General features: G+C 46.2%; 3 protein-coding genes and 1 long non-coding RNA gene across 5 annotated transcripts; 3 read left to right on the plus strand and 1 right to left on the minus strand.

Moving 5' to 3' along the window:
- Nucleotides 1-12,681: 12,681 nt before the first annotated feature.
- Nucleotides 12,682-20,298, plus strand: CDC42EP1 (CDC42 effector protein 1). The gene is made up of 2 exons (XM_033162000.1): nucleotides 12,682-13,399; nucleotides 18,425-20,298. Exons 1-2 carry the CDS (start codon nucleotides 12,982-12,984, stop codon nucleotides 19,255-19,257), a joined length of 1,251 nt encoding a protein of 416 aa, XP_033017891.1. The 5' UTR covers nucleotides 12,682-12,981; the 3' UTR covers nucleotides 19,258-20,298.
- Nucleotides 20,299-49,070: 28,772 nt separating this feature from the next.
- GGA1 (golgi associated, gamma adaptin ear containing, ARF binding protein 1) lies at nucleotides 49,071-68,037 on the plus strand. Its single transcript, XM_033161742.1, has 17 exons — nucleotides 49,071-49,478; nucleotides 51,060-51,144; nucleotides 52,528-52,603; nucleotides 57,283-57,381; nucleotides 57,904-58,027; nucleotides 58,523-58,623; nucleotides 59,135-59,215; nucleotides 60,023-60,160; nucleotides 61,117-61,198; nucleotides 61,579-61,686; nucleotides 61,938-62,096; nucleotides 62,635-62,699; nucleotides 63,719-63,897; nucleotides 64,017-64,303; nucleotides 65,627-65,796; nucleotides 66,907-67,017; nucleotides 67,288-68,037. Exons 1-17 carry the CDS (start codon nucleotides 49,436-49,438, stop codon nucleotides 67,396-67,398), a joined length of 2,019 nt encoding a protein of 672 aa, XP_033017633.1. The 5' UTR covers nucleotides 49,071-49,435; the 3' UTR covers nucleotides 67,399-68,037.
- Nucleotides 68,038-79,189: 11,152 nt separating this feature from the next.
- Nucleotides 79,190-119,690, plus strand: SH3BP1 (SH3 domain binding protein 1). The gene is made up of 20 exons (XM_033162628.1): nucleotides 79,190-79,890; nucleotides 90,590-90,632; nucleotides 92,336-92,440; nucleotides 95,375-95,451; nucleotides 97,007-97,118; nucleotides 99,172-99,248; nucleotides 100,719-100,854; nucleotides 102,341-102,409; nucleotides 103,287-103,377; nucleotides 104,317-104,459; nucleotides 104,533-104,644; nucleotides 104,910-104,991; nucleotides 106,448-106,528; nucleotides 106,728-106,844; nucleotides 108,272-108,369; nucleotides 108,846-108,975; nucleotides 109,593-109,705; nucleotides 111,413-111,844; nucleotides 116,334-117,215; nucleotides 119,228-119,690. The coding sequence occupies exons 1-20, from the start codon at nucleotides 79,829-79,831 to the stop codon at nucleotides 119,551-119,553; spliced, it is 3,288 nt and encodes a 1,095-aa protein (XP_033018519.1). The 5' UTR covers nucleotides 79,190-79,828; the 3' UTR covers nucleotides 119,554-119,690.
- Nucleotides 113,434-116,194, minus strand: LOC117053705. 2 transcript variants are annotated; one of them, XR_004427434.1, is made up of 2 exons: nucleotides 116,076-116,194; nucleotides 113,434-113,894 (listed from the first exon to the last, which is right to left on the minus strand). It is a non-coding gene; the product is annotated as an uncharacterized LOC117053705 (long non-coding RNA). The 2 variants fall into 2 exon arrangements; XR_004427433.1 differs by having other exon boundaries at nucleotides 113,434-114,266.
- Nucleotides 119,691-121,896: the final 2,206 nt, after the last annotated feature.

Consider the following 121,896-nt stretch of genomic DNA (forward strand, 5'->3'; position numbering starts at 1 on the left):
TGACATCATCTTCCAACTTCCTTCCCGCCAAAGCACAGTGTGCGCAGCAGCGGAGAGAAGAATTTCTGTTTACTTACTATTTCATAATAGAGTAATTATAAAATACTTTCTTTGTGTTTATTTGATTCCTATTCAAGAGAATTACTTTATATATAGTCAATATAGGCACAGAGTTAATTTTTTTAACATTTTCTAATGGTGGTGTGCCTCGTGATTTTTTTCATGAAACAAGTGTGCCTTTGCCCAAAAAAGGTTGAAAAACACTGCGCTAGGGCAACAGAGAGCTTGAAGACACTTCGATGGCGCGCGGACCTAAAACTCCCCGGTATGCGCTTGAATCCCTCCCTCCCATAAAATAAGGACGGAGGGTGTCGAAAAGGACCCCGCTGCACCACTGCCTGCGATCCACGCTCTCAAGTCCCATGCGCGCTGCTGCTCTCTGCGCGCGTGGCGCATCGTCTAGTTTCCCCCCCCCCTCGAGTTTTGGGCGAAAAGAGGGTCTTGTTGGGAGCGCGCGGGAAGAGGCTGGCGGCCCTCCATTCCACTTCGCGAGGGGGGGGGCACCCAGAAAGCCAGACGCTTCGTGAGGCGGAAGTCTCATGTGGAAAGACGGGGGAGGGGGGAGGATGGAGCTCAGGAGTTCCTGAATTTCCCCCCTGGCCGGACTTTTGAAATCCATTCCTCCGGACTTCGTTCCCTGACGGCTCCGGATTGGTCAGGGCGGGCTGAAACTCCGCCCCGCGCTCTCCACATCCCTCTCGTGCCTCCTCCAGCGGCTCCAGTGCTGGATGCCCGCGGTGAGGGAACGGAGGGCGAAGGATTTGGGGGTCTCTTACGTCACTGGCATCCCTCGCCAGGCTATGTGGGGCGAAGGGAGGGGGGCAAGAGTCCAGGAAGACCGCTCTCCCCGTGTTGTGGGCGTGCCAACAAGTTTGCTGTGGGGAAAAAAAATAATCCAAGCTCCTCAGAAAGTCTCCTCTTTTTTTGTCCCCTCAAGATAAGGTAAAGTCCAAAAGTTTTTGGTATTTGTATGCGTGTCACACATGAGGGGTGTGAAGCAGACTGGGCTGGCAAGGGGAAAGTGAAGTTGTGGGGTGGTGAGTGACATCGGGGGGCCTTAAAGGAAATAGAGCTCTATGGCAACTGCTAATAAAATCCTCCTCATCATATGAGAACAGAGAAGCTGGGAATAACGGAGGAAAGCTGTAATAGGAAAATGTGAATTTAAAGAGGCCAGGAGGAGAAATGGAAGGCACGTTGTTTGCGGGATGGGCACTGGAAGGAGAAGGGGAGAGGCAATGTGAGAGAAAAGAGAAATGTAAGTTAAGTTGAAAGGGGATTTGTAGATGGGGAGAAATGAGCAGAGAGGAAAGAAGAGATAGCAGGGTGGAGAAAGGTCTAAGGAGTCAAGAGGGAGCCATGCCACAGAGGGAAACGGTCACTGAAGCAGAAGTTGTGATGTGTGCGTGCGCCAGGTGAAAGTAGTTTGGATCATCTTTTCTTTGAAGGGTTAAGCAGGCCACTTTGCTTTTTCAGACAGGAAAGAGAATTACCGGGGGGGGGGGGGTGTATGTGTGAAGGGACTAGGAAGTACTTTGATCAAAGTCTTATGGCTCCTTAAAAACTAACAAATGTATTATAGCGTAAGTTTTCGTGACTACTGTTCACTTCATCAGGTGCATCTGAAGTACTTTGACATTCAAGATCAGATAAACACACACACACACATCACTTTGCTTTCAAGCCTTATGAGGCTGACCTTGCAGACTATTCTCCCGATCTGGGCAGGAAAACTGTCTCCAGCGGAAGGGTCTTCTAGACTTTTGCTGGTTCCAGTTCCACATGGCTCAGCTGATAGGGCTTTAAGTGTTGCCTAGCAAGGGGAAATGGGCAAGGATTCGTTGCACTCAAAAGTGTGACTCCAAACAGTTCTAGTTCTGTTCTCAGACCGCCTTGAACCGTCCCTTTCTGCTTTTGGTGTGCCTACCTTTAGGGAAGCCAATTTGTGTTCTAGCTGTTCCAAGCAAAGAGACATCTGGATCACTTCCCTTTCACTCTTATTTGAAAGAGAACTATCTCTGGTGACCTCTTTGAACTTTACCAGGTCAAAACTGAAAGCTTAATGGGCAACTAACATGATACATGTTTAGTGTGACTATGGTGGGCTGGACAACAGCAAGCCAGAAGAATCCCCTAAAATAAGAGGCGTCATGAAGATGGTGGCCATTTCATGTTGTTCACTCTCTTCTTTCTATGGGGTTCTTATAATAGGCAGGACTGGGGTGAAGGAAAGCTGGGTGTCCAACCTGAGAGGTGCTAGAAAAGTAGGGGGAAAGCATCTGTGCCAGCCTGGTGTCCTCCAGATACACTGGACTACAACTCCCATCAGCAGGGGCATGCAGGGAGTAGTGGCCCAAAGCATCTGGAGGGCCCCAGGTTGGGAAAGGCTGTTCTAGACAGATGGCCGCGGTGGCAAATGCTGTAAAGCAATGGCTGCAATCCTATCCACCCATATTTGGGAGTATGCAACTGTCGAACTCATTTGGACGATCCAAGTAAATACACTTAGGAGTCCACTGCACATGTGACAGATGAAATACATAGACCGAGGAGCAGAACAAAAGCCATTGTTCATCTGTTGACCACGAGAGCTTTCCTCAAACAAAGGCATAACTGGATGTTTGGCCTGTGAATTCTTAGTGAGTGGGAAAGATTTTTGTTGTTTTCGTTCCAGACTAATTTGGTAGTCTCAGCAGTAGCAGCCTAGGTTGGCTGGAAGGAGAAAGAACGAAAGAGGGAGCAGAGCCAAAGATGGAAGATAAGGAGGTTTGTGGAGCCAGTGGCACATTGTGGTTTGGGCATTAGACCAAGGCCTTCCAGCTGCAGGGGAAGGGCACTGCTTGGCATTTGCCACCCAGGGCAGCAAGGACTCAAAGAGTTAGAGTTTGAGCTCATTGAATGTGCCAGGAATTATTTATTGTTTATTTCATTATATTTTTTTGTCCTGCCTTTCTTACAAGGAGCTCAGAGTGGCATATAGGGTACTTCCCCTCACAACAACTCTGTGACGTAGGTTTGGTTGAGAGAAAGTGACTGGACTAAGGTCACCCACTGAGCTTCACTAGGAATGCAGGCCTCCTTAGCCCAACACTCTAGACCAGGGATAGGGAAGCTGTGGCCTGCTAGATGTTCGCCCTCATTGTTGAACCATGGTTTTAATGTGATATGTCAACCAGGCTGTGCTGGCCCCAAGGGTTTGTCCATGAAGCGAGGTCCAAGTCCAGTCCTGGGTCTAGGGGTCCAAAGGAGGTCAATCCGGCGGGGAGCAAGGCAGGGAGCAGGTCAAGGTCCAAGGCAGGTTCAGGCACAAGGTTGCAGGTTGAGCACACGCTTGCAACTAAGTTGCTCACGCAACTTGGGCTGGGTCTGGCTGGCTTTTATCTGGCCCTATGCTTAGGGCGGTCCCGATCCTCCGGAGACTCGCCTCTCCTCCGGGCCTGGAGGCGAGCACTCCTCCTGCAGACACTTAACTCCCTTCGCCTCTCTGCCCTGAGCCTCTGTAGCTCAGGAGAGGCTGGTGGGTTACTGGACCCAGGGGACGCCTCAGCTTCCTCTGAAGAGGCTGGGAGTGGAGCACCTGCAGGCAATGGGTCCTCCCTCCCATCAGGAGCCAGAGCAGACTCTGCTGATGCCTGCACCTGGGGATCCAGCACAGGTGGGGATCCTTCAGGCTCAAGCCCTGGCCCCGGCTCAGCTGGTTCTGGAGGCGGGGAATCCTGTGCAGGCTGGGATCCCTCAGGTTCAGCATCAGAGTCTGACTCCCAGGCCATCACACCATCCCCCCTCCCAGGCCTCCCCCTCAACCGAGGGGCCGGACCAGGCTTGCTGGGGTAAGTTGCATGGAAATCACGGAGGCAGGCAGGTGCGTGGACGTTTCCCGCTGGTTCCCATGAACGATCCTCAGGCCCATACCCCTTCCAGTCGATGAGGTATTGGAGCTTCCCCCTGCGGTATCGTGAGTCGAGAATGCGCTCCACCTCGTACTCAGGCTCCCCCTCAACCAAAACTGGCTGCGGTCGTGGATTGTCTGGGTGGAACTCGTCGGGCGGGGCGACTGGACTAAGTAGGGACCGGTGGAATACTGGGTGAACCTTGAGCGATGGAGGTAACTGGAGGCGAAACGCCACCGGCGACACCTGCGCAGTGATGGTGAATGGGCCGGCAAACCGTGCATCCAGCTTTCGTGAGGGCCGAGAAGGATGCAGGTGACGGGTAGAGAGCCACACCCGATCGCCAACATGGAGTTCTGGCCCCTCCTGACGATGTCGGTCAGCCTGGGCCTTGTATGCGTCCTTGGCCTGGCGCAGTTGCTCCATCAATAATTGTTGCTGGGACTGAAGCTCCTGAAGCCAGTCTGTCACTGCGGGGACCGCGGAAGCTGGCAGCACGTCCGGGAACAAACGTGGATGGTAGCCGTAGGAGGCCTGGAACGGGGTCTGCTGGGTGGAGGCGTTCACTGCATTGTTGTAGGCGAACTCCGCCAATGGCAAGTGATCGACCCAGTCATCCTGCTGAAAGCTGCAGTAACACCGGAGGTACTGCTCCAGCACCGCATTTGCCCTTTCCGTCTGGCCATCGGTCTGCGGGTGGTGGGCCGAAGATAGACAGACCTCCGTCCCAAGGGTCTGGTGCAGGGCTCGCCAGAAGTGGGATGTGAACTGGACGCCGCGGTCAGAAACCACACGCTCGGGCAGGCCATGCAGGCGGAAGATGTGCTGCAAGTACAGCTGAGCCGTTTCCTTAGCTGTGGGTATGGACGGGCAGGGGGCACAGTGCACCATCTTAGTGAAATGGTCCGTGAAAACCAGGAGGCAGGTACAGTGACGAGATGGGGGCAAGTCCACCACAAAGTCCAGCGAGACCGTGTGCCAGGGACGCGGTGGGACTGGTAATGGCTGGAGCAGACCGGGCGGTCGCCCGGTAGGACCCTTGGCCCGCCGGCAGACGTCGCAACCAGCAACATAGCGTGCCACATCAGCCTTCAGGCGGGGCCACCAGAACTCCCGGCTTACCAGATGGGTGGTCCGGTACCGCCCAAAGTGCCCTGCTGCTGGGGCATCGTGGGACATCTGGAGAACCTCAGCCCGCAATGGTCCTGGTGGGATGTATAGACGACCCTGGTGCAGCAGTAGGCCCTGGTGCAGGGCCAGCCCCGGATATCGAGGGCATGACCCGTCAGACAGTTCCCAGAGCCGTTCCTGTGCCCAAGCATCGACCCGTTGCTGTTCTCGCACCCGAGCCTGCAGCGGCTTGGCCTCCTGAGTGGCCAGGAATGCGGCTGGTGGTAAGATAGTCGTCGGTACTGCCTGCTGTACAGTGTCTGCGACGTCCTCAGGTTTCCGGGACAGGGCATCCGCTTTCCGGTTTTGGGAGCTAGGGATGTAGCGGATCCGGAACTGGAACCGGGAGAAAAACAGCGCCCACCGGATCTGCCTTTGGTTCAACTTGCGGGTGGTCTGGAGGTACTCCAGATTCCGGTGGTCCGTTCTCACTTCCACCGGGTGTCGTGCCCCCTCCAGATGATGGCGCCAGACCTCAAAGGCCACCTTGATGGCCAGTAGTTCCCGCTCCCACACGGTATAGTTACGCTCCGCCGGAAGGAGCTGCCGGGAGTAGTAAGCGCAGGGTAACAGTGGCACATCGGGTCCGTGTTGCTGAGACAGGATGGCACCGAGAGCCGTACTGGAGGCATCAGTCTCCACCACGAAGGGACGAGAGGGATCAGGGTGCTGTAAAATCGGCGCCCTCTGGAAACAGGCTTTCAACCCCTGAAATGCCACTTCAGCCTCCTCATCCCAGGAGAAGGGCGTCTTGGGGCGCAGCAGTCGGGTTAATGGGGTGGTGCGATGAGCATAATCTGCAATGAAGGTCCGGTAATAGTTGGCGAACCCTAGGAACCGCTGTAAGTCCTTGCGGTTCCGGGGCGCTGCCCACTCTCGAACCGCAGCCACCTTCCCAGGGTCCATCTGCACCCCGTCAGGGGAGAGTCGGTGTCCAAGGAAGTCCACTGACCGCTGGTGGAACTCGCACTTGCTGAGCTTGGCGTACAGGCGGTGCTCCCGCAAGCGCTGCAACACGGACCGAACATGACTCTCGTGACGGGCTGGGTCACGGGAATAAATCAGAATATCATCTAGGTACACCACCACGTATTTGTCTAGCAAGTCCTGGAACACGTGGTTGATGTACCGTTGAAACACGGCGGGCGCGTTGCATAATCCGAACGGCATAACCAGGTATTCAAACTGCCCATACCGGGTCCCGAATGCAGTCTTCCACTCGTCCCCAGCACGGATCCGAATCAAGTTGTAGGCCCCTCGGAGGTCCAGTTTGGTGAACATCTGCGCCCCCTGCACCCGCTCCAGCAATTCTGCAATAAGGGGCAAGGGGTACCGGTCTGGGATGGTGATCTTATTCAGGGCCCGGTAGTCATGGCAGAGGCGAAGCTCCCCACACTTCTTCTTAACGAAGAGTACAGGAGCGGCAGTGGGTGAGGTAGAGGGTCTAATGAACCCACGTTCCAGGTTCTTGCGAAGGAAGTCCTGCAAGGCTTCACGCTCTGGCTCCGAAAGAGAATATAGGCGGCTCACAGGCAGGGGCGCCCCAGGCTGTAGGTCTATGCCGCAGTCGAAGGACCGATGAGGCGGCAGCTTGTCTGCTCCCTGTTCCTCGAACACGTCTAAATAGTCCTGGTACACGGCAGGGAGCGTTGACACAGCCTGCCCCATGGGGGCAGCTGCTACTAACTCGGACTGAGCACGGGAACCCGGGTCTGGGAAGCGTACAGTCCGATTGACCCAGTCGATCTGAACATTGTGTGACTCCAGCCAGTCCATCCCAAGCACCAGGGGAAACCGGGGCATGGTGGCAATGTCCAGGGTTCGCACCTCCCGGTGCTGCTGGTAGCACAGGACCAAGGGCTGGGTCTCCCGAGTAACAGCGCCCGAGCGTAGGAGCCGTCCGTCAATTGCCTCCACCTGTACTGGTTCCGGCTTGTTCTGAAGCGGCACCTGATGCTGAGTGGCGAAGGCAGAGTCCATATAGGAGCGGGTTGCCCCCGAATCCACCAGAGCGTGGGTGAGAATCCAGGGCCCACCGGGGGGGTATAGACGCACCGGTATCATGAGGTGTTGCAATTCCACTGGTGAGGGCCCATCATGCGATGCTTGGGTCCCCAGGTAGCCTGGGCCATCGGCTACTGGGGTTGGCAGTTTTCCCTGCGGCTGGCGTTTCTCAGGGCAGGTTCGGGCGTAGTGTCCACTCCCACCGCAGTAGAGACACAGGTTCCCCTCCCGACGCCGAGTCTTTTCCGAGGGGGAGAGGCGAGGCCGCGCTGCCCCGAGCTGCATCGGCTCCTCCAATGACTCAGCTCTGGCCACGGAACTGCAGGGAAGCACCGGCGCCGGGAGCCCGGAGTGCCGGCGGCCCCGGGCCTGGCGACGGTCCTCCAACCGATCGTCTATCTGCAGACTCCGTTGGATGAGGGCATCCAGTGTGGCAGGGCGATCCAACGTGGCCAGCTGATCCAGTATCTCGTCTGAAAGTCCCTCGAGATACTGGTCCCGCAGGGCAGAGTCGTTCCAGGTCAAGTCCTGCGCCAGCAGCCGAAATTCCGTGGCGTAGGTGGCCACTGTGGACTTGCCCTGTTTCAACCGCCGAATTGCCCGATTGGCTTGACTCCCCTTCTGAGGGTTGGCGAACGTGGTTTCCAGATGATTGCAAAACCCCGTATAGTCTGTCAGCAAGGGGGAGTCTTGCCGGAGCAGCGGCAACGCCCACTTGGCCGCCTGGTCCTTCAGCAAGCTGATCAGGAAGTGCACCTTGGTGCGGTCGTCAGGGAAATCCCGAGCTCGCCCCTGAATATACAGCTTGGCCTGGGCGAGAAACATGGGAAAGCTGGCTGGGGACCCATCAAATTTCTCTGGCAGGGCCACTGGGTACTTGCCAGGAGCTGGGGCGGCGGCCCCAGGAGCCGGTAGGGCATCCAAACGCTGCTGAAGCGCCGTAACCGCATTGCTTAGCTGCTGCACGGTGTGGGTCAAGGCCTGGTTCTCCTGGGCCAATGCCACTAGCACAGCCGCCTGGTCAGCCATGGCTACTAGTTCCTCCCGAACGCACCCCAGCGAAGGGGGAGTGCGGGTGTGGCGTGAGCAAACTGTGCTGGCCCCAAGGGTTTGTCCATGAAGCGAGGTCCAAGTCCAGTCCTGGGTCTAGGGGTCCAAAGGAGGTCAATCCGGCGGGGAGCAAGGCAGGGAGCAGGTCAAGGTCCAAGGCAGGTTCAGGCACAAGGTTGCAGGTTGAGCACACGCTTGCAACTAAGTTGCTCACGCAACTTGGGCTGGGTCTGGCTGGCTTTTATCTGGCCCTATGCTTAGGGCGGTCCCGATCCTCCGGAGACTCGCCTCTCCTCCGGGCCTGGAGGCGAGCACTCCTCCTGCAGACACTTAACTCCCTTCGCCTCTCTGCCCTGAGCCTCTGTAGCTCAGGAGAGGCTGGTGGGTTACTGGACCCAGGGGACGCCTCAGCTTCCTCTGAAGAGGCTGGGAGTGGAGCACCTGCAGGCAATGGGTCCTCCCTCCCATCAGGAGCCAGAGCAGACTCTGCTGATGCCTGCACCTGGGGATCCAGCACAGGTGGGGATCCTTCAGGCTCAAGCCCTGGCCCCGGCTCAGCTGGTTCTGGAGGCGGGGAATCCTGTGCAGGCTGGGATCCCTCAGGTTCAGCATCAGAGTCTGACTCCCAGGCCATCACACAGGCCATTGTACACAAATAAAATGAATAGGTTCCTACACTCAGACTCACAGATGGACTGAAGTACAAGGGACTTGGAGGGAAAGGGAGAGGACAGAAGAGCCAGTGCTTATCCCTGACTGTGCAGTTGCAGAGATATCCCATGAACATGTATAGGCTGCTGTGCAAGAAATGAGAACATGCACACACCCAGCTTCCTGCAAAAGCTGCCTTGTAGGTCAGCATGATGTAGGGAGTAACAGAAATACAGTACCTGCCAACTACAGTACATTCAGGCTTGCTCACTGGCTGCACTTGAATGTGACGTAACGAAAAGCTTGAATGGGCAGCTCTAGACTGACTGGATGCGAGAGGTGCCTGGTGTTTTGTACTTGATCATAGTTTGTGGAAGAGGGAATTGCAGCAGGTTCCTCTTTTCTCAAACATGCCACACTGTGACAGGACCAGCTGCAAAAATTACATTTTCTTCAACGTTGTCAAAGTTACAGGAGATCCTGTTCTCCCTTGGTTCTGGTCACTCCATGTGTCTACCTTAACCAGCACATATTTTTCTTAAAATGGTGTATATTACAATTCTGTACATTCCCAGTTTCTGCTCTTAGCCTGCAAAGAAAGAAGGCTCCATAGGAAGCAAGGCTCAGGAATGCATCCCCTACTTCTGGAGCTTTTCAGGCAGTGTGGTCCACTGATGGCTCTAGACTCCATCATTCCTGAACCTGGTGCCTTCCAGATGTTTTGTACACCAGCTTCCATCAGTCCCAGCCAACATGGCCAAAGGTCTGGGATAATGGCAGTTGTAGTCTAAAACATCAGCACCAGATTGTATCTCTGTGGTATATAGGGAATGGGAGAACTAAAAGCAAGATAGATTTTCATCAACAGTCCATTCTTTTTTTCTGAAAGGGCTCCTGTGCCTTTCATAGCTGCATGACACACAGAAAATCCAGCTGGAAATATTCTCAGCATGGAGATACGTTGATAAGAAAAGCCTGGATCTCTTGAATTTGTGCTTGTTGTGCAGCTGTGAAATGTACAGGAACACTGCCAGAAAAAAAGTTGGCAACTGTTATTTACAATAACTATATTTTAGGTTGCCACTGTTTGTTACTGGCAGGGCTTAGCTGCATGATGGGCAGAATTCAACTATTGCATCTCTGTTCTTGGATAAAACTACACCTATTGAATTTTGGCCCTCCGTGCAGCTGTTAAAGATAAGCGAGCCTTGCCATAAAGAAGGTGGCAAAACTGCTAGCACTTCTGATGAATTTTTTTTAAAAAATTATCTTTATATTTGATTATTATTGATACATATTATCTATTTGTCCTGGATTTCTTTTTTGAAAAAGGAAGGTGGGCTACACATACTAAAAAATAAATAAACATTGCATCTTGCATTCCTCACTAGCTCCTGCCATGTGTGAGAGAGAATATGTTTGAATAAAGCACATGTATTACCTCCTGGTTTGGGGGGGGGGGGAGCCAGCCATCTGCTCCTGCCCCTGAAGCATTACAACACTTTGGCTTTTGACATAGAGGATTCTGCTCCATTCCCTGATGCTGGAGAATATGTCTCCCAAAATGCAGGGTTAAGGGCCATATTCCCTTGGGGGAAGGTGGTTGGGAGGTGGTGGCAGGTGGAGTAAAAAGAAAAAGAAATGGACATCACTTCTCTCTCTCTCTACCTGTCTCCTCATAATTCATGTATCATCCATTCAGTCTCTCTCCACACACACAAACACCCATTCTCTCTCTCACTTCATCCATCCATCCATCATTCATTCATTCTCTCTCCCTGCCCCATCCTGAGTTTGGGTGCTGCGCCAAAGATGGTGATGGGCTGCATGGAGCTCAGGTGGGCAGTGGGTGGCCCACCTGTGTGCAACGTTATCAGTAAAGGCAAGCAAGCTCTTTCTTCAGTAGTGATGGAAGCCATAGTTTGTTGGAGAGTGCACATGGTAGAAGAACGTCCCAGGCAGAAGGCAGCATCATGTGCTTAAGACTAACTCCTTCCATTATTTAATAAGAAGGATATAGCACTGGTGGCACTGAATGCAAGTAGCAAATAGCAAATCCACTGGGGAGAGGGGGTTGTTGTTACTACTGCTACTACTACTACTACTACTACTGCGATCCATCTTGTGATTTTGTCATGTCGCCTTTTCCTTCCTTCACCCCCATGGGTGTCCACCACTTCTGTGTCCTTTTGTAGACAGACAAGGGACACTGGCTGCCCAAAGAATGAAGGGCAGAGGGTCACTGTTTTCTCCCCCTCCTGGGGTGGGGTGGGGGAGGGCAGGCAACGTCTATATCATAAATCCCAGTTTGAGGTTTTTAATCTTTCATTTGCCAGCTGCGTAGATAAGAGGGGCCCTGAGTGAGCAAACAGGAGCTAGGGCTGGGAAGGAGACGTGGCCCTGGCACAGAGCATGGCATTCCAGCCTGCCTTGGCACCTGTGCTTTCCAAGGTGATCCGGAAGAGAGGGAACAAATGGAGGGGGGGGATGTAGCTCCTGGAAAGGCTAAGGGCAGGGCCGGCACAAGGCAACAGGCTTAAAAAAAAAAGGTCTTCAGCTGAGAAATGGGCATAAGAGCATTTCTTGGGAGCAGCTCAATGAAAGGAAATTTTGTACTGAAATCTGGCAACATGTCAAAACTGTGAACTTTTCGTCATTGTTGAAATTTCACACCCTGAGCAAAATACCATTCAGAGCTGCTTCCAAAACATTTTAAAAATGATGGTTTTCTGTTTAAAAAAATAAAAGTCAGGGCAATGAGATAAGGTGAACAGTTGAAGTCAAAACAAAAAAGCGTTATCTGCTACATGCAGTGAGAACCCGCCAGAATAAGAGTGCACAACAAGCAGTGAAAAACAAGTGAGCGGAGAAGCCAACCCACCACACTTCACAGGGCAAGGTCAGGTGTGCCTTCATCTGGGTGCTGCTCCTTTGGAAGGCCCTCCCACCCCGCTGAACCAGGCTTCCCACCCGCCATGAGACACAGAGAAGGGCCTCTTTGGATCTTAAGAAGCAGGCAGGGTGATATGGAAGGAGATGGTCCCTAAGGTATCCTGGACTTAAGCCATGCCAGGTTTTAAAGGTAATCACTGGTAACCAATGAAATTTAGGCAGATAAAATATATTAGGACAACTTCCACCCACCATCAAATTTTGTTTCAGACTACCTTGTTGGCCATCCAGAGTGGGGAGATAAGGGAGAAAGTTATTTTTGCCTGCTTATTGGAAAGGTCTGTACCTTCTCCACAACTGCTTGACCAACAATATTGCACTAAATATCAACCATGAGAGCACTAAAGCATAACAGGCAGAAAACCTCACCCACCTGGTGGGGCATCTGAGAAGAAGTCCTATTTAATGGGCCTTGTGGCGCACAATGCAAAAAAGTGGGCTTTTGCTAACCAAGTTGGTGGCAAGAAGCCGTTGAGCAAAGTCTCACTTCTGAGGTTTTCAGTTTCAGACCATCTCAGCTCAGGAGCCTCACCTTCCTTTCTGTCTTTTTTCAGAACCTCTTACAGTAGGAATCCAGGATCAAGGCATTTGACCTAAGATTGTCACGCTGGCTCTGGCGACCTGCTGTCCCATCTGTTAGCCAGCTCCCATACCGGTTGGAGGTGGAATAAGAGAAGCCGGGAGAGAGAAAGAGCAGGCGGAAGAAGAGTTAGCGGATTAACGTTAATCCTCCAGCTTTGCACACTTCCAGCCAGACAGGAACAACGACCGGTGTAACAACAGCCTCCTTGATCACTGCTTCTCCTCCCTCTGTCCAAGGAGAGAGACAGGGGTTCCGGTCTACATACATCCTCTCTGCATTCCTGAAGGCCCAAACAAATTGGCCTGGTGGCTTCCTTGAAACAAATTGGCCTGGTGGCTTCCTTGAAGCTGTGAAGAGGTGCTCTCTAGGGGGTCTACAGAGGTGGGTGGAAATCAGGTGCCCACACCTATCTGGAATCCCAAAAGTTCTATGACAGGTTGGTCTTGAATAGGTCGGAAGAAAGACCTCTGAAGCAAGAAAGAAAGCAGAGGGACAAGTGATGGAGGGATCCTGGACTGTGACCAGTCCCTGAGACACAAACGTCTCCAGAGTTGTGCCCACCTCTCTTGAACAGCACCTTGCTGTATTTCTGAGACAGTGTTTCGATAAACAGGCTAGGAGATGAGTCTTGGGAAGCTGCCGGTGATTGGTTGGGTGTCTGGCTCCCACAGCAAGCGCCGTCTCAAAGTGGAGCTGACGCCGGACATGATCAGCCCACCACTGGGGGACTTCCGCCATACCATGCATGTGGGTCGTGGCGGCGATGCCTTTGGGGATACTTCCTTCCTCAGGAACCATGGCGGCGAGGAAGCCAAGCCCAACAACTTCTTTGCTCGGACACTGTGGCACGTGAGGAGGAGCCCGCTAAGGAGCCGAGGAAGCAGGAACAAGGACGAGGCCTCTCCTACGCCCCCTGCCATCTCGCCCATCATCAAGAATGCCGTATCACTGCCGCAGCTCAATGAAGGAAGCTACGGGAGCGATGGCTTTGGAGTACCCTTTGCCTTCAAGAGCACTCCCAACAGCTTCTCTGGCTATGGTAGGTGGCATCTGGTGATGGATTGGTTTCTCTTGCTACACAACCTTTATTGTGCCATAGTTTTCTTAGGCGTGCAATCAAAACAATCCTACACATATGCAAATATTTCGTTGTTGAATACTTTTGATATTTCTGTATATTTAGGAGTGCTGTGCGTGTTTAAGGGCAGCATACTGAACTTGGCCTCTTCCGTAATAGCACAACTATTCTCCATCGCTCTTTCTCTATCTGCTCCATTAAATCTCTTTCCTTCAGTTATTTTACTTGTTACAACACAAGTCTGCAGCTTGCTGTACTAACAAATCAGTACTTTCTCCTGAGTCATTGCAACGTGTCCAATAAACAACATTAAATGACAGGCTTGCAGAGTTGTTCCACCGGCATCACTGGCAAACATGACTGTACATATGTTTAGGTCTAGAGGACTTTTAAGTGAGTAACATAATACAAAATAAAAGCTAAGGAGGTTGGAGGTTTTTGGTTGGAACGTAGCTCTCCAGGGCTCTGAGTGTTTTCATATATCCTCTCCCCCGGCAAATGGTAGCAAAGCATCTAAGTATGCGCCGTAGATCTCATGCATTTCCTTGTGATGGCTTTTCCAATATACTTCCACAAGTGTACAAGCAGTGATATTTCTGCTAAGTCATGCAATCCCAGAATGCACTGGACATACTCCTGGCACCATTAAGAAGAGGCTAGAAATAGCTACGTATGTTTACTGGTCTACCCAGTTCTCCACAGTAGTCTGAAAGACTGATGATGGGAAACATGGTTTGGGGGGGAAACAAGGGAAAAGAAAAGGAAGGGGCAGGGCAGATCTCTCATTGCAACTATACAGGTACATGCTGTCAGTGAATATTACAGGATACCATAGCAAAGTCCCTGGATATTTTCAAGAATGACTAATGTTTCAGAGATGTCTTATTTTCCTCAGAGTAAACATTAGGTCAGTGCAGTGCATAGAGTCTTCTATAAGACAGCTACTGATTCTTTCTTGTTTGCTTGCATACCTCCACTACCCTGGCTTATTGACTTGCTTATTACTTTTCTCTCTCATCTGTTTCTTCATTGTTTACTTTAGATCAAAGTGCTACTCTCTGAAGTCCTTTGCTGATTTTCTTTCTTTCTTTCTTTCTTTCTTTCTTTCTTTCTTTCTTTCCCATGTTACTAGCAAATAAGCAAGCTTAACTTTGCAAGAGCTAAAATGGTAGAAATTAGAGCAAAATAATCAAGAGCAACAAGATCAGCTTTGCAGACATCATGGGCAAGTCAAATAAGATTAAAATGTACAAGCAGACCAGGAGAGAAGAATAATTTATGTTTGCTGAACTGTGAACAGTAGCAGACAGAGTTGCATGTGGCACCATGGCTGACCTGACCTCTGATTGGTCACATTGCTGCTGCTTACCAGGAAGTAACGGGGAAGGGGAGAAGTGGGTGTGGTGCAAACACACCAGCAGGAGTGCTGGATTGTCCCTGCCACTGTGTTTGCACCATGTTGGCCTTGCCACTGCCTCACCTCTCTACAGTAAGCAGCAGCAGTGCAAGCAACTGGAAGTAAGGTGAGCAGCAACACCCCACACCACCATCTGCTGCTGACTGCAAATGACGACAGTATGGAGCATCCTAAGGGGAGGATAGTGCTATTGATGTCCTTGCTAGAGTTGCCAGGTCAGGTCAGGAGCATCCCAGACCCTGAGATTTCAGGGCCTAAACCAGAGACCTTGGGGTGGCGCTTGGTGATGTCATGGAGATGGGTCCTGGAGACAGAGGTTAACTGGGAGAGGAGAGGAGGGCAGATGCACACACAGAGCATGTCTATGCTATAATTTGCAGCCACCTCATTCCAGACTGAAACTTGCAAGCTGCATGCACCATATTTTTTATTATTATTATTATTATTATTATTATTATTATTATTATTATTATTATTAAATGCAGCCTTGCCCACTTGGAGATTCAAGCCTTTCACCCACAACCTGGAGAGAGCCAGGCAAGCCCTTCAAGTCTGGAAACTCTAGTCCTCACTTCTGCCTCATCTGCATGCTCAGTGTTATTTGTGAAAAACCCTGTACATTTACAAATTGTACCTCTGGAAAAGACAGGTTACCCCCAACCGGCATACAGAACATATGTGTGTATCATTTGCATAGGATGGAAAAAACTTTTCACAACTTATGCTGAATGTGTGCGGTGGGTGCAAGTAAAGATCGTGTAACACTTTTGCTTTTAATATATATTAGATTTGTGATTGGAATCAAGATATCTAATGAGCTTGCTTGTCATTGTTCCCATGTAAGCCACACTGGCAGCCTTTTCAGCTTAGAATTTTTTTAAAAAATAATAATAATATGTGAGACAAAAACTGGCTGGTATTTTACTGGCATTACTTTAGGGGTTAGTAAGTGTAGAAGAGAAGGAAATAAAAGATGGAGAAAGAAGTCTCAGGCTTCAGTCCTGTGCCCAATTGTGTTAGAAGTCTTCAATGTGCAAATGCAGTGGAGCTTATTTCACTGTCACATAACCTAGGATTGGGCTGTACATCAGTTTCCTGGTTTGTCCAGTATTGTCAGATAGTCATGGACATGTAAGGTGATAGTTAAATAATTTGGGAGCAGCCTTGTCAGAAGCTCTGGAAAAGCCTGTCTTTTTTGTCTCGAGTCTGGATGTTTGTCTCGGGCAACAAATGCCGAACATGCAGCTGTTAGGAAATAGGACTGTGTGTGTTTTGGGTAAGGAATTTACAGCATGTTTGGCGGAGGAGAAAGGAAGAGAGTGGGATATGGGGGAAAGGTGACAGTAACATGGGCCCTGGAACAGAGAGTATTGAATGGAGGGAGAAGCAGACAGACAGAGTGCAATAGGGCAACCATGCTCCATTGGCAAAACGCATTGCCTGGTTCCCCTAAAAGGGGGAACCTACAGAGACCCTCCACTAACCAGCATAACTAAAGCTTCTAGCCCTATGGTGATTTGAGCTCAAAGCTTTGCATAGCAGCTAGCCCGACTTTCACAGCTTAAACAGAGACGCTGCTTGCTCTGTCTAGACTCTGCATGCCCAATACGAAATGTCCACACTGCAGCATTTGCACTGAGGTGGGACTAGGAGGGGAGGTGAATAACGGTCTCTGTTCTGAGCTCCTGTTGCTGCAGAATGGCTTTTCCCCAGCTGCCTGGCCCCCTCTAGCATTGCTGGCGCCTCATCAAGGCGGAGAGCAGGGCAATGCTGCCCTCTTTCGAACACTGCAAGCCATGCAGCAGTTGCCGCGCACACATCCTTCCGCCCCCAGATTCCTTTATATCGCCTTTTCTTTTCACCCAGATTAATTCCAGCTTTATGAGTAAAGGAGAAGCCTGGTCAGTCATTCAAATGTAGACCTGGTTCCCCATTCTCTCCAATTCATCCAGCCCATATTGCAGTGCAATCAAGCCTGCAATCCCATTGCTTGCTATTTATTTGCGGCGCAGCCAACCCTACGATCTCATCACTCGGGCCAAAAGCCCCTGGTGCAGAATTCGCCCTGCTCTTAGCATAACGGCATACACAAAAGACTGAAGGTTATTCACAAACGCTATTGACTTAAAAGAGTTCAGCATCTACATCAAAGTATCTTTAAACCAATGAGCCCCACGCTACTTGTTGTAGCACTTGAGAGGGACTGGAGAGTTCCTTGAGTTATTGGATCGCCCATCAGTTTATTCCCAATGGAGCAAGCAAAGCAGCATTGATCCCCCTCTTTCTGCCTCTGTATGGAAAGTGATAGTATTCTGATAGATGACACAGCCCACCCTACAGCTGACAGGCATTAAAGGCAGGGGTAGCCAATGCTGTGGTTAGACTCGCAGCTCCCATCAGCCGCAGCCAGCATGGCCAATGGCTGGAGTTTATGGGAGATGGAGTCCAGCAACAGCTGGAGGGAACCACCTTGGATAACCCTGGTTTGTGGCGATGTAAGAAGCATCCTTCTTACCCCCCAATTCTTGGTATTTCACCCCTGAGACATTACTGATTGGGCAAAGGCCAAGTATTAACTAGCCTGCCCCCTAACTCCAAGGTAAACACCTTCCTCCTACCGTTCTGGGAGCTGACTGAATAAATGATGTGTTTTTGTGAAAGTACGGTATTGTGTACCCAAGGTGGAAAAACGCACTCTGCCCTGGTTTTCGAAAGTTTGGGAAGCTCAGCCCACTGAGTTTTATTTGCCAGAGGATGGAAAAGACAAGCAAGAAAAGTGGTGTGCCATTATTATACTGAGATGTCACATATTTCCTCTCACATCTGATACAGACTCTGTTGGAGGGAGGGAGGATACCGAGTGAGCTCAGGGATGAACCATTTGCTCTTAACATCGAGAGCTGCTCATTGGAAATAGCTCATAAGCCACTGAGCTGTGGCTAATTTGCATATTTTAGTTGCATGCTATTAACACAACGTGCATGAGCATAGCAAATGTGAATCAACATTAGCTTGACACAGTGCGCTCATTCTACGATAACCTCATCCTGAAATTGCTATCCTCTGATGCAAAGAAACCTTGACTAAGCACTTGAAAAGCAGCAAAACTGGGTCTTAGAAGCCATATCAGTTGTCAAACGAAATAAATGTGGTCTTCATTCTGACACGCTTGCTTAGTTTTTACCCTTCTTTTGCTATCACATCTGTTAACAACTCTCCAATTGTGAGGGACAGAGACTCGCAGGGTTTTAAAAAGAAGGATTGGGCCACACAAAACAGCTTTCCCTTTCCTTGGGATAGCTGGAGACAAATGCTGACCCATCCATATGTTTTGCATCATATATGGATAAGAGGATTGTCATCCTACGCCAGCCTTCCCCAACCTGATTCTCCCTAGAAGTTGTTAGATTACAATTCCCATCCTAATGGATGTGGGGGTGATGGGTGTTACATTCAAAAACATCTGACGGGCACCACATTGGAGAAGGCTGCCCTGTGCTCTCGTGTATACTGCAAAGGACAGGTTCTCCCATGCTTTGTTCTGACCATTGGTTTCACTGCCTTTTCAGGAGTGGAATCTGGATTCTGCACCATCCCTCGCGTTCCTCGCTCAGAGAAGACCCAGGAAAGCTCCCACCGTGCCGAATCAGCGCTGAATCGCTCAGACTCCTTGCTGTCTTTTCGCCTTGACCTTGACCTTGGCCCCTCCCTGATGAGTGAACTCCTCCATGTCATCAGCTTCCCGGGAGATCACGGCCGCAGCAACATGGAAGAGGAGGAAAGAGGGGAGAGCAAAATTTCAGCCTGCAGCAACACTGCCTCACCTCTTCGCCCAGAGGACACCAGTGGGGAGGACTCATTGCCCTGGAGACCAGGGTCTCTTCATGCTAAAAGTGAAGAGAGCAAAAGTGCATCAAGCTTTTGGGTTCGCTCCGAGGCCAGTTCACCACTGGTGCAATCAGTTTGTGCCAATGGGGATTTTCATTCCAGAGAGTCGTCGCAGGAAGGGTCACCCTGCTCTAGGGGAAAGAACCTTCCCTCTGAGCTGGGAGCAGTGCCAAAAGAAACCCACTGGCAAGGGCACCAGAATGGCTGCGACATGGAAGCAAGAGAATTCAACCGGGCAGCCCAGGTTTTGGCTTCCTACCACAGCCTGCAGCAGCAAGAAGAACCAAGAAATCAAGCCTCATGGGAAAGCCCAGATGCCAACATGTGGCGATTGAAGGCTGAACAGCAGGAACGCAAGGCCAGATGGCACCACAGAGTAGAGGAGGAGGAAGACGAGGAGGAGGAGGAAGAAGAAGAAGAAGAGTTCTACAGAGATGGAGCAAGCATTGCTAGGGAAGGTCACAGTGATTCCTTTGACTATGTTGATGAGGAGGACGATGAAGTTAAGGTTTGAACAGCTGTAGCTGCTCTCTTGTGACCTCCCATCACACTCCCAGGAGAGACCAGTGTTAAAGGGACCTATGCACCTTGCAGGCCGACTGGTGTGTGAACTCACAGGGTTAGCCTTCTTTGGAGATGTTATAGATGGCGATAGGCCGGTGAAGGAGGGAGCTCAATTATCTGCTTTGCTCTCCTGCTCCTCCTTCCAGCTTTGGTGGTCTAAAGAAAGGGACAGAAGTAAAGCAGAACCATACAAAGGAGATGGCCAGCCCTTGTTGGCTCTTTCATTGAGGTCATGGCTCTGCGATGCAGCCAGCATTTACAGGTGTTAATGAGTTCACATTTCCCTTTAACCCCATTGGCTGACTGATTCTGTCACTGCAAATTGTGCCATGACCCCTCCATGGCCCGGTAAAAAGAATTTATCCTTAAGGAAAGAGGGAAAAAACCCAAGGAGACCCTGCAGACCACTGTCAAACAATTATAAGAAGGAAAGTTTTTTGAAAAATGAGCAAACCTGAGGTCTAGGTGGAACAGGAAAAGCCACAAGATACTAGGCTTCCTTCAGTCCCAATGCAACATTATTCACCTATCAGGAGATACTTATGTCTTCTGCTTGAGGTAAAGATGACAGTCACTAATCTTCCAGTCTGATATTCGAACATCAAACCATCCAAGATGTCCTCTCTCCTCTGCTTATAAGGAACACCAGACTTGGATTGGATTTGACCTCAAACTGGCTCTTTGGTGCTCCATCCATTTCTTCATTTACTGCAACCTGGATTGGACCTGGTCTGTTTATCCTTCCTTTTGCATTCTAGTGAGGAAATGTACATTTTGGTCTTCTATGAGGTATCACTCTGAGCTCATTCCAGGGAAGCCTATCTATGAAGTTGTTATTCACCCTGCTTCCAGGGATTGCACAGGAATTCAGTTCAGGATCCTCCATTTTGTGGAAGTGTAGGAATCCAAGTCACAAAATGGGAGACAGAGGGAGGCCTCTTTTCACCCTGCTCCCTGGGTCTCCTAAAGCAGGAATAGGGCATATAAGGCCCATAAGCCATACCTGTTGTTGTTTTTTAACAGTGTCCCCAGCACTCACAGCCTCACTGCCATTGTGTTAGCTCACCCACAGGCTGCTTGTTCTGGAAGAAAAGCACTTCTCAGGGTATAGCTGGGTGTAGCCCTTTAGTCTGCTTTAACATGCCTAACTTGTACCACATGGGGAACATGTGGCGCTCCAGATGTTGGAACCAAATTCCCACCAGCCTTAGCCAACATGGCCAATGGGCAGGATGATGGGAGATGGAATCTAAAAACATATGGGTTTCCCCATCCCTGTCCTCAAAGATGTGGCCTCAGGGGGGCCATTCAGACAAACATAACAGCATTATCGAGTCCTCAAAGACTGTACCCCACCTCAAGTTTCACTAACAAAGTGGGGAGAAGTACATTTGAAATGTAACTCATGGGAAATATTCTCCCACAGCAACAATTTCCCACCCCAGAAAGAGTGAATATTGTCAAGACTTCTCTTTGAGCTGGTAAATTACACATAGGGATGCTTTTGGCGGGGAAACACCTCGTGTGAAAAATGAGGTGGGTCACTGTGAATCATCTCATGAGGCACATTTTGAAGAGGTCCTGACAGAATAGGCTGGGAGTTGTTGTCATCTTCTCCTAGCATAGTAACAACATAAGAATCAGGCTCCTAAGTCCAACTCTCCCCTTGCCCCCCACTCTGCATATTTTAGGAGATACTCATACACAGCCTTTCTCCAGCCCTGTCTGCATTTTTCTGTGGTCAAATCACTCTGCTCTCAAGAAACTATTTAGATGATAAACAAAAGGGATGAGGCAGATGCCAAAGAGCGAACACTTGGTATTCAGAGGACATACCAGCCATGAGGAAGAAGTCATTGTACAGCATCTGATATGGCTGCCAGTAAAAATCAGAAGTTCACCACACAACATGGTTTCCCATAGAAATTATGTTTAGAAAGACCCAAGAAGATGCATTTTTGTTCCTCTCCCTCCCTGACCCAGATACTTCAAAAAGATTCCATAAAGTTCATTCTCTTGGTGCCTAGCTCAGTTGACTCAAGCAAACACCAGTCCAGAGTAGGGTCTCACTGCCCTTCTCCCCAGTGTTTAGGAGGGAAACTTAAGGCAAAGGAGTCTTTTCTTGCCCATAATTTATACACCATTCAGGAACTATTTTCTCCACAGTTCTGTCCAGCAAGGTCCAGTATTGTATATTGTTTGTATACCGCTAGTTCTGTCCAAGAACATTAATGATTAGAGCACACAGTTTCTCCAAGGGCTTGGGGGGAGGGCCTTGCCTGTCCTTTCCTCTCCTTCCTGGTGTCTCTGCTCAACAAGGGGTGTTGAATCACAGCGTTCCACGTCTCCTCTGGTTTAGCTGCCTCTTGGCAATGCCGGCTCTCTGGAATGAGCCCGTTCTCCCCGACGCTCACACAGAGAGGTTTTTGTGCCAAGGCAGAGATTTCTGGGGGATGAGGTCACAAAACTTGTCCCTCACAGCACTCTGATTGTTCAACGAGCTGGCAGTGGCTGGAGGAAGCCCATTGCTGCAAACGCTGCCAGTGAGATCTATGTGGCAGGAGCAGGGAGAGGAAAGCAGGAAGTAACAGCAGGAATATAATAGACAAGCACTGTGGAGGAAGGCTTCGCCAACGGCTGTTCCTCAACCCACTGGTGGCCTGAGGAACTTAAAGAGTTTCAGTTGCAGTTATACGTAAATGGCATTTGTGGGGAGATTCAATACTTGGCTCACACTGGAATTCCAGGGCTGGTCATCCTGGTGGTTACTGCTGGGTTCTAGGAAGCACTGGGTTAAATCTTAACAGCCAGACTAGATGTGGTGTTAAGTGTGTCTTTGCATTTAACTTAAATGCAACACTTAAAAAAAAACAAAAGAAGCTGCCAGAGCCGTCTTAAGGGGATCTGCCGCCCTGGCGCGGATATCCCTCCGGTGCCCCCGCCATGCCGCCTCTCCGCCGCCTCCCTCCCGCGCTTGCCGCCCCTTGGGAGGGGGGTGGGCGAGCGGGGGGTGAGGGGCGTGGCGCTGGAGCGGCGCGGGGCTCTGCGCGCCCTTCCAGCGCTTCCGGGATGGGAGGGGGCCGGCTCGCGCTCCGCACGCAGCTGGACAGCGCGGCGCTGCTGGGCAGCTCGCGCTGCATCGGGCGGGCGGCCGGCTGCGCGCAGGAGCGCGAGCCGGCCGCCCTCGCCTCCCAGAGCCCCAGCTGGAGTGCTGGAAGGTCGCGCAAAGCCCCGCGCCGCTCCAGCGCTCCAGCTGGGGCTCTGGGAGGCGAGGGCGGGCGGCTTACAGCCCGCCCGCCGGCGCGCGAGTGCCCGCCTGCCCGTGGGGGCGGGGGCGGGTTGGGGAGGAGGAGCCCGGTATGCCGGCGGGCTCGCGGGGGCGCCCCTGGGGCACCCAGCGCCCTGGCGCACCGCGCCACCGGCTTCTATGGATGAGACGGCTCTGGAAGCTGCCTTACACTGTCAGATAATTGGCCCACCAAGCTCAGTATTGTCTCCACTGATGGGTCGTGGCTCTCCAGAGTTTCAGGTGGGTGTTTCCCAGCACTACCTGGGAATGCCAGGGCTTGAACCTAGACCCCCAGCATACAAACTTTCCCACTGAGCTACAGCCCTTGTCATCAAAGGACGTTTTGCTCCCAAGGCGAACAGCAGTTTCAAAGGATTTTTTTGTCAGGACAACAGCAGGGAAAGAAAGAGTTACTCTCCTCCACTCAGCCTGCTGTTGTCCCAGTAGTTATCAGACATACACACCACAGCTGCTGATATATATATATATATATCAAACCAGAGAAAAGTGTTGCAGCAAGGCACCATGCTCACACCAAAACCAAGCATGCATAAATACATGGCAACTACACACACATGCAATCCCCCCCCCGCCAGCAATTAAACTTGGGGGGGGGAGTGTTGTTGCTCCCTTTTGCAACCCCGGTGGAGGTAATCTTCCTGGAGAGTGAGGATGGGGAGGCAAGAGTTAACCTTCCCTCCCCAAGCTCCAATATTCAGGATGATCGCTTCCCCACCACAAGGATTAGGCTACTGTATTATTGTTATTATTAATTTATTAAGTTTTTATACCTCCCTTCATCAGAACACCACAGGGCAGTGGTAAAGGGGGGGATATGAATCTTTGAAGCCTAATTGTGGTACGGGTGTGTGTGTGTGTGTTTGGATTTTTGGTGGTGGTGGTGTCACAAACCACTCTCTCCTCATTGCCCTTGGCTCCACAATTAGCCTTGGGAAAAAGCTGTCCACTGGCTACGATTTCCATTGGCTTAATTTCAGCAGGCAGGGAAACAGAACTTAGTGGGTGCCAGTGAATGTGTCTGTGGGTGGGTATGGGTCCATGGGTGTCATGTTGGCAACCCATACCCCAAGGGATTGACGGTGTGTGAAAAACCAGTCATCCATTGGAGCTTCCGGAGCTTCCTGGCCATTTGTTACAGGGAAGCAGAGAGAGGACCTTATGTTGCTTGCTCTTGACAAACATCTCTCCAAGATCTTTCTGGTTTATCTGATAAGCTTCAAACCAAAGATTTCCCCCCTTCTATGTATTCCTTGCACTTATTACTGTTCTCAATATTACAATTTTTATACACATATATTATATACTGATTGGTGTTGTGGTAGTCTTTTTTCCCCCCCTCGAGACTGGGACAACTTTAGGGATCTAGAATAAGGGTCCTTGGTTGCAAGACCCACCCATGCACCCTACACCAACATATCACACCCATTCAGAGTTCCTCCTGCAGTTGCCTAACAACTGAAGTCTCTTTCCTTAGGCTAGTAAAATGGGGATGAGACTGGGGGTGAATGAATGACTAATCATTTTACCAGACTCCTAGGAAGAGTCTGATTGGACAGCGTCCTTTAGTTGTGAGTCTACATGATGTGTCAGAGGTTAGTTGCCCAAATACTCAGAAAACACAGAAGAAGCATTCTTCTTTCTTGCAGCAACACGTGCCCCAGAATTCTCAACCTCTTTTTGCCTTCTAGCCAACCTAGCCCACGAATGTTAACAGCCCCCTTGAAAAGCATCTTTCGCAGGCCTCAGCCTTTGTGTTTGTTACCCTGACTTCCTGCACCAGTGAGTTTAAAAGGGAGGAGGTGCATTTTAAAAGATGCTTTTAAAAAGATTCACAAACACAGATAATTCACAATCCCATTTCAGGCCCACCACCATCTTGGCTCAATATGTGTATTTGTAGAACGGTTCAAGGGCATGTATTCAGTGCTGATTTAAAAAAAAATATTAATGGGGGGGGGAGAATTAAGTTTGCATTCCTCAGAGAGGAACAAGTATTATGTGGGCTGGTAATGTGCGAAGATTCACTTCTAGATGCAGAAGGCCAAACTGAAATGAATTGATGTGAAAGTGCAAGGCACACTTGAGTGCCTGTAATGCTCCAGGTCACAGCAATTTCTGGGCTTCATCAGATGCTTGCTAGATTCTGCCTGTGGCAGATGATTGCATGAAGGACACAAGCTGTCAAGGGTTTTCATTCTGTAGCAATTCTACTCCCCCTCTCCCAGCTTGAGGAAGATAAGATATGGCAAGGCCTAGTTAATGGCTAACCTGGCTGGAATTTCCCTAGAGATAAAAGTGAAGCAAAGATAATATAAAAAGGACTTTCTCCCTTGATGTGCTTCAAAGCACAACACCTGGGTGCCTCTTTCCTCAAACTGCTGGTACCAAGATGAAGCTGCTTCTGCATCAAACCACTAAGTTTAGGCTGACTGGCAGAGAAGTGCCAGAGTGGTGAAGTTGCAGGGTGGCGAAGCTTGTTGGAATTCCCTCTTCTACCACAACTATTAAAGCCTGTCCTCTCTTTCGCCTGACCATAGTAGTCTGAAATGGTACTGTCCGTTCCACCACTTCATCCTGACTGATGCAGATGTAGACCTGCCCACAGCTATTTCTGTTGCTAGGTTTCAAACAGAAGAGCTAAGACAATGGGAACCATGGAATGGTCCAGTTTTGCTGCTTTACAGTCCTGGATGCCGTTGGCACCAGTGCCATGCTGTTCTGTGCCGTAGGCAGGGGCGTAGCAAGGTAAATTTGTACCCGGGGGCAAAAAAAAATTTGTTACCCCCCCCCCCGAGGCGTAGGAAGGCCAGGTGGTACCCGGTGCGGAAAATTTCTTGTCAACCCCCCACCCCCCAATTGATTTCCACACCCCCTACAAAAATGGTTTTACATTATTTCATATTTTCTTACAAAGGAATAATAACAAGTAATAATAATAATAAAACTTTATATCCCGCCCTCCCCGGCCGAAGTCGGGCTCAGGGTGGCTAACATCAAGATACATAACATTGGTAATAAAATCAAACAATAATTAAATTACCTGCTAAAAACATCTCAAAATCAAATCCAAGTCTAATTAGATGGCTTTCCACAGGGTTAGGGTTGGGAACAGTAAGTGCTCCACTGAACTGAAATTTCAGCCTTCACAACATATTAAAACAGCCAAGTAAACAGCTATTTTGGTGGAGGAGGGTAAAGATATTAACCGATATGCATGAAATTTCATATATAGCTATATAATCCCTAGTATAGTAAGATAAGACCTTTGGAGCAGGCATTTTTTTTAAAGTTTTTTTATGAACCACCCTAGTAGGGCAGTAATTGTTCCTTGATAATTTGTCACCCCCTCCATTATGGAACCTGGGTCAGACTGCCCCCTACGCCCCCCCTTGCTACACCCCTGGCCATAGGCAAGGCTAACTACTTACATCAGCCCACCCACCCCCTCAAAAGCAGCTAACTTCAATTTTCAAAAACAGGTGCCTTGTAGGAAAAAAAAATGGAAAGCACAAAACTCAAAACTGCCACATTTATTTTAAATTTCAAGAGTAAGAAATACAGCAATATTTGATTACTTGCCACTGACACTGGAAGTATAAGCAGGATCCTTAGAGCAACAGAAACATTAGGCACATTATACAGGTGTTTTTCTTGTAGTATGAAGAGAAGTACTCATTGTGGCCACATGGACTGTGGAAGTCTTCGAGATGTAGCTATAAGTTGTAGCTATAAGTTCACAGCACAGATCTTCCGTATCAATATCATTCTTTCCATTGTGCATCAGTTATTTTTCCAAATTCTTGCAGGCCTTAAGTACATTTTCAATAGATTTTTTTTGTTGGTACTTTATATAACATACACAAAACCAAATAACAGTGGACTCTCTCTGCAACAGATGGTTACGGCCATGTCTAAGACAGGATAGCAGAAACCTACTTTGAATTTCTGTTTTTGGAACTTGTGGTGCATCTCCTTAGGCCTCATCCTCAAACTTCCATTTCTTTCTCCTTTTCTAAATTTCTCCTTTTTCTAACTTGTTCTGCCTCCAAGTTTGGTAGTGTTTTTAGCTCCTTTGCAACCTCAGTAGCATCTCTCAAAACTTAGCAGGTTCACTGTAATTCAAGTCAGGCACGATACCGTCTTCTTATGCAGACTTTGCAGCGCTCTCACTTTTCTTGACATCCTCTTTTTCCTCTGAGTGTTTTCTATAAATATCTCCCATTTGTGAAACTTCTGCCTTAGAGTTTATATCGTTTGCAATAGGAGCGCCACATTCAGCTCCCTCAGTGCTTGTTTCAACAAGGGTACTGTATAGTCATACTCTTGTTCTTCAATTGCTTTCTTTGAACAAAGATATTTCAGGAATAACCCTCTTGCTTAGATTCCTCCTTAGCTTTTTCTATCTCTCGTTGGCAGTACTGAGCTCTAGATGGTGGGTTGTTTCCCCCCAGCCATAGCTCACTAGAAAAAGGAATACATTTCCTTTCCTTTTCTTTGTACACATATTTTTTATTAAATCTTTCTAACATTTTCACAATAACTTCAAATCAACTGCACTGTTTCGTAAGTTGTCTTCCCACCTTCACCCCTGCAGCGTTTTTACTGAAACCTCCACAGTGTTTTTACTCAAAGCTGCAAAAAAAAGGGAAAGTGGTCAGTAGCTGTTTTATCTTTTTAACCAATCTCTTATCGCATAAGCACAATGTTTGCTAAAAGAGAGCAGCAACCCAGATTATGACTGCAATAATAATAATAATAATAATAATAATAATAATAATAATAATAAATTGTTTATACCCCACCCACAGTGTGATAGATATATCCATTTGCCTCCTGTTTTAGGCTTCCCTTGTCCCAGTGGGTCTCCCGTGTTAAACAAACACACAGGCAAGTAGATATGACAATGCATAAAATATGACAAACTGAAGAGGATATTCCCAGGGCAACTTACTTTGTTCATTGATTTATTGTTACATTTATACCCCACGTTTCCTTCAAGGAGTTCGTGGTATATGCAGTTCTACCCTTTCCCTGTTTTATCCTCACAACAACCCTGTGAGGTAGGACATCTGAGAGAGCGTGGCTGACCCAAGGTCACCCACTGAGCTTCAGGTCTGAGCAGGGTTTTGAACTTTGCTTTGTTCCAGTCAAGGCACCAGAAAGATCAGTGGCAAAAGGGGAGGCGATACTTCAGCTGAGTGTAGTTTGTGTCACAAAAAGAAGTCATATTTCTGCATCCTAATTCTGTGCCATGAAAACCTGATCGCTGCATCAGTTCCCACCCTGACCTCTTGAGATGTCGTCCTACATTTTTCACTCATTCCAATATTTTTTTTTGGCCTTAAGGATTTTTTTAAAAAATTTGCTTGTTAAAGAAGAAGAAGAAGAAGAGTTTGGATTTGATATCCCGCTTTATCACTACCCAAAGGAGTCTCAAAGCGGCTAACATTCTTCTTTCCCTTCCTCCCCACAACAAACACTCTGTGAGGTGAGTGGGGCTGAGAGACTTCAAAGAAGTGTGACTAGCCCAAGGTCACCCAGCAGCTGCATGTGGAGGAGTGGAGACGCGAACCCGGTTCCCCAGATTACGAGTCTACTACTCTTAACCACTACACCACATGAAAAGGTCATGAATTCTTATACTGATCCCCAGGCCAAAGCAAGGAGGCACATTGGACTGGGCTCAATTTATGCCTTCTAGACAGTCAATATATATACCAGATCTGGATTTATATCACAGGGTGTTAACAAGAAGCTTGGACCCTGACTACAAATTGTAATAATATAACATTAATAAAATGGTTTGTATTTTTATTTTTATTTTAAAAAATGAGTTTGGGCTTGTTCGTTTATCTTTAAGTAAAATAAAATAAAATAAATCCTTCCAGTAGCACCTTAGAGACCAACTAAGTTTGTTATTGGTATGAGCTTTCGTGTGAATGCACACTTCTTCAGATCTTTAAGTAGATCATCTCACACTTTGGATACTCAAGTCATACGACTGACTAAATCAGAATTTGGGAACTGGTGCAATTTTTCTTATTTATTTTTGTAACAGACAGAGGAAGGAGGTTTGGAACAATTAACTTTGCAGAGGAAGATAGGTTGTGATGAATGACAGAGGAACAGGAAAGGAACGAGACCAGCGATGATGAGTAAAGTGCCAGCACTCTTTGCCTGCTGGAATCCTTCTCATTTCTAAGCATTTACCCTCCAAAAACACATACTCGGTTTCTTTACTGTAAGAGAATTAGAAACCTGATTTAAAATAATAAAATAGTAATAAGAAATAAACCTCATTCATGAGCTACATTTAATGCTTCATGTTTCCATACAGCCATGGCCAAGGAGGGGGCAGGGAGGGGCAGCTGCACCCCACCTAAATCAATAAAAATACATAGCAAACTGAGCTTCTGCCCCCCTCCCCCAACAAAAGGCCTGCCCCCCCTAACAAAAATCCTGGCTACACCCATGCAGCCATGTATCCATTTTACAATAATTCATTTTGGTACAGTTGCTTTTTCTGTGAATCTTCTCAGTAAGGTAAAGGTAAAGGGACCCCTGACCATTAGGTTCAGTCGCGGACAACCCTGGGGTTGTGGTGCTCATCTCACTTTATTGGCCGAGGGAGCCGGCGTACAGCTTCCAGGTCATGTGGCCAGCATGACTAAGCCGCTTCTGGTGAACCAGAGCAGCACACGGAAACGCCGTTTACCTTCCCGCCACAGCGGTACCTATTTATCTACTTGCACTTTGATGTGCTTTTGAACTGCTAGGTGGACAGGAGCTGGGACTGAGCAACGGGAGCTCACCCCATCACGGGGATTCGAACCGCCAACCTTCTGATCAGCAAGCCCTAGTCTCTGTGGTTTAACCCACAGCACCACCCACATAAATATATGGTAGGTATGGTGGTGGTTGCGGTGGTGGTGCACCCCCTCAGCTCAGTGTTCTGTGCTGGAAACCGCCCACACCACCCTAAATCTGGCGCTACCGTAATCTTATGCAGCCGAGTTGCAGAGGTTGTCCGTAACCAGATCCCACTGAAAGCAGTAGACATTGCAACCATTTATTTATTGCAATTTTAGCCCACCTTTCACCCCAAGCAGCTCAGGTGAGCATACTCCCTCCCACCCCTGTTTTATTGCCGCAAAAGCAGCACTATGAGGCAGATTAAGCTGTGTGATCGTGACTGACCCTAGGTCATGCTGTTCAGCAGAGGAACAAGTTGTACGATTGTGGGACACTCCTTTTGCATGACAAGTAAAGAGAAGATGGGATGCTATTCCCCCCCATTAAAGATGCTAGTCTAGGAATTCAATTAGACTGGGAGGAAAACTAATGGAAGCGAGAGAAGAGAGAGTTTCTTTTTTATTATTATTAAAGATTTTCTTGATTTACAAAAGTGTGTGCAATATCTCTCTCGTATTTTTTCCATGAAACATTTTTACAAATCAGTTTTGGTTGTTGAGACATTAGGGAGAGAAGGGGGAAAGAGGTGGGGTGACAATGTTTCTATTTTCCTTAATATATGTAGGGTTTGGTGTCATCATTGATTGTGTAGGTTCTCTGTTGTTCGCTTGTGTTTCTGTGGCGGTGAGAGAGATCGGGGTTGGCATAGGGTACGATTGTTCATTTGTGGTTGGCTGTGGTGGTCTTTGGTTTCCTGTGTGAGTGGGGTCGGTGGGTGTTTTGGATCAGGTTAGCCATATTGATTTGTATGCTGTTGGTAGGAGAAGAGAGAGTTTCATGGTGAAAAAAAGAGGCAGAGGAAAGAGGGTGCATTCGCTAAGTAAAAGAAATGTGGGTTTGACAAGGAGAGAGGAAAAATGATGAAAGATTGGGGGTTAGTGAAGAGAGCAGAGAGACGTCTCAGTAGGTTGGGGGAAATATGCAGCAGCAGCATTCTGAACAGAAATCAAGAGGAGAGTGGAAGACTGTTCATAGCAGTTTTTAGTCAGAGAAAGACAAAATTCAGGCTGAAATGGTTGGCCTGCGTTTGCTTTCAGCAGACTAGAAGAAACCAGAACAATCAGAAAGCTATTCAGAGGCAACCTTGCCTACAGTGAAATTAAATTGAAACACTTGGATTTAAGCCTTAAAATTAAATGCTACGGCAATGAGGCTAAATCTGCTGTAAAAGTGCAGATCCTTTGGTTTTACTGGGCTGCCTTGAAGGAAGGACTATAAGCAGAAAGAAGAAGAAGAAGACAGGAAAGGAAAGGAATGAGATTGTAAAGATCTCATTTGCTAGATAAGGAGAAAGTAATTATTATAGACGCCTTCAACCATCCTGAAACAAACCCTGGCTAAGGAGTGCTTGCTTACCTGTATTTTAATTACCTGCTCCTCACCAAAAACAACAAAACCCCAACCCAATAATTTTATTGGTTTATTTATTTAGCTCTTACATATTAGCAGTTTTTCCACCAACAGAAATCACTGCTGCAAAAAATTAACTTTGATTTTGAGAATGACTTAAAGCACATCCGAAGCACATTTCCCCACTCAAAGAATTTTGGGCACCATAGTTTACTCCTCAAAATTCCTGGAAACCTTTAAACTACAGCACCCAGAATTCTTTGAGGGAGGGGAATGTGCTCTGAATGTGCTTTAGAAGCGTAAGTGTATGCAACTTACTTTGCACATGACAGAGGCTCCCTTCAATGTTTGCTACCTCCTCCCATGTTCCATCCTGAGATACATATGCAATGGCATCCCCATTGGCCAAGCTATCTCATCTCCAAGGGTCTAGCACAGGCAAAAATTCAGTCAACTAAATTGCATATGTAAATTCTCTAGAAAGCAAAATCAGATTATTATTTTTAACAAAAAAAGGTTAAACAACATTAGGTGTTTATTGAGCATTTATTCCGATTTGTTTTCAGTAAAGTGGCATCAAGCATTCCTGCACACTTTCCTGTGCATTTCCCATCGCTTTCCTTAATGCAAAAAAGTCCATTGGGGGAGGAAGGGACTTTGTTGCACAAGAATTCCAAATCATCTCCGATTGCCCCATCTAAATTTGCTGGTACAGTCAAACCTCAGCTTCTGAAATGTTCAACAACCGAGGCGCGGTTTCCGATTCGTTGCAAGAGCTTCCTGCACTTGAGCGGAAGCCACATCGGACATTCGGCTTCTGAAAAAACATTCGAAAAACTGGAGCATTTACTTCCGGGTTTTCGGCATTCGGGAACCAAATCGTTCAAAAACGGAGCCGTTTGGGAGCCGAGGTTTGACTGTATGTCATTGAATCCCACCTGCAAAACTGTGACAGTCTGGAAGTGCCCTAGATGTGTGAGGCACCACTGGCGGAGGAACGGGCCAGCGGGAGGAGCGCACCACCCCAGGCACCATCGGGGAGGTAGGTACCATCATGGCTGCAACCCAGTTACATGCTGCGCACACACACACACCACTGCACCGGGCACCACGCCCCCGCAGGCGGTATGCCACACCCCCAGGACGCACGCCATTCCATGTGCTGCTCTATACAAGACAGCCTTAAAAGGGTATTGAAAGATTGTGGGGCAGCAACATGTATATGGATGGATGTCCGCGGTGGACCTTCACTTCACTATCTAAATACTATGTGCATCGGCCCCAAGTGAAAAGGCTAAATATGAATACAGTTATAGAGCAGCACATGGGACAACACTGGGTACAAACTTTCTTCATTATATAGGCCAGGTCTCCCAAGTTCCTTAATGCTCTTGTTTAAAGGGTTAGTTTAGATGTGCAAGATACAGGAAAGTTTTTGCTTATGGTGTGCTACACAGAGGGAAAGTTATGTTTAAATGTGTGCGCCAAGCCACAAACTCTTAGAAATAAATGAGTGGTAATCATAGGATGTTTTGCAAAGAATATCCATATATAGAACAGTATTTCTAGCTCCCGTAGGGCAATTAGTGGCATGCAGAGCATCCTGGAAAGAAATAATAGGAAGGGACCATACGAAGGGTAAAAAGAAATGTAATATTTTAAGTGTGCCAAAGCTGAACTGAAAGTGCTGTAATTGCTCTGAAAATGCACGTATATTTTGGTGTCCTGTACCAGCCTCTGGGGGTGGGGCAGACCCACACTATTGCAAGTTTCCATTTTGTTGTGGAAAGTCAGAGATACGGATGCATATTGGCTAGCACCCATACAATCATCAACACACTTTTCCTTTAGGTAGTCCATGGCACAGACCTGTTGCTGTCTTTAAAACTGGGGAAAACCACGTGCTCCTAAAAAAGTAACAAATCTATTTTGGCATAGCCTTCAGTGCCACAAAAAAAAAATTGTTGCCGGGGAGCACTATTCTGCCACCATTCTGTGTGGCCCCTTGCAAAGCACCTTGACGTAAAAGGCTACATTCTGTCTGGGAAAGTGAGCTAGTAAGGTCCTAGCAAAGGAGGACAAAGCATACTTGGATGTTTTCCACCAATCCCTCTGTTGAAATGGACACGGAAGTGCCCACATTCTAGCCCAGGGAAGGGCAGAAGGTAGTCCTGGATTTACTTGAAGAAAACCTTTGAGTGGTTTGCAACAGACTGTCTAGGGCAGTGTTTTTCAACCTTTTTTGGGCAAAGGCACACTTGTTTCATGAAAAAAATCACGAGGCACACCACCATTAGAAAATGTTTAAAAATTTAACTCTGTGCCTATATTGACTATATATAAAGTAATTCTTTTGAATTTTTCGATTTTTCCCACGGCACACCAGGCAACATCTCGCGGCACACTAGTGTGCCGCGGAACAGTGGTTGAAAAACACTGGTCTAGGGTTTCCAATTTGCAACTGTTTAAAAACAGTGACACCAGGAAGGCCTCGCATCTCTAATTATGCTGCATTAACCATTAAATTGACATTTTGTTATTTTATACACTACAGTGGTACCTCGGGTTAAGAACTTAATTCGTTCTGGAGGTCCGTTCTTAACCTGAAACTGTTCTTAACTTGAAGCGTTATTTCTGGGTTAGCGGAGTATGTAACCTGAAGCATATGTAACCTGAAGCATATGTAACCTGAAGCGTCTGTAACCCGCGGTACCACTGTACCTGATATCTAACTGATATAAGAGACTTTTTTTTAAAAAAAACATGTTATTTTTTCAATGAAACTGGGGGAGGGGGGGCAATTCCCCAAAGGGCACAACCTGCAGCTGAATATTCACATTTACAGGCTGGATCTGGAACAAAGTAATGTAGAATTCTATAGATCCCCCTCCCCTCTTTTTCAGTTTTGTTAAGGTTAAATTAGTATTATATGTTTTCACTTTCATTATTACAGGTATAATAAAAATAAGCCAAAATCACAATATAAATTTAGGTTATATGCATTTAAAAGGCACTTAGAAATGAAGCAGAGAGCCAGTTTGAAGTGCAAGAGAAAGAACACACAAAGGTTCAGTTTATTCCAGGTCCATCTACCGTATTTTGCTGTGACCACGGTTAAGAATGCTGCAAGCGTATTTTATTTTAGTCCTGCCTTAAGAATTGTATTTTACATAGAAAAGCTTCTCAGATTAAGAAGCGAGCTGATGTGCCTTTCTGAAAAATCAGCCCATTTTTCTTCTTCTTCCGATTTGATCCCAGCTGTGCAGTCTCTTGGATAACGTAGGAAGGAACTGTAGTTTGGTTAAGTGGATTTCGTCCTTGTTTGGTGAAACGGCAGGCAACATATTCAGGTGAAATAACATGGAAAAAAAACCTGAAAAGTTGCGCCACTAAAGAGATGGCAAATAAATACCCACATCTGATAACTGACTGAGAGAACACCAGGCTAAGCAGAAATTCTGTTATTTTAATCACGTGCCACCAAAACTCCGTGGGTAACTTGTCAAATGAGAGCACAGAAATGTTTCTGGCTAGAAAAGAATACATTTCGAAAAGCTGCATGGGTTTGCCTGGTGAGAAGCGACGGGGGTACAGAGGGAGGAGAGAAAGGAAATACGATTGTTTCCTAGTCATCATCATATCTCCAACTTCAAGGTCCGGCTCTTGTGAGGCTCTGCGTGAGGTCCCTGGAAAGCGCAACTTCAATGGGAGTCTGCAGCACTCAGCACCTCGCGAGATCAGAGGCTTAAAATAATCGCTGCATCTGCAGGATGAAACGTCAAGCCGAAAACCATATGTTGCTATGAAATTAAATGGAACACGTTCTCTTTGATTGTCTTTGAAATTAAATGGCAAGAGTCGGGGTTGGAAGAGAGTGAAATGGAAAAGCTGCTAAAGGGGGCGGGAGGAAGGGGGGAGCGCCACGCAAAAAGGGGGAAATTGACATTCCCAAAGGAATGGCTTGCTGCTTCATATGGCAGAAGAAGGAGCTAAGAACAGCCTGGGAGAACAGAAGGAAATCTGCCCGGGGAGAAACACTAAAAATAAAACAAACGGATAGACTCTGGCAGCAGCACACGGGGGAGAGAACGGAATCTAGGCTACGCAAGGGGTGTGGGAGAGCTAAAAGAAGAAGAAGAAGCACACACAGTTTCGGATGGGGCAGTTGCATATTCTGAATCGACAACAAAAAGGACTCCCATCTGTTTTACTTAAATTCCTCTATCAGAATAAATTACACACATTATGGGTATTTTAGGGATTAGTTCCTGGGCAAAAAACGCAGCTCCAGAAGTGAAACAACTTATTTCCCACCCACCCAAGGCCTTCACAGGTTGCAAACCCAAATTCTCCCTCCTTCTTCCCTTGCTAGAAACAAGCACAGGGTGCAGGATATGAACATGTGGAGCTGACTTATACAGATTGTTCACCCATAAATTTTAGAGCCAGTTCAGCTTTTATTTCTTTATTATTTTAAAAATTATATGCCACTTGATTGTAAGAAAACGTAGCGCAGGGGGGGGGGGTTATTTTAAAAATGGATGGAGCCAATGCTGACCTGATTTCTCAATAATCAATTCTGCATCTGTTGGTTGCTGCCCATCTAGTGATCTCTCGGGGGTTCGCCAGCTGATTCTCCTCACTGTTCCTCTGCATCTGTGACAGCTCCCTACTGTTCACAACCAGAACATTTACAATATGTCCTTTGGACTGGTTCCATGACAAAGGCATGGGTAAAGCCCCGATCCCTCCATGTCAGGGTTGCACCCACTATTTATTTATTTTTAAAAAGCAGCTACTTGGGGTCTAAAGATGAGGATAGCATAATATATCATTTGATCTTATGTTCACACCTGAAAAGAAAATGGGTGGGGATACTGTCATGGATAGAAAATTTCTGCAATTCCAGATGTGGTTATAAATGAGTTAATAAAAAAGGTGGGGCAAAACCAGAGACCACAGCCAGGGATAACCCATTTGCCCCAGAGTCATCCCAAATAGGTGTGGCCAGCAGTAGTGATCTACTCTGCTAAAAACACCACATCTTTGAACCAATACCCAAATGGGAGCGGAGCGAGCTCATCTGCAACCAACTCAGGATGCTAAAGGAGCATTTTGCTCAGCGGCAGGGCACTTCCCATGCCGTAAGGCAGGGGAAGTCACTATAAATCAGGCAAGGCATGTTTTTAGCATACTCAAAGCAGTGCAAAAATGTGCCATAACATGACAAAGAACATACAATCTCATCCAGCCAGGAGATCTGATAAACGCCACTGGGAAACTAGCAAAAGATAAGTTCTCTCTTTAAAAATATATATAAATATGGTTTATCTCCTGCACTGCCAACATGAGACATGCTCAGAGATTAAAGGCACTACTGTTGGGCACAGTCAGTGACGGATCTTTTTCTGCTCCAGTCTGTGCACACAGACAGCGCTTGGTTGTGATACCAGCTATTATACTGGAGATGGGGGGCAGGGTCCCCTAGCAGGTCTCCAAGAGGCATAGGATGATGGGTGGAATTGCAGGATTGCAGCTTGGAGCCAGGGAACTCTTGGGCCCTGCTTGCCTCACCTAGCAGCTGTAGCTTCGGGAAACTTCCCTCCCAGCTTCTGTAGATTTGCTGCCTGCGCCAAGTACCGAAACAGTCGAGACTTAATCACTGTCATTGATGCCTTGGTGACTTCCAGATTAGACTATTGTAACATGCTCTCCGTGGGGCTGCCTTTAATGACTGTCCAGAAACTTCAATTAGTACAAAAATGCTGCTGCCTGGCACAAGTCAGTGGGAATATATTACACCAATCTTATGGCAAGTTCATTGGCTACTAGTAGGTTTCCAGATGCAATTCAAGTCCCTGGGAGGTCTGGGTCTGGAGTTTCTCATGGTGCATTTTCTCCCATATGCCCACCCCACTCCAATGGCTTAAGATCTGGGACCCTGTACCAATTTTGGGGGGTGCAAGATTAGCACCCACTAGAGATCAAATTACCCATTGCTGTTGTGTAGGGTTGGAATAAGGAGCAGAAGTGCCAATAGCTATGCTTCTCCAGCAGCATATGGGAGATGTGAGGTGCATTGGGACTAGGGGGAAAGAGCTAAGCTCATCCATGGGACCAATCTTATTGTTATTTAAAAAAATAAAAAGCCACAGGAAAGAGACCAAACCAACAGATACACTAAATGCAGTCACACTTTTAATATATAGCAGGCATAGGCAAACTCAGCCCTCCAGATGTTTTGTGACTACAACTCCTATCATCCCTGAGCACTGGTCCTGTTAGCTAGGGATGATGGGAGTTGTAGTCCCAAAACATCTGGAGGGCCAAGTTTGCCTATGCCTGACGTATAGTTTCTCCCTAGGAACAGGGCCTTTTCAGCTGTTGCCCCCATACTGTGGAATGCTCTCCTCCAGGAATGCAGACCCTCCAAGTATCCCTATTTTCCAGGGCCATCTCTGATTTAGAGAAGCTGTCCCAGTTTCTGATTTGATCCCGGAATGTCCCACTTTTCCTTAGGGTGTCCCTACTTTCATTGGAGAAATGTTGGAGGGTATGGGAATGTCTTACTTTACAACCCTCTTTTTTTAAGGAGTCCTGTTTGAAGGGCTGGCTGCCCAGTCCGTCTGGTTAAAAATATATAGAACCGTAAGAAGGGAGGGCATGGGCCTTGAAACTGTCCATCAACACAGCTAGCAGACTTGTGTTGCCAACAGGCACACAGGCAACCTGCTCACAGTTGAGAGATATATTGTGCTTCTATTTAAACGTCAATAATTATTTATTCATTTTCATCTATGCCTATAAACTTGCACCTGTAAATTCTAGGCACTTCCCCATCTGCATTTGGGGTCAGGGGTTTCCTCCTTTTTAGTGCTGCATAAGTGGCTCCCCTACTCCAAAAGCTTACCTATTTGGCTCTTCCATTTGCCTCTTTTCAGAGACAGTTAAAAAGCTTTTCCTGTTCTGCTTGAAATGGAAGCCCTGTTTACAAAGAGGTATTGAAAACGGATATTGCTGCTGATAGCCAAATAGCTTTTGATTACTTTGGCTTTTTGTTTCTAATGGATTGCACTTTGTTTTTTAAGGTTAGGAACAGCTTTGCAAATTAGGTAATTGAAAAGCAGTATATAAATACGTGAATCCATCAAATCAATACAGGAGCACAGCCTACGTTGGCAGAGAAATACAGCTCTTTAAAAGGAGCTGCCTGCTTAGCTCTGTTAAATTCAAATGCTCCTCCGCTCCACCTGGCAGAATCTGACTCCCTTTTCATTTTTGGCTCAAAGATACAGGAACTCTCTCCTTTTTGTAGTTGGTAAGGGCGGGCGGGCGGGGGGACACCACCCCAGCCTGGAGACTATTAAAAGCTTGAAGGGGAAAGGAGGAGGAAAAAATCTTCAGCCTACACCTCCTGAGCACCTTCTTCATTCTGATGTCTGGCCTTTCTAATTTCACAAGCACTGTCTGTTACTGGAGTCCAGCTTTCTGCAAGAACTTCTAATCAACCCTATTCTTAGTTGCACGGTGCAGAGCCTTCGTTGAAGTGGGAAGGGGAAGACTGCAGAAGATTCTTCAAAGGCCAAGACGACAGCATGTGGAGTAGTGCGGGTGCATGGCTCAGAAGGGGAGGGGAACTGAGAAATACTGTAAAATAAAAAAATTCCTTCCAGTAGCACCTTAGAGACCAACTAAGTTTGTTCTTGGTATGAGCTTTCGTGTGCATGCACACTTCTTCAGATACACTGAAACGGAAATACTGATCAGTCTCAAGGGACCAGAGAGAGTCGGTTCTTCTACTGGGCCTTGTAGACCTTCAGAAGTGATTAAAAGTTCCCCCATTCATTCATATGGGGTTCTGGCTCAGACCAACTTGGATGTAGCACACAGCATGCTTTTTAAATGCATGCTTGGGGGACCCTGACCAACGTTGGGTCTGCAGGAGTTGGGGAGGGAAAGTTTAGTCCTTCCCAACACCCCCATCCTTGATCCCAAGGAATATTTCCTCTCAAAAGCTACTTGTGAAGGGGACAGTTCAAATAGCTAAATATCCCATATTGATTATGAATGCCTTAATTGCTTTCTAAGCTTGTTTATTTGTGTATCATTCACAGCATTTGTGCATTAATATATTTTCTGTATTTTTCTGTAATATTAAGAGAGACAGTCTCTTAGAGGCAGAGACCTTGGAAAAGGAATGTGCCTAATGTTGCTTCTTCAACTATTTCTGGGAAATCAGCCAAAACTAGCCAGCAGCTTCAAGGTTTAGATAACGGTGCACGATCTGGAATTAAACAATGGCCTGTTAATACAGAAATAGCACCTTGGCTGTTACCATAGAAACACCATCACGAGAGAGGGGGACGGAAAGCCCCTTTTAAGGAATGTGCCGTTAATATTAATTGTGGTTAGCCTTTAATGGGCTTAAGAGCTGGTCTTGTTGATTGATCATACTGGAGGCATCAGGCTGGTTGGAGTTGTGTATCCTTACATGTATTGGTATGTATTGATTGCATATTTGTGTAATGTTCCTATGGGTCTTTGGGAGAGGGGCAGCTCTGAGCTGTGTGAGCAAGGGGGGGCTCTCAGCCTTGGACGGGATGTATGCGCTTTCTGAGCAGACAGGAGGAATGCAGCTGGAGTTGGCTCCTGTTTGCTGTATTAATATTATATTCAGTCCATTAAGATGTAAGGTATTTCCTAGTTAGTAGACTCATCCCCCTGCATGGGTATTATTGATTTATGCTTTTGTATTTCCTATCTAATGCAATAAGTATTATTGCCGGTTAATTAAAGTTATGCTTTGATATTGTTTAGGCAGACACATGCCCTATGAATAGATTCAATCTTCAGCATACAATAGGGGACTGTTTGTTGCTTATGTTGCTATATTTCTGGGAAGCCTGCCAAGTATATTCAAAGCTCGCCAGGTACACATTCCCAGACTGGGGAGGCTAGGGAGGTTACCCTCCTAGGGAACATGTGAACCTTGAGCCAATTTTCGGTTTCTATTTTCGGTTTCTGTATTGTCTTTATAAGGAGTACGCGCCAGTCTCTCAGTGCTCAGTCCAACTTTTGGATTGTGCCTTTTGCTTTGCATATGCAACTCAAAATAAATCCTGTTGAACCTGCATGGTTTTTGCCTCTTCGTGTTCCTGAATCCACCACTCAAGAGCTCAAGAGCCCATTATGGTCTTACACTTGCACCAGGAGGGAAGCCTGTTTCCTCCAGATCCAAACAGAAGCTTCAGACGGTATTATATTGTGTGTGTGGTGATATACCCTCGCGGAGAGTAAAGAATTCAGCGGCCACCAGACATGATGGTGATGCTCTGCATCTAGTGTCAATCTAATCATAGGCCTAACTGTTGGGATAGCTCAGTCAGTAGAGCATGAGACTCTTAATCTCTGGGTCGTGGGTTCGAGCCCCACAATGGGCAAAAGATTCCTGCATTGCAGGGGGTTGGACGAGATGGCCCTCGCAGTCCCTTCCAACTTCAAGAGGGAGGGAAGAGAAAGGATGTGTTAGATTAGATAGAAACATGGGTGGGGACGATGTCATCCAGAGGGGAGCTGTTTGGCCCTCCTTCAAAGGGAGGCAGAAAAGGAGACTCAGCCAAAATCCCAGGTACCTTCTACTGCAGACAGCTAACACAGGGAAATTAGCAGAGAACAAAAGCACTGCGGCAGATTACCGGTAGTTGCTGCTGCCCTACAGCATAATGCAGAGAAGGGAGGAAACAAGGGGCGGGGGAGAGAGAGAGAAGAAAAACATTCTCTTCCTGGTGTATGAAAATCTCAGGCAAGTGAGGGGTGGGCGGGCAGGGAACTAAATAGACTCAAGAGCAGGCGTCCCCAAACTAAGGCCCAGGGGCTGGATGCAGCCCAATCGCCTTCTCAATCCGGCCCATGGACGGTCCAGGAATCAGCGTGTTTTTACATGAGTAGAATGTGTCCTTTTATTCAAAATGCATCTCTGGGTTATTTGTGGGGCATAGGAATTCGTTCATTTTTTTTTCTTCAAAATATAGTCCGCCCCCCCACAAGGTCTGAGGGACAGTGGACCAGCCCCCTGCTGAAAAAGTTTGCTGACCCCTGCTCAAGAGCATGGAAGCCAGCATTACTGAATGAACTGTGCAGAAGCTGGGTGTAGATCATCAGGTTGTAGAGGCAGACAGGCTCAGGGGAAGATGACAACACACACCCGAGTTCCAGATGCCCAAAGCATGGCACCGGATGCAAACATCTAAAATGCAACTTTGTTCGCTGCTGCTTATTCATGTCGACTGCAATTCAGTGGGCCCATAAAACATTATAGCACCGAGGGACAGAGCTAACTGAGCATAGGGAATCATGTTGATATTACCAGATACAGTGGTGCCTCGCAAGACGAAATTAATTCGTTCCGCGAGTCATTTCGTATTGTGAAAATTTCATCTTGCGAAGCACAGTTTCCCATAGGAATGCATTGAAATTTAATTCCCATAGGAATGCACTGAAATTTAATTCCCATAGGAATGCATTGAAATTTTCGTCTTGCGAAGCATGACCATAGAAAAATTCGTCTTGCGAGTCACCTAAAAAATCGCAAAACCCTTTCATCTAGCGAGTTTTTCGTTGCGCGAGGCATTCGTCTTGCGAGGTACCACTGTAGTTTGATTGCACCCCAAACCTTCAGATGGACCAACTTCAGCCAAGTATGAGAGCATTAGGACTTCACAGATATGTGGGTCACATTCAGGCAGGGCAAAAGGGCAAGTTAAACCTGAGTTCCACACCCAGGAAGGTTACTTATTTGTGAATTGCTGTGAGGCTTTACGCAAGCATGAAAATCCTGTGGATTTCAACCACAACTAGGCTACTTTGATCTCAGGTTCATCTGCTTGCAATGTCATTTAAACATAACCTGTGGCTCCTTTTTCGACTTTACCAATGAATTACCTCGAGACGTTGCTTTGAAATGGACTTCTAAGCAATCACAAGGTCGAAGCAAACTTCTGTGCTGCCAGTTGTTCAACCTGCTGCCCTCCAGATGTTATCGTTTTATTGCCTCATGAGTACGCAGTCCAACCCCTCCCTATTTTTTCCTCACACCCACCATATGAAGTACATTAAGCTGGGAGAAAGTAACTGGCCAAAGGTCACCCAGTGAGCTTTGTGGCTGAGTGGGGATCCAACCCCTGGTCTCACAGTCCAACACTCTAGCCACTACACCAAACTACACCAGAGCTGATGGAAGCTACTGTATAGTCCAAAACATCTGGAGAGCATCGTGTTTGGGGATGGCTGTTGTAGTCAAGTGCAACAAAAGTGCAGCACTGAAAACTATACTACAGAGAGTTCATGCTTCCTTTGTCTCATGCCTGTTGTGGCCCAATCCATATTTTCAAGTAGCAGGTCAGAAACTACCACCACCAGGTGGGTGGTTGCCAGGTGGCTGATAAGTGTCAGTGACTTTCAGTATGGAATAGAAGACATTAGATGGTTCCCGTTGTTTATTCCTGCATAACAGAACAGAACAGGTCAAGAAGTGAGCCTTGAATAATTCCAACATAGAATCCTAGAATCACAGAGCTGGAACTGGAAGGGACCCTGAGAATCATCTGGTCCAACCCCCTGCAGTGCTGGAAGATGGGGATCAAACCTGCAACCTTGGCATTATCAGCACCACACTCTAACCAGCTGAGCCATCCAGGCAGATCTCCTAAATAAAATAAGAGAACTATTGGTGCATTTAGAGAATATGTAATGTAAACGGGCAAGTTGTAGCCTGGTTTCAGCACCAATGCAGCTGTATCTGAAGCTTGAGTCAATATTTTGGATGCCTTTCTTACTGGTGTGGTCCAATAAACAGCATTTGACATTGAATTCAAGTCCCTTTTTTGGTCATGGACTCCAGGGTGGCTTTGAGCAAACCAAAATATGCCTCAGTTTTCCCCAACTTTGAAATGGGAAAAAATATTCAGCTAGTGCACAGGACTGCTGTGAACAAAATAAGAATGGAAAAGCCCTTTGCATATTAAGAGGTGTAGTAGTGTAGTACTGAATAAAGTTCTCTGTCTCACAGCCTAGCCTTTTCATAGAGTTTACCGAAGATAAAAAACATAGGGAATGCTGAATTTTCCAACTTTCCAATTCCCCAAATGAGGGGTGATAAAAAGTTGTTACATGACTTGGGAATTCAAAATATATTTTGGTTAAATTTATATAATTTAGTTTTGCTTGGTAAGTAAAATGTGCATAAAATTGCATAGGAATCATTAAAACGATTGCTGGGTTACATTACATAGCATTTATTTTTATTATTTAGCATCGCCTGACGTTTTCTGAACGTAAAATTAAAATGCTTTGGTTTCCCAAAAGCAGTTTATGTGCTTCTCCATCAAACGTAGACTTACCAAGCCAAATGCTGTCCAATCACAAAGAAGATTTGCATATTTGAATTCCACACACCCACAAGCATATTTTTAAGACTGAAGAAATTTGCAAGACTTGCCACCCACTCTATGGGTCGTATTCAAACTAAGCTTTACTCAGTATAGACCTACTGAAATCAATAAGCATCACTATGTTAGGTCCATTGATTTCCATAGGTCTTCTCGGAGTAAAGCTTAGTGGGACTACCACCCTGTATTTACTACTGTCCACTTTTGCCTCCAGTGTGCCCATGTAACTGCGTCGTAATCGTTTCGGGTTCTGCTGTATGAAGAAGAGCGGGTTAAAATAGCATTTCCCTCAATTGCGAGTATAGAGCTGGTGGGACCGGATGCAAAAGGAGAATGCTCTAAGCCAAGGTGTGGATGTTCCCTTCTAAAGAAGGAAGCATGTAATGGAAAAAAGAACAGGTAATTCTGCCTTAATAGGAGCCAGCAATGTTCTGTGCAATGAGCAAACAGCTTTGGCAAGAATTTCCATGGTGATTATCGATGGGATCAAAAATTTGGCAGGATTCAAACAGTTTCTATTTATTTTATCGAAACACCCCAAGCTATTGTAAGAGGTGCATTAAAGCACATAGGCGCTTTTGGTAGGAGCTGCCAACACTCTGGGTTTAAGCCAGCCTGCATTTAGTATATATCGAGAGGGATCTCCCTCCGGGGTCAGGTTATCACATCCCTGCTTATTGCAGGGATTTCTGTGTCATCTTCTTTTGAAGAATTGGTTACTTTTTTCTTTTTTCTTTTGGCTGCCACCACACAAGCTGCCCACCCTAAGCTGATCTGGAGCAGCAGTGACTGATTATTAGCAGGATGGGCCGTGAATGCAATAATGTCTCACTGCAGCGATGACGCATGTGAGGATTTCTCAGAACATCTTCCCTGCAAGGAGGGGGGGGGAACAATGTTGTCTCCTCATCGCATGGGAAGTGAACGACTGCGCAAACAGGTATAGAGAAATGGCACTGAAAAGCAGCAGGGCTAGGGACTAGTAATGCCTTTGTCTCAAGTGGTGAGCTTTAGCATTTGTCTCAAAATGTAGTAGCATCCCCTGAGCCCATCATTTTGAAGAGCGCAAGAACAAAGACAGAATACAGATTCAATACACAGAGAGAGAGAGAGAGCTCAGTGCATGCCCCTCGGCCATAAGACCCCGATCCTCTTAGCTTTACAACTGATATGATAGATGTACACATTGGCAAATTGAACTCTGGTTTAGGAACCCTTCTTGGTCCTGCCCCCCATTGTTCTACAGACAGGCTGGCTGGCTGCTTTTTTATTTTCAAAAGGCATCACAAAAATGTTCTGTGTGTTCATCCATTCATTCATTGCCTTGTCAACTAGGAAATGAAAGTTTTGCAAGTACAAAACTGCTCCAGGGATTGCAGAGAGAGATTTCCAGGTGGCACTGGAATGGAGGTGGAAAGCAGCAGCCAATCATATTCAGGACCATACCCAACTTCCGAGTTTGAATCTTGCCCCTGCCACCCAGAATCTTAACACTAGAGAACTTGAACACAAGCTACTGTCCTCTGCCCACTTGTGATTCCCAGCAACTGGCATTCAAGAGAGGAAACAGAGCATATCCTTATCCTCCACAGCATTTCTATCTCATATTTCCTGCAGAGACCTGTAGCTCACGTAGTTTTGAGTCTCTTATGCAGGCAGTGACCAGACCTAGATCTGCTTAACTTTCTCAGGTTGCTCTCTGGACCAAGCTCAGATGAATGTGAAGGGATGCTTCTTTTGTGACTGAACAGGCCTTAGAGATGTCAGTGCTAACCGTACTGGATCTACATTCTGCTCCATCACATCTAAATAGGTGAGATACTTGGAGCCGTCCTTTCCATTAGGCTGTGTCCGTCTGCAAATGGGGGACTCTGCGGGGGGTGGAGCTGGCACCTTTTCCGAGCATTAAATTAAAAGCACTCCACAGAGTTACCATGCAATGTTCCTCCAGGACTGCTAGAGCAGAGAAAAGGAAAGCAATTTTTATTAAGTGTCATAATTACAGCCAGACTAGATTATTGAGGCTGAAGGAGAAGAAGGACAAATAGCTTATAAAATGGCTTGTGGTTTTTTTCCACGGGATTGTTTAACTCCCTCTGCTTCGAAGAAGGAGGAACAAAAGTGCCCTCCAAACTGGAAGAAAACTCAATCACTTTTTTGAGCCAGAAATGGGGAAATGGCAGCAGATTCATCAGTTTTCTGACTGTGACTATTCACAAAGCAGTGTTGATGACAAAACGAACTTCCTCACATTGGGAAACTTCCGACATTCCTATCTGCTGCAGCTTTCAACAAAAAACCCTTGGGACATAGCTGCATTATCTGTAAATGAATTTTGGATATCCAAGATCTTTGTACCCTCAGTCCTCCGCAATACTCAACTTCATGTCATCCTCTCTTCCTACCTTGGTTCTTATGCACATTTGCTGACTGCCAATGGGTTATCATATTCCGTTATTTCTTTCTATCATTTTAACCTGACATTGGCCTCTCCAACAACAGGCAAGAAAACACCTATTTTGAACTACAATCAAACCTCCTCAACGTAATCTGTTGAGAAGGTGAGGCAAGCTCGCCATCTGAACTCCTTACAGACTCATTTGGCTCAAATGATAGGGTCAGAGTCCCTTTAAGTTTGCACCAGCATCTGTGACTAAGCCCCCTGTACTTCCATTAGAAGGAGTCATTGTTATAGCCTTGCAGATGGTGTGAATGTTTTAATACCGTAATACACAAGCTCAGAGTAGCCAACTTGGCACTGCTGCCAAAGCCTTAACTTTCCAATTTCCAGCTTCTGGTTCATTTAAGGTCTTGGGCACATCATTTTCAATTACTGCAGTAAATAACAGTAGCAGCATTATTATTATACTCAGAAGGAAGCAAAGAGATGAATTAGATATGATCCTAGCTGCTTGAGCTCTCGGAAACAGCAGAGAAGCCAAGAAATCATTGTACGATCAGACCAGCAGACCTCTAGCGCACCTGCCTGCCTCCAACAAACTAGTATCTTGTATTTCAGAGAAAGGGTTTGAATACTAAACAGAGAGATAGAATAGTTACTTAATTGATAACTGGAAGTGGTCTGTCAGAAACAAAGTGGCAACATGACAAAGTGATACTGGGACTGAGAATATTACTGGGCGATATCCAATGTTAATCATAAATCTGTGGATTTCAATGAGTCTACTTCAAGTTTAACTTAGTTGGGTATCATCCATTATTTATATCTGCTTTTCTATTACATTTATCCAATGCGGTGATGGGGTGTTACTGGCAAGGATAGGTAACATGCCAATAAAAGGGAAGCAAGATTCCTAAAATGTGGAGGCAGATATAATTCCAGCTACGGTGATTTATGTGCTGGAGAAACAGGGACAGATTTGTTTCGTGGAATGCATCAGATGGCAGTGCAGTTGCCTTCTGGAGTCAAGGACAGCAGTGGGGAACCTGTGGTCCTTTAGGTATTGTTCAACTCCAATTCCCATCACCCTAGCTGCATGTCTGATGGCCAGAGAAGAATGAGAGTCCAGCAACATTTGAAGTGCTACAAGCTCTCCATCCCTGAGTCTAAAAAGATTACATGAGCCCCCAGAGGAGCTGTTCTCTTGCTGAGGTTTTTCCCAGTCTTTAAAACCCAGTAACTGGACCTTGACTCCATTGCAGTCAAACTGGAAACTATGGACAGTTCTGTGATCATTTGAAAATACATTCTGTATACTTTTTTAAAGAGAGGGATACAAGAACTGAAAGCACCTCAACTTTAATATTTCTCATATTTACACTGACTGGGGTCCAAATTGCATTTTTTTTACTAACAACGACACTTAAATGAAGAACAGCAGTTTCCGGAGGGTGGAGGGGTTGTGTTTTGCCCACTGCTGAAGTCTTGGAATATGGGGAATAGACTAAATAATATTGTCCTGAACTTTTCATTAAAGAGCAGCATAAAAATGTATGAAATGGAGAATAAGAATGGTGTGTAACTCAAAAAGCTGACATGCAATAATTTTAAAGAATATTAACTTTTCAAGCTAATCTTCTTCCAAGGGCCTTAAAATACTGCTTAACAACCCCATGTGTAATCCTATACATATCTAGTCAGATATGGGCCAGCAGGATGTCTCCATGTTATGAACGGCATACCAGTTCCACTGGGTTCCTCCCTAAGCTGACAGCTCAATTCTATTAGGCTTAAAAGAAGGAGAGAAATGGGGCTGCGAGGCCTCTCCATTTCTCATCTACAGGAGCATAGCTGTCAACTTTTCCTTTTTTTAAAGGGAAATTCCCTTATTCCAAATAGGATTCCTTGCAAGAAAAGGGAAAAGTTGACAGCTATGTACAGGAGTCATTTAATCAAACTGCGGGAGAGGGACATGTGACCAGCAAATTCTCTCCTTGAAATATAACCATTTGTGGTCAAGTATTCTGTATCAAATAAATGCGTCTCAGTTTTCTTTTTTCCTGTCTTATTACTGACAACTGTAGGTTTTTTTGGGGGGGGAGAAAGGGATATAATGGGTGAAATAAATTAAAGTCCTATAGAGCTAACACATCATGGCAATCTTTAAATAAAGAGGAAAACACCTTTCTGCTTAACACCTTTAATTACCTTGCAAAAAATGTCAGTGACTGGAAGGTCCCCTCTTGTAAATAAATCAAAAGGCATTATAGTGCTACAATGCTCCTTTAAGTGGCATTTCACTGTTTAATTTTAAATTTTTATATATAGCTAGAAAAATCATATTGGAAGCTCTCATTAGGCTAGTTGAACAGCCAACTAAAAATGCATTAAAAAAGCATGCCCATTGTATTCAATGGGCCTCATCACCAGGGTTGCCATATTTCAAAAAGTAAAAACCAGGACACCCCGAAAGTTGTTTAGCTTTGTTGAGGTTTTTTGGGACGCAAATTCCAGGTCGTGTCCTGAAAAATCAGGACGTATGGCAGCCCTACTCATCACTCCAGGCGAATTGTGAGACTGCCTCTAAATTTAACTTGTTTGCTTTGATAAAAAATAAATAAAAATATAGAAACAATGCGTTTTCCTGGCGCCGAATCAACCGATTCAAATCACCCTGGACGCTTAGGCCTCCAGTGCCACTTAGCGAATATCGGCGAGGTCCCTTAAAAGAGGTCTTTGTTTTGCTTTACTGGCCAGGCGCATTTTTGCCACCCGCAAAGGTGAGAGCCCAACACGGAGAGCGCCTTCACACGTTACGGAACGGCTCCCACCCGCCCTCTCCCTTAGTCATGCCCTTTCCCGCCGTCGACCAATCAAACCGCGCCACCCATAACCCCGCCTCCACGATAGCAACGCCCTATGGCAGCTATGCGCCCTTTCCTCTCTGTAAGTTTTCAAACAAGGACACGGGACTCAGAGCGGAAGTTACTCCCTACGTCTCCCCCGCGCCGCCCTTCCCGGAAGCCTTCGCGCTCCAATCAAAGGCCGCCAACCACCTTGACACGAGCGGTGGCAAATCATAGACGCACAGCTTGAGACGTTCTAGGCCCAGGCGTTATTATTCTATGATATCTCGTCAGTGGCTTCCGGGTTGTACCATAGAGATGAAATAGCAACCTCCCATGTAGGACTTGAAAACCACTGTGTTTTCCTTTCTCTAGTCTAGGACTATCCCGGCCCTTATGCCAGGCTTCCGGCTTCCGTCGTTTCCGTCGCTGCCCAGGAAGTTTACGCTACTCGTAAACTCGTCATACGGATTTCAACCGCGCTCGGTGCCCATTTCACTTCCGCCCTCGGGGACGTTCTAGGCCCAGCCTGTCAAGCTCAGTGACTCGGAGGAGGAAGCGGCGGACGGGGTTGTTGTTTTTTTCTTTGGTTTTTTTTTTTAAACCCCGCTCCCCGGGGGCGCTCTAGCCCTCACTTCCGCGGCTGTCTATAGTTGCAAGAACGGCCCACTCTCTAGACTGTTCTCTGGAGCAGTTCCTTCTCTATGGCTCCGCGCCGCCGGAGCGGGAGGGCGGCAGGGACGTCGCGTCTTTAGCCGGGAGGCCGCGGCGGCGGCGGCGAGGGAAGGCACAGCCGGGAGCAGATGGAGCCTGGCATGGAGGCGGAGACGTTGGAGTCGAGGATCAGTGAGTGCGGGGTGGGAGGGGCCCCCTCGGCGATTTCTGCCCCCACCCGGAGCCGCAGGTGCTGGTGCTGAGGGGAATCGTTGCCCTGGGCCTAACGCTCACCAGGGAACGGAGGGGGAGGAGGAGGGGCTCGGAAGCTCTGGTTCAAGTATCCCAGACGCCACCCTTTTCGCTTTTGTTTCCTCGCGAATCGCCGGGATGCTTTGCTCCCTTGCCCCGACCCACGCAGTTCGTAACGTGCGAATGTACAAGCGTGTCCCTAGAGTACGTACCCCCAAGTAAAGTACTGTTGGATTCAGTAGGCTTGCTCTGCAGTCAAGCACACCTAGAATGATTATTTTCCCCATTTCATTTCTAATTGGTAAACTGCCTTTTTACATTACCATACCCAAGGCGGTTTACACACACACACAACAAAGATCGGACACCTTATAACGATCTGATCCAGTGCAAAAACCATAATAAAAACATAACTTTAAAATGTGTGCAGCCACTGAAAGAGAGGGGAAGAGACACCTTTCCTACCACACTCTTGTCAGCTCTGGTCCTAAAGTAGCAAGGGGTGCTTAAAATACATTCAGAGACATAGGCCATGGGCAATACCCAATGAAGTCATACTTGAAAGTTAAGTCCATTGATTTCCCTGGTTCTGCACTTGAGCGTGAGTAAGATTGGATATCACCCATAATTTGCACTTGAATTGACAGGGAAAGAGACATTAGCTTGGGCTAACAATCTACCCCAAAATGAAGTGGACAGGTTTCATTTGGGGGCTATCCACTTTGAAGGTCTACATCCGTTTCACATGAAAGTGAGTTCTGGTCTGTGAAAACTTCTGTCGCAATATGGTTGTTGGTCTTTAAGCTGTGTTTCTTTTCTAGAGCTTCTTTCTGCCCCTTTTATTATCTATCCATACAGAGATTTATTTGTGTCATTCTGTTCTCCAAAGCGGCTTGATTAATGCTTTAGCCTGCAGTTGGTAGATCATTATAAAAAGGCATGTTGTTCTTCTTGTGCCAGAAGATTGTTGATTAGGTATACCAAGATGAAAGCAAAATAACAAACAAACAAACAAACAAAACACAGTGTAGTTATTTTGGCTATGGTGATCACCTGGTCTTTAATGCAGCTTCATTTCACTTCATTGTTTTACATGATAATAATGTAAGCTGGTGAAAATGTGGGTATGTCATCTTCCCAAGAGTTGAGGAGCTAGACTGAACCACTCCATGCTCCAGTCCCAGATCTCATTCATGATCATACGAAGCTATCTATATTGAGTCATACTGTGGATGGCACTCACAGATCTTTTCTAATCCTGCTTTGAAAGAGCTTTTCAAGCAGTGGTGCTAGGGATTGAACCTGGGGCCTTTTGCATGCCAGACATGTTCTCCTTTCCTGAGTTATGACCTCTTTCAGTTGCCTAATTCTCACTGTATGTCGTGGCACCCTTGCAGGAAACTTTTTTTTTTACTTCCCTTTATGTGGGATACCGTTGGAAAACCACTCTGGGAAACTGTTGTTCCCCTTGCAGTTAAGATCTGCTCTTGACATAAGTTTTTCTTTTCTTTATCAATTCAGATAGAGCTACCAACCCTCTGAACAAGGACCTGGAATGGGACAGCATTAATGCTTTCTGTGACCAGCTCAATAAGGAACTAGAGGGGTTAGTATACCTAATCTGTTGCCCTACAAATTATAGATAGATTAACTGTTTTGTCTGTCGATGTCACTCAAGAAGTAGCCTGAGTCACTCCAAATAACTGGTTAAATTAGGGGCTTCTAGAAAAGCATTCAGAAGAAGCATATGGCTGCACCAGCACCCTGTTGTTTCTGGTATTCTGATTTTGTGTTTTGTTCCCCGCCCCCCTTTCATTTGTACCTTGATGTCCTAAGACTTTGGTTCATTTTCTTATTTTACATGAAACTGTGTTTCCTCTCATTGGGATAACATGGGTGGTAGATATTAAAAAATGGGAACCTACTTCTTTGTGAAGTAATCAGGAGTTGGGGGAATGATGGAATGGCAAATAGAAAAAAGAATTAGTTAAAGAAGACATGGTTTATTGGATGGGTATGCACAAAATCAGATCTGAAAAAGTTTGATGGCACAGTGTGAATGCTGAGTTAGATAAATACATTGTGTGGGGTAAACCTGTTTAAATGCTATGGGGATTTAGCAGATTGCAAAAAAGAATTGCTTTGCTGTGCTGTGTGGGTGGGCTATAATAAACAGATAGTGTATAAGGAAATGGGAACATGGCACACCTCTCTTTGTCAGTAGTGAGTCAGGTTTCCCAGTGTGGCCATTATGGGTTACTGAAGTCTTTGACTAAGGTTTTGAATTAGGATTATGAATTCATCATTGTATAGACTATTCAGACCCCAGCCAGCATGAAAAGGGATGATGAGATTTGTAGTCTAGCATTACTTAGAGGGCACCATGTTGGCTACACCTACTCTAGAGCAACAGGAAACAAATTTGACCTATAATCTGTTCAAATTACTACTATTTCAAATTACTTCTAATGTATTTCAAATTACTGCTGCTACATATCTTCCAAACCTGAGACCTTGAAATTATGGTCTGGGAAACCACAGTAAATTACATAAAACCTTTCAATAAAAGGCCAGAACCGCTGATCTGTCAGGGGCAATTCCATTTCAGAAACCTAAGCAACCTAAGTTGCTTCAGATGCTGCTGCTGCCTGGCCTCTGGGGGCTGCCTAACAACAACTGCTAATGGGATCAGCTGAGCTAGGAGGGACAGGCAGAGACAGTGGCTAGGCGTCTTGGCTGCAAGCCCAATTCTGCTATAGCTGGAGAGTGCTGTAAACCAAATTGCATCAAAAGTGTGCTGAGGTTGCTGGAGCTAATTGGACTGTGAAATAAAATAAACATGGGAGTAAAAGAAGGCATCCAACAGGTCCTACGAACTGCAACACACACAGGAGTTAAGACCAGACCATTTACCCCGTGTGTTTTCACAGCAAGATCTTTACCACAGCAGCAAGTCCTTCAGTAACCATTCCTGTGTCTTATCATTCAGCCCACCGCTTGCCACTCGACTTCTAGCCCACAAGATCCAGTCTCCACAAGAATGGGAAGCCATTCAGGCTCTTACGGTAAGAGGTTGTGAACCATTTCTTGCCAGTTTTAACTAAAGCAGGTGGCCCTCCCAATGTTGATGAACCACAACTCCAGCCAGCACACTGGTGGTGTGCCAGATGATGACAAGATGGCGACGAAGGTAGTTGCTCAGTTAACTTCGTCTGCCCTCAAGTTAAATCTTATATAATTTTAACTTTAATTTTAAGTTCTAAGAAGCTTGTTAGCCCTTTTGGCCTTTTACCCCTTTTATTTTAATGATTTACGGGATGCAGTATCTCTACTGCCTCTGCTTTTTTAATTAGTGTTTACTGTTTTATCGTTTTACTACCCGTTTGAGCCTGTACGCTGCCCATTTATGTGATAAACTGGTTGAGTGGATGAATCGAGAACGCATCCTGTCAGAAGCACAAGCTGGTTTTAGAGCAAACCGATCAACCATAGACCAGGCTCTGATACTCCAACATCTGGCGGACAAATACTCAAGAAAAGGAGGATCTTTATATGCAGCGTTCATAGATTTCAAATCTGCTTTTGACCTAATACCAAGGGAAAGACTCTGGGAAAAGCTTAACGCTACAAATATAGATAAAAAATTATTGCTTCTTATTCGTGGCCTATATGAAAACACAAGGGCCAGGGTAAGATGCGATAGATTAGGTCATCTAACCAAAGAAATTCATATTTGCAATGGAGTCAAACAAGGATGCGTTCTCGCGCCAACTTTATTTAATTTCTACATTAACTCTCTAGTAGAAAATATGGTGAAAGAAAATGCTCATCCACCTAAATTGGCAGATGTGTCCCTCCCGGTGCTTTTATATGCAGACGACGCCGTTCTACTCTCTTTCTCCTGCGTCGGCCTAAGGAAACTTTTGAGATCACTTTCCAATTACTGTCAAGCCGAACAACTAGTATTAAATCACAGCAAATCCAAAATCTTGGTGTTTTCAAAAAAGAGAAGAAAACACAAATGGAGACTTGACAACCAACCTATTGATCAAGTAACAACTTTCAAATATTTGGGAATAACTTTTCAGGAAAGGGGCTCATGGCTTCACCAGATGAATAATGCCATTGCCAACGCAGGTAGGACTAACAAAGCCCTAATAAGATTCTACTACGGGAAAGGGGGCCAATACGTTCCGGCAGCCTCTCAGGTTTTTGCCATAAAAATACTGCCACAACTTACTTATGGCTCCCAGATCTGCAGTTTCAAAAATCTCGCACCTATGGAGGCATTCCAAACAAAATTTTATCGTTCCTTATTGGGAGTCCCTCCCTGTGTATCTAACACAGCTGTCCGCCTTGAAGTCGGACAATTACCTATTGATGCGCGGATGTGGATCATGAGGATACACTATTGGTTAAAACTCATCTTTTTCCCGGCTGGGTTGGCACCTTTAACACTAGTAGACACCTTTCATTCCAACTGGAAAGCTTCCCTTTCTGGCAAGATAAGAAGCCTGGGACTTTCCCCGCAGATTCTGATAGCAGCAGGTTATGAGAGAGCCAAAAGTCAAGTGCTCCAACGCATTAGGGACACAGAGCTGCAGTGTCACATGAGCAAAATGGAAAAACTTACCTCAATAAGAGACTTCGGGAGAGGGTTTTCACCCGCAGACTATCTGACCAAACTACAAATACCCAAGTATAGACATGCCTTCACTTTGGTCAGATTCAATGTGTTGCCCTCTGCCCTGTTGCTAGGTAGGTATGAAGGCAAACCGTATGAGTCACGTGTTTGCCCATGTGGCTCCTTGGAGGTGGAAACAAACCTGCATATACTGCTGCACTGCAGTTTCTACGAGGATCTACGACAGACTTTTATTACCCCAGTTCTTCACAAGTTTAAAAATGAATCAGAATCCCAACGCTTCAGAGCCCTAGTAGAAGACAGGGTCTCAGAGACTACGATCAATGTTGCCAAATTCTGCGTTTCTGCTATTAGACGCAGGAAATATAAGCTATCCATTGACAATGTGCAGGCAAAGGCAAACGTTTAATTTTATTAAGATCTTAATTTCAAAATGCTGTTTTTTCGTGTGTTTGTCTTGTGTGTGCTCCGTTGGACGATTTGGTCTGTGACCGTTTAATAAAATTTGATTTGATTTGATTTGACTCCAGCCAGCCCCAGCAAGAATGGCCAATGGCCAGGGATGTTGTGGAGTTTTAGTTCAGCTGCATCTGGAGGGACAAAGGTTCCCCATACCTGGACTAAAGGCTGGAGGGAGGGAGGTGGAGTTTCCGTGTGAATATCTCAGTCTGGGGTGTCATAACTTTACGTTTTGTGTGAAGCCTTGGGCAGGGGTTGACCAAAGCTTAACATGAATCTATTCGAAGGCTGAGGCACTTGGCTCAGGAGGGCTGATGAGTCCACCCACTGTATAGTAGCAGGTAAGATAGTTTTGCCAGAAGCCTTTGTTTTCTCATGGGATTCTCAGTATTTCGGAAGAGATACTCTAGCCCCATTGCTTTCAGCACTTCAGGGATGATGTGGGGAGTGTTGGCATTGAAACACTTTGGCAAGTTACAACTGATTTGTGTGGTTCTAGACACAGGATCAGTATGGAATTGGGGCTTGGATGGACCTGATGATTATGTACACTATGCACATCTCAAGGAAAAATCAGTTACGTGAAACAACTCTCACGTTGCAGGGAAGGAAGTTTTCCCAATCCTCCCACTACTGCCTCCATAGAGATTAAGAACAAATAGGTTTCCCAGGCTAATTTCTGATCCTCAGATGGACAAACGCAAAGAGCATGAATAAAAAAATCATTTGCTTACGCCACACATGTTTTTTGTCTTGGCTCTTCTATCACAGTCTTTCATACACAGCACTTCCCACAGGCTCATAAAGCCAGTGCTGTCCTATATAAAGGGGAAGAGGATCCCCCCACCCTTACATATTATTTAGGAAGTATTCTAGCCATTTATGTTTTCCTCCCTAATGAAGGTCTTTTCATCCGTGACTTAAGTTTTCTGTTCCATTATTTTACACCATGAAACCTGACTTCAGTCTCAACTTTTTGAACTGGTATTTTCTTGACAGTGGCTCTTGGACTATTTAAGTAGTAGATAAATTGAAAACAGTGCATACAATGGGCCAGTAATGGTACTTTTCTTGGACACACATTGAAGCATTGTAGAAGAGTTGTTTATAAGTAGTAATTCTTGAGATGTAAACAGTTGTCTCATGTAAATAGTTTGCATGATGAAAACGTGAATCACAGCCAATATTTTTTCCCTCTACTTCTGTGATATCTCACAAATCTTTTAAATTTTATCTTCACTGAGTAATTCTCGCATGATGGCGAGTGAGACAAGTACTTTTTCACAAGCCCCATTATTCTAGTCCTGCTCCTCCTCATACCACCTCTTCAAAGTCATGAGCCAGCTCCTTGAAGTCATGGGATTATTTTGTTTCAAAATATCTGAGCTCCTTTGACAAACTGCATTTCTCATGTTGAATGCTTCTTTACAGCCATGAGGACTAGGAAATTGCCTTGCCTGTGGCAATTGTGTAGTATGGTTATGACATATGGGATTTGTTCCCCATCCACACAAAACAATTGCTTTAGATGGTTAGTAGCAATAAAAGTGCTTGTAATTAAATTAGCAGAAATGCTAAATACATTACCAAACAAAAATTGGGGTACTTAGAAATATCATATACCAAATAAATTCATAAATGATCCCTTTAAAAACATCTGAATAAAAATGCCTCAAATAGTGTTCTGTTTAAAATGAAGTTTATAGACAGGGCTTTCTAGCTATTAAGTTCCCGAATACCAGGGTCACAACTGGAAAATCCCTGTTATTTCTTCCGGCCCCACTCCTTACATTTGTCTTGTATCATGAATTGAGGGGACTCTGACCAGGGTGCCTTCTGCTGATGTGATAGAGGCTTTCTGATTCTAACAAGAGTAAATGCAATTGAGACATAAGAGCTTGGGAAAGAGTAAATTCTCATCTGACTATTGACATGTGAAACATGGGATCAGGGGCCTAATAAGGAAACTCTTGCAGCATTCAGTGTGTCTAATGAATTCTACTCACCTGTGCACACAGCAGCGGAGGAGGGCAGGATCTTTTGAGTCTCTGGGAACAGCAAACGTTGATCAGCACATGTCATTGACTTGGTATAAGGCTGCGTGGACAGTGGTCAAGATTGATGGGAACAAACACCTAGAGGGCCATGGGTTCCCTATGCCTGGGATAAGGAGATTCAGCCCCTACTCAGAGGTGTCAGGAAGTGGTGGCCAATTCTCCATTGAGTTCAGATGGGATTCCCTTTGATTATTTCCAGCCCTGTGAGATAGGGAAGGTAATTTGTTCAGGGAGCCACGTGGGAGCTTAAAATAGGTCTCCAAGGGACCCTATTAATAGCTGGAGTAGATTTGCTGGCTGGATTCAGCCAAACATGAATGTAAAGCTCAATGATGAGGTTCACTGCTGTGAGTATGGGCATCTGGAGAACAAAATGATAAACATGGTAGTACATTTTTTAAAAAAACAACGAGAAATATGGGGTGTCTTCTGGTACATATACTTCATAGGGTGCTGTTTGTGCCCTGTTCTAAATAGCTTCCCAGTGCTCTGTTCTGTTGCACCCTGAAGCAGGGAAATGGGATTAGGGCCTCCTGGGGGTTGGATATCCGTGCTCACTCCCTGCTGTCTTGCCCATGCACAGGTGCTGGAGGCCTGTATGAAAAGCTGTGGCAAACGCTTCCATGACGAAGTAGGCAAGTTCCGCTTTCTTAACGAGCTCATCAAGGTGGTGTCGCCCAAGGTGAGTCCCGTCAGTGGTGTGGCAGGAACAAGAGGGGTGGCGACATAGGCTTCATTGAAACAGCAAAGGAGGAGCTGTTTTACGCCACAGAGACTTTTCAACAGCTTCGATTCCAGAGCAGTAGAAGGCAATTTAGGGATATATGTTGGCTTTATGGCAATAGCATGGGAAATCCAGAGCTGCTTGAAAGAATATGTCTTTTATTTTGTTCCTTTGATTTGAGTCCTAACTCATGCTTACAAAAAGCCTCAGCTTGGCTTTTGAATCTCCCTTTGTGGGAATGCTGAAGTAGAGATCAGATTCCATTCTGCCAGCAGATACAGATGGTTTGATCAGGACTCCTTAACTTTCAAAATACGCAAAGGGGTAAATCCTCACTTTCCACTCCAACCAAGTACACGAAATGTCACCTTGAGCTTGTTACAAACCTCCCTGGGACCACGGTGCAAGCCTTTCTCTCAATATAAATTCCTCCTCTAAGTCCTGCCATGTTTGATGTGGGTGTGTGATTGTTTCCCTCAGTATCTAGGAAGCCGGACCCCAGAGAAAGTGAAATCCAAGATCTTGGAACTGTTGTATAGTTGGACGTTGGGTCTGCCCCATGAAGTGAAGATTACAGAGGCCTATCAGATGCTGAAAAAACAAGGTGAGAGACCCATTCTGCGCCCAAAGAATCCATGGCTTCCCTGCCCCCCCCAGCTATGTGTTCTGATGCAGAAGACTGTAGCTTGTCAAGTTTTATTTATTTGTTTTTTACATTTTATTTCCCAACTTTGCCTCCAGGGAACTCAAGGTGGTATATCTGGTTCTCTCTTCCCCCCCACCCCCAATGTCACCCTCACAGCGGCCCTGTGTGGTAGGTTAGGTTGAGAAATTGTGACTTGCCCAGTGTCATCTAGTGAGCTTTATGACTGATTAGGAGTTTGAACCCTGGTCTCTCAGGGCCTAGTCCAACCCTCTAACCACTACACCATATTGGTTAACGTTTTGGCATTTTTTTAAAAAATCATGAACTGCACATCAGCAGCACTGGAAGGATAGTATTAAGAACTGGACATTCCCCTGTTGTCGTTATTCCATAACTAAAACCATGAGAAATGCAGAGACCTTTAAGTTGGTAAAAACTGTTGTTTGCTTGCAGGGATTGTAAAATGTGACCCCAAGTTGCCGGACGATGCCCCCTTCCCGCTGCCTCCTCCCAGGCCAAAGAATGTCATCTTTGATGATGAAGAGAAGTCCAAGGTAAGCACTAAATAGATGACTTTAAACTTTTCTCATTTTTCTTGTTCATCCAAGATAGTTTTCCACTTTCTCAAGGTTAACTGGGGGAAATACTTCCAGGTGCAGAAGGAGCCTCTATCAGCCCCTTTAAATTTTGTGAATTTCTTACCTGCTGCAGTTTGTTTCCCCTGCAGTAACAGGCAAACGTCTTCTGCAAAAATGGTGGAATTTCCCCCTGTATTCCCTTTAAACATCTTAACTTCCTATTTTGTTGCTAAGAGGCTAGAATGTTATAGCAGGCTACCAAGCTAAATGTAAGCTACCAACCATGTGTGGTGGGTTCAAGAGACCTCTTGTTTTTGCTGCCTGCCTGGAACTGCCTAACAAGGGGGTCCTTAGGGTTATGGCAGGTCCCAGTATATAGTTGTTGGGCTTAGTGGTTACAAGCTGTAAGGCAGGGGTGCAGAAATGCTCCCAGAGCAGCCTGTTTGCCCCTCAGGCCTGCTTTCCTCTGATCTATGTGCCTTTGCAGATGCTGGCTCGCCTGCTCAAAAGCTCCCACCCTGAGGACCTCCGGGCTGCCAACAAACTTATCAAAGAGATGGTTCAGGAGGTAAGCTTTCCCCACTGAGAACTCTTTCCACCTCCAGCTGTCAACCAGGTTTGTGCTGTTTGTGTGCCATTCTGCTCTTTTCCAAGGGATCTTAGAGCAGAGTCGTATCCCCACGGCAACCCTGTGACATAGTTCAGGTTGTTGTTGTTATTTAGTCATTCAGTTGTGTCCGACTCTTCGTGATCCCATGGACCAGAGCGCACCAGGCACTCCTGTCTTCCACTGCCTCCCGCAGTTTGCTCAGACTCATGTTGGTAGCGTCGAGAACACTGTCCAGGTAGCGAGTTGCATATCTGTGCAGGGATTCGAATCTGGATTCCATTCTGTGTCAAGCCCTCTTGCCTGGAGATGTGTAGGTGTCTGGTGGGGAAATGGGAGGGCCCTTCATATCTCTGCTCTTGTCCCTTCATCCACATTGGGTTGAGGGGAGGAACAGTAAAATGCATGGCTGGAGCAGAGCAAGAAAATGGGTGGTGTTTTTTTTTTACCTGTTCCTAGGTTGTCCTTTGCTGTTGTGCTGAGGGGTGGAGGGGGAAAGAGATTCTTGAGATTCAGAAGTACAGTTTGCTGTTGCAAAAAGAGCTGTAATAGTTCTCTATAATGCAGCTGGGTAATGTCCCCCAGTGTCCAGGGTGTTGTGGCGCTCTCCCAGCATGCAGCGGTGTCGGTGGTGTAAAACGGGAGGGTCTCAAATGCACTGTCCAAACCAGAGTCCCTTCCAGGTGGCATGCCAGAAAGTGGGCCACTGAGTTTTCCAGAGGGGTAAGGAAGAAACCCAGGCTGCTCTCACCCTTCCCCTTCTTCCAGGACCAAAAGCGAATGGAGAAGATCTCCAAGAGGGTGAACGCCATCGAGGAGGTGAACAACAATGTGAAGCTCCTGACCGAGATGGTGAATAACTACAGCAAAGGGGAGACAACCGAGAGCAGCGAGGACCTCATGAAAGTAAGAAAAGAGCTGTCCTAGTTGTGGGAGCTTTTTACAGTGGTACCAGTACCTCGGAAGTCAAATGGAATCCGTTCTGGAAGCCCGTTCAACTTCCAAAACTTTCGGAAACCAAGGCGCGGCTTCCGGTTCGGAAGCCATGGAAGTTTTGTTGGACATTTGGGTTCCAAAGAACGTTCACAAACCGGAACACCACCTGGGTTTGCAGCGTTTGGGAGCCAAAACGTTTGACTCTCAAGGTGTTCAGGATCCAAGGTACAACTGTAGTTCCTTCAGCTGGTCTTGGTGAAGTTAATGATGATTTCAAATTGACGCAAACCATAAATATTGTTACAGAAATTTCAGAAACCTCCCCAAATACAAAACAATTATGTTTTTAGACTGTATATCAGGAGTGGGGAGCAAGTTCCAGCTGGAGGTCTAGATCCTGACCACCCCCCCCCCTCGCAGGCCATTTTGACAGGTGGGCAGGACCTGTCAGTCCTGGTGTCACAATGACATCAGGTGATCCAATGTAACAGATTTCCTTTGTAGGCATGGATTGAGTTCCACCTGCTGGGGAGGATCCTTTGCATTGGTGGCTTGAATTCAGGTTGGCAGTGCAAAGGAATATTTGCACTGAAAGCAAGCCCTGCTTTGGATCTTGTTCTAACTGTTGATCTCAGCTGGGCTTGCTGTCCGGGGCCAGTCCAGTGATGGCCACTGACAGCAAGTCTCCTTTGTCAAGGAGCAGCCAGAAGCATTTTTTAAGGTTCCCAGGTGTTCCTTGTGCCATTTTTCTACCTGACTCACGTGTGACATCGCCTGTAGTATCAGGTGTGGGCAGGTGCGTGAGACTGGGGGGGGGGAGGGGAACGACCTTGTGAGCCAAATTGCAACCCTGCTGCAGTTCCCCATCCCTGCTGTATATAATCCCAAGAGAGCATATTATGAAACCGACTCTTTCCCCATTGCAGGAGCTGTACCAGCGTTGTGAGCGCATGAGGCCCATGCTTTTTCGGCTTGCTAGTGATACAGAGGACAACGATGAGGCACTAGGTAAATGCAGCCTGCCACCTTAGATGGTGACAAGGGCCTTCCCATTCTTACCCATTCCCACCCCCACCCCCCAGCTTCCCTACACCCACCTCATGCTGAGCAGTTCAGGACAGGCTACTTGGATGGGTGGGTGGAGGTCCTTGAGAAAATATTCCAAATTTCAGAACTGGATAACTGGGATCGTTTCAGTTAAGACTGTACTTTAATTGCATCAGTAGACCCACCAGGATGGCAATCTAACTATCAATAGCCATCTACATTCTTTGAGCGGTGCGGTACATTCTTGTTGCAGAAAATTGAGTTTTAGGATTCAACATTCACACACATTCTTGTTGAATAATGGGGTGCTGCTGTGATCATCATCTATCTTCCTGTTGCAGCGGAAATTTTGCAAGCCAATGACAACCTGACGCAAGTGATCAACCTGTACAAGCAGCTTGTGAAAGGAGAGGAGATCAATGGTGAGACTGCGGCTGGTTGTCTCCCAGGTAAGGAAGCCCGAGGAACGGACTGCCCTAAAGGGAAGGTTTTGCTTTGTCCTTTCCAAAGCAAGAACCTGACCACAAAATATTGCCGAGTGAAATTGGTTGGGCATCCAAACCTGCAATTAAGGAAGTAGAAGGAGGAAGGTCTTGGGTGCTCTCTTAGGTGACTTTGTAGCCAGCAGACCTAGAGCTGGGTCAGTCAAGCAGAAAGTATAGGAAACTAGCATAATTGACTTGCTTGCTTCTTCTCATAGGCAGCACTTCAGCACTTCTGGATCTATCAGGACTCGACATGCCAACCACGAGCCCCTCCTACCCAGCCTTACCAAGCTTCTCATGTGGTGGCTCAGCAACTTCTGTGCCAGAGCAGACTAGCTCCGTCTCTCTGCTGGATGATGAGCTCATGTCATTAGGTGAGTCCAGGGAAACGCTGAGGCCACTAGGAAATGGAAAGTGTCCAGCATTCAAGCAATACACAGAATGGGGGTGGGCAAAATGGGAAGATGTTTGTGATCATGAAATGTAAGGGAGAAACTGATTAGTTTCTTCTCCAGTCTCTGTGCTGTACATATTTATTTAAAACACTTACACTCCCCCTCCTGGCCTCCATAGAGCTCACCATCTCTAAAGACAAGGACAAAACCACATATTAACAATCTAAATCTATTACAGGGTAACACTGAAACAGGAGCAGGAAATAACAGAATACAACAGTAATCTTTTTTTAAAAAAGCACACACACACCCCCACCATTCTGTAAGAGAGCAACTCAGAGCCCAAGGAAGGCTCTACCAGTTTGCAGAAAGCCATTAAAGACGATGAGAGGTGGCCTTCCCTGGAAGGGTGTTCCAAAGGCAATACAGTTTACAAACCTCTGCCTGGTCCTACGCTCTTTCGATTCTCCATTCTGGCATCATGGGATCTCCTTTATCTTTTTCTTCTCCTCTCTAGGGCTTAATGATCCAGCAACTCCCTCAGCCCAGGGTACAGATAATAGTGGCTGGAACAATTTTCAGGTAAGGGCTTGGTTTTTAGGAAACATTAATTTCTTTTTGAGAGAATTCAGACCCCTTTTGGGATGGGAGAAGAACTGCAGCTGATGCTGCAGGTTTTTCAAGGAGGAAAGAAGGTCCAACTGTAAGGCCAAACTGTATTCATTTTCTCCATTGAATTTGTCCTATGAAACCTGAACGTGGATGATCACAACTGAAGATTGTATGCTTGTATTTTTGCTCAGAGTGCATATTCTGATGAACTGAAACTGACTATATTCCCACGGCATGAGTACAAGGGATGGGGTGGGGGGAAACATGCATACATACGTACAATCATTGAATATGGCAATCTGTGTGTGTATGTGGTTTCTACATAGAAGTAACGTAGGAAGGAAATGCTGTAAATTCTGAGGTCTCATCATCTACTACAACTTCAGGATGTTGGCTCTACAGCTGGGAATGGGGAGAACTTTCAGTTGGACTAGAACAAAGCTCCATTGCACATGAAAATCAATCTCCCTGCCCCAGTGGTCTTTGTGAGAGGAAGGGGAAGTCGTGCTTTCTTGGAGTGGAGAGAAAAGGATTGAAGTAGCTTGAGGCTGCAGCTTCCCTTCATCGTATGAAGGCTAAGTCTCCAGCAAATGGAGAGTTGCCTCTTATTTTTCTGGGTGAACAGGCATTTCCCTCTATTGCTCAAGAGTGCACATTAATCTCTTACTGGGACCCCCTTTTTAGCCCCATGCCTCGGCGCCAAACCTTGTAGTAATAACATCCCCATCATTCCTTGAGTGGTGCTCTCAGTACGGGGCTTGTGCAAGTCTGCTCTGTGGAAAACTTGCAAACCACTGCAGTCCTTCCAGCTGTGTTCTGAAGCAGGATCACAGTAGTTCGCAAGAGCTGTCACTGTGTGTTGAAGGCCGTGTATTGAGCTATGTTCTGTGCACTGCATGGTAATATCGCTGATCTCCCTGCCAAGGGGTTTTGCTTCAGTTTGCTTGCTCTTGGTTGCATTGCTGTTAGTTCTTCTCTTTCCACCGCAGTCTTCTGACAGCCCTGAACTTGGCGCCCCCCCAGTCTCACCCACCCCAGCGGGGAAACCTGATGCTGGACCACCTACAACAACACCTCCTGCTGCCGCCAGCGGCATGGATGACCTAGATCTGCTGGGCAAGACTTTGATGCAACAGTCTCTTCCCCCAGAGTCTCGGCAAGTCAGATGGTAGGAAGCAAGGTGGAGAAGGGCCGGCTGCGAGGAGGGAGAGCAGCTTCTGGCTGAAGTGGAAGCCCGCCTTCCTGCTGCTTCTCTCAACAGCTTGTTCTCTCTTGCCCACTTTGCAGGGAGAAGCAGCCCCCGCCACGGTTGACACTGCGCGACCTCCAAAACAAGAGCACTTCCAGCCCAGCTGTGAGCACCAGCAGCGCCCTGCCTCTCTTCCCAAGCCTCTCTTCAAACCCTCCTGCCCCCTTGCCCCTGTCCTCCGAGCAGCCAGCACCTGCCGCTGTCCCTCGTGGGCCCCCAACACCTTCTGGAGCCACAGTCCCCACAGCGGGTCTTCCTGCTTCCACATCCCCCCTTGAAATCTCACTGACAAACGTCACTGTGCCTCTGGAGTCCATCAAACCAAGTGAGTCTGGGCAGAGGTGGAGGGTGGCCTTATCCTGGGACATGTGGCTTGGCTTAGCTGATTGAGATATTTGGGGCTATGCATTCTGCAAGCACCTTTTCTCTCAGATGGGTGGAAGGGGCTTGATCTTCTCCAGGGTGGGTTGATGAATCTACCTCCCAGCAAGGTGTTGGACTCCAGGTTGCAGGGTGGTGGCTCTCCTAGTCCTTTTCAGCTCTCTGATGGACTAGTAGGAAAGAGCACATATGCAGGAGGCCGCCTTGTATTGAAACCCTTCTTGTAAATAAGTCTCAGCCCAAGAAGGTCTTCTGCTCCTGTTGCGAAGTATCTTAACTTGCCCTGACTTTTAGAGGCTAAGCGTTAGCTGGGAGCAGGGCCGTCTTTAGCATATGCACCCCCAAATTTAGTTTAGCGAGACATCAGTTGTGTCAAAGGTGCCGCTGACCCCGCTGCCGCATAGCAGCTCAATACAATACGTAACATAATATTTTGATGTAAGAGTTAATTTCGTGTGCACAGCCCTGCACGCGAAATGACAAGCACCCTGCAAATGAATGACAAGCGCTGTCGTTGAGTCTGATGAGCGCCGCCATTGTGAATGACAAACACCGCCGCTAGCGCAGCCCGTCTTTAGTAAATGAGCACACAAAATTGAAAGTCCTTTAGTGAAACAGTAGGTATAAATTTCGGTAATACCTAGGTATATATGTATTTTGTTTTTCTAGCATGCTCAGAATTATTTATTATTTTATAGCAGGTAGATAAGAGCTTAGGTGGCTTCAGCAGCGGGCGCCTGGTGCCCCCCAGAATTCGGCACCCGGGTGCCCCGCACCCCTTGCACCCCTGGGCAAAGACAGCCCTGGCTGGGAGGAGATTGTGGGGAAGGGCTTATGATCTGCTTTTCAGTAATGAAATTGACGTGTCTTTGCCTCTTTACAAACCGGTTGTTGCCAGCCGTTGCTACATCTGAGAAAGGATGCACTATTAACTTAAACAGCGTTAAACAAGGAGATTGAGTTACAAGCTGTTTTCGGCCTTGTTTGGGCTCCAGAGGGCGCCTGTGGCAGCACAATGGGTCAGTGTGTCTGGCAGCTAACCAGAAGGTTGGTGGCTTGAGCCCACCCAGGGACAACTGGGGGCAGAATTCCTGCATTGCAGGGGGATGGACTGGAAGACCCTTGCAACTCTACAATTCTATGATTCAAATGTTATGATGCCCAGTGTGTGATTGCATTTAGCCAGCAAGTGAATTGTTTGCCTCTGCGGAATGAACCAATCCTCTCTCTTCTGTTTTGTGGTTCTCCTGGTATTTCTTCGCTCCAGGCAACATCCTGCCGGTGACAGTGTATGACCAGCATGGATTCCGCGTCCTTTTCCACTTTGCCAAGGACTCTCTGCCTGACCGGCCTGATGTGCTAGTAGTGGTCATCTCCATGCTCAGCACAGCCCCCTTGCCCATTAGGAACATCATCTTTCAGTCTGCCGTACCCAAGGTATTTTATTGACTTACTTCATTCATATCCCAACTTCCTTTCGGTGCAGGATCCAAAGCAACTCACAGCATGAATTAAAACAGATGCAACCAAAACCACTGATAAACATCACTAAAAGCAATTTAAAAAGTAACTCTTATTATAAACAGGTTCTAGTCCAACACACTAACCACTACTCCACACTGCTTTGAGAAGGTGGAGGAAGACAGCAGGCCTGCAACCCTTCCCAGGGCCCCATGAACACTACCTGTGCAATCTTCATACATTCCTCTTGCCTCCGTTTTTGATAACTTAGTAGTGGGAGGTGGTGTAGCTCTGTGGTAATAACCATGCTTTATTTTCAGAAGGTCTCAGTTTCATTCCCCTGGCATCTCCTGTTAAAAGGATCTTGAAATATCAGAGCTAAAACAGGGAAGATCCTGCGTGAGACCTTGGAGTCCTGCTGCCAGTTGAAAAAAGATGTCCATGGGCTTTGTCTACCAGTGGTCTGGTTTTATACAAGATGATTTCAAATGTTGGCCCAGCGGTCATTTGCTGCCAATCCCCGTGCCAGGGGTGTGGGACCAGTGTTGGGCTTCAATTCCCATCATCCTCAGCCAGCATGGCAGTGGTCAGGAATGCAGATGGCAGGAAATTGTAGTCCAGTATCATCTCAAGGGTTGTGGATCTGAGACCCACATTGGGCAAAAAGATTCTTTGCATGGCAGGGGGTTGTGTCACTTCCAACTGTACAGTTCTATGATTCTATGTACTCATTTGTATATTGGCATTGTAAAGATTAGCTGCTTGAGGACCCTGCTCCCTAAAACAGTCAAAGATTGGGAAAAGTATTGGTGCGGTTTACATTTCCTGCCGTCCACTGTGAAAAAGAAAGAGCCAGGTTTCTTAAATCCTGAGCCAAAGCACCCAGACTATTGCATTAAATCAAGGTTCTGGCACTAGGGGGAGCTGTTTTCACAGCAGCATAGATGGAGACACGTGGAAGACTCTAACCAGGTGAACTTTCCATCTTGGCTGCTTAGAAGCAGGTTTATGAGATTCTCCAGTTTGTGCTCTTTAACAGCTTCAGGTCAGTCACTGAATCCTCCTAATGCACTCTCGTTTCTGTAGGTGATGAAAGTGAAGCTGCAGCCACCCTCGGGGACAGAGCTCCCGGCATTCAACCCTATTGTGCCCCCCACTGCAATCACCCAGGTCCTCCTGCTTGCTAACCCACAGAAGGTAATGGCACCTCGGCAGAGGGGTAGGGTGGGCGGCATTTCATGTCCTATCAGCGTCAAACTGCTAGTGCCCTGCCAGCATTTTTTCTTCCCCCTCCCTCATTTATTAAGGACATCAGAAGAGCCCTGCGGAATCAGGCCAATTGCACTTCGAGTCCGCCATCTTTTTCCCAGATGCCTGTAGGAAACCCTCAAGCACGACCCCCTGAGCGCAAGAGCCAGCCCATAAGAAGGGAAACCTCATCTGTTGCTCATCTTTCCCTCTGTCCAGGAGAAAGTAAGACTACGATACAAGCTGACCTTCACCATGGCCGACCGAACCTACAATGAAATGGGCGACGTGGACCAGTTCCCCCCTCCAGAATCATGGGGCGACCTTTAGTTGATGCCGCCGCTGCACTGCGTCTGGCTTCAAAGGATCCTGCCGCCTCTAGGACAAGAGCTTTCCCAGAGCTGGCTGGCCCTCAGACCAGGCTCTCAGACTGGAATGGCTGGCAGCTGGCCGTAGGCTGTGTGTGGAGGACCATGGGCCGAGGGGAGGCCTGCTGGGGTTGGTGGGGGCAGGGCTGGTTGAGTGAGTTGTTCTCCGTTCTTCTAACTTGGTTTCTGAGCCCCCTCCTCTCCCCTTGCTCTCACGGCTCTTGCTTTTCTCCCCACGGCAGAGGGCAGTCACAATCGGCTCCGAGAAGTCCGGGAAGAGACTCCTGGGACCGTTTCCCCTCCTCTTTCCTGCTTAAGGTTATGTTGGGCCTGACCCCCTTCCCAACCTCCAGCTCTTTTCACACTCCACCCTGTCCACACACAAGCCTGATACTTGGGAGCAATGCCCCTCGCTCTGCTTCCCTGTGTCGCAACATGAAGCTGGGCTGGGGTCTCAGGTGGGGCAAAAGGCACCATCGTTTTGCCACCGGAGGCCTAGTTGGCGCCTGTTCACGACTCCGCTGGCAAAACAGCCTTGACACAACAGGAGGGTGTTTGGGTCTGTTTTGCTCACGAGGCCTTTCCTTCACCCTGGGCTGGATAGTGGCTCACCATGCTGAATGAGCCACCAGTGAGCTGAGTCTGACTCAGCTGATGGGATGGGCGAGGAGGAAAGCGGGTAGCATGCCTCGTCTATTATGCCTTACGTCCAAAGGGTTGGTAGTTGTGGCCTGTTGTGCAGCTGCAAGGGAGGGGTTGTAGTCTGGGAGAGGAAGCTGACAATACCAAGAGGCTGCCTACAGGGTGAAGAGGGGCCCACTATATTGCCTGTGTGGCACTGTGGATCTCCTGCACACCCCTCTGCTGTGCATTTCACAGCTAAATATGGCACAGGCCTGGTACTCGGGAGGAGGGCGTTGAGGAGGAAAGAGTTGCCATAACAATGTCTGGTTCCCCACAGACCTTTGCCAGCTGAAGCTGCCCCTCTTCTCCCTCCCACCAACTGGTGTGCTCACAGGATTTGGGCTAGGAAGCGCCCACTCTGACTGACTTGAGTTCTCCTCAAGCCTGGGTGGGAGTGAGGCCTCAGCAAGTTACTGAACAGGCTGCTCCATGGAAGGTGGACTTGAGCTTTACGGTTGAGAGCAGTGGGTGGGATTGTGAAGAACGATGTTTTGCCCAGGGGGCTTATGCCCCTGTTTCCGACAACAATTGTCTCCTTTTGGTAGGAAAGCCTTTCTGAAGTGGGGTTCTGCTGTGACTGGATACTTTTACTTTCTGGTCTCTCTTTCAGGGTTCTCTTTGACCCCTTTCTAGATTCGGTTTGGTTTGGTTCTTGAAACAGGCTTGTATATATATTTTTGGTGAAAATTCTGCCTATGGAAAAGGACTTTAAAATAGACTCTGTGTGAAATCTGCTGTATTAATGGGAAATAAAACGTTTTCTTTCCTGAAGTGAATCAGTCAGGACTTGATTGGAAGGGCACGAGGATCCCATGCTCTGCCTAGCTCTCACTTGCAGGCCTCTGTCTTTTCTCCACTTACCCTGCCTTGATCCTCACTACCTTAGGCACAGTCACTACTGTGTGTACTCTGTGCTTTTTAAAAAAACCCATCAAAATACTATTTTGAGAAAAGCTGAATTCTGTGCTCTATATTATGCAAATATGCTTGTTTTTTATTTGTTTTACTGTAGCCCTCCTAGTTGTAAGGGCACTGCAGTTCTGCTCTGCTTTGGCAGCACTGTCCGCCTAATTCTAAATGTTTTGTCTTGAGGGCTAGGAAATTGCTTTTTAAAAAAGTCAAAATTCTCAAGATACTAACATGCACACCCAGTTCCCACTTCTAGACTTGGGTGTGTAAGCACGGAATACACACAAGCTCAGTCTGTAGTTCCACACCTGTAAATAGTTGACTTCAAGAAATACTCTGGAAGTTGTTGGAAATAAACATTGTGCATCACTTAGTAACCCTTATATATATATCACTTAGTAATTAATATATATATATATATATATATATATATATATATATATATATATATATAAACCCTGTTCATCTTGGAAATGGAAAATGAGACCACTTTTTTCTGTTACGTTTTGCAATCGAGGAAATGCTGCAATTATCAGTGACTTCAGGTGCTTTAATTGTTTAGACTGGATAATTGCGTATGTTCCGGTCAGAACAAAGAGGTAAAAGTTTTAGATGCCTGCAATGACTGTGCCCTGGAACATTTGTTCATGAAACTGACTAGAGGGGATGCAACCCTTAACTTAAGGGGCACCCAAGACCTGGTGCAGGATGTAAATGTTGAACCATTTGCCAAAAAAAAACAACCCCTGTTAATATAATCTTATTGTACAAATCCACATTCTGGTTGCCTCACCTTAAAAAGGATCCTTGTAGAGCCAGGAAGTTTCAAAATTTAAGGACAACCGAAGTAACTCGAGGGGCTGGAGCAACTCTCCTATAGGAAAGGAGATGATATTTGGGCCTTCTTAGGTTAGAAAAAAAGGCAAGGGGACATGATAGAGGTGTATAAGACTCTGCAAAGTTTGGGGAAGTGGATAAGAAGAAGTTTTTCTCCCTCTCATAACTCAAACTCGGGAATGAAGCTGAATGTTGCTGAAAGACTGAAGACAGGGGGAAACGCAGCACATAGTTAAACTACAGCATTCACTCCCACAAAAGGTAGTGATGGTCACCAATTGGGATGTCTTTAAAAGAGGATTAGACAAATCCATGGAGGATCAGGTTATTGATGGCTACCAGCCATGATGGCTGTATTCCACTTACCACATTGGAGGTGCTGTTGGTAGAGCATGGGACTCTTAATCTCAGGGTCGTGGGTTTGAGTCCCGCATACCTGCATTGCGGGGGGTTGGACTAGATGGCCCCTGTGGTCCCTTCCAACGCTACAGTTCTATGATTCTGAATACCAGTTGCTGACAATCACAGGTAGATGGAGTGCTGTTGCTCGCTTTCTACAAGCATCTGGTTGGCCACTGTGAGGTCGGAAGGCTGGATTAGAGGGGCCATTTATCTTCTTAGAGGACTCTGAGCCCCAGCAACCATTTCCAGTCATCCCGGCTTCTGTTCCTCTATCTCAATTCCTGTTTCAGTGCCAGGAACATCCAATGTGACATTAAGATACGAATATGGCAACCACCGTTGGCTCCTTGTTTTTGTTAGGGTTGCGATGGTGCGATGATCTCAAGAGTCAGATTGAAGTATTTCTGCATTTGTGGAGGCGTGGAATTGCTACCAAAGCTAACCAAGGCATTAACTCTGGAAAATGTCGCCTCTTCCTCCTCCTCCTCCTACCAGCAAGCCTGGTGTCAGCTCGAACTTGTGGGCTTGTCGTTTGTGGCTGAGTCTGCTGTGTGCATGTGAAGAGCTCACACTTCCTCTTCTTCCCCACTTCCCACTCCTTTTGCAGGGGCCTCTGCAGCAATAACTGCTGCTCTGTGTCGCAGAGCTGGATTCAGCAGTGGTTGTGGAGGCCAGAAGGTAGCTACTTAACAGCGTGCAGCTGGATGTTTTGTTTGGGGACATAATACTGCTCCCATCTCCAGCTTAAAAGCTGTCTTGAAGATCTTGTCTTGCAAACTCTTTAAAAAAGTGTCCAAAATCTGCTGCAGTCTCTAGAGAGCACAGATCTCAGGTTCCATTCCTTGCAACGGCCCTCTAAGTGAAATGGCACTACTATTGTCAGCTTGAATCCTCTGCAGTAAGGTAGACTTCCCACACATATCTTAGTAGAAACAGGTTGGGTTACAAAAAAAGAAAGCTGGAAATTAATCATAATTTGCATTTTAGTAGTAATAGTAGTAGTAAGGTAAAGGGACCCCTGACCATTAGGTCCAGTTGTGTCCGACTTTGGAGTTGCGGCGCTCATCTCGCATTAATAGCTGAGGGAGCCGGCATACAGCTTCCAGGTCGTGGCCAGCATGACAAAGCCACTTCTGGCGAACCAGAGCAGCGCACGGAAACGCCGTTTACCTTCTCACCAGAGCGGTACCTATTTATCTACTTGCACTTTGACGTGCTTTCGAACTGCTAGGTGGGCAGGAGCTGGGACCGAGCAACAGGAGCTCACCCCGTCATGGGGATTCGAACCACCGACCTTCTGATCAGCAAGCTCTAGGCTCTGTGGTTTAACCCACAGAGCCACCTGCCTCCCTGGTAGTAGTAGTAGTAGTAGTAGTAGTAGTAATTTATTATTGTCATTTTTTGCAACTATTATTATTTCAACTTCTATCCCAACCTTCCTCCCAATGGAGCCTAAGGAAATGACTTGTTTGGTGTGATGGACTGCAGCAGGGGCATTGGGGATAAGTCACTCGGCATTGATATCTCCAGATAAGAATCAGGAAGGTTGTTTCCAGCTTCCTCTGTGATAGATGTAGCATGTAGGCGGTTCTTCTATCTGCATTGCAGCTTCTGAGATGGTAGGCACAGTCCCGCAACAATAAATTCTGTGCTTGTTTATTTTGTTGGGGCTTAGATCCTGTTTCGGTCCTAGTGGCCTGCTCTCTCCTGAGTAGGCCAAGCTTGATCCTCCCCATGGAACCCAAAAGTGGCATCTAAATGGCATCTTCCCTCCTCATCCCACTGGATGGCCATCTGTCATGGATGCTTTAATTGAGATTCCTGCATGACGGGGGTTGGACTAGATGACACTCGGGGTCCCTTTCAACTTGATGATTCTATGATCTCTGGTCTGCAGTGGCACCTGAAGAGAATCACACTAGGAAAAGCAGATACCGGTACTTTTTTCTAATGGTGTTTGGTATTCATGCCCCTGAGAAGTCCTAACTAAAAGGTGTGGGGAGGGGACCTGAGATGATGATGATGATGATGATGATGATGATGATGATGATGATGATAAATAAATTTTATTTATACCCCACCCTCCCCGGCCAGGACTGGGCTCAGGGCGGCTAACCTCAAGATATATATATGGTAATACGTTAAAAACATAAAACCAAACAATTAAAATCAAAATAAAATCCAATGGCAACCCACAAATTATAACTATAGGGGTTGGGGACATTTAATGCTCACCAGGCCCAACAAGAGGGGCAAGCACTTTGGAACAGCCCAGCTGCAGTTCAAGGGGAGCAGGAGGCAAATTGGCTCCAGGCTCTGTCCATTACAGCCTGCTGAGTAATAAATTTAACTTCAGCAGCCCCTTTACATCACGGGTGATGCTACTTTCCATCTTGTCTCTGTGTTAAAACAAATCAGCTGATGCAGGCTGCATTCTATACGCACGCTTGCAATGAATCTAAAATTTGAGCACTCAGCTGCAGCATAGGGGCTTTTCCAAGGTATGTGCAATGAAGTGGTCACAGTAGTAGTTGTTTATTCTTTGTGGTAGAATTGCTACAGGAAATAAATGTGACTGGAGAGAATCAAAACTAAGCCTCAGAAACTGAGTGCTGGAGGGCTACAGGCTCTCGGTCCTTGCCCTTAAAGCTAAATAATAATGATGATGACTGAATAATTTAGGCCATCACATTCATGTGTGCTTGATAAAGGTAACTAGGTAACCTCAAAGTCTGCATAGCCCTAGCTCAACAGATGGGTACCAGTAATCTGTACAAGATGAAAACAAAACACTGATAGCAGTTCTAACCTAGCTCAGCTAATAGATAAATTTAGCAGGCGTGAAAATGCAACCTTTTTAGTAGCCGGCCTGAGGCAGTTCTTTCCTCCTCTCCTTTCTCATTTACAATTATAGAACTTTTATCTCTCGATGTGCGCACTCTGACCACTTCCTCACCTTAATTTTCCCACTTCTCAGTAACTTCATGCACTTTGTCCCCTATAATTCTTTGCCTGCCTGGGCTTTCTCTGCAACAAGTGACTTGCAAACAGCTGCAAATTGAGAGATTGCTGACAGAGTTTGCAGGGGTGTATGTGTGTGTTGGGGGTTTAGGACACAACAGTCATTTCCATCCAGGGTGTGCCTAGGAAGGTTACTGCACATTTCAGAAGACTTAATGTCGCCTCGTTGAACACTGCTCCCTGCATCATCGCTCCAGATCTCATCACGCCACGTGGTTGTGGTCCGACTCCCAAACAATCATGTGTACTGCCTCGATGGATAAAGCAATAGGTGTCCAATAATTGGGGGGGGGATTGTTTGAGGCAGTGATGTCAGGACTTTGGGGCAGATGACCAGGACTCCACTCAGCAAAAGGAGCAAGATGGTCCCTGAATGCATCAGGGCTGGCTTCCCACATTTTGAACTAATGCACATTACCATTTAAAGGTGTGTACACACTACGTGATAATAGGCATTCAACGCTGGATGCCAGGCACCTTTTCGGGGTCCTGGAAACATGAAACAATCCCCATATTGTCAATAGAGCCACTGTGGAGTATTGGTTGGAGTGTTGGGCTAGGACATGGGAAACCAGGGTTTGGATTTCAACCCAGCCATGCACTGTCTCTCTGCCTAACCTACCTCACAGGGTGGTTGTGAGGATAAAATCATGAAGGGCGAACCATTTATCCTGCCTCAAGCTCCTTGGAGGGAAAGGTGGTACAGTGGTACAATACTTTGGTTTACGAACTTAATCCGTTCCAGAAGTCCGTTCTTAAACCAAAGCGTTCTTAAATCAAGGTGCGCTTTCCCATAGCAGCAGGGGACTCAATTTACAAATGGAACACGCTCAACATGTTCTGCTTCCAAGGCAAAGTTCACAAACCAAAATGCCTACTTCCGGGTTTGCAGCATTCTTAATCCAAGTTGTTCATAAAATAAGCTGTTCTTAAACCAAGGTGCCAGTGGCACCTTGGGTTAAGAATTAATTCATTCCAGAGGTCCGTTCTTAACCTGAAACTGTTCTTAACATGAGGTACCACTTTAGCTAATGGCACCTCCTGCTGCCACCATGCGATTTCTGTTCTCATCCTGAAGCAAAGTTCTTAACCCGAGGTACTATTTCTGGGTTAGCGGAGTCTGTAACCTGAAGCGTCTGTAACCTGAAGCATCTGTAAGCCGAGGTACCACTGTATACATGAAAGAAAGAAATATGAAGTGCCTTCTGCTGGAACAATTATAATCCGTTTATTACTGAGAATGTTCTCAAGAGCCTCCTGCCTACATACATGCACAGAGGTTTCCCAGGGCTGGGCCATTCCTCCTCACCATGGGCGTACCGAAGGGGGGGCAGGAGGGGGCAGCTGCCCCCCCCCCTAGAAGCCAGCTGCCCCCCCCCCCCCAGAAGCAAAAATGATCGGCGCCGGGCAAGAGGAGCCGCATCCCGGGCTGCCCGGCGCTTCCATTTAGGCTGAGGAAGAAGCGGGCCAGGAGGAGAGGAGCGGAGAAGGAGGCTGCTGTCCCTGCCGCCCAAGTTCCTCCCTTTGCCCCCCCCCCCCTTGCCCAAGGCAGCTCCTGTCCCGGAGGCAAGGAGGAGCGCGCTCACAGCGGCGGGCTGCTGTGGGGACGGCTCTGCTCACTGTGCTTTTGCCTCTGCGTCAGGCTTCGCTCTTCCCTCTCACGCCTCTCTCCCTCCCTGTGTTCTGGGAATATTAACACGTTTGGAGGGCTTGCCTGTTCCTGGCGTTGTGTTGTCTGTCATTCCTTCACCCCAACTCCTCTGGTTCGCCCCTTTTAAAGTTACTTTACTGCTCTGAAGTTGGTGTTTCCCTCTGTCCCCCTTTTTCTGAGTTGTTTAAAATCCCTGCTTTTCTACCGCTAGCAAAAATATCTCCTGGGTTGGTGTTTCGCAGCGTCCTTTTACCTGCCGCTAGCAATTACTGTTGTTCAGCCCCTCCCTGCCTTTTGCTGTGTTAAAACCACCTTGTTGTTAAGACCCTCCTTGTTGTGGCTTCTCCCTGTTCCTTAGTTACTGTTTTGCCCAGCAGCATTTAACCCTTTGTTTTCCACTTTCCTGCCTTCAAGTCTTTATCAAGTTTGCATTTAAGTCTGGTGACTTCTTTTTCAGTGTATCTGAAGAAGTGTGCATGCACACGAAAGCTCATACCAAGAACAAACTTAATTGGTCTCTAAGGTGCTACTGGAAGGAATTTTTTAATTTTTTAAAATGAATTTCTCAATGCATTTAAAAATGTTACTTTCCTGGGAAGGATTTCCCAGGTGGGCTGGCGATGATAATAAATACTCATATTGTGAAAATAATAAAAGGTGGGCTGGCGATGATAATAAATACTCATATTGTGAAACTGTACAGCCGGAGACCATTTCAGGCAATTGCCAACTCATAGATCCTTTTGGACCTGGAAAAAGGCAAAACGGGTGGAACAGTGGCGGGGCAGGAACAAGGCATAACAGGGAAGAACGGGGTTTGCAAGATATAAAAAACGACTTCAAAATTCCTGTCCATGAACCTCAGCATTGACCAAGATGCTACATAGTGACCTTCATAGGAATCTGTGGCTGAAGGGGCCAGAGAAGGGTTAAAAAGGCAATGCATTGGGGAAAACACCCCCCTCCCAACAACCTGGATTCAAAGAGGGAGGGGAAGGAGGAAAGTAAAGCTCCATCTCATCCCTCCCAGCCCAGGTCCATGCCAGGTGGGGGAAACAAGAGAAGACTAGATGAGCAAACTTGGCTTTGTTGGAAGAGGGTGCCAACCTCTGTCGCATCCCCCCTTGGCAGAGTGGAGCCCACTCCCCAGTCAGCCAGGTAGGGAAGGGGGAATTGGGTAAGGCGGGTAGAGGGGCAAATGGCCCTAAGCATGGCTGGAGTGCCCCCCCCCACCAGCTAGTCTGGGAATAACTGGTTGTTTCATTTTTTCTAATTCCCAACATTCCAGCTATTTATTTAATCTGCAAATAAAGCAGGGGGCGGAGTCATAGCTCTGTGGCAGAGCATCTACTTTGATGCAGAAGGTCCCAGGTTCAATCTTTGGCATCTCTAGTTAGGGCTGGGAAGTGGGAAAGACTCCTGAAGAGCCACTGCCAGTCAGTGTGGGCAATACTGAGCTAGATGGACCAAGAGTTTGATTTTGCATAATGTGGCTTCCAATGTATCTATGTCTTAAGGGGAGGGTCATCCCCTTAAGTGGTTAGAACACCTTGCACCCAAGTTTTCCTCCCTGGCATCTGCATGTACGGCTAAGAATCTCCCCTGCCTGAAACCCTGGAGAGCTGCTGCCAGTCAGTGTATGCAGTACTGAGCTAGATGGTTTGACTTGGGGAAAAGTACCTTTCCAGTAACACAGTCCATATTTGTTTGTTTGTTTGCTTGCTTGCTTTCTTTATTTACTACATTTATACTCCTCCATTTCCCCCAAGGTGTCCAAGGAAGTAAACATGATTTTCTTTTCATCTTTGTAACAACTTTGCAAGGTTGGCAAGGTTGAGAGAGGACAACTGGTCCAAGGTCATGCAATGAGCTTCTTGGCTGAGTGGGGATTTGAACCTGGGCCTCCCTCAGGTCCGACCTAGCCCAACATTCTTAACTGCTATACTTCCCTGGCTCTCTTATTTGCTTAATCCAATTTTTTTTCATGCTCCTGCCAACCTAGCGGTTCGAAAACACGTCAAAGTGCAAGTAGTTAAATAGGTAAACAGTGTTTCTGTGCACTGCTCTGGTTCGCCAGAAGCGGCTTAGTCATGCTGGCCACATGACCCGGAAGCTGTCTGCGGACAAACACTGGCTCCCTCGGCCTATAGAGCGAGATGAGCGCCGCAACCCCATAGTCGCCATTGACTGGACTTAATCTGTCCAGGGGTCCTTTACCTTTTACCTTTTACTTCAAAAATACAAGGAAGACACTTAATTTTCCAGTAAGTGAGGAAGAAGAATACCAAGCAAACTTGAGCAAATACTACTGGCTCACTTGGGCTTCCTATGGACAGAGGACTCCAAAAAGTTTGAGAAATTATGAAGCCAACCCCTGACAAATCTGTTTCCAAAATGTTTATGTAAACATCAGATACTGTAATTCTGGAATGAAGCTAGAAGCTACTCATAAAAAGGTAGTTTAAACCAGGAATGGGTAACCTTTTCCATGAAGGGCCATTTCTCAGGGGTGACATACTAGTGGTGGGCAGGACAGGTGCAAAAAATGGGTGGGGCCCCTCCTTTTCTGCCAGTTTAACAAGGGACACATGACCTGAGGAAATGAAATATTACTTTTATAGAGGGATAACTTAACCAGAGTTGTATCACTGGCCTACCTAGCTCCATAGTGTCTACACTGACTGACAACAGCCCTCTGGGATTTTTATGCAGTCCTATTCCAGCATACCTGGATATGTCAGGGACCGAACCAGGGACCTTCCGCATGTCAAGCAGATGTTCAGCCGCTGACGCCAGTTCTAGAGTAGACCACACATTTAAAGCACGTGACTTCCTCTAGAGAATCCTGGGAACTGTAGCTCTGTGAGTGGGAAGCTACAGTTTCCAGGATTCTCTGGGTGAAATCATGTGCTTTAAATGTGTGTTGAATGTATGATGTGGGAAATGGGAGGCGCCCTCCGGAGGGATCTTTGTACTCCGGCGCCGGATATGCTTAAGATGCCCCTGCACCTAACCTTACTACGCCTCTGGTTATTGCCCCCTGCATCACGGGAGTCCTGGGCCCATGTCATGCCACCCCGCCAGCCAAAAGGTCGACAACTCTGGGAAAACGGGGGGGGGCGACCATGGCTTGCCCCCCCCTAGTTTTGATCCTGGGTACGCCCCTGCTCCTCACCATGCTTAACTTGGGTATGAATGAAACTGGCAAAATAGGAAGCCGCACAGTGACTTAAGTCACCTCTGTATAACAATATAGTCGTACCTTGGATCTCAAATGCCTTGGCTCCCGAAAAAATCAACTCCCAAACGATCGAAACCCGGAAATGAGTGTTCCGGTTTTCAAACGATTTTCGGAAGCTGAACATCTGGCGAGGCTTCCGATTGGCTGCAGGATGCAGGAAGCCGTGCCTTGGTTTTCGAATGGTTTCGTGAGTCGGGCGGACTCCCAAAACGTATTCTGTTCCAGAACCAAGGTACAACTAGATCTTCTGCATTCTACGATACATGTGCAGTAACACACCAGTTTTCAGCCCTTCTCTTTCGAAAGCAAAATGTGCAAAACGGTTTGTTTTTTAAGGCAAGGAAGCTATGGAAATGCTATTTGAGGGGAGGGGAATAGAGAACACTGTTGCACGTGTATACATTCCCACTTATGTGCACAGACAACACAGATGGTAAATGAAATCATGTGAAGGTGTGTACAGTTCCAAACCACTGTGTAGTACTGTGGAAAAATGACTCTTGTGCATTCCAAAGGCTACATTTGTTATAATTCAGCAATTTCACATTGCAGTTTTCCTTTGCTCCAGGAAAGGAAATTGCTCCTCTGGAAATTGGTGTTGAACGTTGTGCGTGTTTTACAGAAGAGCACACAGACTTAAGAAGTTGGTCTGCAGTATTGTGTGTGCAGGATGCAATTAGATACTTCAGAGACAGGCAGGACAGAGTATTAGTATTTATAATTGCATATTGCAATGTATGGTGCCCAGGGCTGAACTAGCAGGAGCTGTTGCACATTGCTAGCTTTGCTACCCCAAAATCCTTTGTTTACTCCCCCTTTCCAGTAATTGCTGGTTGGGCCAACCTAAGAAAGACCCTCTCTCTGGGCCTCTGCTGCAAAAGCTACACCCCCATCCTCCTGAGCTCATGCAACTTTATTAGCCAACCGTCTTCCTCACCCCAAACCTCAAACTTCATTTCAGCGTCACCCCCACGCTGTCAAGCGTAAGCTGAGCCAGAGAGAGAGAAAGTAGGAAGTGCTACAATGCGAGCCCTTGCAGCATAAAGGCTTGTTCTGCCTTGTTGCATGTTTGCTGTAATAATATTTCCCCTTTAAGGCTTGGCTGAAGTTATTTTTATTTTTTTCCCCTCTTTTGGCGGGGTGGTGACAGGAACTGAGAGAAGCAGCAGCAGATCTTACCTGATCTCAGCATCTGCGAAAGGTGGTGGTGGCGGCGGAGGCAAGAGAGAATGAGGCAAGTTGCTGCAGAGAAAGTGTAAGAGAAATGGGAAGGACTTGAAACTTAGGGAGGAAAAGGAGGTGGAGAAACACACTGAAGATTGTGAGTGAAGGATATCGGAAGAAAGGGAAATAAGAGGAAATCAGTGAGGGGTGAGGAGGAGGAGGAAGTAGAAATGGGAAGAGAAGAGTGAAGTCAGAGAGAGAGAGAGAGAGAGAGAGAGAGAGAGAGAGAGAGAGAGAATAAAATAAGACCAGAGAATGACAAGGAAGTGACAGGAATAAGCCTGCTGACAGGAGGAGGAGGAGGAGGAGGAGAGAATCATCGATGGCAACAAGTGCCAGTGGCCTGTGCTGAAGAGGAGGAGGGAAAGAACACCCAACTGGTTTTTGGTCGTCGTGGTGGGACTGCGTTATCTTTCCCTCAAGATGATGAAGAGACAGTTCAATCGGATGCGGCAGCAGCTCAGTCACCCCAGCATTGGCGGACGGTAAGGAGGACTAGCTCCTTGGCTTGATAATTTGCAAGACACACCCTTTAGTCAGTGTACAGGTTAGGCCCTCTGGACTTTGCACAAGAACCTGAGTGGGCCAGATGAAAACTTGTAAGTTGGGCTCAGATGGTGCCTAACTTGACTGCTGTAGAGCTCTGAGTACGTGGAGACACGCTTGCTCGTCTGTAGTCCCAGCACTTGTTGTTGTTGTTGTTGTTCAGTCGTTCAGTCGTGTCCGACTCTTCGTGACCCCATGGACCAGAGCACGCCAGGCACGCCTATCATTCACTGCCTCCCGCAGTTTGGCCAAACTCATGTTAGTAGCTTCGAGAATACTGTCCAACCATCTCATCCTTTGTCGTCCCCTTCTCCTTGTGCCCTCCATCTTTCCCAACATCAGGGTCTTTTCCAGGGAGTCTTCTCTTCTCATGAGGTGGCCAAAGTACTGGAGCCTCAACTTCAGGATCTGTCCTTCTAGTGAGCACTCAGGGCCGATTTCCTTGAGAATGGATAGGTTTGATCTTCTTGCAGTCCATGGGACTCTCAAGAGTCTCCTCCAGCACCATAATTCAAAAGCATCAATTCTTCGGCGATCAGCCTTCTTGATGGTCCAGCTCTCACTTCCGTACATTACTACTGGGAAAACCATAGCTTTAACTATACGGACCTTTGTTGGCAAGGTGATGTCTTTGCTTTTTAAGATGCTGTCTAGGTTTGTCATTGCTTTTCTCCCAAGAAGCAGGCGTCTTCTAATTTCGTGACTGCTGTCACCATCTGCAGTGATCATGGAACCCAAGAAGGTGAAATCTCTCACTGCCTCCATTTCTTCCCCTTCTATTTGCCAGGAGGTGATGGGACCAGTGGCCATGATCTTAGTTTTTTTGATGTTGAGCTTCAGACCATATTTTGCGCTTTCCTCTTTCACCCTCATTAAAAGGTTCTGCCAGGTGCTAATTCTAACTTTTACCCCCTCCTTTCCTGAATTCAGTTTATCAGGGAGTTTATTTAGCAGACTAGAGGCAACCACATTTCCATGCCACTATCTGGAACCATTGTTGGTTTTTGTTACAGGTGGGTAGCCGTGTTGGTCTACCATAGTCGAAACAAAATAGAAAATTCTTTCCAGTAGCACCTTAGAGACCAACTGAGTTTGTTCTTGGTATGAGTATGCACACGAAAGCTCATACCAAGAACAAACTCAGTTGGTCTCTAAGGTGCTACTGAAAAGAATTTTCTATTTTGTTTTGACCATTGTTGGTTTTTGTTTGTTTGTTTGTGTGTGTATATTTCAATAATCTTCCTTTGTCAGGGATGGAGAACCAGTGGTCTTCCTCTTAATACTATTGGGCTCTAGTTCCTACCAACCCCAGCCAGCATGGCCCAAAGATCAGGGAACTATGGGAACTGTAGTCCAGCATCTGAGGGGGGGCACAGTTTCCCTATAAGGCTGCTTACAGACTCTACCTTTAGAACTCATTCAAAGCACATGTAATTCCTTCAAAAAAATTGGGCTCTGCATTTTTGGAAAGCTGGAATTCCCAGCAACCCTCAACAAACTGCAGTGCTCAGAATTCTTTAAGGCAGGGAAATGTGTTTTGAACGTGCTTTAAAGTGAGTACACAGCCAAAGTAAAGGGCCACCACTTTCACAACCAGTGGGCCACAAGTGGCAGGATAGATGAGCATATAAACTAGTGACCAGCCCACTCAACAAGCTGTGCCTGTAACCACTTAAAGATCACTAATGGGACTAAGGAACCAGAACATGAGAGCCCAGGTGGGGATGTCCAGGTGAGACTCCAACCCCTCACCCCAAAGCATCAAATGTTATGGAACTGAGGCCCCAGGTACATTGTCCGGGGTCAATCAATAATCCAGCCTCTCCTGCTTTTATTCTCCGCTGCATCACCCTGCCATCCCCATGCACCCCTCTGGCAGGCATATTTGTCTGTATCTTCCTGCCAAGTGGTAAAGAGAACCATGCAACAGGATTATCAGGGGAATTTATGGCCCTAGACTAGTCTTCCCCACCCTGGTGTCCTCCATCCTCCCCAGCCAGCATGTGGAACAAGTGCTATGTCCTTGAGTGTACTGTGTGTACTCCGCAAAGTGTTCTTATTTCTGCGACAAATGGGCGCAAGGAAGCTATGTAAGGCACTAAAGCACTAGACTTCGGGGGGGGGGGGGGTGAATCTGAGTTCTCGGCCACATTTGCCCCTTTGGTGACCTTGGGCCACTCATGCATACTCACGCCTAACCTGCTGCACAGAGAATGAAGTGAGATAATCCACATCCATGAATGCCATGCTCGGCTCACCAGAGGAAGGGTGGAGTACAAATGTGAAGAAAAATAGTAACAGCCATGTTCACTCTGGTTCAACTCAGCAAGTCCTCAGGGTTTTGTTTTCTTGGATTGTTTTGGGGGGTTTTAGGGTTTTTTAGTTTGTTTTGTTTTGTTTTTAGATTATTCAGATACTTCTAATCCTATTTTTACATTACATGAGGCTCTGGGCTCTTTTGGGAGGAATGGCAGGATATAAATTTAATATACAAACATGCTCTTTCTTTTAAATGAAAGCTGAGGTTCTCGGATGGGTTCTGCTCTTGTGTGGAATTCCAGCAATTCATATATACCTGCCTATGAGAAAGAAGCAGAGAGCTGTAGGGATTTGCTTTTTAGCAACTCCCTCAGGCCATTAAGTTACCTGGTTTCAATGGAAGGCCCATGTCTTCCATTTTGCTTTGTGGTGTTGGATATCAAGTATATCTCGGGGTGGGGGGTGGGGTGTCTGTAGATATGCAGCCTTTAGACCAGACTGCACCAGGTAGTAACTCCTAACGGCATACCCTCCAACATCCCATAATGATAATTTTACTATTTATACCCCACACATCTTATTGGGTTGCCCCAGCCACTCTAGGCAGCTTCCAGCATATATAAAAACACAATAAAACATTATACATTTAAAAACTTCCCTATGCAGGATTGCCTTATGGCAGATTGGGGGATGGATAACTCCATACTTTCCAACATTTCTCCAGTGAAAATAGGGACATCCAAAGGAAAAGTGAGACATTGCAGGATCAAATCAGAAACCAGGACGGCTTCTCTAAATTAGGGATGTCCCTGGAAAATAGGGACACTTGGAGGGTCTGTAACTGTAGGTTAATAAGAAAGAGGTCAATAGCTGTTGCTGTTTCAGCTAACCACTTTGTGGAGCAGAGGTTTTCAAAGGCCCTATAAGTTAGGCTGGTATCATTACCAGTATCATTAATCTGTACAGTGTACTGGTTAGAGTGTTGGACTTGGATCTGGAAGACCAGGGTTCAAATCCCCACTCAACCACAAAGTTCACTGGGTGACCTTGAGCCAGTCACTCATTTATTCCCTTATTAAATTTATATTCCGCCTTTCATCTGTGGATCACAACCCCCCCCCCCCACAAAAATACATGACATAATGCAAGCGGAACAACAACCCTCCCCCTTAGTTTAAAAGGCCATGGATTGTTGAATTAGCCAAAGCCCAACCTTCATTCCTCCCTCCCTCACAGGGTTGCTGTGAGAATAAAACAGGGAGCAGGAGAACTATGTATTCCACTTTGAGCTCCTTGGATGAAAAGTAGAATATAAATGCAATACATGCATGCATGCATGCATGCATACATAGCTATTGCAGATATCTTAATCAAAACATGTTGAGTTTTTCATGATCTGTGAATAACATTTAAAAAAATAGTATTGGCTTGATCAGGTATGGCTAGCATGTCTGCCTCCAGATGTTGCTGGACTCCCATCAGACCCATCCAGCATGACCACAGTGATCAGGGATGATGGAAATTGTAGTTTAACATCATCTAGAGGGCCACAGGTTCCCCATCCTGGAACCTGTGGTTTGACTCTTTTGTTGTTGTTTTTTTGAGTTGCCTGACTGACCCCACTCAGTTAGTCCATCGCTGGCTTAAAATGCAGCAAGGCCGTTCTTTTCTCAATTCTGACTGAAGCTAGTTTGGCGGGAAACACATCAAATGCAGGATTTCATAAGAAACAAAAGGATAGTTATGGATTGCGGCCAAGGTTGTGTGTACACCACTTCCCGAACCACTGGGTGGTGAGTCATTGGCAATGTGTGCACAACCCACAGCTGGATGGGATTAGCACTCTGAAATCCCAGTGCTGAGAAAAGTATGTACTCCACTAGTCAGTAGGAATGGGGGAGAAATTTGGTTCACTTCTCATTTAAAGGCAAACCTTCCTAATCAGAGCTTTCTGAAACAATCTGAGAACCTAAACACAGCTGTCCTTCAAAAGTCACACTTCTCTGAATTTTGCAGTGCCATTCTCCAGCTAGGAAATGTGCATAAAAATGCACGTGCTAGCTTACAGCGTGCACAAAAATGCATCTATTAGTGAAACTAACCTTAAAATTGCTTTGCAAAAATGTGTTTGTTAGGAAGAACTACATACAAAAAAAATGTATATTTGGAAAAATTCACACTAAAACGCTGGTGAATTTTCACGAGGACTTTGTGGGGGGGGGGTTGTTGTTTTGTTTTCATCATCATCAAAATTTTATTCGACCGTCAGTCAGAAAACAAGGATTTATCCATACAAAAATTAAAACGACTAAGCATCTAAAGGAAAATGACACTTAAACCAGCAATAAAAGTAGGTTATACATTTAGACCCATGTCAATGCTGTCAATTTTCACCTTATGGCGCTTAAGGGCCAAAAAAAAGGAATTTGGCCACCAAGGATGCTGTTGGTCCAGTAAAGTTATTCAGCAAAAACAAAACCTGTTTTTCTCTGTTGTTTTGTTTTAAATCCAAACTGATATGAAAATTTGGAGAACTGAGCTTAAGACTGGAGAAACGAGAAACCGAAATTGAAAGATTTGCCCACCTCAACTAAACAGACCAAAAAAAGGTTTGATGGAGGCAGGACGTTTCTTATTTTCCCCCCTGGTCTGGCCCAGCCTCTACCACCCCCTGCTCTACTTTTGAAAGCACAATGAATGACATAAGCAGCAGGGCTGGGCTCTTGGGTGTTCCAGAGCTGATTTTCCCGTCTTCCCTGTCTAGTTGTTGTGATGTGAAGGTTGAATTTAGTTGTTACTCATCTCACTCCAGGCTGGGTGAGGAGCAAGTAGTTGCTCACATCAGCCATTTTCGCAAGAGAGATTTAAATACATTGCTGCATAGGGGGGAAACCTACACTTACTATATTGTGCTTTCTGTTTTAACCCTCCTATGTATGTATCAGTGAAGGAGTAAGAAGAACCCTCAGAGTGAGGACAATAGGGAAGATGCAGACTTGGATTAAATCAACCGGATTTAAGGCATGATTACTAACTTTCCACATTCAATTTCAGTGGAGCCTAAGCACAACCTAGCATGTAAAACTCCACACACACCCTTAAACTTTGTAGCCTAAATTAATATCTCTAGAGCTGTTTAGTTTTCTTTTTAATGTACAACTATAGTTCCTTATATCTATGCTTTAAAACGTTGGGGCCATCTTAGATCCACGACGATATCTCTGTATACTTGTAAGAAAAAAATCAGTCTAGATGGGCAATATTAAATTAGAATAATTGCCAACTACACACTTCACCGTCAAAAAACAAAAACAATTTTTTTTTGATAAAGTGTACATCAATATAACTGTTTTAATGGGCCCCTCCTACTTTCTAGCCCACTTTAAAAACATTCACTCACAAGTGCTGTATTTTGATACACTTGTATCCTGTCGATGTGTGCATAATACATATAATCCAAATAAATATACATAAACCACCGAACAAGTGATATAGTCCTTGCTAAATTCATTGCTACAACAGTTCCTTCTGTTCCCTGGCTGCATGCATACCATACATTTAAAGCACACACACACCCCAGAAAGAATAATGGGAACTGTAGTTTACCCTCCCTGACAGAGCTACAATTCACAACATTCTTAACAAACTATGTTTCCCAGTATTAATCGGAGAGAGGGAATGTACTTGAAATATATGCATGGTGCCTGTATGCACAGCTTCTGTCTCCCTCCCCCCCCCCCCCGCCGCCTCTCAATTGATGGTTTCCTGTTCTTTCACAGCAGAAAGCATTTCAAGGCCTGCTCCTCTCTTCACATCCTCTGGTGCGCTTGGGTCCTTCAGCTGAAGCTGGATCTGCTCTGCAGTTGCTTAACATTAAGGGTTTATCAACACACCACAGACAACACTGGTTTAACAGTCACTCCTTCTCAGGAAGCCTGGGTAGGAGATTCAGTGAGAGATTTCTAAATTTCTAGATTTCTAGCTGGGTCCTATTATATGAGAAGAAGGGGGGGGGGGGAATACACCTCTGCTTGCTTACCCAACACTATGCAGAATTTTATAAACCTGGATCATGTGCTTCTTTCCTTACTGCCCCCTCCCCAAATTTAAAAGCTCCAGATGGATTAAATTCTCTTCACAGATGAGTTGCTCCAGCCCACTGATCAGTTGGATGCCCAGTTCTGCCCCTTCCCAGCTCTACAACATCCTTTCTGATTTGTGGCAACCAGAATGTGAACACACCAAACATATAAAGTATCTGTATAATAGGGTTTCAAAATGTGACACAATAGTTTTTGAGCGCTTTTTTTCTTTTAGTTTTTAGTTTTGGCCAAAGTTGTTGAGCTTCTTTGGCAAATTCTCAACAAAAAAATAATTAAAAAATTCTGTTAGTGAATAGTAGAATGGGATGTGAATGGAGAAACGCAAACTGCAGAGGAATTCCTAGGTTAGCCTATGCAAAACGATCTGGCTATGCTAGGGCCATTAAGAAACAACACAAGGCCGTTTGAAGAAGGGTCCTTCCCCCCTGTCCTGAGGTGTGAACAAACGACAGGAGATTTGGAAGGTTGCCAAGGTAACTGTGTGATGTCACAGGAAGAGTTGGGGACCTTTGGCACAACTAAGAAAATGGCAAAACAATCTTGGCTGGCTAAAGGCAGGTGGGGAGAGATGCTGCACTTCTGTGGGGAACAAGCCCCTCTTGAGATGACCATGCTGTAAGATCTGTACTCCCTCTCCATAAATTAAGGATGTAATTATGTGCCATTAAATCATATTTAACACGGGTGGCGCTGTGGTCTAAACCACAGAGCCTAGGGCTTGCCGATCAGAAGGTTGGCGGTTCGAATCCCTGCAACGGGGTGAGCTCCTGTTGCTCGGTCCCAGCTCCTGCCAACCTAGCAGTTCGAAAGCATGTCAAATGCAAGTAAATAAATAGGTACTGCTCTGGCGGGAAGGTAAACGGTGTTTCCGTGCGCTGCTCTGGTTCGCCAGAAGCGGCTTAGTCATGCTGGCCACATGACCCAGAAGCTGTCTGCGGACAAACGCCGGCTCCCTTGGCCAGTAAAGCGAGATGAGCGCCGCAACCCCAGAGTCGTCCGCGACTGGAGCTAACGGTCAGGGGTCCCTTTACCTTTACAACCATATTTCTAAAGGCATTGCCAGTGTTGGGTCCCTTTTCTAATAATCACCAGCATGGAAATTCACCTTTTCAGCAGCTGCTGCACGCAGGGTAGGCATTTCCATTTCTGTTCTTAACTCTCTATCAAAACCCCAAGTTCTCTTACCACCAGCTGAGTCTCCATTCGCATGTGCGTGATGTTAGGAATTTTTGCTCCTATGTAGGCTACATCATGTAAGTGCTTCTAGACAGAAGTTTATGGTGCAATTGGTGTTCCTTACATATGCAGGCTTCTGAAATTTCCACATGAAATTCTAGCATATTTTTTGTCCATTTCGTCCAGATTTACCCTGCCTGGGGGTAATCCACTAAGAAGACGTCATCATCATCATCATCATCATCAACCAAACCAAACCAGAGCCAGTGTGGTGTAGTGGTTAAGAGCGGTAGACTCGTTATCTGGGGAACCGGGTTCGCGTCTCCACTCCTCCACATGCAGCTGCTGGGTGACCTTGGGCTAGTCACACTTCTCTGGAGTCTCTCAGCCCCACTCACCTCACAGAGTGTTTGTTGTGGGGGAGGAAGGGAAAGGAGAATGTTAGCCGCTTTGAGACTCCTTCGGGTAGTGAAAAGCGGGATATCAAATCCAAACTCTTCTTCCTCTTCTTCTTCTCTTCACTGTTGCCAATGGCCTGATTACAATATTAATCCCCTTTCTATAAACACCCTTATTTATCTCCCCGTCTCCATGTTTGAAGCAACAGGTTTTCAACAAGACTTCATTTAATATGTGGAACAGGATGCAAATGAAGTGTTTTAGCTCTGCAATTGTCTCAGAAGTGGAAAGTGAGGTGGGGAAGAGAGCAAGTTTAATGTTAATTTGCAAACCACAGGAATTACTTCCCCTGCTGCAAATGCAGGATTCCCATGGTAGGAAGGAAGGGCCTTGTAAACATTTAAATCCTGGGAGCTTTTGTCTCCTCATCAACCTTTCCACTGCCTCAGCAGCTTATTCAGCAATGTCATAATAATAATAATAATTTGTTTTTTTGTACCCCACCCATCTGGCTGGATTGCCCCAGCCATTCTCTTTAACATTATCCTGGAGTCTCTATGCAAACCCTGGTTGAACTGTGTCACACACCTCAGTATTGCTGAGAGTTCCTCTTCCCCTACCCTTCATTCTGGGTGCAGCCTTGTTCCTGAAAGGAGAATAACCTGAATTGCATTTTTTCCCAATGTGTAAGTGTAACCCCATGACAGACTAAGGAGTAGGAGGCAGAGGCGGAGCTACATTTCTGAGATTTCCTATGTTGACAATTGATGCTGAATAATCTGCCCTTGGAGACAACTGATTTATAGTTCCTCTGTTTCTGGGCTGCAGTGTTTTCTAGGGTCTAAGAATGGGTGACAACCACACCATACATTTAAAACATACTGCTTAAACAGTCGTGGAGAATCCCGGGGACTGTAGCTCATTGAGGGTGCTGCAAATTGTAGCTCTGGGAGGTCAGCACAGTTGACAAACTACACGATTCCCAGGATTCTTTGGGGGGAGCCATGATTGTTAAAATGGTTCAATAGCGTTTAAGCGTATAGTATGGATGTTGTGATATTAGTACAAACCGGGAAGTTTTCATAACAATGGATGTGGTTCTCATCTCAAGGCAAGTTCAAAGGTATCCTGTATTACTAGCCGCTGGGAATACTCAACCTTTAGCATGAAGGATTCAGCTTGACAGTCTGAAGGAAGGCAGGAAAGCGAGCCAGACTAGAGTGGAAACATATGCATTGCCAAAAGAGAGGACATAGATTTGCTTGCAATTTTGCATGTGCTGACGTATACATATAGAGATAAATTTAGAACTAATTATTACAATTTAAATATAAATACAGTATATTTCATCATAATGAGAAAGATGGGATAATCCCCATCCATCTCCATTCAGTCTGTCGTACATATGTCTCAGCAGCAGTCTAGATTTCTTGCCTTGAAAAACATAGTCATTCAGAAGTGTGTGCCAGTGTTTTCATACATTCAAGTGGAGGGGGATGGAGAGAACCTGAAATACATACAGAAACATTGGAATTACCATACTTTTTTGTGTAAGACTAGGTTTTTTCCCTTAAAAATAATGTCCAAAATTTGGGGGCGTCTTATACACGGATAGATCTTCCCCCGTTTTCTTAAATCGGAGTCCCCCAAAATTATACATGGGTGCGTCTTATAGACGGAAACATACAGACGGTACTTTCATCTGGATCACTGCAATCCTCCTTAATTAGGACAACCCCCCCCCAGCATCTCCTAATTATTTTCTTTACCTTTTTTTACCAATTGACGACAATTTAGAGTAAACAATTTCCTTAATTTTTGGAGTATAAGCACCTCCAAGTACTTAAAGACTCTGGGACAGATAGGAATTTCATTAACCATTGTATATCCAGTTGGTCTCATGGTTTGATATTGGGGAACAGTATACTAGACTTTTCAAAGTTAATTTTAAGGCCACCCAGGCATTCGAATGCACTGAGTTTCCTTTCCAGTACATACAGGTATTGCTGTTTCAGATTACCCAACACAACTCAACAACATCCATATAAAGGTTCAGCATATGTGCTTTCTCCTCTACCCAGAAACCTTCAATGTCCTTTCAAGCCGGGGAGTGGAGAGGCAGGGAAGACAGTCTGAACTGATTACAGCTTGATCTTGATTTGTACGCAGAGGTTTTTGTTTTTGTTTTGTATCTGTCTGTCTGTCTTTCAATCCATCCATCCCATCTTTTATTCCAATGGCCTATCAAGCTAGCGAACAGCAATTACAATTTGAAAGCATTAAGAGCAGCTCGTGTAAATAATGAAACTAAAATAAATCTAGCAAGAGGGAGAAGAAGCTCCGACCAACAACTAAGGGAGAGAAATCCCTTCTTTGGGGCTTCTGGCTGCCTTCCAAAGTCAACATGGGCCTTCACCTGTCACCAGAATATCAGCAGCAAATGAACGGAATGAAATTCCCCTGGGAGGGTGTGCCAGAGCTTTGGTGCCACTGTAGGAAAGGCCCTGTCCTGGGTGATTTCCCCATCATGCTTCAGACAGCAGGGGAATTAAGAGCAGGGCCTATGAGCAGTATCTATTACTTTGAAAGAACTTTCTTCTGATTTCCCCCTCTGCAGCCTCAAATGAAGAAGTGCTAAAGCATATAACATTAATGTATAGTTTGTCTCTTTGACTCTCGTTTTTTTTCTGCCTCTTCCTAGAGCCCAAGAAACAGCAGAATACTTGACAGAAGACTTGCTACAGGTGAGGCGTGAGTCTGATCAGTGGGCATGTGCTTACCTGTACCTGCAGGCATGGAGAGAAAGAGTCCCTTGTCTTCATGTGTAATTTATTTGCTCTCTGCTTATGCCTGAGTCACAGGACAGTTTTGCTCTGGGTTTTTACCCACTCCCTGAAGAATGATCGAGATGTTCCAGTGGGAGAGATGACTTTTAAGCTTCAAAGAGCAACAAACATTACTGCTAGAGTGGGTCCCAGGAGATCTCAACAACTCAGAGCAAGGGACAGATTTGAAAGCCGCTAGGGCAACTAATTTGCAAAAGAATGGTTTCATGTACACCCATGCACACACACACACACACACACTCCCCACCCCACCCCTATTCTGTACCACAAAATCTGCACTTCTGTGATCTTTTTAATGTCTGTAGTACTAAGCCTATGAGATAAAAGCAGGATGCTGGTAGACAGTAAGTCATGTAGAAGAAAGTATTCCACAGCAAACATATTCTTGCCTATTTGTGCTTTAATTTATTTCACGGGGGTGCATTCTGCAGCATGATGCCATAACTAGCCCAGAGTTGTAGGAGTTATTAGTATCCCTGGCCAGGAGCAGGAGAATGAAGTAGTAAAGTAGAGCGAAACCAGGTCATGGAATCTGATCGCATCTCTCTCCATTGAATGTTAAGAGTTCCGAAGAGCCATCAAGTCCAACTCATGGCAGAATCATGTGGCCTTGACAGGTGCCGACCCATCCATCTCCTCCTTAAAGATCTCAAGCAAATGAGAGCCCACTACCAGTTAATCTAATATTTGAGGAGTCGCATAATTCAGAGTTCCTAGGAACTGCCTTATACTGAGTCAAGCCTTTAGTCCACCTGGATGAGTACTGTCTACACTGACTGCTAGTAGCTCTCCAGGGATTCAGGCAGGAGCTTTCCCCAGCCCTGCTGGGAGACACCCAGGATTGAACCTTGGACCTTCTGCATGCAAGGCAGATACTCTATGAATGTGCCACTGTCCTTCTCCAGGCATAATTGACAAGGTGTGTTATAGAAGACTAGAAATGGACAACTGGGAGGCAGAAGAGCTGAATAGACAGGAATGGATGAAAGAATCGTATGGTGCATAACAACTCAGCCCTCTGAGTCCATTGACAAACATTCACCCTTAATCTGAAGATCTAAACACATCATTTACTCTGGCACTCAAGCTTCCTCTTTCATTCTTGATCTGCGCACATGTTGCTATAAATGTGTGTATAGATTGCATCTGTTTACTTAAATTAATTGTGTGGTCTTTATGGGCTGCAAAACCTCTGACTCTGACAGTTCACCTGTAAGCAACCTCAGGGTGGGGTGCATACTGTTGACAGGTCGGTGGGTGGTAGCCAACCAACTTTTACTCAGAGCACTGTTAATGTTAGGTCCATTCATTTCAGTGCATCTACCCTGCCCAAAAGTCGGTGGAATACCGCCCTTTCTGTTTTCAAATATCTTTACATTGGTGAGAGCCAGAATGTGGCGTGAAAAACTGAGGTATCAGAAACCCAAATGTTGTCCCTTATGCCAAAATCTGCATGGAATCTCGTGGAAGATGAACGGAACAAGACACTTCCCTCTGTGGTGTTGCAGGAGATCTTGGAAAGAGATAAACACCCTCAAACAGGAACAGATTCAGTGGGGGAATCTTTCCCCTCATTTTCTTTCCCTCTCCTTTATTTCCAGATTGAACAGAGGATTGAACCAGCCAAGCGTGCTGCTCACAATGTCCAGAAGAGGCTCCTGGCTTGTCTCCAAGGCCAATATGGGGCAGACATGGACAAACGGGTGGTAAGAGCGTTTGCCTCTCTTCTTTCAGCATCAAGTAAACCAATGGTTATATGCGAGTTCAGTGGTTAGCATATTTTTCTTCTTCCTTAAAAGTGACTTAGGGTCATGGCGCAGAGGAAGAGGGTCTAACCCAGGAATAGGCAATCTGGTGCCCTTCAAGCATAGCTGTCAACTTTCCCTTTTTTGTGGGAAATTCCCTTATTCCAGTGCCGTTTCCCATTGCAAAAAAAGGGAAAGTTGACAGCTATGGCCATTTCCCAATGCAAAAAGAAAGGAAGGTTGACAGCTCTGCCTTCAGGTGTCCTGGACTACAACTCCTATCAACCCCAGTTTGGCCACAAGGGTCAGGGACGATGGAAGTTGTAGTCCAGTCACATTTGGAAGACATAAGGTTGTCTTCCTTTGATCTCTGGGTTGTGTTCACATTACTGCCTTCATGCACAGCCCCGGGTGCATTTCACAGCTCTTCACATCTTTCACAGCTCTTCACATCAGCACAACTTCATTAGTGTCAGATTCATTTCCGTTTGTGTACACACCAGGGGTCATTTGGGATAATGTTGTGCGAACATGGATTTAAAAACCAGCACTGGAAACCCAGTGAATGCACAGTAAAGAGGATGTGTGAACACAGCCCTTAATCTTTGCCCTGGGCCAGTTCCCCAATACACATTCCTCTTTCTGCAGCTCCTAGCTGCTTTGAATGGTGGGGATTTTGGATTGTGACTGCAGCACAGGGGCAAAGGGTGAGATCCTCCTGTCTACTGTACTACTGCCCCTGCCCTGACCCTAATTTCTACCTTACCTTCTATGGCCGTTTTATAAGAAAAAGAAAGACAGACAGACATTGAGATTTCTAATCACAGATCTCCAAGTTAATTTAGACCTAGCAGTCTCTCTTGGGAATCCCCCCAAAATGTTTTGAAATCAGTGGTAAAAATCAGGGCCGCTTTGAAAGGTTCATTCTGCTATCTTGATTCAAAATGGTGTCCAGTTGTACCCAAACAGAGACAAAAACCTGCCCTTGGTCTCAGGAACTATCTAACAGAAATTGGTTGCCATGTCTTAAGAGGTGTTTGAATGCATAGTGAATGGACAGGCAACTTTCCAATATATATATATTTATATAGGTTGTGTCCACACACTAGGGCCTGAATGCACACGTGGGTTGATTTTTAAAAACCCCTGCAGATCTAATTCAGCCAGCTCTGTAAGATTTTGTCTTTCATAGGAGGGGATGTAAACAGGCTTCCTTGATCTGTTCCAGGGTTTGGCATAAAATTTAATCTCTACAGGTATATCCAGATTGTTGGATGTTGTGTAACTATCTGTTGATAACTGGCACTAGGTAACAACACATCCTATGATCTGTCATCTTTGGCTAGCGTTCTCTTTGTGGGTTTTGTAACATGTGTGCTTGTGCTCAGATATTTTTGTGGGGGTGGGGGCAGAGGGGTAGCAGCTCAGGCAAGACGACCCTGTTCTTCCTTTCCACCATCATCTGCTTGCTTGCTTTTGCCTCTGGACTAAATCCTTAGTACAGTTGTACCTTGGTTCTTGAACTTAATCCATTCTGGGAGTCCGTTCAACTCCCTAAACTGTTCGACAACCAAGGCGCAGCTTCAAATTGGCTGCAGGAGCTTCCTGCACTCAAGAGGAGGCCGCGTCGGATGCTCGGCTTCCGGAAAATGTTCGCAAACCGGAACACTTACTTCCGGGTTTGCGGCATTCGGGAGCCGATTTGTTCGGCATCTAAGCTGTTCGGGAACCAAGGTACCACTATGCAACCCTCTAGAAAGGAACATGCAGATGCAGTGGCGAAGGAAGCCGCTTGGCCACCCAGAGAGGCCAACCCGGGGGCGGGGTGTCTCTCTGTAGCACACATGCGCAGCTTCTCTACAAAGCGACGCTGCGCATGCGTGCTACAGAGTGGTGGCGCGGGCAAACCATGAGCAAGCCGCGGAGCAAGGCTTTTTACCGGGTGGCAGGGCTCGGCTTGGGTGTCGCGGGGGGGCGCCGAGTGTCACCCGCTCCAGGGTGGCAACCGGGGCAGACCGCCCCCCCAACGCACCCTGCTTGCTCCGCCCCTGTGCAGATATATAAGCAGGCAGTGACAGCTGCGGTTCCTTCAGCCCTGTGCTTGCCCTTGTTGCGTTTTAGGCCTTGGCAAGTGCCTGGCACTGCCAACAACTGACACTAAACCTGTCTGTATCTCATTAAAGTAGTAGACATACATAGGGTTGCCCTGTTTCAAGAAGTGAAAATCTGGACACAAAACTTGCTGAGCTTTTCCAGCTATTTTTAGTGAAATTTGCCAAAATTCGCAATTCGTGCTGGGACACTGTTTCTGATGTCCAGTATTTGTTCTGCCGCTGCTCCTCAATTACTGGAGCTTTTAAAATTTTGTTCCAAATTTGCATCATAGTACCACTGTACCCACGTTGACAATAGGCACCTTGCTATTTCCCCCCTCCTAATTGCTTTCAATTGGCATTAAAGTAAGCTACCTAGCATCCCAAGTTTTCTCCACCTTACAAACAATATAGTGCACCCAATATCTGAACGTTCCACTAAAACAGTTTTTTTTCTTAATTGGTTTTTAGTTAGGTAAATAATGTGTTCTACCTGCTCCCATACCTGCATTTCAAGAATATTTTCATATTCTGTTTAAGCTCTGTTTTCCTTTAAATCGGTCTGCTCCCTTTTTCCATCACATCCAAGTACATTTCTGTTGACAATGAAATGGACTAGGCTACAAACTACTTGATCCGGTCTAGCTAATTTCATCACCCCATTTACTTGTATGGGACATGGGGTAGCAATTATGAATTATACATTGGCAGGTGTTGGAGAGCCTCACTCTGCTTCAGGAAAAGGCTGTGGATTTCTCTTGTTTGCTCATTGCATCTTCTCACTTTCCAATTCTTTCTACAGAAAAAATTGCCTTTGATGGCGCTATCGGTGACCATGGCAGAAAGCTTCAAGGAACTAGACACTGATTCCAGCCTTGGGTAAGAATCAGTGTGTTTTACAGATTAAGGTGCACACAAACTGTTGATCTGTAGAACATAAGCAAGCAACATATACCCCAAGTTGCTCACAGGAAGGGTGCCATTATTTTGTCATGATGGTATGAAAAATCACCACTGCATTATAAATCAGGGGTCTTCTTTGCAAGATAGAACTGTGTTGTTGTTGTTGTTGTTTTAAAAAAATGCAGTGTATTTCTTAAAAGGCAATACCCTTTCTACTTAAAATATGGCTGACATTGATCTAGAAACTTTTCTACAAAAGTAGAACAGCAAACTGAGGGGCTCCTGCATTGGTGTTTTATCATGGACTGTGTTTGCACTGTCTGTTTATCATGCCTTGCTTTGGGTTATGGCTGTGTGCTTTAGGGTGCATCTCAGGTGTAAAATCTGCATTACACACCATGCAGCTGCTGGGCGATACCTCTGCACAGAAAATAGGGGTCAGCTTCAATAGGGAACCCTGTCCTATGCCACATTCCCCACCCCACCCCGTTTAACAGGCAATATATGTCATGCTGTTATCCCTTCCTTCTTCAGCTGTGCAACACTATAGACAGAATGGATGGCAGCTGTCTTTGGGAACTGTGGTGTTAAACCGAAGTGGAGGGAGGGAGGGCACCTCATAGAAAAGGCACCAGGAAGAATGAGGGTCACTAGGTTGTTCTAGATGACCTGCTTATTGAGCATTCATCCTGATTTGCTTGCCCAAAGCTTCTGTGAAGGTTGGGCAATGTACAGTTTTTGCTGAGCATCCGTTCTGATCTGTTTGCAGGGAGGTTATATGACAATAAGCATTCATCCCAATTAGTTTGCATGGTGGTTATACATCTTCTCAGTGATAACCATTCATCCTACACCTTTCAGTCTCTTTCCGTTACTTTCCTAACTGCAAGAAGTCCACTTTTCCCCCGAATTGAAATTGTTTGCGCTTTAACCTGGTCTGCGCCTCAGTTCCTCCCACAAAATATTGACAGTCTGGAGGCAACCACTGACTGGTATTGTGCCACACGGGCTGATCTCCTGCTAGATCCATTTGATCTATCTTTCATCGGATAGGTGCAGCATCAGCGCTGAACACAAAACATGACATCTGGGATGTGTGTTTTTGGGAAGGGCCATGGATCAGGCCCTGATGCTCAGATTAAAGCCTGCATAAGTTCTATAACCCCCAAGTGCAGCGATGGCCAAACTAGATGGAATGGTAACTGGTTCCTTTTTTGTTTAGTAAATAGCTGCTGGGTATATAAAATGGCGCCACAGTGGAGGGGGAAGAGAGGTTTTAAGCCTTTTCTCCCACCTTTTTTTTTTTACTGCTAGTTTATTGATGTTTTTACACGCACAATAACATTTCCCTCCCACACCCTGCAAACTCTTATACAGTGATGGTGTAGTTCTGCCAGATGGAGCCCCAGAGAGAGAGCGAGAGAGAGAGCTCACTGAGGACTCATACTGTACTCATTTTTCAGGCCGTTGGAGAGGTATTGGCTCTGGTTATAAACACTACTGTAACTCTTCCTTCCTTCTTTGCTTACAGGAAAGCTCTAGAAATGAGCTGCTTCATTCAGACTATGCTAGCCAGGATCCTTGCTGAGTTTGAAATGGCCCTCGAGCGAGACGTCCTACAACCCCTCAATAAACTGAGCGAGGTATCCTTCATCTCCCTCTGTACTCACCTTCCGTTTCCCCTCTTTTCTGGTTGTTCCCTCTCTCCTCCTCTGACCCTCCTTCGCTTTCCTCCCCCCACCCCACCCCTTACTGCTGCATGTAAAAAAGCTGCCTCCAGGTGGGTGTCTCCTGGCACTGACCAATCATTGCTCTTACACTGTAAGCTACAAGAAGAACTGCAATCGACTTTCCACATTCTTGGGAAGCTCAAGCTTTTTCTATGTGTACATTCTACCGTGTTGTTCTGTCCAAACCAAGGGGTGTGATATGGCTGCTGGGAGTGAGGAAAGCAAAGATCCTTTTCCCCTTAACTGCCCATTTGAAGCTAAACACATATCCGCTACAACCTTTACAGTGGTGACTGACATTTTTTATTACCCATCAATTCTGAATAAGCGCTAAAATGCTTTAAAAAGAAATTTGCATAGTGAAATGTAGGGATGAACAAATCTGCCAGTTTTGGTTTTTCACACTTTCTTGCTTTTCCATTTTTAAGTTCAGTTTTTCACATTTCCACATCACTTTGTGGTTTGTTTGTTTGTTTGTTTGTTTGTTTGTTTTAAAAAAGCCCTCATGAACATCCATGAGCATTTTACTGTGACTTTCTCCTATTGTACACATTTTCTATGCCATTTCCCCAATATACACATTTTTGCAGACCAATTTCCCCATAATACTGCATTTTTGTACGTTATTTTCTAAATTATTTGCATTTTGATACCCTTTTATATGTAATAATGCTATTTTTAAAAAGTCACGGAGGGAAGGAATCCTTTTCAGACCCTGCAGTTTTTAGCAAGATGGTTAAAAGTGGTGAGCAGACAAGAGTTTCCGTCACATTTATTTCTTCATCTATTAAAGATGAGCATGGTAGAATATGAGCTCTATGGAACACTATTTTATCTATTTAAGGAATTGTTATCATCCTCTTCAGCCAAAAAAAAAGCTTGCATAGAAACTTAGGGTGGCTCCAGAGAATGTCAAAAATATATATTAAAAAATTCCTTCCAGTAGCACCTTAGAGACCAACTAAGTTTGTTCTTGGTATGAGCTTTCGTGTGCATGCACACTTCTTCAGATACACTGAACTGCATGCACAAGAAAGCTCATACCACGAACAAACTTAGTTGGTCTCTAAGGTGCTACTGGAAGGATTATTATTATTATTATTATCATTATTATTATTATTATTTTGTTTTGACTATGGCAGACCAACACGGCTACCTACCTGTAACTAGTATTTTTCAAGTTCATGCTTTAGGTTTGTGCATTTAAAGTGGATTAAAGCACTGTGTTGCCCAAGCACAATAAATCCACTTAAAACAAACAAAACAACAACAACATGGCATTTTCTGGTGTTTAGTGATTACCTGTGTGGCAATGGGTGCCATTTTATTGTAAATGTGTGCTGACTTGTGGTAGTGACATATTGTGCAGGTGAGCCTACCACAAGCCGGCACAGATTTACAAAAGTGTCATATTGCGCAAGTGTGCCGAGTTGTGGTAGGCTCACCTGCACAATGTGTCACTACCTTGCTTTGCATCTACACCTGTGGAGATTGCACTGCTCTTCTGTTCTGTAAAAAAAAGTCAGGCTTTTTTTTGCAGTCTGGGAAAAATTGGAGGAACAACAGGGAAAAACACAGGATGGCTATGACTGGCGATGTAGATGCATTTAGCACTAAAGGTTCTAAGGAGCAGTGTGGCTGATGGGGAAAATGGAAGTGAACGAAGCAGTGTGATTCCACATGTATGGAAGGGCTTCAGCTCAGGGAAAGAGCATTTGCTTTTCATACAGGAGGTCCAAGGTTCAATCCCTGGCATCTTCAGGTAGGACCAGGAAGGATGCCTGCTTGAAACCCTGGAGAGCTGTGGACAATACTGAGCTAGATAGATGAATGATCGGATTTGGTATAATGCAGCTTCCTTTGCTCACAGCAAAAGCCTAGTGTGGAAGTACTGGTGGTAATTCCTAACCAACGGGCAAGTGCTACTGGTGTGTGACTCATCCTTCCCCTTCCCCATCTCTTCCAGGAAGAGCTGCCCACCATCCTGAAGCACAAAAAGAACCTTCAGAAACATATTTCAGACTGGAATGCCATCAAGAGCCGGTACTGAGAGGGGGAGGGGAGGGGAGAGATGGTGCGGGAAAGCTTGACGAATTCGGCAAAAGAGATCCATTGGGATCTGGCTGCTTTTGCCCAAGAGCAGAAACAGGACTAAGTCCTTGAAATGTGGCCCTTCCTCAGCCACGGGTCCATCATCATTTTGGGGAAGTCATTTTCTGTTACATCAGCTCTGCTTTAAACATTCTCTGTGCAGTTCAAAGGCAATGAAATAACTGAGTAACTTATTTGTAAAGGGGACTGTAGGCTGACACAGATGGTTCTGCACAGGGCCAGCTGATGAACAACCTTTAGTCATCATCCTTTTTCTAAAAACAAACAAACCGAAAAAGGAAAAGGCTGGGGAACATGGGGACATGGGGGTGGCAGAAGCATCTATCTTTCAGTGTTAGATCAACATGGACACTGAACTGATATGCACCCTATCCACTGAGCCTCTTGGGCTTGCCGATTAGAAGGTCGGCAGTTCGAATCCTCATGACGGGATGAGCTCCCGTTGCTCAGTCCCAGCTCCTGCCAACCTAGCAGTTTGAAAGCATGCCAGTGCAAGTAGATAAATAGGTATCGCTGTGGTGGGAAGGTAAACGGTGTTTCCGTGCACCCTGGCTTCCATCACAATCCTCTGTGCACCAGTAGCGATTTAATCATCTTCGCCACATGACCTGGAAAGCTGTCTGTGGGCAAGCGCCAGGTCCTTCGGCCTGAAACAAGATGAGTGCCTCACCCCATAGTCGCCTTTAACTGGACTTATCATGCAGGTGTCCTTTACCTTTTACCTTTACCTACCCTGTCTCTAATGGCTATCTCCACCTCTTTGCCCATTTAGCTGTGTGTCAACAAGTTAGTCACCCCTCTGATGGGAGTCTGCACCACAGCACACACTCTGTTTTCCTTGCTGGTCTGTATAAAAAACACACAAAGACTCTGATCACGTGCAGTGATGCCTACCTTTTTAGTTGTTAATGTTTTTATTTCCACATTCAGCAGCAAAGTACTTCGTTGTCACTTCACCAAGGATTAAGCCAGAAGGAGAGTCACTGTGCTAGTTCTCTGGCTGCTGAGTCACTGCTGCTTACCATGAGAGAGGGGGGAAGGGGTGTTGTAGTGCTGAGCAAGTCAGGTCAGTGTGAACACACTAGCAGAGACCACCCAGCATTCCTGCTGGTGCATTTACATCACACTGACCTCCCCACTGCTTCACCCTTTTCCTTTCCAGTAAACAACAGTGACCCACCTGCCAGGAAGCTAACACAGCAGCTTCTTGATTAGCATGCTGTCTGAAACTGGGCTCATGGTTAAGCCTTCTCCTCGCCAACCTTGAGCAAACGCCTACAACTTGAGCTTAGCTGCATGCATCAGACAGGTCATCAATCTCTATGTCTAACACATTATTGTATAATTTCTGAATGCCATCAACTCAACTCTTGCCTCTGGCTCTTTTTTGGGAATCTGAAGTCTGAACCAAGTTGCCAAGAACTCCAGCAATAATACCAGTGGTGCCACTGGCCCAGCCCCATCATCTGCTGCCATCAAACTAGAAAATCTGAAAGAAGAGGAAGAAGAGATGAAGAGGAGGGTTGAACAGAGTAAGGTAGGTTTAAAATGTTAGAATGATGCATGTTTGTATAGGAAATGCCCAAAGACGAGGGGTGGAGAGAGAAACATGACAAAAGTGTTGGTGCAGATATGACCATGCAGAACTCCCATTGATTGTGCTACACTGTGCTGTGGGTCATTGCATAGATCCCACAAAGGAGATCCAAATGGCAAACTAGAAGAAGAAGAAGAAGAGTTTGGATTTGATATCCCGCTTTTCACTACCCGAAGGAGTCTCAAAGCGGCTAACATAGAGCAGTTGTTGATATTGGTGGAGGAGAAATTTGATTTGGTTCACATTTAAAAGCGAACCTTCCCAATTTACACTTTCTGAAACAATGCACAAACTGAAACACTGCCATTTTTTTTTTCAAATTTCACATTTCTCTGAATTTTGCAGTGCTGTTCTCCAATCAAGCCATGTGTATAAAAATGCATGTACTCAAGTAAAGTTTTCATAAAAATGTGCATGTTCATGAAAATGGCATACAAAAATGCATTATAGTAATGAAATTTGTTCTGCAAAAATGTGTCTGTTCAGTGAAATAGCATATGAAAATGTGTATATTTGGAGACATTTGCACTAAAATGTTGAAGAGGATGTTTCTTTTAAAAATCACAAACTGATGTAGAAAATGCAGAGGACCGAAGTTAAGCATGGAAAAATGAGAAGCCAAGAGAAACCGAAACTGACAGATTCACCCATCCCTAGTTACTGATGTGATTATTATCCCAGAAGCTCCATGAGATTTAGAGTGGAGTCAGTGTGTGCCAAGTCACATTGCATCATATTCTTCCTACTTCATAAGGTATTAAGGACCTTGCAATATTTACCAGGTTAGAGTAGGAGGTATAGACACACAGCCTAATGATTTCGTAGATCCCACTTGTAGATTTTTTGTGTCCTGAGATGTATTTATGCTGCTATCTTGGAAACAGGACACCACTAGGGAAGAGGGAGAAAATCATTTTAGTTCACGTTAATATGAATCCACATAATGCACACTTCCTGAAACTATTTGTGAACCAAAACACAGCTATCCTTTGAAAACCACACTTCTCAAACTTTTGCAATGCAGTTCTCCAACCAGATAATATTTACAACTAGGCAAAAATTAGGGGAAATGCATGTGCTGGTGAAAGGAACTTACAAGAATGTCTTATATTACATACTGTAGATTTGCCTGCTAAAATGTGTATATAAGACAAAACTGCATATGTAAAATGCTGGTGAATTCTCATGAAGATTTTCTGCAAAACGAGGCAGAAATGCAGAGAACCGAGAATGGAAAAATGAGAAACTGACAGCCACTGAAACTGAAAGATTCATAGATCTCTAGTCACCATCTAATTGTGTCATGGTGAGGATATTGCAGGGAGCTGGGATGGTGTAGTTAACAGGAAAGGAGGCTGATATATTTCTGTGTTTTGCTCTTTGTGAAGGGAACAAAGTACAATGCTTCCCCCATCTCATTTTCTAGGATGAATACATGGCAGACCTATATCACTTTTCAACCAAGGAAGACAGCTATGCTAAGTACTTTATCAAAGTAAGTCAGTTCCCTTATCTCTCCTTTCCTTTGCTCCTTTCCTTTGTAAGATGGTTTTGCATACCTTTGGATAATTCTCAAAGTCTAAAGAGGTATTTTGCTGGAGTTCTATAATTGCACCTCTCAATTTTCTTCTTCCTGTTTTGTGAATGTATATTTTCCTTCCACAACTACTTCCCTTTGCTCTGTTTTCTATGGGCCCCCTAATCCAAATCAGGGACTTCTGCAATTTTCAGAAGTGTTATGTACTGAGTTGAATTGGATCCAAAATGCAGCAGTCTGATTGGTCCGCAGGAGCCACCCAATCCAGCTCCAGGTGGAAGTGAATCTGCGACCCGAGTGGCATACAGGCGTATCCCGGAATTAGCCAATCACGTGGGGCCCATTGTGTAAATAGTGTATATAAAGCAGATGTTTTGGGAGAACTGCATTCCTCACTACTATGAGCTGAATAAAGAGCATGAAATTCACACTTGACTCCGAGCATATTTCAAGAAGAGAAAAATTATGCTGGGAAAGGATGTTGTTTTCTAACCCCCCCCCAAATGTCTAGCTAGGTCTTCCCTTAAGACCTATCCCCCCCCCCCGGTCATCTCTGCATCTCTGTAAAGAAACCCATCATTATCATCACCTCCCTAATTCCTCTTTACTCTTTCTAGGGCAGGGATGGGAATTCTGTAGCCCTTCAGATGTTGCTGAGCTTCCATCAGCCCCAGCCAACATGGCCATTGGTCAGAGGTGATGGGAGTTGAAGTCCAGCAACATCTGGAGGGCTACAGAACTCCCCCTGCCAATGTTACAGGATTAATAGGACTTGCAGAAGAAAAACACCAATCAGGGGGGGAAATACATGTGCATTTATTTTTCTGTCTGGCAGTTGATGGAAATTCAAGCAGAGTATCACCGTAAGTCCCTGGAATCTCTGGATACTACTTTGGCAGAGGTGAAAGAGACTCACAACCAGCCAGGTATTAGCGGAGCTGCATCTTTTTGTTTGGAGATAAGTCACCTAGAGCTTGGGGGATGCAGCTTGTTGTTGTTGTTGTTGTTGTTGTTGTTTTATATGTACGTCACTGTATTTTATTGTGTTCCCGAATGTCTACACATAGTGTAGCTTCCCAGTGTGACCCTATGTACACAGCTCATTGCAAGTGGGGCCCCTGCTATTGCTTACAGAGATCTGCCTTCATTAGTCATTTTCAGGGACGCTTCGGTGATGTTAGCCAGGGACATGGGAAAGACAATAGGTAACATGCAAAGCACAAATTCTGAAGCACCTCTGACGCTACAGTGCTGCTATTTTTGTAACTGGACTCTGAGATTGGTACTTTTTCAAATTTATTTTGTATTGCATGTTACTGTATTTCTTATACACCATTCTGAAAACGTCAGTTGAAAGCTGGCCTAAAAAGATAGACAACAAACAAAGAGTCTCTGAGACCCACTGGGACCGAAAGAGACTTGATTCTGCAGAGCACTGTGTGTATATGTCCCTGAAATAACTTTTTTTTTTAAATCCCACTTCCTGTGAGGAAAAATGACACACCAAGAAGAGGGTTAGGCAAAAATTTCTGCTGCTTGCGTAGACCAGGGCTGAGAAGCAGGGCCGGCCCAACCATTAGACAGAGTGAGGTGACGGTGTCAGGCAGTTGTGGGTGTTGTGAAAGCAGAGCAAGGTGTTGATTGTTTCATTTATTGTATTTTTACTGCCAGTGTGGAGGCAGAGCATCATTTGCTCTGCCTGGGAAGGGTCTGCAGGAGCTTCTGGTATGGACCACTGCTGGGCTGAGTTGGCTCCTGAAAACCAGACTCAGCAGTTGGATGGTGAAGTATTTGGGAAACTTCCCATCCCATATGCACAGTGGGCTTCATCCTCTCCCTCTCCCTTACTTCCTGGTCTTTTTCAGACTCCCCATTCCCAAGAGATGCAGCTGTGATAGGGGTGTATGGGATGCCGCTGGAGACTCACCTGGAGGCTTCTGGGCGGGAGATTGCCGTCCCCATTGAAGCTTGTGTCATGATGCTGCTGGCATCGGGGATGAAGGAAGAGGTAGGTGCCACTCACTTGCCCAGCCCTTCTTTTGCCACCGATTTCCTTGCCTCACCTTTCTTCCACTCTGCAGGGGCTCTTCCGATTGGCAGCTGGAGCATCTGTGCTGAAGAAGTTAAAGTACAGCCTTGCCTGTGGCTCAGGTGTCCTGGATGAATTCTATGCAGATCCTCATGCTGTGGCAGGTAGGATATTAAATTAATGCAGGGCTGGGGAACCTGTGGCCCTCCAGATCTTGTTGGACTCCACCTTCTGTTAGTCCTAGCTAGTACCACCCTGTGGTCAGGGGTTTCATTAGGAGTTGGAGTGCAACAACATCTAGAGGTCCACAGATTTCCCCAGCCCTGATTAGAGGTATCAGATAATTAAGCAGCAGGGAGTATTGTGATCTGGGAGAGAGCGAGAGGCAAGTTCTGCCTCTAAAACAGCATCTCTTTGTTTCCATCTCAGGTGCACTGAAATGTTACCTGCGAGAGCTGCCCCAGCCCTTGATGACCTTTGAACTCTATGATGATTGGCTTAAAGCTGCAAGGTACATTGGGACTAGGAAGATGGGCTGCCTTCTTACAGCTCACACAGTTTGTGATTTCACCTCAATGCTAAGATTAGGTTTACTTGACTAGCAATGGAAATTGCTTGTATTATTTCCTACTCTGGGAATGACTGAAACCTGTTGCAAATGCTACTAGAAATTAAAATTGCACGTGTCAGGGTGCACACAGAGTTGAAGAGGAGCAGAGGGTCTCATTACAAAACTAGCAAGGTGGGGAGTTAAGAAGGAAGACCCCTTCCAGCTGGGTTTTTGAAAAACACCAAGAAAAGTGTTATGATTAGTAACATACTCAACTTAAGGCAGAGTTAGCCAACATGGAACCCTGTGGATGTTTCTGGCCCAGATTTCCCACAATCCTTGACTATTGGTTTTGCTACTCCTGGCTCGGGTTCACAATCACCTCAGCATAAATCCCTTTGGAAAAAGTGAGACTTAGTTCTAGGGCCAAAGAAGATAAAATGTAGATCTGCCACTGGCTGTCCCAGAAAATCAAGTTCAGGGCATTGGCACTGGGGTGAACTCTAAAAGCTATTTTTCCCATCTCAATCCCCACCTAAAGCTGTTGTCTGCCTCAATGGAGTAAACTACATGTGCTTTTTCCCCAGAGGAGAAAACAGCAGCTTGAGGTTGGGGATGGGGGATTTAATTTAGTTGAAGAAAATGATATGAAAGGAAAGTGGGTTTAACACTGTCCTCCAGCCCCACAGCTTTCATCAAATTTGGAGTTCTCAGCCACTCTGCTTTAAAATAAAAATACGAATGTCAGGAAATGCTTGTGCTGATCTTCTGCATCTTAAGTAGTTTGGTACTGAGTAAATATTCATTGGGTATTATGTCTCTCAGGAACTAGGGGAAATGAGTTCTTTCCCCCAACATGTGATGTTGGACTGCCACTTGAAATACCAGGTGGCACAATAGTTAGAATGATGGGCATTCACACCCAAAGCACATGACTTCCCCCAAAGAATTCTGGGAAATGTAGTTTCCCCAACGAAAGAGCTACAGTTCCAGCAGCTTTAACAAACTGCAGCTCCTACAATTCTTTGGAGGCAGTCATGTGCTTAAACAGTGCTTGAAATGGATGGTGTAGATCTGCCCTTGATCTGGGAAACCTTGGCTCTGATCCCTGATCAAGCCATAAGGCTCGCTGCAAGACCTTCAGCCAGTTGCTATCTCTCACACCCTAACCTATGCTACAGGGCTGTTGTGAATTTAAACAGAGTAGTCCCATCCAGGGTTGCCACTCTGAGCTGATAGGAGGAAGGGTAGGATTTGTGCATGTGGAGCTGCAGCAGCAGACTGGCAGCCAGACAGTGATCGAAATGCCCGTGGACATGAGAAAATAAAGATAAGACTCCATATAAGCAATTATCATAGTAGATGGATCCTTTTGCTTTTGAAGCTTGTTGTAGCCCTCCTCACCTCTCCCTTTCAGTATCAAAGAGCCAGAGAATCGACTGGAGCATCTTCGGGACACTTGCAGCCGTCTCCCCAAGGACAACTACAACAACATGAGGTGTGGCACACCTGTTAGTATTTAGGGGCTTTAAGACGGAGCTTGGTAGGTGGTGTTTATACCACCACTGTCTCTCAGTGCTGCCAAAAGCCTGCTGCATTTCTGTTGTTACTCAACAGACAGGCAAGAGAGCCCCGCTTGAAATGTCAAGGCAGTGGTTTTCCTTGTTTTCACTACAGCTCTTGCCTTTTCCTAACAGGTATCTGATTCGTTTTTTAGCCAAGCTGGCTGAACAGCAGGAAGTCAATAAGATGACCCCCAGCAACATTGCCATTGTCCTAGGGCCCAACCTGTTGTGGCCCCAACAGGCTGAAGGGTAACTGTATAGAGCTGCCAGAATACATTCTCCTCTGGGGTATAGGGGGAGGGGTCGTACTGTAGAGGGAAGTGAGGGGCAGATGGGGTTCGTCAACCTGGGAAGGTAGCCCATCTAGGAGAAGGAAAACTCTGATCCTAAACCTCTGCTGCCTTGCGGGACATCTTCGGGAGAAGGAAAGGCTAAGGAGTAAACGCAACACAAACCCAGACTGGAGTCCCCAAGGCAGTTGGATGGCACCTTGTACACCTCCTTCCGGCAACTCCTGGAGCCGAGCTCATGCAAAACATATTGCTCTGCTTTCCATCAGTAAGTCCGGTGTGTGTGTGTGTGTGTGTCTTATTGTCTGGGTAGCCCAGGACCTCCATACACATTGCCCAGGCTTGCACTCTGGGGAGGTCACTTTGGTGCTGTTAATACAGAAGTTTTACTTCACCCCTGGAGGCACACTCCATTCTCTCTTGTGACAGACAGATGCCAACAACATCATTCTCCACTTTTTTGGTTTAGCATGTACTCAGTAATTGAACTCTTTAGAAATATACATGTATCAATTGTACTTGAGAATGGTGCTGTGTACACCCATCAGAGCCTTATCATACCAAGAATTCCAGAGGCCACCCAAGGCAGCTTATCCAGAACTTGAAAATGTCTAAAATACATGTGGAGAACTGCTGACCCTCAAGTCTAATTAGGCCCCACAGGCCTCCCCATTTGGTCCGTGGTGCTGTTTTTACTAAACCCAGCCTACCTGCCCCATGCCAAAAGTCACACCTGTCCCCAAGTATGGAACAGTAAAAAGACATGGGGTTTGCAGACACTGCCAATCAGCTGACCAGCGGTGCCTGCAAACCCCTGCCTGACAGCACGCCTTCAGAGTCTGTTTGCAGACTTCGTTTGGATTCAAATCACATATGCAAAGAGACATTTTCCCTCCCTGTTTGCGAGAGTGGTTTGAATGCAAACGGGTCCTTTGACGGTGAGCTGTCAGTGTCCATCACTAGGTTGGCTCTGAGAGTGAGCTCCTTTTAAGCTGTCCCCTGGCATTATTATGTATAGACCTCAGGTGATTAACCAGTAGATGGACTTGTGAGAGATGGGGGAGGCAAGGATCCCTCCCATCAGCCAGATCCAGTTCCTCCCCTGTGATCTCATCTTAGATTTGTCACCTCTAGCCTTTAAAAAGTCTTAGATTTGTCACCTCTAGCCTTTAAAAAGTCTTAGATTTGTCACCTCTAGCCTTTAAAAAGTCTTAGATTTGTCACCTCTAGCCTTTAAAAAGACTTGTATAACTTTTATGAGCTGCACGGAAAGAAGAATTTCACGGACTTCACTCTCTCCCATCAGAAACTGTAGAGGAAAAGTTAGGATGAACAGCCTTTGCTTAACATAGTTCTTGTTGCTGTCTCTCAATCTCTCTCCCCCAGGTGCCAGGTGCAACTAGATATGGCTTCTGTATCCTCCATCCAAGTTGTGGGAGTTGTGGAGCCCCTGATACAAAATGCTGACATCCTCTTCCCAGGAGGTAGTTCATCATCTGTTGGGCTGAATTTTTCTTTACCCTGGAGAGGAACTGCATTACAGCTTCCATCATCCCTGACCACTGCCTGACCACGATGGTGGGAGCTGGAATCCAGCAACATCCAGAGGGTCATGGGTTCCTTGTCCCTGCCCTCACCGAACTGGCCAAGTATAGGAATACAATTATATGATTTTAACCCCTTCATGCATTAACTCGCCCTCAGCTTGGTGGTTATGTTTGACTGCAATCCCACCCAAAATACATAACCACCTAGTTATAAGTAACTCTTGGCCAGGGCATCTCCTATTGTCTATGAGCAAGCCGCATCTCCTGGATCATAAAGATCATGAGCCATAAGAGATGGAAGATACCAAAATTAGAACTTCCTCCTGCAAGGGAAGACTACAACATTTCATAATGGGTATGATTCAGTACTTCAGATCGTCTCAATAACTTTGTCTTTCTCCCCTTTTTTAAAGATATTGACTTTGATGTATCTGGCCTGTTCACTCCCCCATCAGACATTAAGGATAGAGATGTCTCTGCAGCAGAAGAACCCGCATCTTCACTTCTCTCTGCTGAACCAGCTTCACCGCGGCCCGGAGAAAGGCAAGTAGTATAAGCATATGTTTTGTCACAGTTTTTCCTGGAACTGTGAGATACATTTGTTTATATAGAGCCACCCAGGCACAAGGTGCTTTACAAAGATCTGGCAAAGAGCTACTTGAAGGAGCCTACAATTCTATGATATAGAAAGAAGCAGCTTTAGTAATACAGTGAAGCATTAATCATGCTCTGGATCCAACCTGTCAATGCCCTACCTCTGAAAGATTTAGTAAGCCGGGAGGGACAGGGGTCAAGAAGGCATGCGGTTGGGCATATAGCTCTTGAAACACACAGCCCATCTAGCCTGGTGCTAGACTGAGTACCCAGATGGACACAGTGTTGATAATACATGCCAACACCTTCATCCATGATCAAGCTGTGCATGAGCATTGTCTTATTATGGACTGACATGGCATCCAGTAACAGCACCACCAAACTAGAGGGCTCAACATAAAGAGAAGCCTTTAGTGGAAGAGTTTGCTCAGCTGCTCAAATCCGTTTGAGAAATCCAGCCTACCTACACACACACACACACACACACACACACACAGCACTCTCGTGTCGTTTTCAGCCAAGAGATCAGACTACAAACAGCTTACAAGCCTTTCACCAACTGACAGGAAAAATTCTGAGGCGACCCCTGGAACAGTCCTCTCAAAGGTGACCCAACCTTCTACTGAAGCTGCAGTCTCTTTGCCTACTCCTGTTCCTGCTGAGGATGCTTCAAGGAAGTGTAAGTCTTGTTCTTATGGGTGCTTCTGTAGGAACTGTTTGCTCCAGAATAGGTTCTGTCAGCTTGTGCAGATCTTCTGGGGAATCCAGATGACATTGCTCTGAGACTGTACTTGTGTGCTCTCCCCCCCCCCCAGTCCCACACACACACACTTAGCATCAAATGCGATTGCAGCACTATCCTTACACTAGTTGAGCTCCTTTTTGCAGGGGAATATTCTGTGAAACAAGTAGTATCATTGCCTGGGGACTGGGTGCTTCCAGGTGGGTGGTGGCTTAGGGATGGGTGTTCCTCATGCATTCTTGGGTGCTTCCAGACAGGGGCTTGATTTGCAAGCACACCATTGGCGACATCCTTTTTTACTTTTTGGGTTTTCCCTGGAAAGGGTAAATCTGATTACCAGTGGTGCTAATGATGTCATGTGGACCCACTGCAAAAAACTTGCATGCATGAAGAGACTCCATCCCCTAATAAACCCACATCTGGAAGCAATCTGATTTTTTAACATAGTCCACACAACAGTTGTAGGAATAAAAAATACCAGTCCGTATTTCCCCCCCCCCATTAAATCCAAAAGATCTGTGATTTGTGATCCCTGAATGACCCATTTGCAATATTAACCACCCCCACTTGAAGCACCCAGTCTCTTTTTCCACACCTTAACACACTGCACTGCTTGTTAGCATATCTGTCATTTGCTTTCCTGCAACATGGTCCCTTCCACCATTAACATTTTCTTTCCTTTGGCACAGAAGAGCAATAGCTCTTCAAAACATATAAATCATGATGTTTTATTACAAATGTGTTAAAGAATGATTGAAAATCTGCACAGCTTACAAAGCCTTTTCCCTACTGTCAGGAAACTTGTGATTCTAAATGACAAAGTTTCGCAGCCGTGATTAATTGTTGTAGCTCTTTTTGCCAACATGATTGGAAACAATGGCTGCTTACATCACAAGTTTGTGGTGCAGTTGGGGACAGCTGGACATAATCCAGGTTTCAATAAACTTCTCAGGTTTTAGTTATGCTTTGCACCATTTTAATCTACTTCTTTTTCATAATCATCACCATTATTGTAAAGAGCTACACTGTGCAGTGGAACTCTTGTGCGTGGCTTGTTCCTGCAGCAATGTATCAGAGCTGAGATCCAGCCACCAGTGTTGTGCTTTTTGTTTATGCCAGGGATGGGGAAGGTATTGGACTCCCATCAGCCACAGCCAGCCTCACCAATAGCTGGGGACAGTGGGAGATGGAGAGCCACAGCTTCTCCCATTGCCAAATTATGCATTTGTAGTGTGGATGGGTGTGCTATTAGTGAAGGAAATAACTCACTGTGTGGATCCACAGTTATAGCTCCACTTTCAGGTGATCAGAGAAAAGCATCACTGTATTTGTGCAATGTTGCAGAGCCGTAGCTTGGAAGCAGGCTATGCCTCTGGATTTCTGTTGTCTGCACAAGTGGTTTTGGGGGCTTGGGACTTGATCTACAGCCTGCTTGTAAGGAAGGAATGGGAGAGAATCCTTAGAAGGGAATCTTTATTCCAAACTTGCAAAAATACACTTGAGGACAAGCACTGGTAGGAGAAGAAATTTGGAGGGGGGTGAGGTGCAGAGCTGCTGTCCGGGGAGACCATACAGATAACAAGTGGCACCCACAAGGCGAAAATTCTCAGAACCTGGATTTTGTTTCGTTGTTTTGCTTTGCAGCAAAGCGAGTTGCTCCACCCCGACCTGCGGTGCCTCCACCCATAGCCCAACCTCGAACCCCACCTCCTGCGCAGCTTCAGACCCAGCCTCCTGCCCCAGACTCTCCTTCTATCCCTAAAGTAATGCCTCGAAGAACCGTCGGAGGAAGCGTGCGAGCTCCCTCTGTCCCTCCACCACTTCCACCCCAGCCAGTCAGGCGTCAGAGTCGCAATGCATCCCCATCCCCGAAGCCTCCTTCAGAAAGCAGGACCAACGAGGCAGATGAAGCACCTCTTTCTCTTCCTGGCGACAGCAGCATAGAAACATCCAAGGAATCCCTCCCTGTGACAACAGAGCCCAGTGAACCCCCACCTGTAGAAAGAAGCAGCTCTCCATCTGCGCCGGATCTGGAGGTTGATGCTCTGGAGAATAATGAAGAAGGAGCTGCAGCGTAAGGAAGGGAAAGGTGCAAGATCAGGTGTGGCCCTGGGCACATCACACAAGGCTAGCAGCTCTTGTGGGGACATAGAGGTGCCATATTGACACCTGTCGTTATTGTGGCTTGGAAGCCAGCACTCGCGTCTGCAACCTCAAAAGCAACCTTCCATGTGCCTCTGCTTCTTGCTGCCTTTTCCACTATTCATGAATGGCTCTTTTCCTACTTTGTATTATTTTGAACTCTCCTCCCTGGTATTCCTCTGACCTTTCCCAAACAGCATTCAGATGCAGAGCCAGAGACATTTTTAAAAAAATCCTTCCGGCATGTAGTTAAGTTGCACTGTATAACCTTGTTCTTGATGCAGTAGTTCATTCCAAGCTGAGAGCATTCAAACATATGATTCACTTCCCCCCACTGCTGTGTGATGTGGTACCGTCCAGAATTCTTCCATTCCGTCTAATGCTCTATTCTGTATAATGTGCAGATCTTTTAATGTTTTTGCTTTTTTTTCCCTTGAAGAATATTCAGAACCTCAACAAATCCTAACAGGCCCTACATCCCACCTTAGCTCAGTCTCAGGGATTATTCTGTCCTTTTACAGTGATTGGTAGGGATGTGATTGGTAGAGAGGGTGGGCAATTTGAAAATCAACCCTATGTATACCCAGGTTATGGGGGATATTTCTATTTATTTTTTTCTAAGGGCAGCAGGTGCAGCACAATAAAAATCAAAAGTGCAGGCCAAAACACAATTGTCAGCTGTGGACCCCAAAAAGGACCTTGGACCTTGAAGAACTAATGGAACTAATTTTACGTGCAGCTTTTCCCATCATAGAACTGTAGTAGCACTAGAAGCTGTCACCAATAGAGTCCCCCTTTTTGCCGCTCTTTAAAGGTAGAGGCTTGATCCTAGTTACAGTCAGTGTATGTATTCTCACTTTGGAGAGACTAGATACAGGGCTTCTTCACGTACGCATGCACATCGCTTTGTTCCTCTATGCAATTATTGGCAGATAAATGTGTGAGCACCATAACTAATGCCCATTTTGTTTGAGCTGATCTGAAAATTTGTCTGGACTTTGCCACACAACACCACAATCACCACAATGTATTTGAACCACTCCTAAGTTTGAAGATGGATGAGTGAAGGATAGTGGACTTCACACCTTATATTCTGGATGAGCTTTTTGCTGCAGGCACATCTGCCCTGCAACCTTTAACAAGTTCAGTTGTCATGGCTTCTCCAAGAAAGTGTATAGCAGTAGTTTTGTAATAAGACTTTGAAAGAGATGTGCAGCGCCCCGTTCAAGGAACTACAATTCTCAGGATCTTTTGGGAGAGGACAATTGAGCTCATTTACATTTGCGATGCAGACATGACCTAATAAACTCTTCACATGGGTTTCCTTAGGATTGGAAAGGTGACCACTTATTTTTATACCTAACTGGTAAATTATTTTTTAACTGCATGGTCATATTTATGGCTGAGAGAAGGAGCACGTTCCTTCATTTTTTAAAGAATGTGTCTGCTTTGCTTGTGTCAGAGATAAACTGAACTCCTGGATAGTTCTTGAGAAAATCCTGTAAAATGACAAGAGTGCTCTGTGGCGTCTTAAGGTTTTAATAAATATATTGCAGCATGCATTTTCATGGTCCAGAATCCTCTTCACCAGATGCAATTTATTAAATACAGTATTTTTATTGCTTTTTGTCTTTAGAGATTTGCAGCTCTTTCTCTTACCTTCACACATAAGAGTTTCGTCTGTATCATCAAATACTGTAGAGTCTCTTACTATTGTCTTGTGTTGCTTTAAATGTATATGGCATAAGCTTTTGTGGGATAAAGTCAACTTCATAAGATGCTTCTCATGGAGTAGACTTCAGCTTTGGGGATGATTGCCATACTTTTTAGCCTTCAAGGTGACCACAAGTCTCTTCATAGTTTTTCCTACAGCAAGCTGACAGAGGTACTAACCCTCTGCAAATTCCCACAATAGCATTACTTCTGTTGTGCAAAAAACCAGGAGTATTTGCCTTCTTTGATGGTGTAATTCCCCATTATTTCTCTGAAATTTAAAAACACTGACTCTTCTACAATGCAAATCATATTGGCACTTGTGGGAGATGTATTTCCCCCCTTCTCCTATATTCACTGAGCAGAGATGTGTCACCTTTCTGCAGAGAAGAGAGCACCAGAGTCTTACAATGATGACTCTGTTAAAATAAATTTATTTATAAATTGATAGGACAAAAAGGACACACACCACTGCAGGTGTTGCTAGTTGCAGAACCCAGCAAACCACAAGCAAGCACACAGCTGTTTCTGTGTATAAATAATCCAGTCAGCTCACTCACCAAGCTGCAGTCATGTGCACGCTTTTCCAGAAAATCACTTTGCATTCTGTCACACGATAAAGGCAAACAGGCTGAAGGGCATTCTGCACAAAATAATTGTCCACATGATCAATCTGAATGGATCTCAGGGGTGCAGGGGGAGAGACAGGGACAAGGAAGCAGTTCCTACACTGCATGCATTCAAGATTTAACTTTGTGCTATGTTGTTTAGACATGCAGGGAAGATCAGCTGAGATTTGGATTTTTTGAGAGTCCAGATGAAACCAGTGGTTAATAACAGAATTTGTAAATCAAGCTGCAATCTTACACAGCAAGGATGGGAAACCTCCAGGGCCAAGGCTGACTGTGATCTTTGGGCAGTCCCCAAAAGATACCCCCACCAACACTCTTTAGTGCTTTTGCCTAGCTGGAATGCATAGTTGAAATGTGAATAATACATCTTTTCTGTCTGTATGAAAGGGGTGTGTGTGCGTGCATGTGTGTAGATAGGAACTACTGGCTTTTGTGTGGTTAGAACCCATGGCATCTGGTTCTCCTGAGGGACTGCAGCCCTCTGGCTGAAAAAAAGTTGACCACCCCAGCTATACTCTCTTACCTAGTAGTAAGTTTCATTTAATTCAAGAAGTTAAGTACTTAAGAGATGAATATGATTGTATTCTCAGTGTTGCTAACCTCTTTAGTGCTCCAAACAAACAAGATTGCACTTGGTTTTCATTAATCTCCATAAATTACAGACCCAAAAGTGATTGGCTAGTGTCATGTTTTCTTTATCCTTAATGCTGCTACTTTAGATATAGTCGTGCTTAATCAATTGCGGCTGGATAAAATTCAGATGCCCTCTTAATAGGAACGGTGAATCTGTTTTATGGTGGAGGCTGCATTTCCCGTATCTCAATTTGTGGTGTGACCACAAGTCAGCCATAGGCAGGGCCACAGTAAGGGTGAGTACCGGTAGGTGGGTCAATTCCTTTTCTTCCACCCAGCTGCTAGTGAAAAGCCATTTATTTGTCCTTTGTATATAGAGGGCAAAAGCCGGGTAGGCATCCACAGGACTTCTGTTCTGCCAGGGAGAGGACGAAGGGGCAGCTCTCAAGGACCTCGCAGCCACCCTTGGACTTGAGCCTATGCCACACATCTCAGGCACATTCCTGAAGTGTAGGTGGGTTCCCACAAGGCAAGACACGGTAATAACAGCAAGAACCTTTAGTGAACTACATAAATGGGAAATGGGGCAAAGCAGCTGCTTATATACATTCTTGAAAGCCTGGGCCACTCCCACTCCCAACGTGATAGGCTGTCTAAACTTCCAAGCTGCGAATCATGACTGAGTTCAAAGACCAATGGCAGAGGCCCAACTCCTGAAGTGTTCTGTGATTGGACATCATGTATTGAATCAGAACACAGGGGCTCAGAATCCTTAGTCCAGACTCAAGCTCAGGCAAACACAGAGCACAGAATACACAACAATTCCATTTCCCAATAATCCTGTGAACTGTAGTTCATTAAATCTACTGGTAATTGGCACTCTGTGAAGGGTAGACTACAGTTCCCGGGGTTATTTGGTGTCAGTTGCTGTAAAAGAACCGTGTGTAAGTAAGCAGTAAAACAGGCGTCCACAAGGCCTTTCCAAGGCGGTCATTGGCTGGCCTTTTTTTTGCTCCGCCTTCTTTTTTATTCTGAAGCCGCCAATTGGCGTCAACAGCCGCCTCTCATTCTTTCCCCGCCCGCCCAGGATTGTTTACCATCTGATGTATTTATTTATTTTCAATAGTCTACTTCCTTTTTTTTTTTAAGTCCCGCCTCCACTCTTCAATTACGATAGGCTGTGACGCCCACCTTTCGCTAACGCTGTTGTTTTCGTTCGCCGTTATTTTATAGGATACTGTACTAACCTCTATTCTTCTACCTGATAGGCTTACAGCAGCTGTCACTTTGCTCCCGGCCTCCATACCGCTTTCTTCCCATAGGCTACGGCGGGAGGGGGCTGGCTTTTCAAGTCCTCGGTCCATCCTTTCCCCCCACCCACCCGCTCAGAAAGCCCATCCAGCGCGCTCTCACATCTGGATCCTCTTCCCTTCCCAATCACTGTAAACGGGTTGCCATGGCAACACAGTCCTCGTCCTCCCCCCCCTATCACCATGGCTGGTAACATCCGCCTCGTCCCTCGAACCTGCCAGTCGCGGGTCTCCCTGCAACGCGGTTGGCCGCTGAGCCTGGGCCCGCTTCTGTTTCGCTCGACGCGCCTAGTCGCCGAGCCCCTCGATTGGTGCTCCCCCGCCGCCGCCTCCCCTCCGTCCGTCATCGCCGCGCCGCGCTCCTGATTGGCCTGGGCGGGAGCGGAGGAGGAGGAGGAAGAGGCGGTGCGGGGGTGGCGGCGGCGGCGGCGGCGGCGAGAGCGGCCGGTCCCAGCATGGCGGGCTGCAGGCGGCTGAGCGGCTCCTGCCTGCGCGAGGTGCTGGGCGACGCTCAGGGCGTCCTCTTCGACTGCGACGGGGTCCTGTGGACCGGCGAGCGGGCGGTGCCCGGCGCCCCCGAGCTGCTGGAGCGCCTCAGCCGCAACGGCAAGGCCACCCTCTTCGTCTCCAACAACAGCCGCCGCTCGGTGTCCGAGCTGGAGCGCCGCTTCTCCCGCCTGGGCTTCCGCGGCGTCCGCGCCGAGCAGGTCTTCAGCTCCGCGCTCTGCTCCGCGCTCTATCTCAGGCAGCACCTGCTGGGCACCGAGGGCGGCTCCGGAGACTCGCCCCCGGCGGGCTGCGTCTTCGTGCTGGGCGGGGAAGGGCTGCGCGGGGAGCTGCGGGACGCCGGGCTGCGCCTGGCCGGCGAAGAAGGAGGAGGAGGAGGCGACGACGACGAGGAGGACCCGGTGGTCCAGGAGAGGCTCCCGGTGCGCGCCGTCGTCGTCGGCTACGACGACCAGTTCACGTTCGCCAAGCTGACCGAGGCCTGCGCCTACCTGCGAGACCCGCAGTGCCTGCTCGTGGCCACCGACCCGGATCCTTGGCATCCACTGAGCAGCGGGCAGCGGACCCCAGGTGAGTGACGGGGAGCGGGGCTCCAACTCGGATCCTCTGCAGCGCCTGGTGGTAGCAGGAGGGATGTGTTCCTGAGCATGAGCAGAGCTCCCTTCTGCTCATGGCCGAGTGACTGTAGTTTGCCCTGTTCCCTCCCCTCCGCCTTCCGCGTTCCTTACCTTTGGAGAGGGATTTCCAAAGCGACAGGACAAGGAGCCCAGGGTTTTAAAAGTAAGATCTGGAACCTCAGCTGTCGAACTTTAGGGTGTGCCCTGGGTTCAGATGGTAAACACTCATGAATGGTAAGGGATACCTCGAAAATCTTAGAATTGGGGTAGTGCTTCTTAAGCCTTATGGGGCTTGTTCTCTTGTTGCTGTGTTGGACCAATACACCGTCTTGCTTGTAGTATTTTTCCCATTGATGCACAAGTTGAGGCTGAAAGCTTATGGCTTACTTAGACACCTCATGAGTTGAGCTAGGGTTTGAATCTAAGTCCATAGACCACCCTTCTTGGGTCAAGGGTTAAGGATGGTTCTCCAAAAGGATCAGGTGTCCTTTTTCCTAAAACACCAGTGAAGCCTCTTAGGAGCATCCTGGACTAAGGATGGTATTCCCCTCTGGGATGAACTCCTGGCCATGTATTATGTCATCAGTGGTCAAGCACTATTAGTTTGGGAGCCCATTCCTGTATATTGCTTGTTGGATGCTAAAATACTATGTCTGCCAAGTATGGGGCCCTGTAAAGCTAGAGATACATGGCACATCCCAGGTACCCAATATTATTGGTAGGCTGTTTGGGTTGCTAGCTAGATCTGCAGTATTATGGTGCTTTACATTAATCAATATTGTGAGTTAGCCATGCAGTTCATCAAACCATCATGAGTAGCCATCCACTTTTCTTCACCTGTGCATCAGGCTCTGTGTGACAGTGCAGGCCGTCTTTTCTCAGGTCTTTTCTGTACCTTGGGGAATCCCAAACCTAGAATCTATTCAGGATTGTAAGAGAACTTTTAAAAAGTGCTACAATTCCATTAGTTGGCTTCAGGTTCCTGATTTTATTTCCCCAGACTTCCTAGTGCCACACTTGTGAGGCAGCTGACATGTCTGTTCATTCTTTATTTGGAAATATTCACTGTTAACCTCAACAGTATCCCAAATGTGACCAGTTTACATCCCACTTTGTGCCAGTGCTAATCAATCAAAGTAGAAGCTTACTGGTAGACATACAGGACAATGTGGAAGTTACATGACACAATGAAAGAAAATTCAAGTATCTAGCCTAATGCTAGAAATGTGTTTTTTCCATGAACTAACACACCAGCAGGGGGTGGAGTAGGATTTCTTTTCATCAAGGCCTTGGAGCCAACTTTCTCATCCTGGATAAAGTTTGTGCTTTTATCCTTGGACTAGGATTTAAGTTCTCAACCAGGGTTTAAGATGTGGAGCAGCCTTGTAATAAGCCCACAAAAGTTACTAGCCTGCTGGAGACTCTCAAAGGAGAGATAAAGAGCTCTGTCCTTCCTCCAGCAGCTCACTGCATTTCTGTCCTGGAGATGGAGGTGGGACCTTGTCTTGTCTTGCAGTCTGCTTGGTTTCTATGCCTGGCACATAGGAGGGATGGAGTGCTATGCCTCTCCTTTGCCTGCCTGCTAGATCACATGCATGCAGTTCCTTGTTGCCTTTGGCTACTAAGCAAGTGCTTATCTCCAACACTGAGGCTGAGGTCATAGTGTGTTGGGGTGCACAGGTTGGCTGCAGATGGGGACTGCATGGTTGAATTCTCCTCCATGCAATTTGAGGAGCATTCAGTGATGCATTTCCCTGTCCCCTAAAGGGTATTGTCAGTTGCAGAGTCACCACCTAATTGAGACAACTAGGCCTGCTCAGTCTCACCATTTGTTAATCTTTTGCACATCCTTTGTCAACCCAATTTAGCTTGATTGTATAAATATGTAGGCTATGCTTAAGTTGCTTAATGAATTGGAGACCAATCTTTTCACATGAGCGTGTCTTACTGTCTTTTCTCTCTCAGGAACAGGGAGTCTCACTGCTGCAGTTGAAACAGCATCTGGGCGCAAGGCAATGGTAATTGGGAAGCCCAACACGTATATGTTTGAGTGCATTGTGGAGCGCTTTGGTGTGGATCCGTCCCGCATGCTCATGGTGGGTGACCGGCTGGAGACAGACATCCTGTTTGGCAAGAACTGTGGCCTTGAAACGGTCTTGACCCTGACGGGAGTCTCAAACCTAGAGGAGGCACAGGCATACATGGCCAGCGACAGCCCTGCTGCAAAGGACCTGGTGCCTGATTATTATGTGGACAGTATTGCAGACTTAATACCCGGCCTGGATGAGTAAGGGGAGATGTGGGTGGGCAGAGTTCCTAGTCCCATTCCTGATTGCCGCCCTTTCCTACTTCTGCTCCCTCTCTCCTTGATTCTGGGCTCATCACATTCCAGTGTTTCTTCAAGAATGAAGAGAGGGGTGTTAGTTCATTATTTAAGGTCCTTTTGTTTTACTTTAGCCAGCTATAAGGGAACAGGGAATCTTATGTGAAAGTGGGTTATTTATAGGCCGAACCAGTATGTATGTATTTATGTATTTATTTATTTATTTCCCCCTCCTCTTGGCATGAAGTAGTTTCTTATTTCTATTATCTTGGTTTTACTGTTGCCACTAGTGGCCTTCTTACTGTTGTCCTCGGCTTTTTTTTTAATTATTTTTAAGCACAGTGATGTGCTTGCTATGGTGTTTGCTGTTCCTGAGCTTGAATGAAGCAACATTTGTACCGGTACTATTTATCTCTCTTCTATAGCCACTGTCATTCCATGCCAGTGTTGGGGTAGCGGGGTTTATCCCAGAACTCTTGTTGTGAAAAGGGGAGCATTCAAAATCCAGTTCAGAAGTAACACAGTTCTATAGAACGGCTCTTCAGGGAAAATAATTCCTGTGGGTGTATATACAAGCAGGGGTTATCATAACACTACAACTTGCTCTGAAGTGATAAGGGCTGAGGGTAGGTTTCTGATGCAAGTTACATGTTTGATCCATTCAAACTTTGTCTGGCATTTTCATCCACAGGAATTACTCCCAAAGTGCTGTGTTGTGCAGGCGGGGAGAAATTGCCAACTAGCTCAGTCAGAAAGCGTATAAGTGTGGTAAATCTGGAATATGTAAAACTCTTAACTGTGAATTAAATATGAAAGTTTTTTTCCTGTCTTGAGAGTTTTCTCAGGTAACAGAATTTTTATCACTCCAATTTAATTTTGGGATTGCTGCTGTAAGGAATGAAATGCGTAGAACGGTTTTTTGTGCCCATGAAGTTCTGAATTGGCTGTCGCTTCATCTTGGTAATCCTTCAGTAATAACAGCCTCCAGATATTCCTGCCTGTATTGAGGTAGGAATACAGTGTGTTTCCATCCACCCCCTTCTCTCTGACTGGGTGGACCAATGAAACATGTCAGTAAATTAATTCACTCCTGTCTGTGCCTGATAGGATTCACCACTCTCCTAGGTGGGGGGTGAACCTTGGTCCGCCCTCTCACCTGCTGTGGTGTTCTTGATTTGTGGGATAATGTTGGCATTTCCAGTGCTGTCAATGTGCCACAGCATCCCAAAATAAGTCCTTGCTTGTCTTTTTATGGTTTATTATGTATTTATTAAAGTGTTTGTATAAATTATGCTGATGAGTTGTGCCAAAGTGGGTATGTAGCCTCTGGGCCCACTCACTTACCTGTACCTCCATGTTGTTGTGGTTCTCTGACATTCGCTGTCATTCTGCACATAATAAAATGCAGGCACAAGATGGAATCTGGCTTTCCCCCCCATTAATCTACTCAGTGGGCATGCTGGAAATACCTCAGATCAGGGATAGCTGTGTATAATGACTGAATAAATTAGCTGATTATCTTAACACACATTACCTTTTCAAATTGGGGGGGGGGGAGCAGAAGAAGCCTAAGTGGAAGGTGCTGAAATTGGACACAACTTCTTACCAACCAAGGGTGTGAACTGGAAGGTGGTTTGTTTCCTTTTTGGTAGTGAAGCCCTTCCAAGACTTGCTGTGAATTTAATGTTAAGAAATTAAGTCTGGGCCAAGTGAACGTGGAGACATAGTGCAACTCAGGAGAGCGAATTCGGTGCTGTTCAGTTACTTGAAAATGTCCTGCTTAGGTGTATACCAGAAAAAAATGGAAGAAGAATTGAACTCTTCAGCTTTGAAAGCTTTAGGAGAGACAGTAATTCTACAGAGGTTTATCCCTAATCAATGGAGCAAAGCTGAGATATTTCACGAGTGGATATACATTTTTTAAAACCTTAATCAAGCCAAAGGGTACCTTGTAATACACAAAAATCCATTACTTGAGACTTCACGAGACACATTAAAGGCCAGACCAAACAAGGTCATAAAAATATTCTGTTTTGAGTCTGATCCAAGAACTATATAATTGTTGAGGAGCCACTGAGTTCATATGTAGAAGAAAGTGCCAAAGAGGAAGGTGAGCAGAGAAGTAGTGTCAGATGAACTCAAAGATCCCTTGGGGCTTACAAGCCCAAGCTCTGAAATTCAGGCTTGCTTCACAACAGTTACACATCTATTATCCCAATCGCTGAGATCATTGAGGTGTGCTGTCACTTGTCCCACTGTGTTAGATGCTTAAGTTCTGAAAAAAGCCCTTTACTGATGGGGAGAAAGAGAG

This window comes from Lacerta agilis, chromosome 10 (assembly GCF_009819535.1).
Source record: "Lacerta agilis isolate rLacAgi1 chromosome 10, rLacAgi1.pri, whole genome shotgun sequence".
NCBI classification, from domain to species: Eukaryota; Metazoa; Chordata; class Lepidosauria; order Squamata; family Lacertidae; genus Lacerta; species Lacerta agilis.

Excerpts from the sequence above, each read along its gene's own strand:
- SH3BP1 (XM_033162628.1), top strand. The coding sequence starts at position 79,829 with ATGATGAAGAGACAGTTCAATCGGATGCGGCAGCAGCTCAGTCACCCC. Across the intron at positions 108,976-109,592 it reads TCACCGCGGCCCGGAGAAAG|GAAAAATTCTGAGGCGACCC; the intron begins GCAAGTAGTATA and ends ACCAACTGACAG. Across the intron at positions 111,845-116,333 it reads TGAAGAAGGAGCTGCAGCGT|ATCCGCCTCGTCCCTCGAAC; the intron begins AAGGAAGGGAAA and ends ATGGCTGGTAAC.
- GGA1 (XM_033161742.1), top strand. The coding sequence starts at position 49,436 with ATGGAGCCTGGCATGGAGGCGGAGACGTTGGAGTCGAGGATCA. Across the intron at positions 51,145-52,527 it reads CTCAATAAGGAACTAGAGGG|CCCACCGCTTGCCACTCGAC; the intron begins GTTAGTATACCT and ends CTTATCATTCAG. Across the intron at positions 63,898-64,016 it reads GAGTCTCGGCAAGTCAGATG|GGAGAAGCAGCCCCCGCCAC; the intron begins GTAGGAAGCAAG and ends CCCACTTTGCAG.
- CDC42EP1 (XM_033162000.1), top strand. The coding sequence starts at position 12,982 with ATGAGTCTTGGGAAGCTGCCGGTGATTGGTTGGGTGTCTGGCTCCCAC. Across the intron at positions 13,400-18,424 it reads CAACAGCTTCTCTGGCTATG|GAGTGGAATCTGGATTCTGC; the intron begins GTAGGTGGCATC and ends CTGCCTTTTCAG.